General features: G+C 36.0%; 2 protein-coding genes and 1 pseudogene across 2 annotated transcripts; 1 reads left to right on the plus strand and 2 right to left on the minus strand.

Annotated features, from left to right (window-relative positions):
- The first annotated feature begins 16,428 nt into the window (after positions 1–16,428).
- LOC131157347 (transcription factor MYB82-like) lies at positions 16,429–17,812 on the plus strand. Its single transcript, XM_058111420.1, has 3 exons — positions 16,429–16,600; positions 16,766–16,895; positions 17,045–17,812. Exons 1-3 carry the CDS (start codon positions 16,468–16,470, stop codon positions 17,577–17,579), a joined length of 798 nt encoding a protein of 265 aa, XP_057967403.1. The 5' UTR covers positions 16,429–16,467; the 3' UTR covers positions 17,580–17,812.
- Positions 17,813–18,636: 824 nt separating this feature from the next.
- LOC131157348 (uncharacterized) lies at positions 18,637–117,594 on the minus strand. The gene is made up of 15 exons (XM_058111422.1): positions 117,314–117,594; positions 116,948–117,121; positions 116,778–116,829; positions 116,568–116,675; positions 99,483–99,567; positions 85,488–85,542; positions 81,355–81,762; positions 55,995–56,054; positions 46,004–46,102; positions 45,795–45,905; positions 45,208–45,279; positions 44,955–45,071; positions 44,452–44,601; positions 35,866–35,966; positions 18,637–19,179 (listed from the first exon to the last, which is right to left on the minus strand). The coding sequence occupies exons 1-15, from the start codon at positions 117,374–117,376 to the stop codon at positions 18,852–18,854; spliced, it is 1,983 nt and encodes a 660-aa protein (XP_057967405.1). The 5' UTR covers positions 117,377–117,594; the 3' UTR covers positions 18,637–18,851.
- An 11,073-nt stretch (positions 117,595–128,667) lies between these two features.
- On the minus strand, positions 128,668–129,192 carry LOC131157349 (peptidyl-prolyl cis-trans isomerase CYP19-3-like; annotated as a pseudogene).
- Positions 129,193–144,179: the final 14,987 nt, after the last annotated feature.

A 144,179-nucleotide genomic window follows, 5' to 3' on the forward strand; every position in this document is an offset into this window, starting at 1 on the left:
GCCAGTATAGATTGCCGTGTGAGGGAAGTGATTTTCAGACCTCCAGGGAAACCAAAATTTAGATTTACAGTGTAACACCCCGACCCCGAGGGGCCTGGGATATTAACTTTTTACTACTGATTTACAGCGGAAGCAAAATAAACTCAATTTTTATTAAACCAGAGCGCTAATTATTCATGTTACAATCACTTATTTCAAAAGAAGAAAATTACACAAACGTAAATATCTGAAATCATACTATATTTCTAATTAATCTTTATTTTTCTAATCCCCACCCGCATGCTTGCTAAGCCTGATTTCCGACATGTCCTTCAGAGTTATCTGAAATAAAATATGATTGGGGTGAGACGACGCTCAGTAAGTAAATAAGATTATTATTAGTGTGTGGCCAAAATGAGCTTTTAAAGAATTTCGTAAAATAATATTTAATACTATAACTTCAATACTGCTTTTAGAATAAACATAAATTTAAAAATTTCTGCATAAAACTTTTGTCATCAATTTCAACAGTAAATTTTTACAATCATATACTATAACTGCTAAATTAAACTTTTAACTTTAAAACTGTAAAAATATTTAATGATAAACATACATATACTTTTCCTTATACGTTTTCCTTAGATCGTCATTTAAGTACCAAAATGATCCTTTTCACGTAAACTTATACTTTTCCTTCAAATCATCAGTAACTTTGTACACGTAATTAAATATGTATAAACATATATTATAAAAACTACCCTTAGGCCTGTTTGCCGTAAGTCATGTTTACCCCCATGACTGGGTTGTGCGGTCCGAAGACTGGACTTAGTTGGCTGGCCGACCAAACTAAATCAACGTACGTAAACTTTAAGTGAGATTTTCCTTATTAAGTCCTGGACTTAAACCAGGTGTGCACTCAGGAGAAATCCACTAACATAAATAACCACTCTGTAAACAGTGTGGGTGCACTCTGATCCGTATAAACTTTAAGCTGCGGTACCGAGCATCTGTAACTTTGAACTTTCGTTGCCATAAGGGGTTTTAAAATCATCTTATTATAATTTATGCAATTTAAAATAATCGTGAAAATCTTATCTTTACTCATATTTACATAAAAAATGTAACGTAGAAATAAACTCATGCCACACAATTTTTGTGTTAAAAATATATATATAATTTTATTTTTGAATAGAAAGAAATGCTGAAAATTTACCCGAGGGGATTGGAACATTTCTTAACCCAAATATAGATGCAAGTATATTAAAGATAGAACTGGTATAATTAAATATGCGTAAAAATAAACTCATAGAAATTTTGTGGAACTAAGTAACATAATTAAAATTTACGTACAAAATAAGCTCGGGTATGAATTTAAAATAAAAAGAAACTAACATAATCAAAATTTACTTACCTTCTTCTTTTACCGTGTGCTACGAACACAATAATTATCTTTAAGAAATGAGATCGGAAAAAGTGGGTGATTGAGAATTTATTCAAAAATTCTCTCTCCACCACAAATTCTTTCACTCACTAATCCTTCTCTTCCTTGGAAAATTGTTGTGAAAAATGAAGGTTGAGAGCTCCCTATTTATAGGAAAATTTTGGGGAAGAAATGGAATTTGTAAAAGTGTGGGGAGATGGGTGAAATTATAATTTTAAAAATTAAAGAATGGGCAAAGGATGGGCAAGGTATGGGTTGAGTGGAGGCTATTTGGGAGTGCTTGCCACCATTCCCACTAAATAAATTTTTAATTAATTACTTTCCTAATTAATTAATCCATTACCTAACTAATTATTTTATTATTTTATTATTTTTATTAATCATTATTATTATCATTGTTATTAATTTTAAACTATATTTAGTATTTATTTTATTTTATTTTATTTTTGAACAAGAATTAAATTTAAATTTTAAAAACTCATGTGGGCCCCACATGGTCTTGTGGGCCCCATGTAGTCTTGTGGGCCCCACACAATTTCGAGACCCAAATGGATCGTACGTAATTCCAATAACTCTTATACGATTTTATGCATCCTGCATAGTTTTGAGACTTGTGAAAACTTTCATACGGTTTCGGGACTCATGTGGGCCCCACACAGTCTTGTGGGCCCCGCATAGGATACCTATATTATTATTATTTTATCATATATTTCTTCAAATTATATCAGTTAAAACATTATTTTATGTACTCATTTACGTATATAAACAGTGTCTTGTGGCTCCGGGACTCATGTGGACCCCACATAGTCTTGTGGGCCCCACATATGATACCTATATTTTATCATCTTATTATGTATTTCTACAAATTATGTCTGTCAAAACACTATTTTATGTATATATACTTATTTACGTATACAAACAGTATCTATCCTGTTTATCCTATGAAATTCCATTTTGACCAGGCCGACCTCCAGGGAGCGACTGAGCCGCAATGGTCTCTGAGCACTCGCTAAGACAAGGTCTTTCTTAGGCATCAAACATGGAATCAAGGATCCTACAGAAAAACACTTCTGTATTGATATTAACTTAATGACTATTTTTATTATTTTATTATTATTGTACTTTAATCATATATATATATTTTTGGGTCATCACATACAGGGTCACGAGTGCGATCCCTACCTCAGATGATTTCAGCTATTCAGGCAAGAAGACTACTCTTGAGCGGTTGTTAGGGATTTGTGGTCTTCGTAAAGGAAGCAACAGGGAATGAAGTGAAGCTTACCAGTATGCCAGTAGTAAAGGAGTTTACCGATGTGTTTCCAGATGAATTATTGGGTTTGCCACCTGATCGTGAGGTAGATTTCCCTATTGATCTACTTTCAGGTACGACGCCGATCTCTAAAGCACTGTATCGAATGACGCCGACAAAGTTGGCAGAATTGAAATATTAGTTGCAGGATTTACTTGATAAGGGCTTCATACGACCTAGTGTATCTCCGTGGGGAGCTCCAGTATTATTTGTGAAGAAAAAAGACGAGTCTATGAGGATGTGCATAGATTACAGGGAGATTAATAAAGTGACCATCAAGAATAAGTATCCTCTGCCCCGTATCGATGATTTGTTTGATTAGCTCCAGGGTACACAGATATATTCTAAGATTGACCTCAGGTCAGACTACCATCAAGTAAAGGTAAGAGCGGAAGATGTATCGAAGACGACTTTTAGGACCAGGTATGGACATTACGAGTTCCTTGTTATGCCATTTGGTCTGACGAATGCTCCTGCGATATTTATGGATTTGATGAATAAGATTTTTCATTCATATTTAGATCAGTTTGTGGTTGTTTTTATTGATGATGTACTAGTCTATTTGAGGAGTTATGAGGAGCATGAGATACATTTGAAGCAGGTTTTGCAGGTGCTCAAGGAGAAGAAGCTGTATGCCAAGTTCAGTAAATGTGATTTCTGGCTCAAGAAAGTTGTGCTTTTGGGGCATGTTATCTCAGAAGATGGAATTTCTGTGGATCCTAGTAAGATTGAGGCGGTAGTGAATTGAGCTAGACTGAGGAATGTCTAGGAGATCAAGAGTTTCTTAGGGTTAGCTGGTTATTACCATCGTTTCATTGAGGGATTTTCATCTTTATCAAGGCCTCTGACACGATTGACTAGGAAGAATGCCAGATTTGAGTGGGATGACAGCTATGAGCAGAGTTTTCAAGAATTGAAGCAGAGGCTAGTCACAACACCAATACTGATCATCCCGTTAGGGGGTGAAGGTTATGTCATTTACAGTGATGCGTCCTTGAAGGGACTTGGCTATGTATTAATGCAGCATGGCAGGGTGGTGGCATATGCGTCTAGACAGTTGAAAGAGTATGAGAAGAACTACCCTACCCATGATCTTCAATTAGATGTAGTGGTACACGCATTGAAGATTTGGAAGCATTACCTGTACGACGAGCGATGTTAGATTTTCTCTGACCATAAGAATTTAAAGTATTTCTTCACCCAGAAGGAATTAAATATGAAGCAGAGAAGGTTGTTAGAATTAATTAAGGATTTTGATTGTACTATTAGTTACCACCTAGGGAAAGGAAACGTGGTAGCTGATGCATTGAGTAGGAAGTCTACGAGATCAGTGGTAGCAGTTATGGAGATCCAGCATCCGATCATGATGGATCTAGAGAGACTCGGCATAGAGTTGGTAGAGAGTGATCCTCCTATATGTATCTCTAGTTTAGTGGTATAGCCTACTCTGCAGGAAAGAATTAAAATTGCTCAGAAAGAAGATTCAGAGTTAGCAGAGGTGATAGATAGAGTGCAGATTGGTCAGGGAGAGGAATTCTACATTTCAGATGACGGGGCTTTACGGTTCCATTCTAGATTATGTGTTCCTGCTGATGCTGACATCAGGAAGACCATCTTAGAGGAGGCTCACAGATATTTATACACATTTCACCCTGGCAGTACGAAAATGTTCAGGGATCTGCGAGAGTTTTATTGGTGGAGTGGTATGAAAAGAGAGATTACAGAGTATGTAGCCCAGTGTTTGACGTGCCAGTGGGTAAAAGCTGAGCACCAGAGGCTAGTGGGTCAGTTGCAACTGCTATTTATCCTAGAGTGGAAGTGGGATTATATATCCATGGATTTTATCTCAGGGCTGCCATCGACATCGCATGACTAGAATGCAATTTGGGTGATTGTAGATTGGTTGACTAAGACTGCCCATTTCCTTCCTATCAAGATCAGTTACTCCCTTAACCGTTTAGCTGAGATATACATTCAGGAGATAATCCATTCTCACGGAGTTCCTGTGTCCATAGTGTCAGATCGAGACCCACGTTTCACGTCACAGTTTTAGAGAAGCTTGCAGGAAGCTTTAGGGTCTTAGTTATTGTTTAGCACGACATTCCATCCCCAGTCAGATGGGCAGACTGAGAGGACGATACAGATACTAGAAGATATGCTCCGATCGTGTGTATTAGATTTTGGGGGTAAACTTAGCCCTAGGTTCATCGGTCCGTTTGAGATTTTTGAAAAAGTGGGGCCGGTGGCCTATAGACTAGCTTTGCCACCAACACTATCCAGGATGCACGACGTATTCCACGTATCTATGTTGAGGAAATACGTCCCAAACCCTTCTCATATTATCAGTTATGGTGAATTAGAACTTAGTGATTCACTAGCCTATGAGGAGGTACCGGTGCAAATTTTGGACAGGAGAGAACAAGAACTACGTAATAAGAAGATTCCTCTAGTAAAGGTTTTATGGAGGAATCATGCAGTAGAAGAGGCTTCTTGGGATCTCGAGGAACAGATTAGACAGAAGTACCTGCAATTATTCTAAGAAGTTCAGATGTAATTAAAAAATGTAAGTAAATATATAGTATTTCTTTTGTAGGTACATGTAATACTTTAATTAGTAAGTGGTATTTTATTTTTGGGAGAAATTTTATTTTGTATATGTAATTTCCTAGGACTTGGAATGTAACCATGGTATTCCTCCACCATAAGTGAGGGTAAGTAATAAAATAAGTAGATCGTTTTACTTTAAGGGATGATGAGTTATATGAAAAGTAAGAATTTGGTCTTCCCGTAGTTATAGGAAAGGTTATTCATGGAGAAATACTGAAGTTTAGTTCTGCAGATTGTTGATTTCAGGGTGTTGCTTAGGGAACCTTGCGGGTGCAGGATGAGTAGATTTTTAGGGGGGTTTCTTTTCAATATCAGGTAAGGGAATAAATTAAAGCAGTTATTTTCCACACAAATTACTATTATTTATCAGCAAATTAATTTTCAGAAAAACATGTATTATATCATAACATTATTGAGTGAATGCATATTTGGAAAAATACTACTGTTATACAGGAATTACGATTTTAGAATGAAATGTATGATTTTATTCAACATTGTGTGGCATGAATATTATTTTTACATGATATGTATTATATTATGGCAATTTTACGAATAAGCATGTTTCAGGAATTATGAAATAATGCAGTATATGATGATTTTGAAATACATGATAAATGACTTATTTACTTAGAATGATATGTATGATATTTTAGGCGCAAGGCCGTGATTGATAGCCGGCACAAGGTCATGTATGTTATATGCTTCTGGCGCAAGGTCGTGTTTATGAAATGTTCGGTGCAAGGCCGCATTTACGAAATGCTCGGTGCAAGGCCGCATTTATGAAAGTATAGAAATGCTATCAATCCATTTATGTTAAATACTATATTATCATGTACTATATGTTATCAGAACCCAAATGTTAGTTTAGTTCAGTTTCAGAAGCATGGTACCGTAACTATATAGATTAGATATCTATGTTCAGACTTATGCTAACCACCCCGCAAGGGGGTGGGAGATGGATAGTCGATGTGGCTTTTAGTGTAGAGTTGTAGACGTCCACCTGGTAGTCCGGACCAGGGTGTGGTAGGCCCATCGTACTTACAAACATTTTTGACTCTGCGGTGGTCGGCCAGCCATTGTCGGGTCCCACCTTTGGGCTGCACAACCCGTCATGGAGGGTAATGCATGACATCAACTAACTATTCATCCTGTGTATGTTTTCAGTATTATCAGATATACCAGACATTTTATGAACTATATGATGTATTAGAAAATACAAAAGTATTTGATTATTTAGTAAGTTATGATGAATGTTTCAGATATATGAAATGTACTGCATATGTATAATTGCATCAAATATTCATGTTGCCACACAACTGTATTTAGTTTATTTTCCCTTACTGAGAAGTGTCTCGCTCCCGAACATTAAATGATTTTTAGGAAACCCAAAAGGACCAGCAGGTCGTGGCCGCCATTGAGTCTATTGTGCTAGCCCATTAGGAGGGTAAGTCTTGTATTAGGATCAAGAGATTTTTGTTGTGGGATCCTAGATGTATTTTTAATATTTTGGGGCTATATATAAATGCAGTATCACTGTGGATTGAAGTTGGCTTTGGCATTACATATATATATATATTATGGTCATAAGAATGTGATTTACATTTATTGCTGTCTAGGTTCCGCTGTGTATGACAGGTGTCCCCGTTACCCATAGGTTCGAGTTAACTATTTTATTTAGTATGTTTATTAAATGATAAGATAAGCATGTCGTTACACTCCTTGCAAGAAATAGTTGAGTTCATTACTTCCTCAGCCTGATCTTCACCCAACAGATCCACTAATAAATCAACATTCCACCCATCTCTATCCCAACAATCTCGTGTTCGTAGCTTATGGTTACTGATTTCCTGAACTTTAGTACAAAGGGAACTGGAGGCTAACCATCAATCAAACCAAAAAGAAGCCGACCCTTCTTTAATTTGAACACGGACATGCTCTAATACTTCAGGAATCACACGAACAATCGATCTCCAAAATTTGGTTCCTTTATCTAGTTTCATTTCTCTCAAGTGGTGTTTCTTATACAAATACTTGACTTTAAAGAATTGAGTCCAATGATTATCCATAGTTAACAATCTCCACGCAAACTTCATATGCAATGATTTTTTTACCTCCTCCAAATCCCTAATACCCAAACCACCCTCACAAACAGACTTACATATATTAGACCAGGAACACCAATTCCTTTTCCTTTTGTCATTTACTCCACTCCAAAAAATATTCGATAACATATAATTTATCTTTGTGAAGACAATATTAGGAATGTCGAATACCGCCAATTGATGAACTGCCATTGATGATAATACATGCTTAATTAAAATTAGGCGGCCCCCTTAAGATAAAAGCTTAAATTTCCAACCCGCTATCTTTTTCCTTAATTTATCAACTAGGGGCTCTAAAATACGGGCCGTAAGATGACCCGATACCAAAGGAGCACCCAAGTATGTAGCAGGGAAACCTCCTTCCGCAAAGGCAGTCATCCTTAGCAAAGATCTCTTACGAGCATAAGCAATTCTCTTTGACAAAAAAAATACTTGACTTGTCTTTATTTATGAATTGACTAGACCAATCCTTATATTTCTTCAGAGTCTTAATAAGCATTCGAATTACCATTGGCAAAAATAAGAATGTCATCCACATAGAGAAGGTGAGATACCAAAGGCGCCCCATAAGGATGATAGTAAGCCCCTATCTTATTCTCCATAAAATTTTTCTTTAGAAGCCAAGAAAGAACTTCCTGTAAAATAATAAATAGATAAGGAGATAGAGGATCTCCTTAGAGAAGCTCTCGAGAAGGTTTAAAGAAACCTTTATAAGTGTCATTCATCATAATGGAGAACCAAGGAGAGGAAACACATTCCACCACTAAACCACAGAATCTTCGTGAGAATCCAAAACTTTTCAGAACCAAGACATGTTGTTGCCAGTACCAACCAAATCCATAAGACCACAGTTGTTCAAGCAAGTATTAAATTCCTCCATAGCCGATAATGGCCTCATATGACCACCAATACATTCCGAATCTGAACGGATGATATTAAAATCTCCCACCACTAACCAAGGAAAATCATCCCTCTTTACAAACTCCAAGTCATTCCAAAGTTCCCGACGATCTGTTTGACGACATTTAGCATAAAAAAATGAAGCCAAGAAAATATGGTCCACAGAACTAAAAATACATAAAATAACTTGATCAGACATATGTTGTAACTCAAAGTGCACTTCCTCTTCTCAAAACATCCAAATTTTACCCCCTACTAAAGCATTCGCACAAAAATTTGAAAAATTTAGAAAGTCAGCCCATTGTGACATCAGACTTTCATCAGAAAATGGCTCTAAAAGAACCAAAATAGAAAGCGAAAATTTCCTCATTAACTTTTGTAAATGATTTTTCAACGTGACTAAACCCCGCACGTTCCACACTAGAATTGTATTAATCATAAATCAAGTTTCTTTGGACGGGTAATAACCCGTTGAGACTTCTTCTCACTTTGCCCATTAATATCCTTCAACTTAACAAGTGGAACATGTAAATCATCATCCGAACAAAAACTTTTTTACAATGGGAGTTTCTCTAAAGTATTTGTCTCCACCTCCCTATCTGATTCACAATTATATGGGACACACCTGGCCATGAATGTACACTTTTGTTCCAAAATTTCTGTAACCATATTACTAGACGTCATCAACTGATCACTCACTACTATACCATCTTCCATAATCAGAATATCAGCGTCAAGAGCACCCAAGACTGGTTCAACAATCTCCTCCCTCTACACAATCTCATACTGATTTGTATTCATCTGTAAAGTCTCCACTTCAGGCCTCGGATCTAAAGGAGCAAACTCCCCCTCTTCCATCTCACTTTGCGGAACTGTCTCAACCACTGGAAAAATTTGTGATGTCGTTGCACCCTCTTGAGTCTGAGCCCCCTCTAAAGGTTCTTCAACAATGCATGGATCTATCAATTCTCAATGAAATTCCTTCCTTTTATCCAATTTCTTCACACACCAAACTTCTTGTCGAATCCTTACTTCTATCCCCAATTTTCTGTTTCCTTTCACCCCCTCGACATGTCACCTTTGAATGCCCCTGTCTATGACATTTCTCACAATAAAATCCTTACTTTTCGTACTGCACTTCCTGCCAAATTTTTTGATTTGCAGAAACAACAATAGGGAAAGCATCCACCTGATCTGCCAATAAATCCACCTCTACGCACATTCTTGCACTCGTAGCCCTAGTTCGGTTAAGCATAGCATTGTCAGTTCCTAGGTATCGACCAAACCTCGTGGCTAGAATTTGTAAACAATCAGACCCGTACATGTGCATCAGAAGACCAGGGAGAAATTATCATTGAGGCGCCAAGGATGGTTCCTACTTTAGATTGAAATCCTTTGTCCATCGAAAAAGAAGAAATGGAAATCCAACCAATATCCTTCCTTCACGATACCATCCATGAAGAAAATCACATTTATTCTTCATCTGAACCAGTACATGAAAATCATCCATGAAACTAAAAGAAGGGATCTCCGAAAGGCCCCACGACTTTATGATATTCAAACGGATAACGTCATTGGATGGTCTAGAGTACAAAAATTTCAAAACCAACACAAACCGAAAATCTTCCGCCACTTTGTTCATCTCAGCCTCAGAGAATATAAAACCAATATCTCCATCTACATCAACTGGATATCTCATGGCTAGTTTGAAAGAGGAAGACGACGGGTTAAATCAATGAGAACGTGATACTACATGGGCATACAACAAAGGTCCTGAACCACCTTTCGAAAGATGCCCCACTGGTGGAGGATCCCCCAGAGGGCCGGCAGGTGCCGCCATCGACTCCTAGACTATAGGCATCTTACTTCAACAAAAATTGAAGAGAGACATACTTGATTTAGAATGTTTCAGAGTACTGGTAGAAGAAAGCTTGCTGAAATTCAAAGTCCTGGAAACCCGGCAAGCAGCGAAGTGGGCGACCGTGGTTGCAGCTAATGACTCTTCTCTCTGGCGAAACATGCATAGCAAGAGGAGGCTAGGGATTTCTTCTCTGCGAATCCCGGAAATGGCACAGACCGCCGTCTAACTCTCCTTTACGAAACCCTGAACAGCACCGAGTCGTAGTTGTCGCAAGGGCTGGAGGTCTCATTGTCATCGTCGTGAGATCTAGAGTTCCCGAACTCGCCGTCGTCCCACCACCATCGTCGCGAGAAACTCTCCTCTACAAGCCCTAGAAACGTCACAGACCACCATCTAATTCTCCTCTGTAAATCCCCGAAGCGGCTCCCTCACTTCCCGAACTCGCCGTCGTATCGACACCGTTGTCACGAGAGCTTCTTTCGTAAATCCTGGAAGACGGCATAAACAACCGTCTGAGTCTCCTCTGCAAAACCCCAAACATCACTGAATCGCCGTTGTTGCGAAGGCTAGGGGTCCCACTGTCATCGTTGCGTTATTTACCTACTTCGGTGCTTCCACAGGCATTACAAATCTATAGATTTTACATTGTAACTGTAAGTGTAAAGGTGACCGCCGACTAGGTGAGGACCGAGGCTGGTGAGCGACTCGAGTGAGTGAGCGAATCCAGCGACTCGAGTAAGCGAGCGACTCGATCTGGGCTGTGGGTGGCAGTTAGCGACAAATCCCTGCCTGAATCATGAAGCTGAAGCAACGATGGGCCGTGGGTTGCAGTCGGCGACGACGATGGCGACCGGTTATGAAATTTAATACAAATATAACCAAAAAGAAAAAAAAGAAAGAGTCCAAAGTTCCACAAAAGAATACATTTCTTAAGCTACCAAACTTTCTAAACTCGAATAATGATGAGAATGATGTAAAGAGTGTAGAGATCTGGATAATTTAATTTATAAGAAAACAAGGAAAGGAAAAAGAAAGAAAAGAAAAGAAGAAGGGAAAAAAAGGAGTAATTTGAAAAGGGGATTAGTAGGGACTTGTCGACGAGTGCCTTGCGCTCATCGACGAGAAGATTCCAAGAGGGGAAATTTCAAACCATTAAGGGTTTGTCGACAAGAAGATCCCGAGAGGAGGAATTTCAGAACAATTTTACATGACTCGTCAAATGTAGTTAAACTATGTACATATTTTCTTTACTTATTAGATACAGTTTATCATGTACAGTATTTGCATATAACAGAATAATACTCATGTTGCCACATACCAAAATTAATCTGTCTCCCTTATTGAGAGGTGTTTCAAACATTTCAGGAAACTTAGACAGACGAGCGGAGGGAGCTCTGAGATAGAGGAGGCTATTAGTGCTACCCTGGCTGAAGGGTAAGTAGTTGAGTTGAGATCGAGATGGATTTTTGGGGTATGACCCTAGGATATTTATGGTCCTTTTTGGGATGTATATGTGTATTTTTGGTTACATGAAAACTCTGGTATTGTATATAAGGTTAAGTATTTTATGGTTTCTGCTATATATTTGACATGTATGTATAAACAGGTTGATCCCTGGTACCCCTTTGGGTCCGAGTTGACTTTGATTATGTTTTATGGTATCAAAACTTTACTATTATTATGTGAAAAATAAAAAAATATATTGCAGAATTTTTGGGGTCATTACAAAGAGGTTGGTGTGTAGAAATTTTGTTGTGTAGAGCTAAGACTATAAGGGTCTATTTATAGGCACACTAAACCTTTCATTATCCATGCACTTAAAAAATAGGATTTATTTAAAATAAATAGATACACTTATGGATTTATGAAATACATGAATGAAAGACTTAACTAAATATAGATACATTTCTCAATCTAAGGTACATGCTCTATCCTAAGATATATTCACTCCATATATAAATGAATAATATTACAATATTCAAATACATTAAGAACTCCCCTCTCATTTTAGTATTATGAATGCAACATGCATGTAGTTAGTTTAACATCCAAAGAGAGATAATTATGCATAATGAAGATGGTGCTCTGCATTGAACTTTCACTTAGTGAATAATAATCTTTATTGCAGAGTCAGTAATGGTCTCAGACTTGAATTATAATTGTTTAAGGAAAATAAGGTATTACTGCTCACACATAATGATCTAGATGTTGACATGAACTTTAACAGTTAGCATGCTCTAGCCTTGTGCTAATCCTAATTCCATGAGCATATTTGAGAATCAGACCAATTCTCATTGAGAGCAACCATACTTTTATACTCACATAGGTGAAATTTATCGAGGGTGCTCTTGTAATTCTAACATCCCACTCATAAGAGATACATATAATCATTAAGACTTAAAAACTCAACCTCCCCTGTTACAAGATAAATGCACTCACATCATAGGGATAAGTTTAAGATAATAGTGCATTTCTTACGACAATCATATAATTCGATCTTCTATTGAATCGAATTATAGGATCTTTGGTCCTCGGATTAGGTATCCTATACATGGTTCATGATTTTATGGGCTTTAATCCTATCCCCCTCGATGCATTCCAGATTCTTTCTCTTGCTAAAGCATTAGTTAATGGATCTGCAAAATTATTAATAGATCTTATATAATTCACATTAATGATGCCACTACTTAAATATGATCCCACAATACTGTGTTTCCTTCTTAAGGATTTAGATTTATATTTATGGTTATTATTATTCACTCTATTAATTGCAGCAGTGCTATCACAATTCATCAGGATAAGTGGTATTAACTTTTTCTAGAATGAAATTTCATATAATATATCTTTCAACCAACTTACTTCCTTACTAGCTGATGCTAAAGTAATTAGCTTAGCTTTCATAGTTGACTTAGCAATTATTGTTTGTTTTTTAAGATTTCCCATAAACAACATCACCACCTAAAGTAAAAAATATAACTAGTGACAAAGAGGGAATCACTTGACAAAGTATTCCAATCAGCGTCACGAAAATCTTTAAGTATCGCAGGATACTTAGTAAAGAGCAAGTCATAGCTTTTGGTACCAACTAAATATTTCATTATACACTCAAGAGTATTCTAATGTTCTCTACATGACTTGCTAGAAAATCTACTAAGTAATCTAACTGTATATGCAATGTCAGGTTTAGTTAAATCACTTGGATATTTAAGGCTACTGATAATGCTATTATATTCATTTTCATTAATTATTTCACTTTCACGCTAAATTGTAAATAAGCGATTACTTAAATCGAAAGGAGTAGAGACGTGCTTACATTTATTGTAGTCAAATTTATTCAAAATTTATCAATATATCATGACTAATCAAAGAAATATACTATCATATAATCTTATAATTCTCATGCCTAAAATAGTGTATCAGTCTCACTCAAATCTTTCATCTCAAAATTTTTTATAAACATTTTAGGTTTTATTTATGACATGCAAATTTGAATAAAAAAATTAGCAAGTCATTCACATAGAAACTAATAATAATAATATGTGAGTCTTCCATCATTTTCCATATTTTTCTTCTTAGACTTTAATTAAGGGGGTTTTAAAAAAAATGATCATCAGACAAAGTATTAGATTCAAAAGAAATTAAACTTACTCTCCAATTATGCACAAACGGAAGAGTTCAAAGTTCCATAAAAGAACATATTTCTTAAGTTATCAAACTCTTTAGACTCAAATGACGATGAGAATAATGGTGAAGAGGTTGGTATGTAGATATTATGTTGCGCCAAGCTAAGACTATAGGGGTCTATTTATAGGCACATTATACCTTTCATTGTCCATACACTTAATAAATAAAATCTATCTAAAATAAATATATATAAACCTAAAATCAAGGTACACTCATATAAATGACTTATAGATTTATGAAATACATGTACGAAAAGACTCAATTAAATGTAGATATATTTCTCAATTCAAGATACTTACCATATCCCAAGATGCATTAACTCCATATATAAATTAATAACATTAAAACACTAAAATGCCCTAACAATTTGTGTGCATAAAAATTAAGAAAAAGCTCTTTTACTCTATAAATAAGTTGAACCTCAAACTCTGAAAACACAAATACCATTTGTTAAATAAAAAATGAGAATTTTCATAATGCAGTTTCAATCTTTATAAGAAAGAAATCCAACAATTGGAGGAAAGTAACTCTCAAAGTAGTCCACAAAATTTAATGACTAAAGTGAGTTAACTTCTTTTCCTCACAAGGTTGCCAAATATTAAGCACCAAAGAGGCCCAAAAGAGTCCGACTCATACCCTATTAAAAACTCTATAGGATCCTATATATAGTTTGGAGCTGATTATCTAATTTTATTTTATTTTTATGTAATAAATATGTTATTAAAGTATTATTCTTTTAGTAATTATTAAGTTAGAAATATTCAAATTCACATACAACTTGACATTGGGCTCCCCCATATTGAGCTAGTATTTTGAGGAGGATATGCAGCAGTAATAGTTACATATATGGACAAACATTTTGTATTGCTTAATTTTGCCATGAAAGGAAAAAAAAAAACAAGAAACTTTATAAATATTTTCCCCTTGTTTTTTGGTAAAATAATACACACATGAACATGAACGAAGTAAATTAAGAGTAAAATATAACAAAAATAATAATAAAAAACAAAAAGAATACAATAAATTACATAGCTTAATACTGTGCTAAAATATAAGAAAATATAAATAAAAACAAAAAAAATGTAACAAATTGCATAGCTTAATAGTGTAACCACATCCACAAATTTTTTTGTAAAATCTCCAATTTGACATTAATAAAAAAATTTGCTTAAGTTTTAACACGACTACAAGATTATAACATGAAATTTGCAAAATAAAGATTTTTAAATTTTCTCTAAAGTTATTTATTTATTTGATAATTTGGGAACTCCAACCACCATCGCACCACTTTGGATACAATGATGCAACACCAAATCCGAGGGTGAAAGTTATCGCCCATTGATGTACTTTTGATAATTCACTGGTGTAATGCCTTAAAGGGGGAATCGGACCCGTGACTTTGGGGTCACCAAAGTCACAAATTTCCCTTACCACTTGAGCTGGTGCGGTGGCATTTCTCTCAAGTTATTAGACTGTATGTAGACAATAGTCAAATGAAATGATATTTTAGGCTAATAATGTAATGAAATGATAATTTGCTCAGCCACGGGGGTGATTGTCACCAAGGGTTTTCAATGATACGTAAGGATCTGAAGAATATACATATATATGATCTAGATTAAAAGCAAGGTAGGGTTAGTTGTCCTACATATATATATATATAATGGTTTGATCTGCAGTAGTGTTGTCATTTCGGCCTATGCATCGTTCCTTTTGTGCCGTAAAAGACACCAATAAATTTGAATGTGTCATCGTCGATACTTGTCATACAAAAGTGGAAGAAAACCAATTGTTGACGTCCATGCCAACAACAGCAACTGTGCGTATGCGTGATGGATTTTTTTTAAAAAAAATTTATTCAGTGGTTAATATTATGCAGTGTGTCTATTTGATTATTTGAATATGATTTTGTTCACTTACCTCCTTTGTCCTTTTTCCAACCACGATGATCCACCAAAATAGTTTAGGGTTTGAGATTTTACAAAGTCTAATATGAGATGGAGGACATATCAAAGCAAGTTAAGAAACTAGCACTTATATATTTGAAGTATTTGGTTTCAAATAGAAAGAAGTATGAATAGATAACATTAGTTGTATGGTCAAGACCGAAGAGCTCAAATTCTAAGTTTGGAAGTTGGAATTGTACATGATTAAAAGAGGAGATGGGAGATGGGAACTGCCCCCTTTTTGTAGCCCATGTTCACTGGAAAATATTGACTAGTAGTTAAAACACAAAAAAAATTATCAAGTAAAAATAATGATTAATATTAATTACCAAACAAGCTGTAGTCGACCTAAGTCATTCAAAGTTGGCAATTTAAATTCACATTCTCCTTGAAACTCTCTCTCTCTCTCTCTCTCTCTCTCCACTTGTGTGGACCTAGTATATATGTAGGTGGAGGAACTCGGAAGTAAAGTTGTATGGCAAAATCCATGCACTCGCAGCCAGTACAGCCAGTACCGTAGTGCTACGCACTAGCTGCAAGCGTCTAGATTCTCTGTTAGTGTGATATATAACACGCATAGACAAGCATTTGAGAGAGAGAGAGAGAGAGAGAGAGAGAAGAGAAGGTTGATAGTAATGGAGAGAAGAGATCAGGGGAAACCACAAGCACTGAAGAAAGGGCTGTGGAAGCCAGAGGAGGACATGCTCCTGAAGAAGCATATAGAGACGTACGGAGAAGGCAACTGGGCTACCGTTTCGGAGAGATCAGGTAATTTATTAATTCATTAATTAGTTAATTTATGCACAGCTCCATCTCCTTAATTAATTCATATATTAGTTTCTCATGCAGCAGATGATCTCTATTAGCTGGAAATATATATGGCTCATCTCTCTCTCTCTCTCTCTCTCTCTCTCTCTCTCAAACAAACTGCAGGTTTAATGAGAGGTGGGAAGAGTTGCAGGCTGAGATGGAAGAACTACCTGAGACCAAACTTGAAACGTGGTGAAATGTCTGAAGAGGAAGAAGACCTCATCATCCGAATGCACAAGCTCCTCGGAAACCGGTCAGTAATGTCGTAATTAGGGCTATTTATATATCAAAAATGTTTTGAGATTTCTATTTTCATCATCTTCATCATTAATGGACTGATTGATAATTATAATTAAATTGTCGTCATCATCATCATCATCATCATCTTCTCCTCGTGTACAGTTGGTCACTGATTGCAGGTAGGCTCCCTGGGAGAACAGACAACGAAGTAAAGAACTACTGGAATACTCATTTGAACAAGAGATCAAGCCCTCATCATCATCAGGCCAAACAGAAACACACCCGAGACGACGATGAAGACAACAACAAACACAAGAAGATGAAAAAACTCCATCTAGAGTCTGATCTTTCCAATCAACCTGTTCACATTGGAAGCCCCAGAACCATCACTGGAGAATATAACAATGAAGGGAGTAAAGAAGATCATGTGGGAATAGAGACAATCTCTGATCCAGCTTGGATGGAAATAGCTAGCAGTCCTACTACTACTACTACTACTACTACTACTTGTAGGATCTTCAGCGGCGACATCATACAATCTCCCCCGCTGGTACTCCCTGCAGCCAACAATGCAGCGTTCTTGTTGTATGATGGTGAGGATGAGGAGCCTGTCGGGCTGTTTTCGGATTATCCATGGCTTTGGCTTGAAACAGTGGGAGGCAGTGGAGAGATGATGATCGCCAACTCAGACCCTTAGTCCCTCATCAGGAGAAAATAGGCATACTCTTGCCCTAGCAGAATAAATAAGATTACATATATATATATATATATATATATATATATATCCAGAATGTCATGAATTCTCAATACATAGTAGAGGTGTTCTGGGTTTCCTTGTTGAATTATGCTTTTATGCGTGTCATGTGAACTCGCAATGGTGACAGGGTATTAACTCTTCGTGAGATATCACATGGTGAATAGTTACAGAAATTGAAGCCTGCGGTTGATGGGTCAAGGTCAACATCACAAATGAGTGGGCCAGTGGAGAATGTACACATGTACTAGCAGCCTTCCACTATGACAAAGCTGCAATGAACACGTAACATATGGTCATGGCCTGTCAATCTGCCGTCTCAACGTACCCTTTTACAAAAATTCATGCAAATGCCACATATGGATGTGAACGAATAGTCCAAAAATGAATAAATGAGAGAGAGAGAGAGAGAGGGGTGGGGGGGGGGGGGGAGAGAGAGTGAGATATATATATATATATATATATATATATATATATATAGAATGCTTAAAGAAAAGTTTAAACAAAGGGGAAAGTGAACAAATAGGAGAGAGAGAGAGAGAGATATATATAAAGAATGCTTAACGAAAAGTTTAAACAAAGGGGAAAGTGAACAAATAGGAGAGAGAGAGAGAGAGAGAGAGAGAGAGAGAGAATGTTTAACCAAAAGTTTAAACAAAGGGGAAAGGAGGGGGCGGCTTTTGAGGACAACCCATACGTAGACAACAAAGTGGACACATTGCTACAAGAGAGAGAACATAATGAACTAAAGGGTACCCCCTGAATGTTTGTGTACAAAATGATACCCAAGCAACAAAGTTTGTTTTTGAAGTATAAATTTGAATATGTAGATTTCAATGAAACTCTATGGTTTTTTGTATTACATACTATCTAGATTCAAAGTTCAAATTTCAAACTCCCTTATTTCCTTCAGGTCATTAAAAGCATGCTGAGAGCTACCAAGCTAATATCTAAGTTCCATAAAGTGAAACAGCCTAAATTTCTAATCACAACTAAGAGAGACCACCAACATGTTTTATCAATATGAACAAATAATTCTTCAGCTGGGCCACATAGGACCAGTAACATTTCATAATAAGATAGAATACGAATTTTATTATATATATGTGCAGTCAATGAGGAGGAGAAATTAAGTAATTACAAAAAGCAGTGAATAAGACTCCCTTGATGTTTGAGAATATAGAGCCAATGAACTTCCAAGAAAGGGGGTTGCGGTCATAAAACATCGTCGTCGTGTTGAGCATACAATAAACCATTGTCAACAGGCAAGGAAGGGGGAGTACCAGGAGGAATGCAAGCTGCACCATTCTCTCCTGCACATATGCACAGAGCCTCTGCATCTCTGAGGGTAGCATCGAGGTCAATGTGACCACTTAGCTCGTTAATGAATTTCAAGAGCGTGTCAAAGTCCATCTGTTCTCCCATTATCTTGTTGCGGTATCGTTTTAAGACTGCAACACATACATAGAGGTGCAGGTGCTCGGATAAATGACGTGTCCACAACACCTCCCACAACCGCATTGTCTTCTCATATTCAAATTCCCTGAAAATGCAGTGATAGGGTCATGTTATGATTCAATATTAAAAATAAGTGGTGCACTCGACATTGAATTGCCGTTTATTTTGTTTTCTTCTTCTCCTCCTTCTGTTGTGAGACAGGAGAGGGGTCTCACTTGGTTAGACAATAGGACAAGTTTGAAGGTCTAAGATATTAAAATATACTTACTTGATTACTTGAAATAACATTATTAGGCACTAGCTTTGATGCTCTATATGCTTGCCCCAAAGATGAGAGCAATGAAAAGAAAAAAACACTGAACACATCTAATCATAGTCATAATAATAGTATAACACTAACAATGAAAATATAAAAAAGAAAATGGAACCTCCCCCTCTCACCCACCCTCACCCAACATGCAATGCTTCAAATTGCTCTAATGATCTCTCTCTCTCTCTCTCATGCATTCAAACATCTAATAGTAGTAAAAGCATTATAACAACAACAATGAAATTATAAAAAGGAAAATGGTCCCATCCACTCTCACCCCAACACACAATTCTTCAAATCTCTCCCTCCCTCTCTCTGCGCATGCATGTGTGCTCACACGTGTGCTTGTATCAGCGCATGTGCATAAGAATAAATCAAGAAAGATACACATCGTTGTCCCACAACCTAAGAGCTTAATCTTTGAGCCGAAGTGGTTGCTTAACAAACTCATTTGCCTTAAGAGTGAACATTATTGGGCTGCATAAATGCTCCTTATTTCTCCCCTTTTTCAAAGCAATGTTATGCATGCTTCCTTAACACATTCGGAGTTTCCCTAGTTTGATTTCTATGACCTCTTCATATCATAACTCAAAAAATAAATTCCCACTCAAGAAGAAATTGAAATTTAAAATTACGTAAAAAGAAAAAAAAAAAACAGCACAGTGCTATAAATCACAAGGTTAAAAATGCTGATATTGAGGGGTTGGGGAAAGAGTGTGATGGAAAAGCTCAAGTTCCACAAGATAAATGCTGTATGCCCGTGTCAGCAGGAGGTAGGGCTGTGCAATCAGTCGGCTCAGTCGGTTTGAGTGGAAAAAAATTAAGAACTGAATTTTTTAGGTTTTGTATAAGAGCAAACTGAACTGAACCAATTCTCAGCCTGCCACTGATTCGAACCGAACTGGATTAATTTCATTCGGTTTTTCATGATGAAAACCAAATGAACCGAGCTGAAAAAGATCATTCCTTCTCTCGTCTCTCAATTCTCCTTCAGTCTATTAGACTAACTGTAAGATCTATCATTGCAATGAGTCTTCAACTTTATCCAATTCTTCACAACATGGTATCCCACCTAAACCCTAGGTGCATAGCCGCCCCCAAAACAAACACAACCTCATAATCAAATGCAAACTTCCCACTGTAGGAGGATCATCCACACCACCAGACACAGGAAACAACTTCAGAGGTCGCAGGAAAAATTTTATGTCACTGCCAATTCAGAATCTCAATAATCTCTCTATATTTTGCAAAACTGACCAAACTGTAGCCACAGAATCTGCTGATCTATAAGCCTGATTCATAGTCAGAGGAGCCCTCATACACCATCATGCATAACCCGAAAGCCAGCAGCTCAGTGTGTCATTGTTTTGGGCAGTCTTTTTGTTCCAAAATTTTATAGAATGTTTTACATACTTCCATACACCATAATATCAAGTTGGTCCTGCATTTTGTTCAAAGATTCAACCTTTTTCGATTTTTCACTCATGCCACTTTGTTAATGGTCGTTTTGTACCATTAGGATCATTTGTTAGTCTCTTGGGGCTGCAACAGTATTTGTGTGTTAGTTTTTTTGGGGCTATGGCAGTATTATGCTAGTTTATGACACATTTATAGCTGTTTCAGACTCAGTTGTTCACCTGGTTCGTGGTTGTTCTCATTGTTCCATCCATTGACCTTGTTCATTGTTAGTCTCACATGTGAGTGTTGGGATGGAGTCCACAAGTCCCAAAAATATTTGCCCTCATCAGTCACTTGTTCGGCGATTGGTGAACAACGTACTAAAACTGTCCTAGAGGAATATTTAAGGTTTCGGAATTATCAAACATCCTAACAAGCATCTCATCATATTGCATCTTTTGCTCAGAAAAATAATCCTATAGTTCTCTTGTCATTTGGCATCCCTTTTTTGAAAAAATAAAAATAAATGAAGATGCATTAGAAAGAGAACAGAAGGCACAAGTGTACAATGTAAAGGGACAGGAAGTCCACCAATTAAAACACAAAAAACACACCGAAGAAAAAGAAAGAAAACAAAAACAAAACAACAACAAAATAAAAAAAAAACACTATTAACCAACGAAACCCATTTCAAATCCCTCTCCATCATAATTAACGAAGCTCGTCAAATTCGCTAATTCCGTAAGACCCTTCATCTTTTAAAATTTACCACCATCCATACACACTTCATCTCCTCCAGAATCATGCATCTTTAATTTCATTTACCCAATAGAACTTGAACTTCTAACTCCTCAGGAACCTTTATGTATGTAGGCAGAATTCCATTCACTGTAAATTGTTAACCAACCCATCATTACCAAAAGTAGAAACTTCAACCCTTCCAAACAAGGGTGGATGAACTTAAGATAACTCTCCTAGTTCATCACAAGAATTCGAAATGAATCCATATTGTTCTCGAATATCATCCAACAAAAACCTCCCATCACAGTCAAACTCATTAATATCATCACTATCAATATCTGAAAGTTCCCCCCATTTTTTTACCTCCTTTCCTTTACTAGTCCCATCACGAAATACAACCTTCTTCTTAGCATGTAGGTCTTCCACAATACAACTCTCCTTTTGAATCTCTCCTCAAACTTTTAGCATTGACTCACCTTTCTCTTATTTTCATATATCTTCCACGTCTCTGCACCCATATGAGCCACCTTTCAACGAGCATAAACCTTATTTCCCTTCAATTTATTCAAATTAAAACCTGAAACATCAGATTTTCCCCCCAAAACAACACCTTCTCTTTTACTCTTCCACACCACCTTTTGGTCCCTCTTCAAAATTAGGAACATTTTTAATGCCACAATCCTGTTTCAAAACCAGGCTGCCAGCATCCTGAACTTGCTCCAAGCTTGGTCAGTTCAGGGGCAGTTTGGTATCATTGTCAAAATTTAAACGAAAAAGCAAAAAACTAGAAACCAGCAACCTGTTTCATTAACATTTATAAAACTAATGAAAATTAAGAACTTAATTAAAAAATGGTAATTTTCATCTAGAAATCAAATAATATTATAAAAATATGATTTTAACAAAATAAAATTACAAATAATACACATTAAAAAGACTACTATAATAAAAATAAAATTTATTATAATTATTTTACTTTAATTGTTCTACTTTCAAATTTTACTTTGCAATAAAAATTTTATTGGACATGACAATTGAAAAATAGAAAAAGTATTTTGTACTTGGCTTTATCACTATTTTTTGACATTTACGTATATTTTTATTTTATTTATATTTAAATTCATATGATCATTTAATTTTAATTTTAATTTAAAAGTGTATAAAATGAATAATTTAATTCAAAAAAACTATTTCTAGATATTAAAATTTCTGGCAACAGGTTACCAAAACAACTGAAAATCATAAAATCTGGTTTTCAGTTTTTTGGCAAATAGCTAAAAACAGGCAATAGAACTAGAAAACTGACAACATAAACAAACACATTTTTGTAATATGTTTTTTCACTGTGGAGAAATAGAAACAGAAAACAAACAACAGCAACAATACCAAACAAGCCCTCAACAAACATCTTGGAGAACTGGAGAAAGAATTTGGACTCCATTAACAGAGAGTTGAAAATCCAACTTCCATTTACTTCTAAAACTTAGGAGCAGAAATTTGGACCTATTCATTTACAAGGTTCAGCAAGGAAGTGCCCAAGTCACCATTTCCAAAAAATGGACCTGATTACAACCATGATCCTTCTGCAAAAAGCCCAAATCGTTCTTACTAATGCTTTGGGCATGTTCTATTAAGCAACTCAACTTAGTCAAAAAGAGATGACTCCTTTTTCCATTAATTGGGCTAGGTTTAAAAGGAGGAGCAAACATATTGGCCCAATTCTCTTTGCATCCTCCTTCCAAATGCAACCCAAGCCACCTCTGTTAGAATCGCAGCTCTTTCAGGAACCCAAGCTACCTTCACGCTATGATTGTTCAGCTCTGATCCATTTGCAATGGTTTCTGCCATTGAAGCCCTAGAGTCCTTTAGTTGCAACACACCCCCACACCTATAGCACAACTTTTCTTTCGCAACCACCACACCCTGATTACCAGATTGGATTTCGCTGCCACAACCTTTATCTTCACCTTTCTTCCCTCCTAGCAACCATCGTCTTCACCTTTCTTCATCTTCACCTACATCTCCAATGACCTAATGAGTTTCCTTAGCTAACTTCCAGAAGTCGTTCCCAAAGCATCGCCACCCTTCGCCTTTTGTGCCACCAAGGATAAACAATGAAAATTTTTCTTATCTTTCCACCCTAGACCTAACTCCAAATACTTTTCCACCTTCAACTACCTAATCGACATTTAATACTGCATAATACCCATTCAAACACTTTGATGACCCCTTTCCATCCAATCGAAAATAGAAGGTCCATCAGCAAACCATATTACAGCCCCTTTAGAAAACCTAACCCTCATGTTACAGGAGATATGATTCTTGACCAAGAACAAAAAAGAGATCTCCCCAACCTCATCCAATCCCAGATTAAAGGATTTTCTTTTGATCTGAATCAATTGCTTCAACATAGGCTACAGGAGAAGATGCCATAGTATTGTTTGTACAAGAGAGAGAGAGAGATCACAAAAATTTTTAAAACAATCACCTCACTAGGCATGTCTACCGCTAGTCCTTGTGTTATCGATTTTACTGCCACGGGCACAGACCATATGACATGTGTAACCAACTTCTTTTCTGCCCTCTGACATTATTAAAATCTACCTCAAATTACACTTGTTGAGGCCCACTACTACAATTAAGGGGATGGGAATAGTAAATCCTACTCCCTCAAGATCTCTTTTTTTTTTTTGGTTTTGTGCATCCCAAATCCCCCAACTTAATGTCTATTAGTAAAATTGTGAGGTTGCCAAATTGTTTCATAACTTTCTATCGTGTTTATATTGTTATTTGGGATAAAATGAGGAAGACAATTGATACTAGACGTGATGTTGGTGGACTTTACTACTTTGAGTCGCTCTCTCCATCTATTGCTTGCAATGTTGTTGCTACACTACTTCAAATCCATTGTCGCCGTGGTCGTCCTTCATTGGGCAAGTTAAAAACATCTAGTTCAAACTTCAAACTGTGAGTTCTGTGCCTAATCTCAAGCGTGAGGCTCGTGCTCTCAAGTGTATTTTTCTAGGCTACTCTTGTACTCAAAAGGGATATCGATCTTATAGCCCTACTTTACATCAGTTCTTTGTCCCATATCACCTTCATTGAGTAAACATGATACTATTTTGATTCCTTAAAAATTCTTGCTAATCTTGATGAGCCTGTTCCTTTGCCTAAACACCCAAATCCTAACCTATTATCTGTGCCTATCCCTCTTCCATCTTCATCAAATTCAAATCCTTCTCATTGCTTGGATCATCCTAAATTAAAGGTGTACATATGATGGCAACTGAAGGAAGGGGAGCCTTCTCTAGCTTCTACTTCCATGCCTCTAGTTTCCTTAATTTCTCAAGATGTTGATCTTCTTATTGCTATTCAAAAAGTTAAATGCACTTGTACCTAGAACTACAACGAGCCGAGTCGAGCTACAACATGTTCTAGGCTTGGCTTAGTAGACTAAAAGCTTAGCTTAGGTCCAAGATCAGATCATGCAAACTCAAAAGTACAGGCCTGAGCTCAACTTGAAAATTAAATTCCAAGCTCAGACTCAAGCTTGGGCTTGGTTCATTTCAAATTTAGAAGAGCAAGTCGGTTTACTTAAGTAGATAAAGCCCAAGGCTTCTACCCATTCACAAAGCCATTTAACAAGGAAAGGTAGCATTTTATAAAAAGGGATAGGTTCTCAAAGTCTGGATGAAGCCGATGTAGGACAAATGCAAGGGACCTTGAATTCATTTATTTTGTTTATTCTCCTCTTCTTCATTCAATTGTCCAAAAATTTCTCAACAACCAAATGGGGACAAAATCCACACGCACACACACATATAATACAAAAAATAGTGCTTCCAAGAGTTTTGTAGCATAGTTCGATATGTTATCGCCCAACAGAGACGAAGATCACCACATCCTTGGTCAATCCTAGTCAAGAAATGACTTTCCTAGAACTCTAATGCCCAGTCGAAATTCATTGCAGCAGATCCAAACAATAACAGCAAGATCAAAAGTAAAACTGAATTGAATAGACTGGACGATTTCATTGTAATTCGAGGTCGGATTGGGGATACATTTCTTGAGAAAATTCTTGGATTTTGGGTTCAAATGTTTTCTTGAAAAAAAGAATGACCAAGTGAGCTTCTTCAGTGACACAAATGCATTGCCGATGTGTAAGTGAGCTAAGGGGTTCTAGCCGGAAACCCTATGGTGTGGTATTTGCGAGATGGGTTTGATGAACATGTTCAGAAGATGGAACAAGATTGTCAAAGCGACGGGTTTTGTCAGTGAAGGATGTGATGTTGTTGAATACTTCGAGCTTGTTTGTGGACACAAGCTCAAGTCTCGCACAGTGCTCCATGGCTGCACTAGAGTGCTGCCTTATAAAGAAATCAGATCCCTCTTCTCCCTTGTCCCATATCGTCTAGGAAAGAAGGAAATACCCCTCTCATCCATGTTTATAAATGAATTTCATCCCCTTGTTTAAAAAATGGTTTAAATAAGTTAACAACTTATTTGAAAAAGTCCACCCTAAACTTTAGTTTAAGCTTACTAAATGTTCAAGTGACTAAGACCTAATGGTTTTAGTTTGAGCTTATTATCGAGCCTAACCGAGCCTTTAATGAGTTGCCTAAAAGCCAAAACAAGTCAGGCCCATTTGTGTTCAAGCTTGGTTAGTTTATTAAACAAGCTTGGAAATTGGGGTTGGGAATCACTCATTCATATAATAAACAAGCGCAAACGAGCTTTAATTGAGCCGAACTCCCGAGTTGCTCACAAACGACTTGGTTCGTCTGCAGCCCTACTTGTACAATTCGTACTCAACATCCAATCTCTAATTTTGCTTATTATGATTTCTCGTCACCGTAGTATTGTAGTCTCGTTAATACTTTGTTTTCTGTTGTTCTTCCAAAATCTATTCTTGAAGCCCCATCCCATTTTGGTAGAGGCCTGCAACAGTTGAAGAGATGCATGTATATACAGGATATTGATACTAGGGAATTGGTACCTTTACCTCCTACTAAGTTTGTGGTTGGTTGTCCATGGATGTATACCATGAAAGACAATTCAAATGGTTCCATGGATCACCTACCTTGTTTCCAAAGGATACACTTATTTGTATGGTTTGGACAATTGTGACAAATTCTCTTGGGTTGCCAAACTTAGTCAGTGTGTTTGTTCATTTCCTTAGCCATGATATGTCATTGACCTTTGCATCAATCATGTGAAAAATTCCTTCTGGCATGATTTTTTTTTTTTTTTTTTTATAAACAAAGAATTGTATTAAAAGAGGGAAGAATGTACATCAAAATATTTGAAAGAGAAACGAAAAAAAAAAAAAAATAGACAAAGGAGGATGAGAAATTCTCCCTTACATAAGAAACTAGTTACAAAGAACGCAACCTAAACTAAGAACCAAACTCAATGTAATAGGGGGCCCTACCAATCCTGCTGCAAGTCTTCCAGACGAAAAAAACCATAAGCCAATAGCCACAACAAGGCTACTCCAAAGCAAGATGTTAGCAGTAGCCACCCCTTTGAATATTCTAGCATTCCTTTCCAACCAAACACACCAAATACTTGACATAACGATGCAACACCATAGAGCTTTCCTTTGCCAAAACCCCTAAAAGCAATGGTATAAGGGGTTGCATGGACAAACCCAATTTTCACCAAATATACCAAATAACTTATTCCAAATAGCCACGTGAAAGGGCAATGAAGAAACAGATGTGCACAAGTCTCTTCACTCCTCATATGAAGGACACAAATGTTGGGGGACAGGGCCTTATTAGGTTTTCTATTCTGAAGCAAATCATTGGTATTAATTCTTTCAAGTATCACAGTCCAAATAAAAGCTTTATTTTTTATGGAGCTTTAGACTTGCAAATCAAAGTATACAATGCAAAAGGATTTGTAGTAGAATCACAAGTCAAGTAGGTGAGAAAAGATTCACAAGGAAATTCCCTAGAAGGATCTAAACTCAAAACCTTATTATCACTCCCAAATGAACATGAAAGGAATTGAGTGACTTGGTTAAAAGAACTATCTCATTAATCTCGCTCTCATTTAGATTTCTTGCAAAAATGGAAGTTCCAAGAATGCCCACCTTCTTGCAAAAGAAAAAAAAAAAGCAGAAATCAAGGTGCATGAAGAATCGATAAACGAAAAAAACGAGGGAAAGTACTAACTAGAGGCAAGGTCTTAAATTCCGATTTTGACTCAAATTTGAAGCTCCAAAAGTACGGAAATTTTGATTTCGATGTCAATTTCAATTTCGATTTGAAAAAATAATGGAAATTAGTAGTAAAACATGGAATTCATTTATGAATCTTTAGAAATGATTAATAGACATAATAACGTAAGTTTTAGGACTAATATATATTACAAGTAAATAAATCTATGCTGTGTATAAAGTGGAGAAGTTGTAATATAATATGTGCGTCAAACATATTTGTAAGATAATGTACATTAAACATATTTAGTGAATCAGTTAATACAAATGAAATTCATAAATCATTTAAATATTATTTATTATACAAATAATGATAATTTGGAAATGAATGGTTAAATAAAATGTTGTTGTAAGTTTACTTTTTCATATAATTTAAAAAACACTTGTAATAATCGTTTGTTTTGATAAAAATACATAAATAAATTAAAAGAGAAATTTCATTTCACTCCTAAATCCCTCATTTGAATTTTGAGGAAATTTCATTGCATAGTTCAAATTTCGATAAGTTTCGCTAAAATTTCGAGATTTCGATAAATTTCGGATGATTTTTGAGATTTCGACGGAAATTATGCAAGACAAAAATTGACTGCCATTTCGATTTCGAGGGTGACGGAAATCGGAAATTTCAAAGGAAATTTCGACAATTTCGTGGAAATTTAAGATCATGCGTGGAGGCATCTCCCTCACCCAATGATCCTCCCAAATGCAAATACATTCCCCATACACTGTATAATGGACTTGAGGAAGGGAATAATCATAAATCTAAGATACAAACTTCTAAGGACTTGAATAAGTAGTGTTAATTCCACCCATTTTATAGCATTCCAAATTTCCTACGAATTACCTAATGCCAAAGAAAATTATGTTCTAAAGGAAAGTGACATAAACATTTCCCCACCAAAGAGATGTTTTTGGACACCAAGTTATTAAGACCGAAGCCTCCCACCCTTTTAGGCCTACAAACGGTATTCCAACTTACAAGATGATCTCTACTATCCTCTCCCCCCTAGACTAGGAGAAAATCCCTCATTAATTTCTCAAGCCTCCGTGCCAATCTCACAAGGACATTACGATCTTCACAAGGAGGTCTATATGGAGCTATCACTAGGGTTTGTTGCTCAAGGGGAGTCATGATTATTGAGTCATCTCAAGAAATTCTTTGATGGTCTAAAGCAGTCTCCCAAAGCATGGATTGGTCAATTCAACACCCAATACTTGAGTTTGGTCTTTAGAGGTGAATGGCAGATCGCTCTATATTTTATTGTCATACTGATTTTGGTACAATTCTTCTCATTGTGTATGTGGATGATATTTTAATTACTTAATGATCAAGATATCCAACACTTAAGTATTTTCTACAAAGGGTAAAATACATTGACCTTCCTTAAGTTTTGACAAAAAGACAAAGACCTCCCTTGAGGTTTCAAAAATTCCATAGACCTTTTAGATTTAGCAAAAAGACATAGACCTCCCTTTACATTTAAAAAAACACAAATTTATTTAGAAGTATAAGTGCCCCAAAAATCAAATGTCAAGGCAGGTCTACGGAATTTTTAAAATCTCTGGGGAGGTCTATGGATTTTTGTTGAACCTGAGAGGAGACCAAGGATTTAGGGCCATTGAAATTCTTCTTGAGTATAGAAGTATACATATCTTGTATGGGATAATTTTCTCACAAAGAATACCTTTCCAATGAGGCTAGGCTGTTGGGATCCAAACGTGTCGATACACCCATAGATCCTAACAGCAAGTCAATGCTAGATGTGGGTGATTTGTTGGCTGACCCTGGATGATATAGGAGACTTAATGGAAAGTTGTACTATCTCATAGTCACTCAATCTGATACATCTTTCCCAACAGGTGTTGTAAGTTAGGTTCATGATTCTCCGAGAACTCACTAGGATGCAGTCACGATCTTAAATTTCTACAAAATTGTCAAAATTTCTGCTTTCCATCACCCTTAAAATCAATATGGCTATCGATTTCCGTCTTAATATTTTCTATAGAAATTTCAACGAATCATTCAAAATTTATCAAAATGTCGAGATTTTAGTGAAACGTGTAAAAATTTTAACTATAGAATGAAATTTTCTTGGAACTCAATTGTGAGACTTAGACACAGAGAAATTCCTTTCTTAATTTATCTTAATTTTTTTATTGTAGCAAATGATTACTACACAAGATTTTAAAATTATTTGAAAATGAAGCTAACGGCATTTTATTTAACCATTCATGTCTGAATTATCTCATTTGTATAATAAATAATATTAAATTGATTTATGAATATTATTTATATTAACCGAATATATAATACACATTAAATTACAACTATTTCACCTTATACAAAACATTTAATTTATAATATATTCGTCCTAAAACTTAAATTTATGTTTATTGACCATTTCTAGAGTTTTATAAAAGAATTACATGCTTTACTACTAATTTCCATCATTTTTTAAAATCTAAATAAAAAATGACATCGAAATCATTTCCATCAAAATTTTTGCAGTCTTGGAGCTTCAAAATTTTGGTCAAATTCAAAATTTAAGACATTGGATGCAATCATTTGTATCTTTGATAAATCTCAAAGTGCATTGGTAAAGGTCTTTTATATTAGGATCCAGGTCACAATTATGTACAAAAGATATACGTATGCAAATTGGGTTGGGTCACTGTTAAGATTTGATTAAAATGAATGACCTAACTTGAAGATAGGTCTCTTCTTCTATTTATAATACAAACTGAATACATTCTAATGACAATAATACCCTTACTAACTCTCACTAATTCACAGACTAACACGCTCAATAATAATCATACTTAAAGACACATATAACCTCTAACGCTCCCCCCTCAAGTTAGGGCACAAATGTCATATGCTCCTAGCTTGTTACAAATGAATTTGACATGAGTACCCCCAACGTTTTGGTAAACAAATTAGCAAGTTGCATGTCCGACTTCATATGAGCGGTTGCAATAAGATTCTGCACAAGTTTTTCTCAATAAAGTGGGCAATCAACTTCAATGTGATTCATACGCTCATGAAAGACCAGGTTCGAGGCAATATGAAGAACGGCTTGATTATCACACATCATAGGCTAAGAATGCGAAAAACCTAATTCTTCCAATATGAACCAACTAAACAAGTTCCCAAGCAATGTAAGTCATAGCTTTATATTCTGATTCAGCACTTGACCTTGCCATCACAGTTTGTTTCTTACTCTTCCAGGAAACCAAATTACCACCAACCAAAATACAATACTTGGTGGTGGATCTCTGATCAGAACGCGATTTAGCCCAATTTGCTTCTATATATCCACGGATATAAGTGTGACACTGATCACAATATAAAAGACCTTTCCCAAGTGCACCTTTGAGATATCTCAAGATGTGAATTACTGCGTCTCGATGACTTGTCCTCGAAGAATCTAGAAATTGACTCACGACACTTGTTGTAAAAGATATATCCGATTGAGCAACTGTGAGATAATTCAACTTTCCAACAAGTCTTCGATATTGTCCAGGATTAGGTAGCAAATCACCCATATCTGGCATTAACTTGCTGTTAGGATCCATGGGTGTATCAACTGGTTTAGATCCCAACAAGCCAATTTCATCCAACAAATCATGAACATAATTCCTTTGTGACACAATAGTTCCAATATGAAATCTAGATATACTTCTATACCCAAGAAGAGTTTCAACGGTCCCAAATTTAGGTTTGAAACATAGTCTGTAGAAAACATTTGACTCTGAATACCTTCATCAACATCACCTGTAATAACAATATCATCCAAATAAACAAGAAGGATCCTACTCGATAAAGTATGACGATAAAACATGCAATGATCCACAACACACCGTCTAAGACCAAACTCAAGTACTATAGCACTGAAACGACCAAGCCATGCTCTAGGAGACTATTCTAAACCATATAAAGACTTATTGAGCCAACACCTTAAGCTTAATTCCCCTTGAGCAACAAACCCAGGTGGTTGCTCCATAGAAACCTCCTCCTCAAGGTCACCATGCAAGAAGGCATTTTTCACATCTAACTGATGCATAGGCTAGTAACAAGTAGTAGCCAAGGAGATGAACAGACGTACTGATATATGTTTGGCAACTAGAGAAAAAGTATCAGAATAACCAAGACCATACACCTGAGTGTATCCCTTAGAAACAAGACAAGCCTTTAGACGAGCCACATAACCATCAAAGCTGACTTTCACAATGTAAACCTAGTTACAACCAACTATAGACCTGTCAGGAGGAAGAGGTATTAAGTCCCAAGTACCATTGTCATGTAAAGCGTTCATTTCTTCAACCATAGCATCCCTCCACCCAGAATGGGCTAAGGCTTTCGAAACAAATTTAGGAAGGGTAGTAGATGATAGAGCAGTAACAAAGCAATAATAGGAGGGTTATAAGAAATCATAACAAACATAGTTGGAAATGGGGTATTGAGTACATATGTGTTTACCTTTCTGAATGACAATAGAAAGGTCAACATCATGTGAAGTATGATCATCAGATAAGGAAACCAAAGGCGTGGCAGTAAAAGCTAGTGGGGACTCTCTTCCTTGGAGCCACCATTGTGAATACACCTGCAAATTAGGATGATCAAGATGATAAGAAGGACTCAAACTACATGGACACTCAGATGGTTGGGTTGGTTACGCAAGGACAACAACACAGAATCTGAAAGATTAGGCAAAGGAAGAGACTCATTGAGCCTGGAAGCGCTTAGTGACTGAGTGTAGTAAGGTGTAGACTCAAAAGAAGGTAACATCGGCAGAAACAAAGAAGCTATGCAACACATGACCATAACAACGATATCACTTTTGAGTATATGAGTAGCCCAGAAACACACATTTTATAACAGGAGGATCCAACTTATCCACCCAAGGAGTTAGTTGATGAACAAAGGACATGCACCCAAATCTATGAGGAGGAAGAGAAAATAAAGGAGAATTGGGAAAGAGAATGGAGTAGGGAATTTTACCACAATGAACAAAGGATGACATTCTATTGATCAGATAACAAGCAGTAAGTACAACATCACTCCAAAACATTTTATGTACACGCATTTGATAAATTAAGGTGCAAGTGATTTCGAGAAGATGTCTATTTTTTATGCTCTACAACCCCATTTTGTTGAGGAGTGTGGGCACAAGATGATGTGAAGCACCGACATAACCACGAATGAGGTGAACAACTCACCAACGGATATAGCATTGCCACAGCCTCACAACTGAACATATGAACGCTGCTATGACTCCAAAAAACTCACAAAGAAGCCTTCACAAGCGCTGAACAGAAATTAACGAAATACTGCGAGGGCATGGCAAAAAAAAGTTGAATTTTTTAGCAAAAAAACTGGCCTAACAGCTTGATAAAATAGCCTAAAGAAGGAACCAGAGCATGGCTACGGGAAAAAAATAATAATAAAAGTGGTCTGAACTTCACTCACGCGCCCACACGTGGGGTTGGCCCTGCCAGTATTTGGTCGGTGCATGTGGTGTCCTCCGGTGATGGGGTTTTGTGGGGTGGGTCATCAAGGGGAGGGGGTTTGTTTACAAGTGTATGGTTGGTTCTGGGAAATAATATGAGACGTAGGTGGATCTCGAAAGGACAACCGTGGGAATGGTGTTTTCCGGTGACAATTGAGGGGAATAGGGTCTAGGTTGGATAATGCTTTGATACCATGTTAAGATTTGATTAAAATGAATGACCTAACTTGAAGATAGGTCTCCTCCTTTATTTATAATACAAATTAAATACATTCTAATGACAATAATACCCTTACTAACTCTCACTAATTAACATACCAACACACTCAATAATAATAATACTAAAAGACATATATAACCTCTAACAGTTACCTTTCGACAAAAGATCCACAACCGGATAATGTGTTCTTGTTGGTCGTAACTTGGTATTTTGGAAAAGTAAGAAACAAACCATGGTGGCCCGGTCGAGTGCTAAGACAAAAGCATTGGGCCATGGCCCACACTAATATGAGCTTATCTTGCATAAAAGCATGTAAGAATAACTTGGTTTTAAACATTCTCGGCTTATGGAGTTGATCTATGATAATAAAGTTGTTATTCATATTGCATACAACCCAGTCTTCCATGAGCAAATGAAATACATTGAAGTTAAATGTAACTTTGTTTGAAAGAAACTTGTGTAGAATCTCATTACAAAGACTCGTGAAATTTGAATTCCAACTTTATGATTTATTCTCTATAGTCTTGGAGGTGCCCAGGTTAAATCCATTTGAAACAATCTAGGAGCATATGAGATCTATGCTCCAACTTAAGGGTGAATTTACTAGTTACTAAGATTATTTACTCCTGTGTATTGTTGTGTAATGTGTTAGTAAGTGTGAGTTAGTGCATTAGTAAGGGTTAATATGGTCATGTTATGTACTTGGCATGCATATATATATATATATATATATATATATAGAGAGAGAGAGAGAGAGAGAGATCTATCATTGTGATTAGGTCTTCCAATTTACCCAATTCTTCAACAACTATACAAAAATTGCCTACCTCACCAAATCCATTTGAATCAGTAGTGGGAAGGAAAACGAATTTTTTGATCAATGAGAAATGTGAGCACTTTCTATTAAGTCCTAAGCCCATTTAGAACGTCATGAAAATTAAGTACTTATTATGAAAAATACTTAATTAATAAATTAAATACTCGTGTCAATAAGTAGTGTTTATTAACTTTGGTTTACAATTTAAGTAGTTGTTGTAATAAATACATTTGAAAACTACCTTTTTGAGGCAAAATAAAATAAAAAAAAACTTATTGAGAAGTATCTTGGGAATACTTTTGGTGTAACAGTAACCACTTTTATGTGGTTAGTGTTACCATGTGGAGGGGCAAAGTGGGTAATTAGCCCCAAAAAAAAAAGTGCTGCTCTAAAAAGAGTCATCACTAGACTCCAGCGATCCTCTTTCTCTCTCTCCCTCTAGCATCCAGCCAAGAGCAGGGCAAGCACCAGATCAACCCTCGCCTTCTCCTCCCCTCCTCTCCTCTAGTACTACCTCCTCTTGTCTCTCTCTGTCCCTCCTCACACCACACATCTCCACTGCCAGTTCTTGCCAATCAAGTCACTCCGCAGCCCTACAACTGGTGGCCGGCAGTTGCATTTGAGAACTTTTCTGGCTATATCCCCCTCTCTGAATATAAACTTAAATAGTGATGATTAATTTGGTTATAAAAAAAATGAAGATTAATTTAATTAAAATAAATATTTATTAAATTGTTAGTTAGGACAAATGTTAGATAAAATATTAATTAGAAAATATTAAATAAAATTATTATGTCCTATAATAATATTAATATTAACATAACTGAAAATGTCAATTAACATAATTTAACACAATTAAAAATTTTAATCAAAATTGTTAAATAAATTGTTAATTAGACAATATTATTAAAATTTTAATTAGCATAAATATTATTTAAATTTTTAATTAAAAATATTAAATATGCTAGTTAGAAAATATTAATTAAATATATCAACATAATTTAATAATTTTATAGTGTTTTTTTTTTTCTATACTACAATATATTAATTACATATTGAAATATAATAATGTTATTCACATGATAATAATATAAATTCAAATAGTACTTACAAAAAAAGTGGTATCCAAACACTACTTATTTTATAAGTACTTATAATCAGTACTTATTTTTAGACATAACCAAACAGTGCTTATTATTTTCAGCATTTTCCAGTTACAAGTACTTTTTCATAAGTGGTTCCAAACAATCCCTAAAACCATTAGAGCCATACGAAGATTTAATGGCCATCAAATCACCAAGTGAATAGTATAGGCAAAAGAAACATTAGGCTTTGTGGCTGAACTTTACCTTGTTTTATATGGGACGTACAAAATTCTTGCAATTCAGAATAAAATTAGATCTTCAAAGGTGAAAACAGTGCAACAAAAACCCAATATGAATACGGGGGAGCATGGATACCAAATTAATGAAACTTTAAACGTGAAACTTTTAAACACAAAATAATTAACTGGCACATTTAGGATCCTGAATTTATAAATGGTATTTCTCACCTTTTGAATTGTATGAGAATCCAGCGAAAGCAAAAGAAGTAATTCAAGCAGTCGTTCTGTTTAAAATAATTGTGCAATGGGCTGTCTGACAATTCCACCAACTGCCACAATAAGATCAATTTTTTTCATTAGCACTGACAAATCAACAGGCTATTGCTGCGTACAAAAACAATTTAGTATAGAGACAGTTAGGGAAAAAATTTCTATTGGCAATTATAAAAAAAATCATGAACAACTAGAGAATTGGTATAAAAATTATGATACAAATGAAATGCACATCAACCCTTCATAGCTTGATATGTTGTTTCTATAAAAATGACTATGGGAACATCAAATGGATGGCAACAACAAACACACATCGGCCCAATCCCCACATAAACCACCCAATCACTCAACAAAAAAAAATTAAATCTAGTCTCTAATAAAGATATTACACCTGTTTAAACAAAACTTAAGCTTCATAAGTGTTGCTCAGATGTTTAAAACACCATTTACTGAAAAACATATTGTATGGTAAGTTTTTGAAAGGCCTACGCCACTTTTCTGATGCCTCCTAGTTAAAGTATGGTGATTTTTAATTTGTAACATTCAGAAAGGAATATAAAAAAAATCAAAATAAAGAAAATATAGAACTTTTTTCCGTTTGATAATAAAAGAAGATATATTAAGAAAGAGAATGTACAATCATTGTGAGGATACTAATGTCAAAGTATTGTGTGAATGGCCGAATGGTTTGGCCTTGAGTTCTATATATTATATATGGACTTTACAAGAATGCTATACATGGAAAGCAAAGAAGTTCCCGCATGATTCTAGCCCTATACATGTAAACTATAATCTGTCAAAAATATATGCTAACTGTACAAAATAATGAATAGAGAAATAAGGAAATAATTGTAAACTGAAATAAGGAAAGAAGTGTGGACAGCAAGGCTTTTGCTGTTTCCTGTTCCGTTGACAGCTGTTCCATTGACAACTAAATCCTCAAAAAGAAAATAAAAAAGAAAAGTAAAAACTTAAAAAAAAAAAAAAGCAAACAAACAAAAATAAAATCTGCTATGATCAGCCAAGAAATCCCCTGTTTAATCCCTTTCCATCATAGTTCACCAAACACTTCAAATTAGCTAATTCCCTCTGACCCTTCTTCACCTTAGATTTGCCACCATCAAGCCTAACTTCATTTCTTCCTTGATCAGAGAACGTGAGGCACAAGTCATCTAACAAATTCTGAGCTTCAATGTCCTTCCCACAAATTTCTTAAATTGGAGTAGGCAGAACTCCATCCTCAACCTTTTGTTCATCCTTCAGGACCCCATCTTCAAGCATATTAATTCCCTCTAAGCCTTCTAAAGGAGAAGGCAACACACAAGATAAACCCCTGAGGCGATAAGTAGAAGAATCCAAGGAAAATCCATACTAATCAAACGAATATGATCCAAAAGTAGACCTTTTTTGCATTCAAAATCACTACTCCCTATGCTATCCTAATCTGAAACATCTCCCCATCTCTTACCATCCTTACTCAATTTGGCCCTCTCATCAGTTGGCTCTTCCACTATACATAGAACACATTTGGAATCCCTCTGAATAATTTTATGCGTTTCCTCACCAGATATTTCTTGCTTTTCTTCATTAAGTTTCCTCCCTTGAAAATCCATTTGCACTTCCTTATGGCGAACATAAACCTTTCCATTCCTTGAATTATCTTGGATTAACTCCCCTACCAGCTAGATTTCCAACCAAACCAAAAATGAAATCTTGGTTTTCAACCTCACAAGAATTAATATTCTTAGAACGCCCCCCTCCGGTTTTCATCCTTGAAACTCCCACTATTATCATTCTTATCCTGCCGAGGAGAAGCATCATGCTATCCTACTTCTGTCACCTGCTCTTTACTTTTATCAGAGCATCCCTCCTCATGACCATCAAGGATGTTATTCACAGAGCACAACATAGAGTCGATCAGAATACCTTATACCTCATTCAAAGATTAATGCAGTTCATCTTGCTTTTGATCTGAAGGACGCTGAACTCCTGTAACCTCACAAGTTGTGGGCAGAAGGGCTTCCTTATGGTTAGGGACCTGTAGAGACTTTTAGGCTTGCCCATTTAATTAGCCTGTTTGCACGTAACCTGTAGAGACTTTCTCACTAAGCCCAGTTTCAAATCATAAGACTGCTCTTGGGCCTCCTTAACCAACAAGCCCAACAAAGAATTTAAAAGACTCTTGTTATTTTCAAACCACCAACCCAAGTCTATATTGATAGACAACCAAGCCCATCCCACTCTACTTTCGTCATCCCATCATCCATGCTGATCTCAAATGCTCAGCCGGAAACATTGCCCTTAACGCCATCAATTGTTTGTGCATAGTTGACTGAATGAACTCCTCTTGCATTCTTTCTTACCCCAAAACGAGCAGAGACCACCTCCTGCACACTCAATAGAAATCAATCAAGCTCCACTATATAAATACAAATATAAATTAAAATGCTAACAAGTGACAACAATGGTTGTGGGTGGGTGGTGGCGCAATGGTTGTGGCAACAGCAACACTAGTGGCAACAATAGTGACAAAAATGTCCTGGAGATGGTGCGTTTAATGACGGTGAGGAAAATGAGGGATGCTTTTGGCAAATATAAAATGGGGATCTCATAAGACACAAGGGCACAACCGTAGTGTTTCTCTCCTTCCCATAGGAATGGATGACCTTCAGTTGTCCCCATTCCCCATTTGACAGATTAAAATTAAACAATCACAAAATGACTCTCCATCACTTAAATGCCAAGAAAATTTCCAAATAGAAATAAGGATCCCATTCCCTTTCCCATTTGTGTATACAAAACTCAACCCTAGCTATCAAGTAATGGAGAACATTTTCGTGCATAGAAATTTCTTGTGATTCAAAATATGGTTTATAAATCCACCCCAAGGCCACAGCCTCAAACTACACACATCTACATTAAACCATTCCAAAAACCTCTATACGCACAAACAGTACCACAATCTCTAACCATACAAAACCAGAATCTCTACTTGCAAGTTTATATGAAACTTCATTCATGACACCACCTACATCGGCTGGTAAAATCTGCTAATATAACTTCATCCATGATACCACAAAATATGCGTATTTATACTTGTTTCTTCAAAGTATTAATACAGAAATCCATTTGCCAAAAATAGGTAGTTGGCATAGCTGCAAAAACATTATTAGCTCAGAAGTAAAATTAACTCAGAGAAGGTTACGGAATTCAATTCAACAAATAAGTCCATGGATTTCAACATCACCTTAAAGCTTTTACGCTCCTGCAAAGCAAACTGAAACCTACCCCCAAGTTTCAAATGCTGTGTACATCTGACAGTTCAATGACTCTATGCGGCATATTAAATGGAACAGGAACTATGCGCATGTATTAAATAACGGCCGTCACGTAGTGTTACGGCCATTACATAGTGTAACAGCCATTATGTAACGAAAAATGAGGCCTCTGATACCATTACAGGCTACTAATGTGGTGAGCAGGAAATTCACAGCCGTAACAGCCTACACCACGTTAGAGTTGCCAACACCTTATCTCCTCGAATCTGCTTCATTTTTTGTGTTTCTATTTGCGTGTTGCCGCTTCTTCCCCTTCTCATCTCCTTCACCCAGCTTATACTGATCTGAAGCTTTGGAACCCCCAAAATCAGCTTTGATTTGTTGTTTGAAGCTGTGCTCTGCAGGACGGCTGAGTCAGCTCTTTAATCTGTGGAGATTTTCACAATTTCTCGGCAAAATTGCTGTTATTTGGAAAGTTTAGGGTAGTTTCTACAAGGAAATCTTGAAATCAAGAAGAAATTTTAGGATTTGGAGGCTTGCAGCTCAAACTCACTCCATTTGGAAGGTTTGGCCTCTGTCAGGACTCGGGTATGCCTTCTTCCAGACTCCAGTCTTCCTTCTTCTTCTTTATTTATTTATTTTTATAAATTATTTCTTTTAATTTGAAGCCAGAGGCTACTCCAGCCTACTACAGAGCTACACAGCCTACACAGCAGCCTACTAAATTGCTAAAAAATTACTAATTTAGTTTATTTTATACTTTTAAGTTTATACTTATTATTTAACTACTTTTATTTTATTTTATTTTATTACTTTTATTTTATTTTATTTTGTGTGTAAATTTATAAATAATAAGTATAAACTTAAAAGTATAAAATAAACTAAATTAGTAACTTTTTAGCATTTATGTAAGAAAAATTTATTAATTAATATAAAAAAATTAGTACAAAGTATAGAACCTATAGAGTACAGATTTACAATTGATATCTAAGTAAAAAATTATTAATCAATATTACAAATTCTTCAAATCATAAATCTACACATTTATTTTTTTAAATACCTTGACAATTAATAATTTAATATTGGATCTACAATTTATAATATATTCTAATTTCTACACAATTAGTCAAGTGACTCAAGTACGCTACCTTTTAAATAATTAAATTGTAAGATCTACAATTATATATTTATTTTGTTAAATTGTAAATTGTAATATAAATAATTGTATTATATATGTACAAATCAACTAAAATTTGTAATAGTTACCAACCTAAAGTCTTAAATTTAATCCATCATTTACGTTACATTGTTATGTAATTAGCTAATTATGTACCATTTTATACTTAATTTCTTGTATAAGGACCATAACTTCTTATTTTTACTCGTGTAGAAGTCACTTAATCAAGCATCAAGATGTCACGTGATAAAAAAGGAAGTGAAGAGCTACCTGGTGAAGACATTGGATGACATTTTGCTACTCCAGAGGAAAGTAGTAGACATGTTGTCTTATCTAAATTATGTGGAAAGACAATTAAAGGAGGAATTACACGATTGAAACAACACTTGGCGCATAAAAAAGGTAAGGTGTCTTCGTATTCAAATGTAACCACACAGGTTAAAGAAGAAATGATGAAACATCTACAACAATATGCGGAGAAGAAGAAAGATAAACAATAAAGACAAGAGGATCTAGAAGCTCAAATTAGAGGAGATTTTGAAAATTTGGACGATGAAGAAGATTCAGATGAGGAAAGAATGAGATTTGCTCAACAAAAAAGCATACGAGCACAACAAGAATGGGAAGACAGACAAAGATTTAGGGTAAGAATTGGTGTAAGTGGTAATTATTATGAACAAGGTGGTGGCTCTAGTAGTGGCAGTGCCGATGGTTTTGATAGAGCTCGGTCACAAAGTGTTCGAGAAGCTAGAGGTAGTGGATGACAATGGACTAACTTTGATGCCTTTGAAGCTAGATTAAGGCCGATGGATCCTACTCTACAAAGAAGTAGGAGCGCCAAGCAACCAAAAAAAATACCAAAATTTTTCTAAAGGGTTTAAGGAGTAAATTAGGAAAAGCAGTGGGAAAAATCCCAATTGTATAATCGAATTCTAGTGAATGAAGCTGACTCTCCATTTATGCAGACAATGCTTGAGGTTGCTGCAGAGGTTAAAAAGGGGGTAAAGGACCCATCACCTTATGGGGTCTCTGAAATATATTTGGAGCAAGGGTATTAAGAAATGAAAAATTATATATCCTCTTTTGCTGGCATTTGGAAGAAGAGAGGTGTAAGTATTATGTGTGATGGTTGGTTAAGGCCCATAGGAAAACACATAATAAACTTTTTAGTTTATTGCAATAGAGGCATTGTTTTCCACAAGTTAGTTGATACCTCTGATGTGTTGAGTCGAACAACTGAATATTATTTCAGGTAATTTTATAATTTTGATTGACTTGAGTCACTTGATGACTTGTATATTTTTAATTAACTAGTAGTAATTATCAAATCTATAATTTTGTTTCAAATTAATGGACGAGGTGGTTGAAGAAATTGGGGAGGAAAATCTTGTCCAAGTAGTGACTGATAATAAAGCTGCAATGAAGGCTGAGGGAGATTATTAATGCAAAAGAGGCCCAATCTCTATTGGACAACATGTGCAGCTCATTGCATAGACCTTATTCTTGAAGACATTGGTAAGAAAAGTAATGTCAAAAAGATCTTAGAAAATCCAAAAATAATAACCTCTTTTATTTAAAACCACACATGGATAGTGAATTTCATGAAGAGATTTACAAATAATAGAGAATTGTTTCATCCTACCATCACTCGATTTGCCACCAACTTTATTGCCTTGGAGATCATTGTTAGGTATAAACATGAATTGAGGGAAATGTTCACATCTGATGCTTAGAAAAACTCAAGGTTAGGGAAAAAATTTTGGCAAAAGGCCTCAAATATAATTGAAGTACAAGATGTCAAGAACCCTTAGTGAAAGTTCTTAAATTGGTTGATGGTAATGAAAAACCAACCATAGGTTTCATATACGAGGCAATTGATAAGGCAAAGTTGGCCATTTAGAAAGATTGTCGGTTCTATAAAGATTATTGAAATATTATTGATAACAGGTGGAGTTTCCAATTGTACCAAGACTTGCATGCAGTTGGTAAGTGTAAATAAAATACAAATTCTTATTATTTCAACTTTTAAATTCTGCATAGTTGCATTAAAACACTATTATTGATTAATATGTTTGTATATTTATTTTTAGGATATTTTTTGAACTCCCAATTTCTTTATGGTGTCCCACCTCTCCTGAAGTTGCTCTAAGTCATGAATGGAGTTAAAAAGGTGAAATCAAGCTGACACCCAATATAGATACTCAAATTTAGGCTATTAATCAAATAAGTATTGGTTCTATTGAATAATGAATTATTTTAGTATTCTGTAATACTTTCTATAATATATATCTAATTAATTAATTATACTTCACAATCTTTCTTTTTTAGTTGTTGCTATATCGAGATAGGCAGGAGACATTTGGAACCTTGTTGGCTCAAAGGGCAGTGAAGCAAACAAATCTTGGTAAATGTAGTTAAATAATGGATGACGGATCTATTTTGTCATTGTTATGTTCAAATTTGACTTTTCAAAAATACACTATATTGACATATGTTTTTCTTCAATTGTTTATGTGCCGAATGGTGGATTCATTATGGTATGTGTGCTCCTGAGCTCTAAAATATGGCAATTAGAGTTCTTAGTCAGACTACATCGGCTGCGAACTGTGAGTGTAATTGGAGCACATTTAGCTTCATCCATACAAAAACAAGAAATAGACTAAAGTACATGAAACTACAAAAACTTGTTTTCGCGCATTACAACACAAGGTTAAAAATAAAAAAAATAAAAAAAGGCAGCCTGGTGCACAAAGCTCCCGCATATGCAGGGTTTGGGGAAAGGGCGGACCACAATGGGTCTATTATGAGAAGAAGCCAATAGGACATCGAAGATAGTTTCAACCCAATCAATTTGGACTATATTTTTGAAGAAGATGATCCTTTGAGTCCATGGTTGGAGGAGAGAGAGGCACCATTACTCAACGGTCAGGATAACTCAAATTGGTTAGATGACGAGGTTAGTGGTACTGCAGAAGAAGGTGATCAACCACCAATACACGTGCATGAGTCAAGTTCAAGTATTGAAAATACATGGTGATGGTAGTAGTGCTCAGACTGGGGCTGGGGGTGATCATGGTGGTGATGTTGGCAGTGCAGAAAATGATTATGGGTATGACACAGGTACATCATTTGTAAGGGATACACATCCTCCTAGTCGTTATGGACTACATGATATACCCAAAAATTATGACTTGGTTATTCCTCTAGAGTACCAACCTTCACAACCCAGGAGGAGTGTTACTAGTGGTGGCTCTAGTGGGAGTCATGTTGCACAAACTAGAAGAAGTCACTGACACCGAGATCGTGATTTTGTTGAAGATTCATATGGTGTGGTTTGTAGTTTTGGAGACTTTGGTTTAGATGATTCATCATCACAATCATATGGATCTCATCCAGCATATCCACCACCTCAACACTATGATCCATATTATGCGACTCATCCTTATCCTAGTGGGTCAGGATATAGTGAGTCTTCTTCTACACGCTACCCAAAGCCAGCCCCAGCCCCAACTTATGGATATTATTCAGGATGATAGAGGTGCAGATTATGAAGACCCTCCACATCATTCTTTTTGGTGGTGTCATGTGCTATATTGTAATATTGTATTCATGTATTTGACTATTGATACCAATCATTTTTCAAATTCATGTATGTGTATATTGAGTATTGACTCATTTTTAGTAATTTTATATTTATAAATAATTGATTCTTTATTTTAATTACATTTCTACATTTTTTACCCATTAAAGTAGTGCAATATGACTTGTTTTGTAAACAACGCACTAAAATTAAAATAAAAATCATAACACCTATTAAAAAGCATTTTTAGGTTGAATAAAAGTAGTCAAAATTCATTAAAAATAATGCATTAATGGATTTCATGCTTATCCTCAATCTTGGCATGGTTGTGCATGCGTAAATCAAATTAACAACCGTTACGCCCGCTTCCCGTTACATAACACTCGCGTCTCCCAAGTCCCGCAACACCCGCGACCATTACACGATGTTACTCACGACCGCGATTTAGAACCATGTGCAGCAAACATGACATACACATACAAGGAGGGCAAATGAGAGATACAAACCTTTGATAATGCAAAAAGTTGAGAGTGCATGCCATTCTGGTCACGATTGAAATTTGGTCCAAGGCGTTCCATTAGTGCAACAAAACACCAAAACGACTCTGACTCATCCTTCATCACAAACAATATCGGGGATAGAAGATCACTCATGCCCTATAATAAAGAGAGAATGAGAGAATAATGGTTTATAGCATACATGAAACAAGGAAAAACATTTCATACATGAACTGTACATACAAACAAGCAAATGCAAGAGAGAATACACAGTTTTGGAAAGGGTGGTTGAATGATAAACATAGAAGGCAACAGGAACATTCAAAATAAAATCAAGAAAGGGAGTAAAGATGGATACAGCTTCTTATAAAAAAATTGTGCTAATATGAGAAAGCAATCTCCCTTCAACGCAATTACTAGCAAGGACTACAATACTACAAGTAGAAGATGCTTTAAACACAACTTAAGACACAAATTTACAGAAGTATCTATCAACCAAAAGAAGTAAATACCTGACAGTAGCCGAGATCAAAGTTGTAAAAGGAATATGTCAACAGTATATCACGTAAAAGATTCACATTAGGATTGTCATCCCCATCGTAGAATGACAGCGATCTATCCGTCCTTACCTTAAAAAGAGATTGAAAAAACAAAATTGTAAGTTTCAAACTGAATATTTTTTAAAGTAAAATTGGCATTTTAAACAAAAAATTTCATTGATTAGACATTGAGATTACAGAAAAGATTTTGCAAGTTCATGCTTACCACATCTTTCTCAATAAGGCCTTTCCTCTCTCTGAATTTTGTAAATCTTTTTGCCTGTTCTGGGGAGATGCTCTGCAGTAGAAAACCACAAATACATGTATTAAGCTCACATAAAAGCTTCCTCAAAAGAAAACCAATAATTTTTTTTCGCTGTACGAGGCAAGAGCAGACTTCATTCCAATACAAAATGCCATGAAACCACAAGGCTGATCATTACTAGATAATGCAATTCAAGATTAACATAAGACTATTTGAAAACACGTTGTCATTTTTTCCTAATCAGTTTGCAGCATGAATTGTTACATGACCACACTAAATGATTGAATTGAATGTTAATGATCAGAACATACACATGCTGATACAAAGCTATCAGAACAGACATGTACTGATAAAAAGCTAAACAGATACCCAAAATTTTAAAGAGGGACCAGATTTTGACAGGTAGCAGACAGGCATTCTGCTGAAAGAAAGGGGGATAAAAAATAAATCATTAAAATACAGAATAGCAGACCTATCATTCATGAAAGCAAAGTGCATTTCATGAACACGTCGAGCATTGATAAAATAACACTGAATTAGTCACAAACCTGCCATTGGTGTTTTATTGTCCCATACTCTCTTTTTTTAAGTGATGCAAGATCTTCCCTCTCTGCATATGTTGAATCAAATGCATGGTATTCCAACAAGAATGTCCACGCCTGTTTTTGTAATTAGGAGTGCTAAGAATGCTAGATCCAGTCAACCAAGAAAAGGAACACTTGGAAACACAGCTCCTAACATACTATCACAGACAAACCTCTTTTCGCAGGCTGTGCTCAACTCCGCCATAAAATATTCTCTTTCTCAAAGCTTTTGAATCCACAACTCGTCCTTCAAAATCAAAGAAAGTGGCCCACTGCAAATAAAATAAATCTGAGTGACAGAACAATATTCACATGCATACAAAAACACACAGAGGCCATCTAAACCTGCACCCTGAACATCTTTCTACCTTTCAGATGGTTACTTCATATCCAACACCCTAAATTAACAGCAATTCTGAAATTCCAAAATTGTGACCTTTTAGGGTGATTTTGAACTAAATAGTTTCTTTCCACTTTTCTCATTTGGTTCACATAAAAAGGGAAGAAGAGAAAAGAAGCAGAGAGAAAAAGGCCCATTCTTTTCCCTTCCCAAGTCAGAGAGATTTGGAAAGAAAAGAAGACAAAACAACTCATAACTTTTTTAAAAAACAACTATGCCTATAAACGGGGAAAAAAAAATCCTAAAATCGCAAATCTTATGTTCATTTTATTTTTATATCATTTGATTATTTCTTAAAAATATGGCCAGCGAAAATATTGTGATCACGGAGCTCAATGAACAGGTTTCTTCCACACTTAATGGAGTCTTGTCCAACTGGATTAATCCAAAAAAATTGTATCTATTTTTTAATGTTTAAAAAATATTTTATATACCATCATTGCCTTATTATCCTGCATTTTTCTTACAGGGGCAGCATTCTAAAATGAGCATGCAGACTTTCTTTTCTTTTTTCTCCCATTAGTTGAACCATACAAGAAAAAAGTAGACATTTTCAAGTTTCTCTCCTGTTGAACCAAACATATAGGAGAAAAAATAGTCTCTTCTCCCCTATTTTTTTCTTTTTCAAACATACTAGTTTCTATGACTGCTACTTTTAATTTGTCCTAAATGAGTTTTTGAACGCTGCTCTCAATATGTAGGTGTCGCAACTTCCTTGCCCTTTGCTGATGAAGCCAGAGGTAGTGTTGCTTAATTATATACTAGAGAATCCCTATTTTTCTGTAAAATTTCACTAAGCATCACCTCCATTCATCTTTGAAAGGCTAAAAATTGTTCCACTGGGACCGTTCCCCCTTGGGAGGATGCACCAGTCTACGGTGACCTCACCAACAGGGGAGAATTGTTCCTCTCCACATGGCTAGCATTGAACCGCACGGCTAAAAATTAAATTGTTATGTGAGGTTGACATGATCATCGGACAACAAAACCTTCTCCTACCCCTACCTGCCAAACCGTTGCCACCAACAATCCACTGGACGAAATTAGCCACCAAAAAAAATCCACAAGACCAAAACACGGCCTCAATTCCAGTTTGGTAAACCTTGGCTCCCTGAAGCTGCAACCCCTACTTCTGCCAAAGTAACTACCTCTGTTACAAAGGCAAGTAGAAAAGGGGGTTCACAAGTAGCCATTATACTGTCGTCCGACACGCTCATTGTACTTTAAGCAACTCCTTCAAGCATATTCCTTGTGCAGCCTTCAATTATGTCTTAAGACCAGGAAGTTTTGTGTACTTTATATTCTCTACCTGTATATCATCAGCATATGCGGTATGCTAGAACATCTTTGACACTGATCACACTACTTTACCAAATTTTGAGCATGCTGTCTCATTGTAGGAAATCATCTCCCCCCCCCCCCCCCCGGGGCAACAAAGTGATTTCCACATTCTCCATGGAAATCCTTCAAAATGTAATTTGCCTCCTCTATGTCTACAAGCATTCGACATGGGAAAGTTGAAGATCTTCTGTACATTAATATGACTCCACAAAGTACTGTGAATTTCACAGAAATCATCATGATGCTGAAGATTGCGTATACTTGAAAGACACAATTGAAGCATTGATCCACTAAGGACATGTCTTGTTTGTGAAAGAAGGGCAAAGACCAAAAAAGAAGGATAAAATCCCAAAGTCAGCCTCTGCACAAGAGCCTGTTCCTAGAGAGATTGCAGTAACTTTTGGCGCACCAGCTAGTAGTGGAGATAGTGGTATTGCTCATAAAAGGTATGCACAATCAATATTCTAGGCCGATCCTTTAAATAGGCAGAAAAAGCCCGTACAGAGGAGGCAATCACTTTTACAGAAGAAGACATGAAGAGAGTACAAACACCTCACAATGATAAGTTGGTGGTGGTTTTAGAGTTTGCCAACTATCTAGTGAGAAGGATCTTGATTGACAATGGTAGCTCACACAATAATCAGGGATTTTCTGAGACATTACTTTTACTAGGAACGTGGGAGATTGGGAACTGCATGCATTCTCTGACTTCACAGATTTCTCTACATCCATCACCAAAAAATTCCCCTATGAACCAAAATGGGCTTTGACAAGAATGGTGTTTTCACTGTTAAATATCGTTGGGAACAAATTACAAAAACTCCCCTTGGATTCACATTTGGAGGAAGCAGCCCCTCAAAGGTTGCCTCTTTACTTGGGAGTCCATACATGGAAATATTTTAACCCTCAATAATCTGCACAAAAGAGGGCTTACAGTCACAAATAGGTCTTTTCTTTGTATAGCTGATATAAAATCAGTCAACCACATTCTTCTCCAGTGCCCCTAGACAAGGAACTTGTGGAATTTGGCTCTTTCCTAGGCTAGGCAGCAATGGTTTACAGAAAATTCAGTTGAAGGGGAGATTTGGACTTGGAAAGGTATCAGAGCCACCAAGGAGAAGTGAAAGCCTTTGAACCTCATCTCTCTCGTCATCTTTTGGGGTGCTTGGTAAGAAAGAATAAGAGAGCCTTCAAAGATTCAACTACTTTGCTTCAGACCAATGGATTGCTGCTGTTTCCAGATGGTTTAGCGGGAAAATTATTAATGATCATTATGTAATCCTTGATGTTTGCATCACTCTACAGAGTGGTTGATGTTTTGTACCATGGGTGGCATCCCCTTGATGGCTTGCTAATATTATTTTCTATATGCTGATTTAAAAATTTAAAAAAAAAAAACCTGTTCTAGACAACTCTTGAAGCCATGAAGGCCGGGCGCGATCATTTGAGGCTAGTAATGATTTCGCTAGTAAGATTTGGCAGACATAAAGTTTATCCATTGGGTACAACCGTACAATCACACTCCCCATATGACTGGGGACGTGGCCTTTCCAAACATTGACAATAGAAGATTAAGAGAAGTACGTAGCTTGCAGACTAGGACTCCAATGGAAGAATCAGCAGTGCACCTCTTAAGGAACAAGAGAAGGAAAAATTTGTCCGCATTGGTGCACTTCTTCTACAGCAACAAAGGCGTCACTTTTGAGGTTATTAAGGGAGTATGTGGAAGTATTCACATGGATTGTGGAAGACATGACAAGGATTAACCCTACAATGATTGAATACATGAACTAGTGGACCTACATTATGAATCAGTGAGCAAAGGAGGAGGAGCTTTGATCCAAAGTGAATCAAGGCCATTGATAAGGAGGTAACTTGCAAGATGCTAGGTTTATTAGAGAAGTTCATTATCCAAAGTGGTTGAGTAATGTGGTATTGGTGAAGAAGGCGCACGAAGAATGTGACCATGTATTGAATTCACTGGTCTTAACAAGGCATGCTCCAAGGAAAGTTTCCCTCTGTCTTGCATAGATCAACTAGTAGATACAACCTCCAAGCATGAGCTCTTAAGTTTCATGGACACTCATCCCGAATACAACCAAATTCGTAAGAACCTTGAGGATAAGGCAAAAAACTTCATTTATTACAAAAAGGGGACTGTACTCTTCTGTCTAATTCCAAAGGGGTAAAAATTATATGCCCCCCAGTAGGCCCAGTGGACATATTTGTTAAGAGTCTTATTATATCCTCGAGAGGCTCCAATTTCTTCTTCACCTCCAGTTTGTTCAGCTATTCGAAGTTCCACTCGATAAATACGGGCATTCTCATCTTTAAGGACCTCCATACAGGCATATTGCCTCTACATCTTGTACTTTTGAGGACGGCAGCATCTCAGCACACAACAAGATGGTAGGATCAAGAATTGCACACCTTGGCTACGAAGTTAAGAGTCTAGTATTGGAGCTTCAAAGGTACCTTCAATAGGAAGGGCGCCCTAACCCATCCTAATATGGAAGATTCAACATAAGCAATCACAAGATTAAAGTCATAAAGGTAGTCAATTTCAACCATGTGTTGGTGCAAAATATAACTTCTAATATCCTTCAAGAAGGACTAAGACCACAAAGGGAGAGATTGGATCCTTTTATTAACTCTTGATGTTGGTAATCTCCCTAGTGGGTGGTCACATGCTCCAATTTAGAGATTACCACAGTCTGAATAGAGAAAAAAGGCGAAAGAAGGTGCCTCTATTATAGAGGAAAGAAGTGTTAGGTAGGTTGAAGTTTAAACCAAAGAAAAAAGAATAGTAGGAGGTCACCTTGGGCAGGGGTGGATTAGGATATGGTCCTGGGAGGTGTGTCTCTTCGGAGTCGAAGAAGAATCAGCTCTTCCATCCGTGTATGGAGAAGGGCTTAGTTGAGAAGAATTTGCACACAAGTTGGCAAGTAAAGTACCATACTTCACCCTCATCCTTCCTCATTTGGAAACAGGCTCTAAAGTGCCTGTGGGATGGTTGGTGGCTGTGGGATAGGAGATGGAAAGCAAAGCACACAAGGGTAGGCCATGAGTTGGCTTGCTTTGAAGAAGTCCTCGTAAAGCAGGTTTCACTCTCTTGAGGGTGGGCATGCTCCTCGGCCATAGTGCAAAGGTATACCAAGTCCTCCTTATTGAGGTATTGCCTCAAAAACCACACTCACCAAGGAAGTTGTTTGTGGTCCCATAGGGTCCATGGAGTCGGGTGAAGAAGAAAAAGGGGCAAACAAGAAAATTTTTGTGAGTTTATACTTTATAGAATATAGTTTAGTGAACCTGAGGCCACAAAAAAAGAATGGTGATGTTTCAAAGAATTTTTTAAGTTTGAAGAACCTTCAATGGAATGGTTGGTCAAAGGAAATGAAGGTCACTTCAATATAAAAGTGTATACTAAAAACCTAATTAAGGAGGGAAGTAAAGGGGTGTAACTCCTAAACCATGGAGGGAAAGTAAAGGGGTATAAGCCTTTTGAAGTAAGACAATGAAACCCCCTCTGATTTAAAGGCTCACGACATTAAACACATAGGGTGGCTTAGCTATAAAAGCAGAGCTCCTACGGAAGGTAGAACATCCGAAAACTCTTTTCTACACTGTAGCCTTTTCGTTATCACCTCTATCATCCCTATCTTAAGCATTAGACAAATTCTTCATAGCACACCCCGGGTTTTCTAAAGCTTTCCCAATTTTTTTCTAGGAGATCGAGGCCGCAATTTTGTCCTCTAGGTTTTTTGCGGCAACAGGAATCAAGAGCCTTACTATTGTCAATAAGGTTCTGCTGGGTATGTGGCTTTACGGGTTCATGGAGAAGGATTAGGTATGAAGAAAATTAATGGAGAATATATTTGGACAACACTCTAGAGCGTAATGGTTGGATTACAGAAAATTCTAAAGGGTGCTTACAAGGTAGGGATGGGGAAAATATACATAACATAACAAAAGAAGAGATTTCATAAATAAGAAAAGAATTTACAAAGAGGAGAATAGGAAAAATTTTAGGTCACAATGGCAAGATCATTGTTGATTGTTCTAATAATACCTTTACTATTCTTCGGAGCTATTACACTTTCTTCAAAGGATGGCTGCTTCCAAGCCCACCTCCTGGTTGTAATTGCTCGATCACTTCCTTTTCCACTAAGTGATTGCTTGTAATCATCTGCGCCGCTGAAAGCCTGCCCTCATGGGCCTGAAAAAAAGATTCTCAAGACCGAGCTATTATTATCGCTTATCGCAATGATTGTTTTTTAACCAGTACCCCCTTTTGGGTATGCAGGTACTAAGAGTCCTCTCACTACCAACCAGCAGACATCATCTGGCTGGGTCTTTCCGGTATCAACAAGAAGAAAAAAACAACCAAATGGAAACAGCAACTAACTATGGCTCTTGGTCCAGACAACGTCGTGAAACGTAATAAGGAATTGAAGCACAACAGAAAGACTTCTGTGTAAAAATTCTGAAATAAACCAGAAGAAATAAACATAGAAACAAACAAAAACTATGAAAAGTCAGAGCAAAAGATTCCTCCAATCTTGCTGAACCTCCAAAAAGCTAACTTCCTTAAAGCATCTAAAGCCAATGCACCACAAAGAGGCCAAGCATTGATAATTCTCCCATACCAGCCGCCAATTCAATTTTTTTCCCTGAAAAAATCTGTGCATTACGCTCCAACCATAATCCCCACAACACTGCAAAAATGCCACATTTCCAAAGTGCAGCCCTCTCCTTCCTTCTTCCCAATCCCTTAAAATAAATTGACAACATTCCCTCCAACACTAGGGAAACCCAAGTTTCTCCCATCACAACAAATAATTTATTCCAGATTCTCCAAGCATAATCACAGTATTAAAACAGATGAGATGCCGTTTCAGAATTCAAATAATAAAGCACACAAACATCAGAGATAAGGCCTTCAACGGTCTCCTAATCTGCAACAGGCCATTAGTATTGATCTTATTAAGCACAATCAGCCCAATGAAAGCCTTAATTTTTGGGAGAGCTTTGACCTTCCAAATAGATAAATATAAAGGAAAACAAGAATTGGGGTGAGGCACACACTCAAAAAATGATTTACAAGAATACTCTCCCAAATGATCCAAAGCCCAAGACTAAGTACCCCAAGCTGAAGAAAGATGGCAATTGTTCAATAACGACAAGGTGGAAAGTTTTGTTAGCCCTCTGTCATTTAGAGATCTTCTGCAATGATAGTTACAAGTAAACAGAGGGCTACCCAATCAACCACAAAGAAAGAAATCATATTATTCTACCCTGAGTTCAATCGGAAGGGGTGAGGGAAAGATGTGGATAGAACATCATTCCCCAACTGCTGAGAAAAAGTGGAACTTTTCTTTGCACAGATCTATTTAGGTTAGGAAGGATGAATATGTGATGTGCTAGCAGGATTTCTAGGGCAGGGAAATCCCTCTCATGATGTAGTATTCAAAACTGTTCAACTAAGCCAGCAACAAAGAAGCCCTGACTGATTCATCTTACATAAATTTAGCCAAAGGGAAGAGTTGAGGAGAGTTTGGAATGTGATTTTCACAAAGAGAGCTCATGGCTAGGAGTTAGAGAACTTTCCAAGTTTCTTTGACTCATTACCACTTACTTAAAAGCTTGAGCGATTAGCTTGTCAGCCAACAATGTATATCAAGTCTTAAGGCCCTTAACAATTGCCCATGCGTGCAACTTGGTTGCATGTTGAAAAAATGATAAATAACACCCATTACAGAGAACAAGATAAATTTTAAGAACCAAACAATAAACACAGGCAAGAAGACTAGAACCCAAGGTCCCCTGGCAACCATGGCTCTGATATCCTGTTAGATTACAACTTTACGTAAATGCTCAAGCCACAATATATTTTAACAATATATATTATCTGAGGGAAATGAATGTCGTTATATTTAAGACCACTGGGAGTGGAAATTTTGAAGTGAAATCCTACTACCAGATCTATTGCAATTGGAACCTATGGAATGGAGGAGAGTGATTTCCCATAGAATGCTATTTAGAAGACTCTTAAATCCTTTGAAAATGGCCTTCTTCACATGGGAGGCTGTGTGGGAAAGAATTATGACTCTTTTAAATCTTTAGAAAAAAATGGAAATTTCTGTGGTTAGCAGATGTTCGTGTAAAGAAGAAGCTGAGTCTGTACATCATCTATTGATTAACTGCTGGATGACCAGATTAATGAGGGATTGTGCAGTGGCAATGCTGACAATCAGAAGGTAGCAGTTAGTTTTCTTGGGGGTGAAATGTCAGCTTGGAAAGGTACACAAACAGAGAAAAAAGATCACTATCCCTCAACATTTTTGCCTAGTGTGGATGGAGAGAAACAAAAGAGCTTTCCAGAGTACAGAATCGACAGCCAGCAAAGCTAAATATTGCTGGTTAAAAGCTTTGCATTGTTGGATCAATGGTCAGTGGCAATATTAAAGCGATTGTTGAATTTATAGACTCTGTCTGCTTGCAGTCTTCGTCATTGATTTAGGTTCCCAAAAAAAAGAAGGAATTGCCTTACTGAATTAGAATTTAATTGTCTGCTATTGTAGATTTAGTGAATTTTCTTTTCATCATTAGCCATAATTTCATAGTTTCTTCAAATATTTAGAAAATTTCATGCAAAGTAAGCAAAAGTCCATAATTTGTGCTAAGCCTAAGAATCCTGTTTATTTGACTAAATTTGGACTTTGCAAAGGCTTTTCTAAGAATAATTTTTCTGCTATTTTGATTTCTAATGAAAATTAAATTTTATAAATCCTTATGTTGACAAAAGGGGAGACCCAAAACAGTCTTGGAATTTTCCAATATTAATCTTAAAAGATAGCATTCCTTTGGTACTGGGGGTGTGGGGATGGGGGGGGCAAAGATGGAGTAGAGGATGGTGTTTCCATCTTTACATGCCAAATCTAAATTAAATGGAAAGGAAATAAATTCCACCTTAATTTTATTTATTTGGATGATTCGCATGTAAATTAGAAGATCATTGCACTGGAAACAAGATGTTAGCAACTGATTCTTAATATGCACCAGGTGCACCACTTTATGCTTGCTGCCTAGCCCACATACACAGACACCAAGCACCCAAGTGCTCATTGTGCTGGAAACAGGATTATGATTTGTTGTTATGTTGGAAAGCAGTCAATGTGCACTGCAGTTTTTTTGTTTGGGGGTCAGGGGGAGGGGAGGGGAGGGGGCCTTTTGCTGAAAAGAGGATATAAGTCATTGATTTTGTTAGAGGGAAGTCATGCCTTTTTAAGCATCGTCTAGAGATGCAAGCCAGGGTCCCTAACTGTGCATCTCATGCAGATCATTTCACCCGACGCTTCCTTAGCATAGGCCTCAGCAACTGAGTGTGCCTTGCACCTAGGCATGCCTAAGTCGGGCAGGTGCACTTTCAAAAAGTTAGTCAATGTACGTATGTGCAGAGAGCACAAATCTGAGTAGTCTATCCACAACTATACCATGCACAAGAACAGACAAATTAAAACAAAAAATCCCTAAAACCCAACTAATCAAGTAATGTTGACCATTCAAATCGGAAACTGATGCAGTACACAAACAATATTCTTTTTTTACTTTCCTAATTTTCTAGTATATGCATCAGAAACTCTAGAGCCAAAAAGAGAGGTGTAGGCAATCGAGAATAAGAATTTAAAATTTAGGGATGTTCAGTCAATCTAGAGAAATCAGAATGGCTATATGTAACAAATAATAGAGAGGCTTCTTGTTGAAACATTTATCAACACATAATTATTACCCACCACTAATTAAGTGGGCTAGCCCAAATATCTAATCCAGTTACTGTTTCAACTGAGACTTCCTGGCTTGGGTGAGTACTATAATGAAATGTGGCACTTCATTATTTATGATATAATTTGAAGGGGCATTTGGCATCATTTATGCTTTTTGTAGTCATCACAGTACAAGTCAGAAAAATAGTGGCAACAATATGCTTGTCTATGTCACTAATTTTTGTAGTCAGTTTTCAGTTATTATGACAATTGATAACAACTGAAAACCAGATTTTTTGAGTTACAGTTGTGGCAACTTGGCAGTGCTTTAGTATCCAAAATTTTCTTTTCTGGATGAGATCCTTGTGTACATAATTCTTTTCATTAAAAAATTTAAAATAAAATTTCCATCTCATTAAAATTAAAATATATCTTATATTTTCTAAAAAAAAATTGAAAAAAAATAATAATAACAGTAACAAACAGCAAGTAAATATGACACCAAGAAGTATGATCACTTCCTCTGACTTCCTGATATCATCATATTTAACCAACATATCATCTTTACCTAAACAAATGTGAAGGAAAAAAAAAGGAAAACAGCATATCCAGCATTGAAAAGTCAATAGAAACTCGTCATCCAGAAAGTACAATCCTTACTTCTTCAGATCCCATGGGAGGTTGCCGTGGTTTTCCCCAAACTAGTGTTAATTTATCAAACTGCCAACAGGGGAAGAAAACATTAATTTAAAATGCAACATGACAAAATAAGTTTGTGCATTCATCAATATTAAAATTTATATAAACAAAAACATATATAAAGCTTAATTAAAATTGCATCTTGATAACCTCAATAATATATAATATCAATTATTAAAAAAAAAATTGTAGAAAAAGGTCGACAAGATTAAGTACTTTTAAAGCTTGATAAACATTGTTGGCCCAATACCTAAAAGCTTAAGCTTTTAGGTAAAGTGATCATCTAACATGGTGTCGGAGCTGGTTAGCAGGAGGCCCTAGGTTCTAGTCTTATTGCCCACAATTTATTGTGTGGTGTTTAAAAAAAAATTATTGTGTTTCCTAAAATGGGTGTCATTTATTGTTTGTTTATCTGCCAACATGCTGTCAGGCTGCCCGTGTGGAGGAGTGTAAAAGTTTGATATACATTGTTGGCCCACAATCTACAAGCTTAAGCTTTTAGGTAAAGTGGTTCTAACAAATACAAAGCAAGCATGTCTGCTTTTCTAACCACCATGAGTTAAAATGATAGTAATGTAATTTGGAAAAAGGCAGCAAAATTTGCATGTAACAATAATAGTAATTTGATAAAAGAATAGATCTTTTCTATACAGTGACTTTATTTAATGTGTCAAATGACCCTGCACCTAAAAGATCAAGCTGTTAGCCAGTTCAGTTGCAGACCAACAATGTATATCAAGCCTTAACATTCCCCAGCACGTGCAGCCCGATCGTATGTGGAGAGGTAACAATGAATAACACCCATTATGGGGAAAAGGATAATTTTTAAACACCAAATAATCAACATGGGGAAAGATAAAGAACTCGGAACCTCCCAGTGACCATGCATACAATGTTAAGTCACAACTCCACCTAAAAGCTTAACCTGTTAGGTTGTGGGCCAACAATGCATATCAAGCCTCAACAACGTGCATGCTGGACTATTAAAGAGCATGATCACCAATGAATGCGCAAATCATGGTATAAAAATGTCATTGCAATTCATATCAGCTGGTAGATTAGCATGTACATGATCAGCACCATATCAAAAGGTGTGATGTGTCACACAAAGGTTTCTCAAAAGTCCCCAGATAAATACACAGAATGAGGACCACCAAAACTAGCATAACAAATCTAAATCAAACCATACTCATTTTTTATATAAGTAAAACAAATTCATAACATGTCAATGCAAATTTCAAAACACACACATACAAGAACATATACCTTCAGAATAGAGACAACAAAACATAAAAGCGCAGTGCAGACCTCATTCATGATTCACTGGAGGACAACCAGGCTCTATCATTCATCTTCTACATTTAATGAAAAAGAAAATAAAACAAAATGGGGAACTGCCCAATATGCGAGCAGCCAGGATAAAACACATGATCATGCATTTAATCATACTTTTAGGAATATCTTGATTACATTATGATTCAAGGAAAACTAAAAGAAAAACCAAAAGATTTAAGGGACAAGAGGCTAACCTCTCAAATTGAGAGGAAGACAATCCCTGATGCTTAAGTTGGGATCTTATCATTTTTAAAAAGAACAAAATATCAAAACAATAAAATTCATTTCTAAACTCCTAAAAGTGATGACATCAATCATAGTTTGCTCCAGAGATCTTTTATAGAGATTTAAAAAAAAAAAAAAAAAAAACAGAAAAGAATTCAAATAAGTTCAAGTCCACAATTAAAATATATTTGGTCTTTTCAATGATGTGGTGCTCATTTCTTTAAAATTAGTCTTCTTTTGTATCTACCTCATTTTTTAGAGCTTATGGTAGATGACCAGTATTGGATGTATAACAACCAGAGAGACTGCCACATGCTGACAGGCTAAAAGGAAAAAAAATGTAGAAACAAAAAGGGAGAAAATGAAAAATGTGGCAGTTTCTCAAGGGATCAAAGCAGGCTGCATGCACAGAGGCAGATGATTGGATCACAGAGAAATTCACTATTGGAAGTGGCCCATTCACAAAGCCAAACACATTTTCAAATATCAAAATTAAAAAGATAGATCAGTTACTAGTTACTACTGAGTGTCATAGGCTCAATGACCAAACTGAAAAACAATCAAATCTATTTGGCTGCTTCCAGGGTCTTTCAACAGCCTAATACAACAATACTGATTGCCAACTGGTTTTTTTTTTTTTTTTTAATGATAACAAAAGAAGATATATTAAATAAAGAGAGAAGGTACATCATGTGGGAAAAAGGAGTCCACTAAATAAAGGAAAAATTAAAAAGAGAGAAAAAAAAATTAAAAAAAAAAAGAACAAAGCTCACAAAGTAAAACTAAAACATATTAGCCAAGGAACCCCTTTTCAAACCCTTCATCATAGTTTACTGAGCATTTCAAATTCACTAATTCCCTTTGTCCCTTCATCTTTCAACTTCTACCACCATCCATACGCACTTCATTTCCGCCAATCAAGGTCTTAAATTCTGATTTCGAGTAAAATTTCAAAGCTCCAAAAGTACAGAAATTTCGATTTCAATTTGAAAAAAGATGGAAATTAGTAGGAAACCATGGATTAGATTTACAGGACTAAGTTAAAGGCCCATTTCTATAAACTGGAACTGACATAAAACTGCCCAAAAGCTAACCCTGGTTTTGTGAAATATTAATAATACCTGGGCTGGGCTTCAAAGCCCATGCCATTCCCCTGGGGTTAGCATGCTACATCCCATTCCTTTGCACAGCCAAGGCCATTCCACTCCTTCTCACATGATTATCCTTCATAGAAATCTTAGCAGCATCTAATGCGCAGCACAACTGACATTCAGCAATGCATTACCAGGCATCACGACCTGCATCGCACCCCCACACCAATCACAGAGCGTATTGCTTCCAGTCATCACCTTCTTGCTCCACAAGCAATTAGTGTTCTGCAGTCCCGCATCAATAATAGGAACCATCACACCAAGTTTCTTGGCCATCAATAATAGGAACCCAACTCAAATCCTCTCCATCCATTTCCTGTCATTCCTCCGGAGACAACCGAATAGCACTTACCATTCCAGCCAGACCCTGACTCCAAGAACTTCCCCACTTTCATTTATCGATTCGCCAAACAATACGTGACACTACCAACGTGAGTGCTCCTAGTAAGCCCAACCCTACCTTCCAAACATGGACGACTGCCCCTCCAGGAACCACTTAACTAATGATGAAGATAACCTTAGCCATCAATTACGTTTAGGGTTCCATTCCAACCATGGTTTTAAATTTCCACAAAATTGTAGAAATTTCCGTCGAAATTTCCAATTTCCGTCACCCTCAAAATTGAAATGGTAATCAATTTATGTCTTGCATAATTTCCATCGAAATCTCATCGAATCATCCAAAATTTATCAAATTCTCAAAATTTTTGCGAAACTTGTTGAAATTTTGACTATGGAATGAAATTTCCTCAAATTTCAAATGAAAGATTTATGAGTGAAGTGAAATTTCTCTCTTAATTTATTTTATTTATTTTTATCAAAACAAAAGATTATCACAATTGATTTTGAAATTATATTAAAAAATAAACTTACAACAACATTTTTTATTTAACCATTCATGTCTAAATTATCATCATTTCTATAATATATAATATTTATATGATTTATGAATTTCATTTGTTTAACTGAATATGTTTAATGCATATTATCGTACAAATACATTTGATACACATACTATATTACAACTTTTCCACCCCATACACAACATAGATGTATTTAACTGGTAATATATTAGTCCTAAAACTTACATTATTACATCTGCTAACCATTCCTAAAGTTTCGCAAAGAATTTCATGCTTTACTACTGAATTCTTTTTATTTTTCAAATTGAAATTGAAATTGACATCGAAATCAAAATTTCTGTCAAAATTTCAATACTTTTGGAGCTTTGAAATTTGAGTCGAAATCGAAATTTAAGACCTTGATTCCAACACAATGAAGAACCCGCCTTTTCCACTCTATCTAGTTTGAGATTGAAGGATTTCCATTCTCTCTGAACATCAAGAATCCTCTTCTTTCATGACCTACAACCGCCATTGTCACACACTAAACTAGGGAGAAGATGGGTAGAGAGGTTGCTTAGGGAGAGATGACATTCTTCCATCCATTACATCTGCCAGCCACAACTTGAATAATTCCTTTTCAATTCCTATCTTTGAATTGAACTGAACAGTTCTAATAAAAGAAAATGACCTTTTTTAAAAGAATGCAAGAAAAGACCTGCCCATTTTTTTTCACTTAATGTTAATTTTCTAAGATTTAAATTTTTTTCAATTTTAACACAGATTTTGAACTATAGAACAAATTAATATAATTTTTCTAACAATCTGATTGTCCACGTTGGATAATCAGCATGATCTATTAGCCATATTAATTAGAAATTTATGCACAAAGAGGCCAAAAATATTGACTTGAGGACAAATTTCATAGTCATCCAAATGTTGGTAATCTTGATATAAAAACTTTAACTGTAACATTATCAATGTATTCACATAGAAAATTTTTAAACATTTATCTCTAGACTTAAGAAAAATAAGTATTTTTAACATCAAAAAAATTTTGTTCTTGAATAGCAACTTAAAATAAATGCATTTAATTATGTGATTATAATATTATAAATTTTGTAATTTAATTTTAAGTACATATATTTTCACTCTGGATAGAATCCTAAAATAGCATTTACTTAAAAAATAACTCCAACTCTGAGGCACTCAATGCCTTAAACTCTTTCAGTCTTTCCACACATAGCCGGTCTAGGGTAAAGGAGAAGGGTTAGCGTTAGGCAGCTGAGAGCCAGTGTAAAGTTCTCACATCTTTATGAAATGAATCCTCACCAATTATTCATTAGGGTGTTTCCTAGAAGAGACGCATTGCACTTCCACCACCTGGGTGTAGTTAAAAGAAAGGACAAGTGTAGGCTAGGTCATTGTCCTAAAACGACACGCTATATCATCACCTAAGTATGGTGTCAAATATGCAAAGGTTCTCGCATAATTCATGTGGGTGGTAAAAGAAGCTAGTTCAGGGTACTAGGGTTAAACTAGCAACTTGGAACATCAAGACACTCACTGGCATAGTTGTTATATCTTATGATTTGTGATTTAATTCATATGATCCATTTCAATTATTGACTAAATCGACTTGAATTGCACTATTGAAATTGTCTTAAATTTCCATGAAATTGTCGAAATTTCCGGTTTCCATCACCCTCAAAATCGAAATGGTAGTTGATTTTCATCTTGCATAATTTCCATCGAAATCTCAACGAATGATCCCGAAATTTATTGAAATCTCGAAATTTCAGCGAAACTTATCGAAATTTTAACCATACAATGAAATTTCCTTGAAATTCAAATAAGAGATTTAGGAGTGAAGCGAAATTTCTCTCAATTTATTTTATTTATTTTTATAGAAACAAAATATTATGACAAATGCTTTGAAATTATATGAAAAAATAAACTTACAGCAGCATTTTATTTAACCATTTATGTCTAAATTATCATTATTTGTATAATAAATAATATTTAAATGATTTATGAATTTCATTTGTATGAGCTGAATATGTTTACTATACATTATCTTACAAATATGTTTGATACACATACTATATTACAACTTTTCAACCTCATACACAACATAGATGTGTTTAACTTGTAATATATTTGTCTTAAAACTTACATTATTTTGTTTGTTAACCATTTCTAAAGTTTCACAAAGAATTACACGCTTTACTACTGATTTCCATTATTTTTTCAAATCGAAATCGAAATTTCCGTTGAAATTTCCATACTTTTGGAGCTTCGAAATTTTAGTCGAAATCGAAATTTAAGACCTTGGCCTTTACAAAACCAGCCTTCATTCTTGGAGGAATATAGTGTTCTACCATTGAGAAGAAGAGATGAAGAACACTCATTGGCTAAGGTAGTACTCATCCTTCATTATGTTTCTAAGATTCAAAGTTTGGTTATTTTTGCAGTTTGTTCAAGTATTATCATTTTTTTAAGGTTGATTAATTTTTTTCTTTTTAATTTTAGAAAGAATATGCATGAAATATTTTTTTAATTGTTGATAAACACCAGAATTTCAGTTTTTTAATTATTTTTTCTTGATTCTTTACTTAAACAGCATAAATTTCATTTTTTTAATTAATATTTCTTGACTCATTCCTTTTAGGGAAAGCATAACATGAAATATGATTTTTGGTATTGCCAAAATTTAAATGTATTTACAATTATGCTTGTTGTTTGTATATCAATATATGCATGTCATTTAGAATTAATTTTCGAATTCGTACCAAATCTTACAATTCAAATCAATTCTCAATTCCCAAAATTGGAATTTCGATTCTCAAATCTCAATGACAACTATGCTTAGTGGCATAGAGGTAGTTGACACAATGATAAGAAGAAAAATTAACATAACTTGTCTTCAAGATATTAAGGGGCAGGAGAAATAGCTTGAGAAATTGAAAAATCACGGTTTAAAAGCTTTGTACACTAGGAGGGAAAAACATAGAATTGGAGTAGGAATCATTGTAAACAAAGATCTAAAAGATAGTGTTGAAAACATTAAAAGAGTAGGAGATAGAATTATAAAAATCATGATGGTCTTAGGACAAGAGATAATAAATGTCATCAATGCATATGCTCCTCAAATAGGCTTTGCAGACCCTTTTTAAAGGCAACTTTTAGAATATGCAGATAGTGTAATACAAGGGATCTCATGGAGCAAGAATATTAGCGGATTTGGATGGTCACGTTAGAAAGGACAACAAAAGTTATGAGACGATACATGGAGAACATGTAAATAAACATAATAATGAGGCTAGTGATATGATCTTTTAGACTTCGCAATGTCATAAGATCATATAATAGTAAATACTTGTTTTGCAAAAAGAGGAGACGCTAAATAACCTTCAAGAGTGGTCAAATAGATCTTTTATTTAACCTAGGGACTAGATCAATTGACCTCCAGAAAACGGTAGCCCTTAAAACGGCCTGCACTATAAGCCCAAAGAGAAGCTCAACACTGCACCGTCTCAAAAAGGCACCATTGATGATCCCTCATGGAAAAACTTAAGCATTCTTTTCCAGCCAAATTCCCATAACACAGCACAAAGCGCAAACCTCCATAGCCTCTTAACATCTTCACCTTTCTAAGAACCAGGAAAGGAAATAGTCAAGAGCTCCCCTACTGATTTCAGACAAACCCACATTTCACCAAGTTGTTCAAAAAGTGTATTCCCCAAGCCCCATGCAAATGAATAATGTAAAAACAAATAAGATGCATCCTTGGAGCTGTTTCCACACATAAGACACATATCAGGGGACAAAGCTTTAGAAAGCCTCCTACTCCAGCAGATTCTTGGTGTTGACTCCATTTAGTGCCACCAGCCAAACAAACACGTTTACCTTAGAAGGAACTTTAGCGTCTCAAATACCACAATAGAGAAGAAAAACCACATCAGGTTTAGTAAGGTGGGAATAGAAAGATTTACATGAATAATCCCCCAGTGAGTCCAAGGACTGAACTCTACCATCACTGCTACAGGATATATGGCAACCGTCCAGCATAAAAAAGGCACACTATGACACTCTCAAGAGTTTCTTAAGCCCAAATAAGAATCCACCCTTTATCTTCAATGCCATATTTACTTCGTAGTAATTTTTTTTATGCCAAAGGAAAAACACCTCTATCGATGTCCATTTTTTACCTTTTTTTTTTTTAATAATAAAAGAAGGAATATTAGATAGAGAAAGAGAAATTACAACAAAAAAGGACAGGAAGTCAACCCCGTAAAAATAAAAAATAAAATAAAATAAAAATAAATAAAATAAAAATAAAATGAAAAAAATAAAATTTAAATAATAAAAATTACTAATTAAACAAGGAACCCCCTCTTCAATCATTTTCCTTCATAATTCACCTAACACTTAAGTTAGCTAACTCCCAGTCTCCCATAAACCCTTTTTTGCTCTACTTTTACACCCAGCAAAAGGCTCTTCATTTCCCCCCAGGATCACAAAACTTTAACTGAATTTCTCCATGAGATCTTGAACTTCTAAATCCTTCCTTGAAATCTCCTCCATTGGTGTCGGTAAAAACTGTCCTTGCACTGCAGTTCATTAACCAAATCATCATTGTAAAATATAGAGACTCCCTCCAATCCTTCCAAAGGGATGGATGCACATATGGTCCCCCAAAACATCACTAGGATCGAAAACATATCCAGATTGTTCCCTAATTTCATCCAATAGTAAACCCCCGCCACAATCAAACTCACTAAGACCATCGCTTTCATTATTAGGTAAATCCCCTCCCCCATTTCATTGCCTCCTTTCCTTAGCTAACCCTATCACAAGAATTGTCCGTTTTTTCTTAGCATTTATGTCTTCCACAATAAGTCAATAACTAACTCTCCTTCTAAATTCCTCTTTAAAATCTTTGGCACAACCTCACCAGAATGCTTTCTCTTATTTTCAAACAAACTTTTCGTTTCCACACCCATATGTACAATCTTCCGACGAGTATAAGCCTCGGACCCCTTAAACTCCTTTGCCTTAATGTCTGAGGCATCAGATAAGCAAACCAAAACACCATCACCTTTGTACACCTTTCTTGCAGCAACCTCTTGCCCCTCCACAAAACCAGAATCTTTAACCATTTTTTAACACTTTTAGTTATTTCCTTATTGTCGTCAAGAATTTTTTCCGAATTTGAGCTACCGGTTTCCTGTGATTGCTTCACTATATGATCTGTTCCACTTGAATATTGGGGAACTGGAGATAGATTTTGGCCTTCATTTACAGATGGATGACAATCCTTCTTCCCTATATTCTCCACCTGCATAGTGGGGCTTGAAAATTGGGTATCTTGGGCCTGCCCATGATTGGTCCAATCCTCCTTTCCCTTAGGCCGGCTATTCAAAATAGGGCCCTGAAAATCTTGGGCCTGTCATTTATGAATGACCCAATCATCCTTTCCCTTAGACTGCACATCTGAAATAGGGCCCTGCAAATTATGGGCCTGTTCGATTAATAATCACATTTCATATAAAAATGAGACATCTCCTTTTTCCATTAATTACCCAGGTCCAATTAAATAACCAATCAGCCCAGTCCAGATTTTTGTCTTCCTCTTCCCCTACCATGCCTCAATTGGAGCTGCACCATCATCCAAAACCCTAACCGCCATTGTAGTATCAGCATGCTTGACTGCCTAAGCAATACAAACATGCACCCAAGGTCTTAGATTTCGATTTTGACTCAAATTTCGAAGCTCCCAAAGTACGGAAATTTCTATGGAAATTTTGATTTCGATGTAAATTTCGATTTCTATTTTGAAAAATGATGGAAATCAGTAGTAAAGCATGGAATTCTTTTATGAAGCTTTAGAAATGATTAATAGACATAATAATGTAAGTTTTAGGACTAATGTATTACAAGTAAATACATCTATGCTGTGTATGAGGTGGAGAATTTGTAATATAATATGTGCATCAAACATATTTACAAGATAATGTATATTAAACATATTTAGTGAATCATTTAATACAAATGGAATTCATAAATCATTTAAATATTATTTATTATACAAATAATGATAATTTAGACATGAATGGTTAAATAAAATGTTGTTGAAGGTTTATTTTTTCATATAATTTCAAAAGAACTTGTAATAATCTTTTGTTTCAATAAAAATAAATAAAAAAATTTAAGAGAGAAATTTCACTTCACTCCTAAATCACTCATTTGAATTCCAAGGAAATTTCATTGCATAGTTCAAATTTCGACAAGTTTCGCTAAAATTTCGAGATTTCGATAAATTTCGGATGATTCATTGAGATTTTGATGGAAATTATGCAAGAAGGAAATCGACTAGCATTTCAATTTCAAGGGTCACGGAAATCGGAAATTTCAATGGAAATTTCAACAATTTCGTGGAAATTTAAGATCATGCATGCACCTTTGGCTCGAAATCTTCTAGTGCCGGTCGCCTGCAATATTCGACTTGACCTCAGCCCCACATCGAATGCACATATCATCTATCGCATTTGCATCATGATTTCCTTGTTGGAACTTTGCTTTCACAGCCTTCCCCTTCACTTGCCTTCCCTTTCATCACCACTTGACTCCACAATCTGGGCACTGAAGGCCTACCCACCCCCGTGCCTTGTGATTGAAACCCAAACTCTTTGGCTAGTTCACAGAACTTGCACACAAAGTTGCACCTGCCAACCACTTTTGCTCCACCAGGGATAAACATAGAGAACATCTTACCATTCCAACCCAACCCTAACTCTTAAAACTTCCCCACCCTAGTCCACTTGATCAACATCCAAAATAGCATATTAACCATTCGGAACTTTCAAGAACCCCTAACCAACCGAACAAAATCAGTAAGACCATTGGCAAACCAGAGGACTGCATCTTTCGGAAGATTAATCCATCTATTCCAAGCAGGATTTTTCTCAAGCACAAACGAAAATTGAAACTCTCTCCCCTTGTCCAATCTCAAATCAAAGGTCTTCCCTTCATGAACTTTGACATCACCTACTACATTCAAACCCATAGGAGATTCATTAGTGTGAGAGAGGGAGAGAGAGGAAGTTGTTTTGCACAAGATAAGAAAGACATAGCTCCACAATAAGGATCTTATCCCATTGACCGGGTATTTTTTAACCTGCTAAAATGCAATGCTTGCTTTTAATTGCACAATTGAGCGAGTTAGAGGTATTGATTAGCATTTATCCTTGTTTTTGTTTGTTTTTCTTGATAAGGATAAGGTTATTTGGAATTCCAAGCACCCTTAGAGGACAACAAAGTTATTTTCCTTGCCCTCAAGGGCGCTCTTGGAAAAAGGAAGTTTTTAGCCTCCTAGCTCTCTTATTATAAATAAGAGGCTAAGGGAGAGGCTTAGGGGCGCCACCATTGAGAAAGGAGGAAGCTTACGTTAAATCCTTGGGGGAACAAGCATTCACAAAGGAGGGAATATTGGAAACACACGCTCATTACACAAAAAAGAGGGAGAGAAGACACACACAAGAGGAAAGAGGAACACACATACATTCCCAAGCAAAAAAACCTCAAGTATAATATGAAGATAACACTATTTCTCTTGCCCTAAAGGATTCGTTGGTATTGAGGTCTAGGAATTCTTGTGTTTTCTTTTATCATATGATTTCATCATCCTACAAGGTATGCCCTACATCCATGGATAAGTTTCTATGTGATTAGTTTGCAAACAAGTTTTGTTAAGTGTGTTTCATAAGATTGTGGAAGGATTTTTTAAATGACCAACTATTATTCTTCTCTTCAAGCTAGTCTTGTGCTTGCACGAATGATGCATGCTTTATGATGCGTTGATTGAATGGATCAAGTAGTTTTTTTATGAAAATCATCATATAGCATTATGTGATTTCTTTCTTGTTGTACGTAGTGTCTGAGAGCCATGTGGCAGTTGAATAGAGAGAGAGATAGGAAAGAAAAGTGAGAGCTAGAAAGTAGAAGTAGAAGGGCAATAACCAGTGGCTGGAGCAGTAGCCATAATGGCAGCAGCACTGCTGCTATAGAACCAGAACAATTGAAGGGGGGAGAGAGAGAGAGGAAGGAAAAGTTCTTTGGCGAGATTTCAATATCCTGAATGGCCCGGCAAAGACAGGTGATTTGGGACAGTAAGACAAGGGTGGTGAGTGGTAGGTGCAGCAGACGGCAGACATAGTCGCAGCATGCACAGTGGTATATACACAACAAAGGGGGTGTTGTTATGGCATTTTTCCAGCAGCCTTGGAGTGGTCGACAGGCATCAGAAGTCAAGGCCTGGAGGCGGTGAGGACTGAAACCGGCGAAAGGCGGTGGCACTGCTCCACACCACCTGCTGCAATTCTAGGGTTTGCAAAACCCAAGTTACATATTGGGAAGATGGTGGATAAGGGGGTCACGTGATCCCCCCCCCCCCCCCAACATGCTCTTTTAGTTGGCTACACCGAGTTGACTCAGTATTAATTTTATTTTATTTTATTTTAATTTCCTTCCTAATTTTAAATTGATAAACAATATAAAAAATATTTAAAAAGTATATAAAATATTCATTGAAAAATGTAAATTTTTTTTTAGTTCTTTTCCTTTTTATTCTATTAATTTATTATCATTATTAGTATTATAAGTTATTAATTATTAGAATTATTAGTTACTTATTATTTTAGTTAGTATTAATACTAATGTTATTCTTGTATTATTATTATTATTATTGTAATTACCAATAATCCTCATTATTGTTATTATTAGTCATTATTGCTATCATTATTGTAGTATTATTATATTTATTATTGTGATCAACATTTTAAAATGTGAAGACGTAAGGCAAGGCGTATTAGCCCTTAAGAGGTGAGACATAAGCCTTGAGGCGTTGGGGCATAAGCTTTTTAAGAATTTGGTTTTATGATGAAAATATGTCAATAAATTTTGTATATTTTAAAAAAAAGGAAAAATTAATAAAATCAAAAATATAATGTAAGAAAGAAAAATTATATATACTTTGCAAACTACTTGTTGGCATTCAAAAATTGCAAACTTAAATACATGACATAAATCTTGACAAGAGATAGCTAAACTATTACAAAGTTAAAAATATTTTCATGATCTAAACAACTCTCAATTATTTTGGAAAGATTGAGGTCCAAGAGTTCTAGAAATCAACTCATATTATGACATTCCTTTTATACAAACATATTAAAATTTTTTAACCAATTCTTACTTGAGAATCACACACCCATATGCCTCACCTAAAAAGGCGCAAAAGGCATGCCTTCTGTAAAAATGTGTAACCCTCAACATGAAATGCGCTAGCCTTTTTGGAATTTGGTATTTTAGATTGAGCCTCAAGGTTAGGCATGTTGAGTATTGAGGCGAGCCTCAATTGAGCCTTTTAAAACACTGATTGTGATGATTATTATACTTATTATTACTACTACTATTATTATTATTATTATAACCTAGGCCCTTATTTATTTATTTTATTCATTTATCCATTATTGGAAAAGGATGAAAAATTCAAAATAAAAATAAAAATAAACCATTAACAATCCAAAAAAATGGAAAAAAAAAAATCTAGAAAATTCCCTAAAAATGAAAAATAAAAGGCCAAAAAAAAAAAATTTGGATGCTAGAAACTTTTGAATAATTTCCATTTAAAGCATTCGGGCTAATAAGGCCAGCCCTCGCGCCACCTATTCCTTTATATCCATTTTGGGCATACAAAGGGGATATTCCATCTCCTCATCCTATATTCCTTTCTCATATAGAAACATAGGATTCACAATGCCTTCCTTCTTTCTAACTTAAAACACTTCCCTTCTAATCACCCTATCCAAGAACTACCAAATAACTCTGTGATAAGCCTTCTCAAAATCTAATTTAAAAACAATGCCCTTCTTCTTTCTATGACAAACATCCTCCACCACCTCACTAGCAAGCAAAATAGCATCCACAATCTGCCTCTCACAAAAGCACTTTGAGCAGGGAAATATCATTACTAAGGACAGAACTCAACCTATTAGCAGGCACCTTAGCAACTATCTTATGCATGATTGTTACTAAACTAATAGGCTGAAAATTCGATACCTCCACCAATCTACTCTTAGTGGGCACTAAGGTAATAATTTCCATGAAACTCATTAAAACCTTCATTAAATCCTCCCTCACCACATCCCAACACTCGTAGGGAAAACAAAAAGGGAAAAAAGGAACCACTCATCCTTCCCTAGATCCTTTTCCCTCTCTAGACCAAACACTATCGCCCAAACCTCCTCCTCAAAAGGCCTCACCAACCAAAAGATCTATATATGAAATAGGAGCCTCATCCTCTTTAGACTCCAACCCCTTAATCATTGAGCTTTCTAAACCTCCCTGAATAAATGAATTCTTAAAGAATTTAGTGACCTCTTACTATCATCCTAATATCAGTCGCTAATTCTACAGTCTTCAGCTCTATTTCTCTTATCTAAAGTACGCCTCATTTGCCAATTTGCCACCTTACAGAAAAAAATTTGAGTTACAATTTTGCTCCCTTGCCCATTTAAACTTAGGTTTTTTGCTCCAACTCATAATTCCTTTAAAAGTATGCCCTCTCTAACTCATTCTTCAAGCTCACTCACCTCCTTCCATATAAGACCCTCCTCAATCTACTTCCTATCAAGCACACACAGTTCACTCAATGTACTCACTTTTTTCCACTCTAAACATCTCCAAACATCTCTAAGTTCCATTTTTTTTAACACATCTTTAATCCCCTTTAGCTTCTTCATAAATATAAAACTTGCCAACCAACAACCTCACACCTACTCCATGTCTCCTCAATTGAATTTCAAAAACCATGACGATGATCTATTCGCATATTCTCAAACATTAAAAGGTGTAGGACCCTACCTAACATTCTACCCTTTCTATACTCCAGCCCAAAAGGAAAATGATCAAAATCAAGTCTAGCAAGAATCACACAAGTGACATGAGGAAACTCATCTTAGCTCCATCCTAGCCAACTAGTGGCCACCGCCATCCCCTCCCCTCCCCATTGGGGGGGGGTGTCAAGAAAATAAATCATTCTACAACGAAATATCTCTTAGACCACACTCCATAATGAAACTATTGCGAAATTAAAAGTTAAGAGTCATACAATGAAACTTCAAGAAATGGTAACTTAAAAAAAAAAAAAAACCCTAACTAACTAGAGACAAGGGTTTCAAAAAATCAGTTTGGTTTTACGTCCGAGAGATCAAGTACAGAAGATACATATTTATTAAAAAGATCAATGGCAAAGTTTAGGGAAAAGAACAGTGACTTGCACATGGTTTCTATTGGCCTAAAGAAAGCCCATGATACAGTACCTAAGGAAGTTGGTGAGTTCTAGAAAAAAGAGTACGTAGTAGATATATATATATATATATATATATATGTGTGTGTGTATGTGTGTGTGTGTGTCATTAAGAATATATAAAACAAAGTACTAAGTCTAATAACTAGTGTTAGAATTACAAATGAAGATTCAAGAGAATTTCATATCACAATAAGTGTATATCAAGGGTCTGCCTTGAGTCCCTGTTTTTTTGCATTAGTGATGAACTTACTAGGAATATGGAGGTCCCATGGTGTATGTTGTTTGCAAATGATATTTTTTAAATACAAAAACAACAACAAAACCAAATCTTAGTCCCACTAAGTGGGGTCGGTTATATGAATCCTTTTCCGTCAATTTATGCGATCATGGACCATTTCTTTTGATAGAATCAAGGATATTAAATCCTTACTTACTATCTCCTCCCAAGTTATTTTTGGTGTACCCCTACCCCTTCTACTGCCCCCCCCCCCCCACCCACAGTAACTAAGTTACTCTTCCTCACAGGTGCACTATAAGACCTACGTTGCAAGTGTCTATACCATCTAAGTCATCTCTCTTTTATCTTATCTTCTATAGGAGCTACACCTAACTTACCACTAATATGTTCATTCCTTAATTTATCTTTCAATGTTATACCACTCATCCATCTAAGCATTCTCATCTCGGCAACTTCTACATTTTGGATATTATGTTTCTTCATCGCCCAACATTCCAATCCATATAGCATAGCTGGTCTTATAGCTATCCTATAAAACTTTCTTTTCAATTTTAAGGGTATTCTACAATCATATAGCACACTTGAAGCACTTCTCCATTTTAACCAACCTGCTTTAACTCTATGCATTACATCATCTTCAATTTCTCCTTCAGCTTGCATAATAGATCCAAGGTATCGAAATCTACAAGTGCTATTTATTTCTTCATCATCAAGTTTAACTTTGTCTCCAATATTCCTCCTATCATTACTAAAATTACATTTCATATATTCTGTTTTATTTCTACTTATCCTAAAGCCTCTAGATTCCAAAGCTTCTCTTCATAATTCTAACTCAACCTCTACTCTGTCCCTAGTTTCGTCAATTAATACAATATCATTTGCAAACAACATACACCATGGAACCTCCTTTTGAATACTCTTAGTCAATTGGTCCATCACTAAAGCAAAAAGATAAGGACTCAAAGCAGATCCTTGATGTACACCTATGGTAATTGGAAATTCTCTAATTTCTCCATCTATAGTCCTTACACAAGTCATTACTCCATCGTACATACCCTTAATGACATCAGTATACCTACAACATACTCCCTTTTTTCTAAAACCCACCATAGAACTTTCCTAGGTATCCTATCATATGATTTCTCAAGGTCAATAAATATCATATGCAAGACCCTCATCTTTTCCCTAAACTTTTCCATTAATCTTCTTAAAAGATAAATAGCTTCTGTGGTAGATCTCCCGGGCATAAGACCAAATTGATTTTCTGAGATCTTCGTTTCTAACCTTAATCTTTGTTCAACTACCCTTTCCCATAATTTCATCGTATGACTCATAAGTTTAATTCCACGATAGTTATTACAATTTTGAATATCTCCTTTATTTTTTAATATAGGTATTAAAGTGCTTTTCCTCCATTCATCTGACATTTTCTTAGTTTTTACAATTGTATTAAATAAATTTGTTAACCACATAATTCCGTTATCACCCAAGCATTTCCAAACTTCAATTGGGATGTTATCTAGTCCCATAGTTTTTCCATTTTTCATCTTTTTTAATGCAAACTTAACTTCGTTAACTCTAATTTTGCGAATAAATCTTATATTTTTAATCTTTTCCTCATTTGACAATTCTAAGTTCAAGCCTTCTATTTGGTTTTCGTTAAACGAACTTACTAAAGTAACTTCGCCATCTTTCTTTAATATCTTCGTCCTTAAACAAGACAATATCATCCTCACTTTTTATACATTTTACATTTCCTAAGTCCTTGCTCTTCCTTTCTCTTCTTTAGCAAGTTTAAATATATCTCTTTCCCCTTCTTTTGTACCTAATCTATCATACAAACTATTAAATGATCTATATTTAGCTTCACTAACAACCCTTTTTGCATCTTTTCTTGCCTCCTTATATTTTTCAAAGTTATCTCTGTTTCTACATTTTTGCCACGTTTTATACCAAATTCTTTTTGTCTTTATAATTTTTTGTACATCTTTATCTTACCACCAACTTTCTTTGCTATTCGAGAATCTTCCCCTTGATTCACCTAAAATCTCTTTTGCTATCTTTTTAATAGAGCTAGCTAATCTATTCCAAAGAGTATTTGTATCTATCCCATTCTCTAAGGTCCAATCCCCATCTTTGATCATTTTATCTTTAAATTTTATTATATTTTCTCCTTTTAGGTTCCACCATCTAGTTCTCCTACACTGATTTATTTTATCCTTCTTCTTCCATTTTTTAATACATATATCTAACACTAAGACTATATTTTTTGACTGATGAAGCTAAAGGTGGAGTAGAATATAAGCTAGAATTAAGGAGTGAAGCTTTAGTAACTAGAGGTTTTAAGATATATAATTAAGTAGAAATAAGAAAAGATATAATTAATGTAATTTCGGCCACATTAGGTGGAATATTGGGGAAAAAATTAAATTGATTTTGATACCTTGAATCTATTATGCATGTTGAAGGAGAAATTGAAGATGTAACACAAAGAGTTAAAACAGGTTGTGTAAAACGGGGAAGTGCTTGAGGTGTGTGATCAAAATACCCTCAAAATTAAAAAGAAAGTTCTATAGGGCAGATATCAGACCAGCTATGCTATACAAATCAGAACTCTAGAGAAATAAGAAACAACTTGTTCAAAAAGTAAAAGTTACTGGAATTATAATGCTAAGGTGGATGAGTGTGTGTAACTCTAAAAGATAATTAAAAAATAGACACATTTGTTGTAAGTTGAGTATAGTGCAGGATGAGATAGGGAAAGTATGGTTAAGATAGTTTGGGTAGGTGCAACGTAGGCCAAATAGACAACCAATCAGGACTGAGGAGTGAGGTAACTACAGTTGGCGGTAGTAGAAGTTGGAGTAGATCCAGAATGACTTGGAGTGAGATACTAGGAAAGAATTTGGCAGCCCTCCATTTGTCAGAAGACATTGGGGGAAAGAGGATTCATGTAGCAGACCCCACCTAGTGGGACTCATAGCATGTTTTTGTTGTTGTTGTTATTTTAAAATGTTATGTAATTTATATTTATTTCTAGAAGAAGCATTTTAAACCTGCGTAAAGGAGTCTCTGCCACTACAACAAACTAACAGTAGCACTAATCTTTTTTAAAAGACACTTTTTTTGCTCAAGGGGCAACCCTTGGAAAAATACCCACAATAAACAATCTGCAGAAAAGACTGTCTTTATGTGTCTAGGCAGCAGCAAGTCACTGCTATGACAGTAGAGAAAGAAATCTGGGCTTGGAAAGGCTTTTGCTCAAGCAAAGATAGAAAGACAGCTTTGACTCTTATTCCCCTTGCTTTTTTTTGGACTGTGTGGAGGGAAGGAAATAGAAGAGCTTCAAAGGATCAGCAGCAACGCCAAATATGATAAAAAACAGATGGACTAGCAAAATTATGAATTGGCATAGTGGACTGTACATGATAGACTCCCACACTATTCCAGACTTTTTGGACATGGTGTTTTTTAGAAGTGCTTCTATTTTGGCACTGCGTTTGTACTTGGGTGGCACTCACTTGCCTTTTAATGAATTTTTTAATCTTTAATGATCAACAAAAAATGGCATGCTCAGGGCCTCAGGCAGTCCCACAAATGGCAGTTTGCTCCAACGGAAAAACAAAGCAATTGGCAAGAAAAGAATTGGACACCTGCAACATTCATACTTGAAATGTTGTAGAAAAATCTAAAAAGATAAACACCCAAATAAACAAAATAAGACATAAGGTGTCTTTTTATACCTCCTTAAAATTGATTAGCTGAAAAGTTCCAACATCAGTGGCAGCTTCATCAACATGATTTTGTTTTATACATGGAGTTTTCTGTTTAACAAGGACAGAGGTCTGCATGAGACAGTCCTGGAATATTAAGCTTATACTTTTTTAAAATTAAGATAGTCCTTAGTGTGAGTTGAACTAACAGGATAAAGCACTAACTAATTTTACTTTAAACATACTATATTTGACATATAATATCAGCAAGATTTTCAGGAAATTAGACTGTTCCTGACTGAAGACTCTCAGTTATTTGACACATCAATGAGAACGTCTTGACCATTCAACTGCATTTTTCACTTGCGCGGCTGTGCCTAACAGCATATTCCATGTAGCTTACATACCACTGCAAACACAAATACACTGCAAAGCATTTCTCTCTTTCAAAAATGCCTGCTAAATAAATTTTGGGTTGATTTTTTTTTTTTTTTTGAGATAGAAAAAGAAGATGTACAAGGAGAACCAAAAATCCTCCACGACAAAAGGGAAAAAAATAAAACAGAAAATAAAATAAAAAATACAAAACTCAACAATCAGAGAAACAAAGCCAACCATTCCCATTGGATATCAAAGAACCTTATTCCTTTAAAGCAACCAGCAGATGCACACCTAAGTGAGGCCAAATAATGGATCTTCTCCCGCAACAGAGATAAGTTCAGCTTTTCCCAAAAAAGAATGAGAATTACGTTCAATCCATAAACCACACAGAATGGCAAAAACTGCACACGACCACAAAGCGTGTCCATCTTTCTTTTACCAAAATCAGAGACAAACCCACATTTCTCCCAAAAGACCAAAAAGCTCATTCCAAATATTCCAAGTATACGAGCAGTGCAAAACAAATGAGACACAAATTCAGAATTATCAAGACAAAGAGAACAAATATTGGGAGAAAGAGCCTGAGAAGGTTTCCCACTCTGCAACAAATTGTTGCTGTTAACTCTGTTTAGAACAACCAACCAAATAAAAGCCTTGATCTTTGAGGGAACATTGGCCTTCTAAATAATTCTACAGACTAGAAAGGAAATATTAGCATTAATCAAGTAATCTGAAAAAAATTTGCAACAATAAATCCCCAAAGAGTCTAAAAATCAAGAATGATTGTCCACCCCCAGGGAAGGACAACAAGTCCCCAATAACATCAGCAAAGAAGACAACTCCTTCACCTCCCTGTCATTAAGAGTTCTAAGGAAGTGGAAGTCCCAGGAAAATGAATACTTTCAGAAATCAAAACAAAGGAAATGACCTCATTATGACCTGAACTTAAACAATACAGACGAGGAAAAGGAGACAATAAAGCAACATTACCCATGCAGATGTCCTCCCAAAAACGAATATGAGAACAATTTCCCAAAACAAAAAACAAAAAACAAACTTAGTATGATGAACAAAGAGGGGGTATACCAAAGAAATACAACTCCACTGGCTTTCCGAAAAGCATCTAATTCCTAAATTAGCATCCCAACCGTTCACATGCAAACCAAATTTACATTTAATGACTCTATGGTAGAGAGAGGACTCCTCTAGAGGAAACTGTCATAGCCATTTAGCCAAAAAAAAAAAGCAGTACTTTTAGAAACCAAATTATCAAGATCCAAATCCCCCCCCCCCCCTTCTTTCAACCTAGACCTATAGACAACCTCCCAGCTAACAAGATGGTCTCACTTCTCCCAACTCCAAACCAAAGGAAATCTTGCATGATCATCTCAATCTTACCAGCTATCCCCACCGAAACCCCACAAGACTGCGAAGAGACCATATTTCCCCAATGCTGCCATATCCTTCCTCCTACAAAAACCTACAAAAGAAGAAGCTAACAAGTCCCCCACCGAAATAGGACAAAATGAACTCTCTCCCAAAACACCAAATAACTTATTCCAAATCCTACAAGCAAATTCTCAGCGCAAAAGAAGATGAGAAGCTGTCTCGAAGTTCTTATAACAGAGCACACAGATGTCTAGAGAAACAGCCTTCAAAGGTCTCCTGGCCTTTAACAAGTTATTGATATTTATTTTATTAAGTACAACCAGCCCAATAAAGGCCTTAATTTTTGGAGTAACTTTGGCCGTCCAAAAAATAGAATAGAGAGTAAACAAACAATTGGAAAGGATCAAGAATTCAAAGAATAATTTGCAAGAATGCACCCTCGAATGATCCAAAGACCAAGAAAGAACATAATTCCCCAAAGAAAGATTACAATTATTCAATAAGGACAAGAAGAATGACAACTACAACTCCCTGTCACTAGAAGGTCCCCTGAAATAGAGATTCTAAGAAAACAAAGGACTACTCAAATCGCCAACAAAGAAAAAGTGACACTATTCTATTCTAAGATCAATTAGAAGATAGGAGGGAAAGATATGGAAAGCAAATCATCCCCCAGGCATGGGTCTTTCCAAAAATGAAGCCAAGAACCCCTCCCCACCTCAAATTTTGTGAGAGAAGTGAATAAGGGATAAATTTGAGAAATAGACCTCCACGAATGCTCCAAAGAACACCTTAAACTAGCATTGGTATCCCAACCATTCTCACACGACCCAAACTTACTTCTTATGACTTTATGCCAAAAGGAAGAATCTTCTAGGCGGAAACACCATAACCATTTTAGCTAAAAGAGTAGTGTTTGAGAAATCTCTCATAATTCCTCAAGCTTGATAGAAACCCGACCAGAGTAATAATACAAAGTACTAGACAAAGAAGCCTAAATTAGAGTGATTCTACTCCCAAGGAAGAAAAGAGCCCCTTTCCATCCATCTAATTGCTCCATCACCCCTTCCACTACCGGATTCTAAAAATCCACAAACTCCCCAAAGGAACCCCTAAGTCAATCAAAGGTCAAGCCAAAAAACCACACCCCACGTCAGAATCTCAACAGAACACTCAACAAGCACATCTATAACTGCTAAACAGTCTTATCCATATTAATTTTAAGCCCACAAACCCTCTCAAAAACTTGGAGAATACCCTAGATTCTCCTAAAATAAGAGCTATGATTAATGGAAATAAAATGGTGTCATCAACAAACTGAAGATGAGAACCACCACTCCCTCTCTCTCCATTTCTATCCCTCTCACTAACCCCCTCTCCATAGCCTTATCCACCAGCCTACTTAAGACATTAGCTACTATGACAAACAAGAAGGGGAACAAAGGGTATCCTTCATCTAATATCCATCGAGGCACTAAACTAGGACAAGGGCTCGCCATTCACAATCATTGAAAACCACACATTAGACAAACAACCCCTAATCCAACAATGCATCACTCACCAAAACCTTTTCTTGCAAAGATTTTATCCAAGAAACTCCAACTTACTCAATTTAAGCTTTCTCAAAATCCAATTTGAAAACAAACCCCCTCTTCTTATTCCTACCAACATCCTCCACCACCTCGTTAACCACCAGAATAGCATCCACCATTTTCCTCCTACCCCCCCCCCCCCCCAAAAAAACAAATGCAGTTTGAGCACTAGAGATAGTCTCATCGAGCAACACACTCATCCTAATAGCTACTACTTTAGCGATAATCTTATAGACAAGACTAATAGGTCCGAAATCCTCTACCTTGATGGATTTGGATTTCTTAGGTACCAAAACTATAGAGGAGGAATTATTGCTCTTGCTCAAGACCCCATTCCCATAAAAATCGATAAAAACATTAAAGAAGTCACGCTTACAAACCTTCCAGCAGTCTTGGAAGAAAGCAATATTAAAAACATCCTGACCCAGTGCCTTATCCCTTTCCATCCCAAAAGCCATCCCCCTCACTTCTTCCTCATCAAAAGGTCTCTTTAACCAATGCAAATGTTCTTCAGTTATGGGATTCCACTCCAACCCTTCTATAATCAATCTACAATAGTCCTCCTTTGAATACAAATTATGAAAGAAATTAGCAATCACAAATGCAATCCGACAAAGGTAATTGATAACTCTCCCACCCCCAAATTTAGCTCCCAAATAAATTTTTTTTTCTTTTTCCACTTAGCTGGCCTGTGAAAGAAAGAAAATTTATAATCACCATCTTTGACCCATTTGAATTTGGTCTTTCGCCAACTCCTCATCTCCTTAAAGACCACCTCTCTTCCACAACTCAATTCTTTAAAGAAATTATTCATGCCTCCTCACTTTTCAAGCTCAAGATCAAGAACAATGGCCAAAGAACCCTTCTCGATCAAATCTCTCGCCCAATTTTCAATGATCCTCAAATGGTGACACCAACCTATGCTTCTTCAAAGAGCTTCACAAGACTAGCTACCTAGTCTTCCAACTAATCAAACCAAGGAACATCTTCCAAACCACTTAGAGCATTAGGCTCATTCACAAGCTCATCCACAAAATTAGAACATGGAGTTACAAACAAATTACCAACCTTATGAAGTCCGGTCTCTATCAAAATTTGATCAAAAAGCAAGCCTTTCTCAAATTCACACGTACTTCCTATTTCTTCATCAAAATCAAACTAAAAATTCCCATTCGAACTAGAAACATTCAAAGAATTCAGCCAAACTCTAATATCAAACAACAAAGAAGAAAGAACTCGTTTAAAAGGAACACTCGATTCTGGCATTTTATCTTCAATCTACTTCACTTGAACATTGAGAAGAGAAGCTTGATTTCCATCTTCTGAGTCTTCAAACTACAAAAAGGTTCAAGACCTATTCTCTATACACCAACATTATGTACTTCTCCTTCCTTATTCACGTGGTTTTAGCACTTAAGTCATTTGAGATTAAAACCCAAAGTCGACTTAGCTTGATCCAACTCAAAATCCATACCTGTAACCAAACCTTCCTAATTTCTTAGGGGCCATGGCAACCATACTAGACTTACCCAAGCCAACCCCCTTAACTTACCTATACCCGCATCATCATTGGGCTTAGAAAGCCTTTTCTTCTCAACCCATCAGCACACAACCGTTCTCTTTTGACAATCCAATACCCTAAGGCCCATTTAAATCATTATATTAAATTTAGATTCGAAAGAAACCCACATACCAAATTGCCAAGAAGAAGATGCTAGAACTCAAAAATCTCTACTAATTGGGATGGAACTTTGGCAAGAGTGCTCAAAGCCTTTGCCAAAACAAATCTAAGAACATCCGCCAACAAGAGCTTCTTAAAATCACTAATTTTCCCTCCCACGTCATTGCTTTTTCAAACATTTGCTGAACCACTATCAGCACATCACCAACAAAACTTACCACCCATTGGTTTCAAACCCTCAAAATTGGTAGAAGCTATGTACTTCAAAGAAAAAAAGAAAGCTTTCCAACCTAACATTTCCACACCCTCCGAAATACAAACATATTAAGGACAGCCCTGATTTTAAATTTCTCCAAACAAAAACTGAGCCATTCCCCTCAATGAGAAATTTGTCCTCCAAGATCCTTAACGAGCACCGAACCAAAATCAAATAAGCCCAAATTTCCCTAAAATTTATCAACTTTCAACATTAAAATTAAGTGAACCTTCCTACAAATTTAGAAAGTCGAAAGAGACAAATTATCTACATGATCAATGCTAATCACCTTTTGATCAACCTTAAAATTTTAATGAACCCCAATAAAGAGATTTTAATTCACCACTTCCCTGAAAAACGAATAATAATTGAGCACAAAACAAGAACCCTAGACCTATTAAACCAATTACAAAGAGAGTCTCACCAAGAGGAAGAAACATGACAAGAAAACAACTTCGACAATGATCACATCCTTCCCAGTCGATGCACCTGAGATTGAAGTTGATACTTCATCAGAGAGAGAGAGAGAGAGAGATAGGGAGAAGAGAGGTCATTCGATGAGCTGATTTATTAAATAGGGGGTAAACTCACCCACTTCATACAAAATATGTACAAAAGTTGGCACTTGGCAATCACCCAACACCACCCACCCCCCCCCCCCCCCAAGGGCAGCCCAATGCAAAAAGCCCACATATGCGAGGTCCAAGGAAGGGGCAGACCACAATGGTCTATAGTACATAGTCTTAACTTGCCTTTCTTGCAAGAGGTTGTTTGCACGCCCCCAAAACTAAAACTCAAATAATTAAAAGGAAAAAAAAAAAATACTTCACTTAAAAAGTAGCTCAACTACTAAAATTTTAATGTCATAATTCACAACCCACTAAGTATAACACAGCACCAGGATATAGAAAGATTAGATTACTAAACTGTGAGTCCAATAGAAGTTCATATGTTAGCCTATCTAGACAATGAATTCATATATTATATATCAAAATTTTACAATAAAATATATTAAAATAATTGCAAAAGAACCAAAACAGGAAATTTTACTTTAGACATTCCTAATTTTTTTCTCAAAATAAAAAGTAACATTGACCCTCGAAATGCTAATATTATTTTAAAGTAGCTGAAGCAAACAGAAGATTACCTCCAGAGGATCTGGGGCTACAGCAATTTCATCAGGAACAGGAGGTTTTTCAGCATCATTGTGTCCCTTGTGAGGATAATCAAGGACAGACTGATTGTAGTTTCTCCTCTCATTGATACCAAATGCATCACCATGGTTATCACCAAAGAGTTGTGAAGTCGTTTCCCTGGCAAATTTGGTTACAAGGGAGAATTTTTCCAACACTTGGATAGAGATATCTCGAGCAGGATCATGAACCTTTTGCCTTGGCCTCCCAATGTACTGAGAAGTGCCAGAACTTCCATCATGAGCATCCCCATCTGTCCTTCCTTTGTTTTCACTTGAAGCAGAGGCACCAACTGAAATGGTTGTAGAGTGCCCATTTGCAACAGAAATAGCCCTAGGCAGCTCCAAAGAGGATAATGTTCTCTGCAGAAACCAATTGGAACATAAAGGGAAAATAGCGGTCATTCACCATATAAACAAAATATGACAAGAAACAATCAAACAAAGGCTCGTTTTTCAATCAGCAAATCATCAATCACACAAAATTTTCAAACACAACCAACATCAAGAACATCAGACTTCAAATAATTTAGTCAATCTTTCATATTATAAATTTCAGGAAAAGTGCCAAGGGCGTTACATCAGAAGGCATAAGCCCGGAAACAAGAAATTTAAACTTTCAAGTTTCAGTTTTAAACTATTTTATTCAACATTTTACACCAAAGGCAAAACAGGCCTCATGGTTCAGAATAAATTTCCACCATGCATCAAATAAAAGATAAAAACCAACAACTAGTGACATCTTCAAACTCCTTATCTTCGCTTTTTGGATCCTCCAATGTCCAGCCACACTCACATCTCAACATCCTCCAGTCCTCATAATGAACTTATTTCAAAAAATACCCACTGTTGTCACCATCCAGCATTTTATTCCATGAAGTAAGGCACATGTCAACAAACAACACAGAATGGGCAATTATTCCTTTCATGTAACTGCTCCTTTAAAAAAAAATAAAAATTCCAAGATTCATAAGAGGGAGAGCCTTGACTCAATGGTAAGGGTGTTACATCCAAAATGAAAGCCACAAGTTCAAATCACAGAAACCATCTTTCCAAGAATAAATCTTCCTAGCCCCCAATGGCATGCAGCCTTATGCATTGGGTGTTACATACTTTTCCAAGCTTCATCCGTGCTACATAAGTTCAACGAAATTCAATACCCTCCCTCTGCCCTTGTACTAAATTAAGAATCTAAGATAAATACATCTCTGGTTTAAATCTTATAGCCATGTTTCCAATTTACCAAAATTCGATTCCATCTGTTCTATCTTTTTCACTCATCATACAGCTTTTTCGTTCTAAATCATCAATCAATAATTTCAATGTCACATGTTCAATATTTGGGGAAAAATTACTCAGATTCAGGCATGTCTTTCTAGCATTCCACTTTATTTTCTGTTTGTGTTCAGGATTCCAATGGGGATAGCTAGTAAGCTTGGGAGGATTATGAGAGATTTTCTGTGGACTGGTATCGGGGCTCAAGGACCACTTAGTTAGATGGGAAGAGGTTTGTAGATCTAAGGAAGGAGGGCTAGGTCTTGGTAAGTTGGTGTCTAAAAACACCGCTCTTTTAGCTAAATGGTTATGGTGCTTCCCTCTAAAAGAATCTTTCCTTTGGAATAGAGTAATAAGAAGTAAGTTTGGGTTGGATGAGAATGGGTGGGAAACCAATATTAATTTAAGATGCTCTTCAGGGAGTACACGGAGGTCCAATTCTCAGATTTATTCTTCCTTCACCCCTCACACTAAACTTGAGGTGAGGAGGGGTTCACATATCCATTTCTAAAAATACCCTTGGCTAGGGAATGTAGCTTTCTCCACTTCTTTCCCTCATCTCTTTCGTTTGACTGTTGAGCAAAATAGAGCCATATCTTTCTTTATTGAGGATCTGAGAAGTCCATTGGTTTCTTGGAATCTCATTTTAGGAGACCTCTAAATGATAAGGAGGTGGTGGAGTTGTTTTCTTTGGTATCTTTATTGAATGGATGTAACCTTACGTAGGGAAGGGATGTCCGTTCTTGGTCCTTGGATCAGTCAAGCATGTATTCTTGCAAACCGTTTGTTTTATTTCTTGATCCGTTCTAACTCTTTTTCATTTCCGCTTTATCCTGTCATATGGAAGGCCAAGGCTCCCCCAAAAATTAAGACTTTTGCTTGGTTGGTTGTGCTTAGTAAAATAAATTCTAATAACATGCTGCAAATCAGAATACCTTTGGGGGCTCTGTCTCTCGATGTACAGTGCGCTCTGTTTCAAAAACTCCGAGACAGCTTCTCATTTCCTTTTGCAATGTAATTTTTCTTGGAGGATTTAGAATAAGCTTTTTGGTACTCTGGGAGAGAGTTGGGTATGCACTGCATCGTTTGAAGATTTATCAGCCATTTCTTTTGCAGGTTTTGGTATAAGGATAGGGCAACCTTATGGAGGTGTGGCATATTTGCATTTTTATGGGGCATAAGGATGGGACATAATGCATGGATTTTCTCTAGGAAAAGATTAAATTGGAAGCTCGTCTAGGATAAAATTCAGCATTTGGCATCACTGCAGAGCATTGGTTTTGGCTTTTTCAGAGGGAATAGTTTCCAGGAGATTCAAAGAGATTGGAGGAATGTCGTCGATTTTTTCTCTTTGTAGTCTTTTTTTGTTTTTTCTGGTTTGTTCAGATTTTCTTGTGGAGATGTCTCATTATCCCTCTTGTAAATTCTTCTCTTATTAATAAAATTTCTTGTACTATAAAAAAATAATAATAATAATAATAATTCCAATGTCATGTTATCTCTTGTCTAGTTTTCTCACTGTTTAAAAAATAAAAAGACCCCAAAACTAGCGCTATTTGAAAAAGATGCACATCTAATATAAAACTTCAACTCAATTTGACCTTAAATCCCTTCATTGAAAGCTACCAAACCCAGCCAAGCCATGAGCTCAGTGAAGTGAGAAGATTGAGTCAATCCAGTCAAATCAGCAGGTCAACCCTACCCAGAAAGCCAGTGATACATGGTATCATTATGATGTCATAAAAATTTTCAAAAAACTAATTTTGTGGTTGAAAATATTACCCAAACAAATAAACAATTAATAACAAATACATACGCACAATATCCACTTTCTTGCATGTAACTAAAGATTTCATAGTTCATACATAAAATTTTATATTTTGTGAATATTAACTTAAGCAGTTTTTTTTAAAAAATTTAAATTTATATTTCTACTGTTTACTATTAATTTAACCAATACTTTATGTAGTTTTATAAATGTAAAATATTTTTTCATAGCTACAATAAATAAAAGTGTAACTAAATATTGTTTGTTTTTTTGGAGAAAATATCACAGGAAAATAAAATTTTTTTTTTTTTTACAAAACACACAGAGTAGGATATTTTTTTTTATTTTTAGAATTACTGTATTATACTCGGTTGTTCAATAAGTGAAGAGGGCAATAGCACTAGCTAAATAATAGCCAACCCATTAAATCCCAAGCAAGGTTCAAACCTTGTTAACAATGTTTCTCCATTTTCCTCTTCTATTTTAAGTAAGTTGATGGTCAACTCAGCAAGACTACAAGTCATACTGAGAGGTACTGAGTCATCCTGGACTGGTCTGGTTGACCATGGACCAACAAATTTTCAAGTTTTGTGAAAGACTTGGCCCCGCAATGCACAGCCTGACCTGCTGGGGCTCTCTAAGTCTTGAAACCCTACCACCTAGAAATGGAGGTTGAAGGAAGTAAAACACAGGAGAAAAGAATATATATATTTATGAGATAAATAATCACAAACTTAATCTCAATTTCTATTATTAGGGAATACTTCAATCATTCTTGAAGAAAAATAAATTCATGAAATTTTATAGAAATGTAAAGGATGCTTAGAACACGTCTATTCTACTTGATTCAAAACTAAAGGGAAAGGAAAGATGAAATATTTTGCTTTAAAATAGATGTTAAAGTTTGTGGGGGGGGGGGGGGAGTGGAAGGATTTGCTGTGCATTTCAAGAACTAAATATGATTATGGAAAGAATAGCTTATACAGAACCTAACAAAAGTTAATTGCAAGCATAGAGCAAACAAGTATATCAACAAGATACGTACCTGGAGACGATCTTGAAAATCATTCACAACAAATACATTTGCATCTTCCACTGACCTGCAATATTCTCTCTAATAAGAAACTACCAAAAATTGACGACATACCCTAAATTTGCTATGCAACACAAGCTCATGAAAGAAGTCAGACTCACAACAAACCGAAATAAGGAGTGATGTTGCATTTCACCTAAATACCAGGATGGAAAAATAAACTAGGCAACAAATAACTACAAAGAACTACTATAGCAACAAATTAGAGCTAGGGTGGGCATGGTTCAATTAACCAAACCATACCCCCTGAACCGTTAACCAAACAGAAGTTTCGTTTCTTTAGAAAATGTGTACTGAAATCATACCGTTTAAAACTATAAACCAAAATTTGGTTAACTGATTTTTAGACTACTATCCAATGGTTACCCAAACCAAAATGTTAAGTATAATTTAAATTTTAAAGTCATTAAAAATAATAATTGTTTCTTTCACAACAATAAACATGTAAATTTAAAATATTCATCATTAAAATTTAAGCATCAACCTTAATGTAATAAGAATTTTTTAATTAAATTATTAAAATATTATATAATATTATATCCATATATATATATATATATAAAATATATTTTTATATATATTTATAGTATATCAGTTTGGTTTGGTTTGGTTAATTATGGTTACTTAGGGGGCTGGGGGCCGGACCAATAACCAAAAAAATTAAAAATTTGGAACCAAAATTGAACTGAAAAAATTGTCAACTGATTTTTCAATTCGGTTTGGTTCAGTTTTGTGGTTTGGTTCTGTTTTTAGGTTTTTCTTGCCCACCCCTAACTAGCACCTATATATAAGAATATTGAAATGCTGCTATGCTTATGAGTTATGACAAGCATCTTGTGCCGGACCATGACCCGACTACCATGAACTAAATCTAATAAACCTGTATGAAAACAAAAACCAAAGCTCCTTCCCACTTCTCTCATTTTTTTTTAATATTTTTTTTTTGTAAATCCAGTTAACCAAATGGAACTTCTTAAAAGATAAACTTCCATTATCCATCATTTCTAGAAGGAATTTCAAGTTTTCAACAAAAATACAATCTTAAACCTTAATCTACCAGCATGTACGTTCTTGGTCAAATGCCAGCTATCTTCACTTATAAAATAAACAAATTATTGAGTACCAAATATAACACCCAAAACTCTAGTTAATTGAAGCACAAAACATAGAGAAAAAAAGGAAGGGGCAAATTCTCAAAAAGAAAACCACAGAAAGTGCTTATCTATTCATCAGCTCATCATCATGAACAGGTACAAAAAACCATGACTCAAGTGTCACACAAATAGAATAATGACACCATTGATTGCTTGTTTTCATGTTGCTTCTTTTTCTCTTTATGGCTGTCTTTCTTTAGTGGAGGATGCTTTATCCTTTTTGTCTATACTTCCTTCTCCTAACTTAATTTATTTCTTTGTTTGTCTTTAAAAAAAAATAGAGAAATGGCACAAAATCATCCAAAAAAAGCAACAAATGATTAAATTTATTCAATTATGATAGCTATGTCATCCAAAATATTAAAGTTCTGTGTGCCAATTATAAAAACTGAAGGAATACCCCTCTTAGAAAGCAATATCATTCTATCTTATTTTCACAACAAATATTATGAAGTACGCAACATCCTATCTTTCATGCTTTACATTTCAGACCAATTCTAGTCTTATTTAGTTTCAAGATTTCATGATGGGGATTATTATTTTCCACATGCAGCATTAAACTAAAAACTGGTAAAGGTAATCAAAACAGAGAAAGGCCTTTTGAGGCAGAAGAAATTCGAAAAACAATCCTTTACATGTGAAGGAACAAGGACCCCAGGCTAGATGGCTTCACAATGGCATTCTTTCAAGACAATTGGGGAGCCTTGAAAGTCGATATCTTAATCCTAAAGTTCTTTGAAGAATTCCATAAGGATGTAGTGAATACTAGTGTGAATTCTACCTTTGTCACCCTTATCCCCAGGAAGAAGAGAGCTAGGAAAATCGGGGACTTCAAACCAATCAGTCTAGTTACAAGCCTGTATGGTCAAAAGCCAGTACTAGTAGACTTGGATTAGTTTTGGAGGATATATCACCATGGCACAGTCTGCATTTATCCATTATAGACAAATCTTAGATGTTGTGCTGGTGGCTAATGAGGAAGTAGAGGATGTTAGGACTTAGGAGGAAGGATAGGAATGGGATTCTTTTTAAAGTGAATTTTGAGAAAGCCTATGATAGGGTCAATTGGGGCTTCTTAGATAAGGCGTTGCTTAAGAAAGGCTTTGGGGAACTACGGAGAAAGTGGATCAAGGGTTGCCTAAGTTCAACCCATTTGTCGATCATTGTCAATGGCCAACCTAGAGAGTGGAATAGAGCCTCTAGGGGTCTTGGACAAGTGGATCCACTCTCTCGTATCCTCTTCACTTTGTTGTAGATACCCTTAGTAGGATGCTTCTCCACACTCAGGGGAAGGGGAGGTCTCCATGTGAGGAGAAAGTGGAGATCTCTCACCTTCAGTTTTCTAATGACACCCTGCTCCTTCTTGAGGACAATTTCGAAAAAACCAGAAAGTCATTTTGTTGCTCAAAATATTTGAGCAGATTTCAGGATAAGAAGGTAACTTGTTCTTGCAGGATTGTCGGCATCAACATGGGGAAGAGTTACTATCAGAGTTCAAATTGGTAGCAGGTAGTCCCCTTGAATGGCCCCTACCCTACCTTGGCCTCCCTCTAGGAGCTAGCCCAAACTCTGAAACACTTGGAGACCTTGTGCTAGAAAACGTGGCTAGGATATTGGAGGCTTGGAACTTGGAAGAGAGCATACTTTTCACTAACAGGCCATGCCACTCTCATTAGCACTTCACTCTCTAACATCCCAATATTACCTCTTCTTGTTTAGAATTCCCTCGAAGGTAGGCAGATCTTTAGAGAGGCTGATACGTGATTTCCTTTGATTGAGTCTATGAGTGCGATTTGGTTTTGACCAATACTGAACACTGAACCGCAATAATCAGTTTTCTAAAATGCTGAACCGACACCAAACCAAAGCCAACAATTCTTTAACCCAAAGAGTTGGCAATTCTATAGTTTGGTTCGGATAATGAACCGACATTTGCTGACCGCCTTTAAAGTTAAAATTAAATCTTTACAGCACTCATCCGATGTGAAACTAGGAAATAGAATGGATGGGGAGCAATGACTTGAGCAATTGCGTCTCCTACTCATTTTGTCCCACATCAACAATCTGTTAGGGCAGGGAGTCTCCCCACCTCTATAAAACATCACCATTTCCCTCTTTCATTCGTCCTCCTGTCTTCAACTTGAATGAAAATTTGAAAGAAAAGCTGAGATATAAAAATGTTATAATTTTGTGTTAATGATTATTTAGTCATTTAGCATTATTATTAATTGTTAGAGTTAGTAAGGGTATTATAGTCATTCCAATTGTACTTGACATATATTATAAATAGAGGGAAAGACCAATCATTGAGTTTAGGTCATTCATTTACCCAATAATTCAACATGGTATCAGAGCATGATTCTGAAACCTAAAGCCTAATTGTTACCACCACCATCAAACCGAAGTCTAAACCCAAAATCTGCTGCATGTCTATCATCATAGAAGAATTTTCAGCAATACTATAACCCTAGAAAACAGCCAACAGCAGCAGAAAGTCAGACTAGTTGCTGGAATTTTCTGGGCAACACTGCCAGTTCGAGAACATCAAATCTACTATAGATTTTGCAAAACCAACACCATAGTCACCCACAGACACTTCATCCAGTTTGAGTCCTCATTGCTTGGATCATCCCAATTTGTAGGTATAAATACGGTGACTCAAGAAGGAAGCATCTCCTCCAACTTCTACTATTGTGCCTCTAGTTACCTCATTTGATGATCTTATTTCCCATGATGTTGATCCTCCTATAGCTGTTTGAAAACGCAAATGCACGTTACGCACTTGTACCCAACATTGGATCTCCAATTTTGTTTGTTATGATTTCTTGTCACCCTCTTATTACTGTTTTTTTAGTACTCTGTCTTCTGTTGCTCATCCAAAATCTATTTCTAAAGCCCTATCCCATTCTGGGTGGAGGACACCGTGGTTGGAAAGATTTGTGCACTATATGATAATGATATTGTCAACGAAACAGCAAAGTAAAAGATTTCTTTCCTGTTGGCCTTACAAGGCTTAAAATCTTGTTTTGATGATAACAAATAAGATGAACTTAACATATTTGATTAAGTGATGATATTTCAGGACTCAAGTATGTGAATACAAAGTCAAATGCTCATAAGGATCATTCAAAACTTATATTTCAAAGAAAGATGATCAAATGAAGCTTAAAGAATCAAAGCATGGATTTAAAGATGGTCTAATAAAGCTTGAAGATTATGAGAACATGGATGTTAAAGAGGACTTGCTAAAAGCATAAAGTATATTAAAGCTTGAAGACAAGAAGGAGCCAAAGCAAGACAAAGCAAGAGAGCCTAAAGAAAAGCATGAAGACTTATGAGTTTAGAATGTCAAAAGTCATAAGGAGTCTTTATGTAAGTACTTCGTATTTAAATATCTTATGGAAATATGATAAAAGCTCTTCTAGGCTTAATTATGGACTTAAGAGACCTTACTTCAAAACCCAGAAAATGTTTTATAAGAAATCAAAACAAGAGAGCAAAAATGATTTTTCAAACCAAAAATAAAAATTCTAAAGTTGGTCTGCCCAGACGACTGAGATGTATCCTCAAAAGTCTAAAATGCACCCTCAGACGACCAAAGTTTTACTTCAGACGTCTGAAGAATTTCTTCAGAAGACTGAAGAATTAGTTCAGTCAACTGAAGATTTATTTGTTGAAACACAAAACAGGCAAAACACCCTCAGAAGACTAACATTCAATTCAGTCGTCTGAGCTGGGACTTCAGAAGTCTAAACCTACATTTAAGTCGTCTGACCCTGTGTCCAGACTATAATTTTCAGTGCTTTAAGGAACATCAGAAGACTGAACCCGATAGTTCAGTCGTCTGAACACTGTTAACGGTTAGAAATTTTAAAAGTTTTAATTTTCAAATAAAGGTTGTTTGTGCTTCAAATTTTCTAAAAACTTGGAAGGTACTCCAAGTAAATTTGGGCAACACGAAATTACTTTTCTAAGCCTATAAATACATGGTTTTGCAAATCAAATTAATAACCAAGAACAAAAGAATTGAAAAATCTGTTTGTAAGCTGAAAGCTATCTTGTTGCTCTCTCTTGCTCAAATCTTTGCTCAACTAAAGTGCTGAATTTCTGAAGTGCTGATCCATCCTACTTCTAAGTGCTAACTTGCTAATTCTCATCTAGAAGGAACTCAATGATAAATTCTCTTGAGCTTCATTGTATTTATTAATATTTAATTATTGAAGTACATAGTGATTGAATTTGTACTACTCTGCTCTTTGTGAGAGTGTCAGTACGCTACAAAACTATTGTTTCTAGTTTCTTTGACGATTCCAGGTTGTTGGATCGTTGACCAAGTGTGGGGTATCACGTGGAGAGGTGCAGCTCCAGCCTATTGAAGGAGTGACTAAGCATGGGGTATCGCTTGGAGAGGCGTTGCTCTGGCCTATTGAAGGAGTGACCAAGTGTGGGGTATCACTTGGAGAGGCGTTGCTTTAGCCTACTTAAGGAGTGTTTAAGCGTGGGGTATCGCTTGTAAAAGGTTTGTTTAGCCCAGAAAGGAACGGCATAGTGGACTCCTTTGGTGGTATTGGCCAAAGGCAAGGACGTAGGCTGGAGATAAGCCGAACCTCGTAAAAAACATGGTGTCACTCTCTTTCCCTACTCTCTTCAATATCCTAATCATAAAAACTACGTAGATTGGATTTTAAATAAACTAAAGATTAATTTGTTTTTGGGACTTGCGGAAACCGAAAGGAAGTACGTTGGTTGATCAATATTAATTTTGGAAACCATAAGGGAGTACATTGATTGGTCAACACCTAAAACCTATTAACTAAAGGTTTATTTGAAATCTGAATTTTGGGAAGAGTGTGGATGTTATATTGCTTATCATCTTGAAAGACCAATTTCATTCTCTACAGGGCTTGAATCAAATTCATATATACAAGGCTACAAAAGCTGAAACTTGTATAAGAGCTAGATTTCATATCTTGATTGAATATTTTGTGATTGATTACTTTGAGTTATTAAAGTGCTGAATCTTGAAAGCATTGCTAGAATCAATCTAACTTGTGTATTTTGTTTTGATCATTTTGGTTGAATTGAATTGTTGGAAGAATATGTGAAAACCTACTAAGTATTCAAGTTACCTTACTTACGCTTATTTATAAAGGTTTATAACTTAATTAATTTTCCACTAAACTTGTGATTATAAACCAATTTTTTTTATGTTGTGTTGAAGTATTAGTTTGTGGATTGACTGTCCAAATAAGGTTTGGTTGTGTGAGTACTAGATTAACAAGAGGTTAAGAATTCACGAAAGGAATTAAAAGAAATTTTAATAATCCAATTCACCCCCCCTCTTGGGACGACTCCTTAACTTTAATTTCCTTACTTCAGCCCACATTTATTTCCTTATAGTTCAATTCATTTTTCTGTACAGTTAGCATATATTTAGTTTACATGTATAGGGCAAGACAGATTATAGTTTACTTGTATAGGGCTAGAATCATGCTAGACCTTATTTACTTTCCATGTATAGCATTCTTGTAAAGTCTATATATAATATACAGAACTCAAGGCCAATTCATTTGGCCATTCACAAAATATTTGACATGGTATCAGAGCCAGCCGCCTGCTAGGTTTTTTTTCCCTTCGATTTTTTATCTTCTCGATTTCGTGGCTGTTGTGGTATTGTTTTCTCTTCTGGAATTTTTCTCTGTTCTTTCAGTACTTCTGTGGCTGTTTGCTGTCGGCACGGCAGGTTTCTGGGTTGCCATTTATTCCTCCAGTTTATGTCCTTGTGATTCTCGGCAAGCAGGCAACAGTTTTCTGTTGCTGCTTGTGACTTTCGGCAAGCAGGCACAGCAGGTTTTTGGTTTGCCACTTAATTCTCCAGTTTCTGCTGCTGTTTGTGACTCTCGGCAAGCAGGCTTGTGACTTTCGGTAGGCAGGCACAGCAGGTTTCTGGTTTGCCACTTATTTCTCCAGTTTTTGTCGCTGTTTGTGACTCTCGGCAAGCAGTCAACAGCTTTCTGTTGCTGTTTCTGGCACTTATCTTCTCGGCACAGCAGGTTTTTGGTTCAAGATTTAATTTTTAGTGCAGTTTTTTGGTTCAAGATTTAATTTTTTAGCACAGGGAGGTTGTTCTTGGTTTTTCTTTGTACCTGCGTTGTTTATTTTGGGCTTCTAGATTTTCTGGTGGTCTGTTTCTTTCGGCAGTCAGTTTTTTTTTGGGGGGGGCTTCTCGATTTTCTCCATTATTTAGCATGGACTCTGTACCCGTGTGTGCCAAGTTTACGCCCAACAGAATGGAGTACCCAAACAGAAAAATCGTCATCTCTTAGATGTGGTTCTTACTCTCTTGCTGGAATCCTCTGCTCCATCCTTGTTCTGGGTTGAGGCTTTGAAAACTGCTACTTACTTGACTAATCGTTTACCTTCTCAAATCCTACTCATGGAGTCTCCCTATTTCCGTTTATTTGCTAAGCAACCTAGTTACGATAACCTCTATCCCTTTGGTTGTGTGTGTTTTGTTCATTTACCTCCTCATGGGTGACATAAATTATCTACTCAATTTGTTCGATGTGCATTCTTGGGATACAACATGTGTCAAAAGGGATTTGTTTGCTATAATCCTACATTACATCGTACACGCAATTCTAGGCATTTTATTTTCTTTGAAAATCAATATTTCTTTTTTGTGTCCTCTGTACCCTCCTCTCCTACTGTGATTCTCCCCTCCTTCAAGGAGCAGTTCTTGGATCCTCATCCAGTCAGTTCTCGTTTGAAACCCAGGTATTGTGTATGCACGGCACCCCCGCCCACAGTCTCTTCCAATAACTCATCTGATATTTGATCCTACCACGCTCCAGATTCAGTCAGTTGCAGCACCTCCAGATCCTTTGGTACATTGCTATTCTCGAGTGTCAGTAGCCTCAGACAGGTATGGGCTTCCCTCTTCAAGTTCTAGTAACTTTGTTTCAGCTCTTACTGCTGCATTGTCCAATTTAGATATTCCCACTTCCTACTCACACGCTGCCAAGCATGATTGTTGGCTACAAGCTATGCAGGAAGAAATCGCCGATCTAGAGGCCAATCACACCTAGGACATTGAGCCTTGTCCTCCCACCATTGTTCCTCTGGGTAGTAAATGGGTTTACTCATTCAAGGTCCGATCTAATGGAAGTCTGGATCGTTACAAAGCTTGCCTTGTTGCACTTGGGAATAATCAGGAATATGGTGTCAATTATGAAGAGAACTTTGCTTTTGTGGCTAAGATGACTACCGTTCGTACGATTCTGGCTATTGCTGCTTCCATTGAGTGGCCACTACATTAGATGGATGTCAAGAATGCTTTTCTTCACAGGGATCTTAAAGAGTGTATTTATATGAAGCCACCCCGGGGCTTGTTTCCCTCTCCAACTTCACGTGTGTAAGCTTCGTCGCTCTCTTTATGGTCTCAAACAAGCTCCGAGGGCCTGGTTTGATAAATTCCACACCACTTTATTACAATTTTCATTCAAACAAAGCAAGTATGACACTTCATTGCTTCTTCGGAAATCAGACATGGGTATGGTTGTTCTTTTGGTTTATGTTGATGATATTATGATTACTGGTTCCGATTCTGCTTTACTTGCTCAGCTCAAAACTCATCTCTCAAAGTCTTTTCATATGAAAGATCTTGGGTCTCTCACATATTTTTTTGGTCTTGAGGTGAATCGTAGTCCCTCAGGTATTTCACTCAATCAACATAAGTATGCTAGTGACTTGGTGGCCACAGCTGGCCTTCAGAAGGGTACTTCTATTGATACTCCCATGGAATTAAATGTCAAGCTTCGCAAAGAGGAGCATGACTTATTTGCTGATCCTAGTTTATACCGAAAATTGGGGGGTAGTCTTGTCTATCTCACCATTACTAGACCAAACATTTCTTTTGCTATACAGCAAGTCAACCAGTTTCTTCAGACTCCTCATCATCTTCATTTGGCTACTGTTTGTAGGATCATATGCTATATTCAAGGCACTTCTTCCCATGGTTTATTCTTCCCTGAAGGAAAATCTACTCGCCTTGCTGGTTATAGCGATGCTGATTGGGCTGGTTGTGCGGATACACGTCGCTCCATCACTGGTTGGTGTGTGTTCTTAGGTGATGCATTGATCTCTTGGAAGAGTAAGAAGCAAGACAGAGTTTCTAAGTCATCGATGGAATCTAAATACCGGGCAATGTCTCTTGCTTGTTCCTAAATTATTTGGCTTCGAGGCTTACTTGCTAAGCTAGATTTTTTTTAGACCGATCCTACACCCCTACATGCCGATAATACGAGTGCTATCCAGATCACTGCCAATCCTATCTATCATGAGCACACAAAGCATATTGAAGTCGATTATCACTCTATCCGTGAAGCATTTGAAGCTCGTATTATCACTCTTCCACACATTTCCACTAAGTTACAAATTGCAGATATCTTCACCAAGGCTCTCACTCGTCATCGACATTGCTTCCTAAGTAGCAAATTGATGTTTGTTGATCAACCAGCATCAATTAGAGGGGGGTTGTCAACGGAACAGCAAACAGCAAAGCAAAAGATTTCTTTCCTTATTTCAGCCCACATTTATTTCCTTATATTTCAATTCATTATTTTGTAAAGTTAGCATATATTTAGTTTACATGTATAGGGCTTGACAGATTATAGTTTACTTGTATAGGGCTAGAATCATGCTAGACCTTATTTACTTTCCAGAATCATGCTAGACCTTATTTACTTTCCATGTATAGCATTCTTGTAAAGTCTATATATAATATACAAAACTCAAGGCCAATTCATTCGGCCATTCACAAAATATTTGACAGATACTTGGGATTTGGTACCTCTTCCTCCTGATAAGTCCGTGGTTGGTTGTCGCTGGGTGTACAGTGTGAAAGTCAATCTTGATGGTTCTGTGGCTCGTTTGAAGGTCCGCCTTGTTGCTAAGGGGTATACTCAGGTGTATGGTTTTGATTATTCAGCCACATTCTCTTAAGTCGCTAAACTTGCCTCAGTACGTCTATTCATTTCTTTAGCCACCACTTGTCATCGACCTCTACATCAGTTAGATGTGAAGAATGCTTTCCTACATGGTGATCTTCATGAGGAGGAATATATGGAGCAACCACCTGGGTTTGTTGCTCAAGGAGAGTCACGCTCAGTATATCGACTTATGGAATCATTGTATGGGTTAAAACAATCTCCAAGAACATGGTTTGGAAGTTTTAGTATCGTAGTACTTGAGTTTCGCTTTCACCGGTGTGCACTAGATCACTATACATTTTATCGTCATACTCCATCTAGCACGATTTTGCTTATTGTGTATGTGGACGACATTGTGATCATTGGTGATGATGATTGAGGCAACCAAGACCTAAAGCTTTTCCTACATAGTAAGTTTAAGACCAAGGACTTGGGACCATTGAAGTACTTCTTGGGTATAGAAGTATCGAGATCTCATAAGGGGATTATCTTGTCACAGAGGAAGTATGTTCTTGATCTTTTAGATGAGACAAGGCTGTTGGGATCCAAACCTATTGATACACCCATAGATCCCAATAGTAAGTTAGTGCTAGATATGGGTGATTTGTTGCCTAACCAAAGTAGATACCAAAGACTTGTCAGAAAGTTGATTTATAAATTATCTCACAATCATCCAACCAGATATATCCTTCACAACAAGTGTTGTGAGTTAGTTTCTCGATTCCTCAAGAACAAGTCAATGGGATGCAATAATTCGCATTTTGAGATATCTCAAAGGTGCACCAAGGAGAGATCTCTTATATCAGGATTAGGATCACACTCATATTAAGGGATATACAGTTACAAATTGGGTCGAGTCACCTTCCAACCGAAGATCCACAACCAAGTATTGTATCTTTGTCGGTGGTGATTAGGTGTCTTGGAAAAACAGAGCTATGGCGCACACTACATGCGAACTTGTTTGACTGAAGAACACATTGAAAGAACTAGTTTTTCCACATTCTCGGCCTATGGAGTTGATGTGTGATAATCAATATGCTATTCCTATTGCCTCCAACACTGTGTTCTATGAGCGGACAAAGCACATTAAAGTTGATTGCAATTTTATTCGAGAGAAACTTGCACAGAAGCTCATTACAACCACTCATGTGAAGTCCAAGTTTCAGCTTGCTGATTTGTTCACTAAAGCCTTGGGAGGTGCTCATGTGAAATTCATTTGTAACAAGCTAGGAGAATATGATAAATATGCTCCAGCTTGAGGGGGGAGTGTTAATGGTTATTTAGTCATTTAGCATTATTATTAATTGTTAGAGTTTGGTTAGTAATAAGTGTAAGTCAGTAAGGGTATTATGGTCATTCCAATTGTACTTGAAATATATTATAAATAGAGGAAGAGACCTATCATTGAGTTTAGGACTTCCATTTTACCCAATTATGCAACATTTAGTACCAAAAAAATATATTATAAAGAACTTGCCAATAAATATAGTTGTACATGACAGCACTTCAATATTTTTTTTAAGATATTTTGGCTTTCTAGTTTGGTTTTGAAACTAAAATCGAAACCAAAAAACCAAAAACTAAGGGGTTGTTTTGTATCACTATCAAAAATTAGAGAAACGAAAACCAAAAACCAAAAACCAAAAACAAAAACTAAAAACTAGAAACCAGTAACCTATTTGATTAACATTTATAAAACTAATATAAATTAAAAACTTAATTAAAAAATGCTCATTTTCATCTTTAATCAAATAATGTTATAAAAGTATGATTAAAATAATAAAATTACAAATGATACACATTAAAAAAATTTACTATACTAAAAATAAATTTTATTATAATTATTTCACTTAATTGTTCTACTTCCAAAATTTACTCTACAATAAAAATTTTATTGGACAATTGAAAAATAGTAAAATTATTTTTGTAATTGGCTTTATTATTTTTCAAAATTTATGGATTCTCTTTTAATTATATTTAAATTCATGAGATCATTTATTTTTAATTTTAATTTAAAAATGTATAAAATGAATAATTTAATCTAAAAGTGTATAAAATGAATAATTTAATCTAAAAAACCTATTTCTAAATATTAAATTTTCAGGCAATAGGTTGCTAAAACAACTAAAAATCATAAAATCTGGTTTTAGTTTTTTGGCAAACAGCTAAAAATGGGCAGTAGAAATAGAAAACTGACAACATAAACAAGCACATTTTTATTATATATTTCTTCACTGTGGAGAAACAAAAACATAAAACATAACACAGCAATGATATCAAACTGTCTTTGAAATTTTTTATTTTCAAGAATTAGAATCAAAATCGATAACCATAAAAATGAACCCAAACTTATTTCGGTCTGGTTTCAGGCCAATTTTCAGTTTATCAGTAAATTTTGTACACCCTTGGTCGGGTCCAAGGGAGGGTAGGAGTGACCTTCAAGTTAACTGGGAGGCAAATAACGGACCTAAGCCCGAGAGAGGTCTAGGCAATGGGAATGTGGTATCCAAAAACATATCCCTATGGGCAAGTGATTTTGGAGGTCCCTTTGAAATTCGATTCCCAATGACATAAGGTGCTAAAGAGCAAGTATAGGATCCAACGGAATGAGTGGGAGACAAGAGAAAGTGGTATATTCTCTCATGCATGTTCCTGGAATTAATGATCCAGGTAGCTAGTCAATTCTTTCCTCTCATCCGGTTCAATGTGGGAAATGGTCAAGAAGTCCGGTTCTAGGAGGATGAATAGGTGTGGGAGTCCTCATTGGAGCTGAAAGTTCCTTGTGTATTTAAGCTATCATTGCTATATAATGCTCCCGTCAGCTCCTCCATCTCTTCTAAGGGGGATTCTTCTTGGGAATTCCATTTTCTTTCAAATCTCAATGAAAGAGAGATCAATGAGCTCACTATCCTAATTTCTCTATTGGACCACCATATTACTCCCAATTGAGACGATGAGAGTGTGGGAGGGTTATTCATCTAGTTTGTTCACTTCTAAATCCTTCCTCTCACACCATTTGGAATCCCCATACCTTAGCCTTTTTCCTTGGAATCACATCTTTGGAGGGCTAAGGTGCTCAGTAAGATTTGGGCCATTGTCTGGACCATGATACTAGAAAGGATTAACACACATGATCTGTTTCAAATAAAAAGGCCCTATAAGGCTCTCAATCCTGACATGTGCATCATGTGTTGTGAATGCAGTGAAACGAACACTTTCAACACCCTCTTTTCTTACACAGGGGAAGAGAAGGTGGCTCCAGGAAAGGTGGGAGTGCTGTTATTGCCCACTGGTTAAATTCAGGGGTTTGGAAAAAGTAGAAATGGTGGAGCTCTTTGGTGCGCAGTAGTTTTTCCCTTTCTTTGGATATTGTGGATTGAGAGGAATGCTAGGACCTTCTACGGTCCCTTAACCTGCTCACTGAAATTACTGGGTAGAGTGATCTTCCTCACTTCATTTTGGGTGCACTCTCTTGGTCCTTTTTGGGTATTATCACTGTCCAATCTCATAAGAAATTAGAAAGCAGCACTTTTGTCATTAATACTTGTAATTGTTATTATTCATTTGCTGCATATTTTGTCTTTTATTTTTTTCCTTTTTCTTTTTCCTGTTCTCTGGTTCTTTAGGGAGGACTCCTAGTCCTTCAAGTGTTGTACTATCCTTTTTGGTTATTAATAAATTTGTCTTATTTTATCAAAAAAAAATAAAAGAACAAAAAAGGAGAAAAGGAGAAACAGAACACACACAGCAGCAGCAGCAGAGAGAGGGCTGCAGTACAGGTAAAAGATTAAAAAATAACCAACCTCACAAGAAAAACATGCTGCTTTGTTATTGCAAGGAACTCTCGAACTCCCCCATTATAGAAGTAAAGAGGAGGAAATGCAAGTCCTGCACAATACTTCCAATATTACATAATGAATAGAAATGTATGTACAACCAATGTACAGTATAAAGAAAAAGGTGAATCTGAAGAACAGCCAGGTGACAAAAGCTAAATTTAGGTTCTGAATAATTGGAATCATCTGTACACACAAGAACATAATAAATTTTGTGGTGGAAAGACTTGCCCTAAAATAGATCGAGTAGAAATTTATGACATTAACTAAATACCATAAATATTTAAAGAAGGCTAAAAACAAAACAAAAAATAAAATAAGCAGCTAAATTCTTCTGTGGCTATTTGAAAAAATATTTGGGGAAAAAAAATTGTCAAGTAACTGCAGTACATTGTTAAATTGAAGGGTACCAAAACAGGAGACATACAGCACACACAAAGTATAACATGTATAAACAAATTCTAAACAGCCAGAGGGTGTATTAAACAGTGCTAGAAGAGAATACATTATTTTAATAATTAGATTGTAATGGGAGTATTTTTGTCCTTAAGACATTATTATTATTAATAATATATAAGAGGGCAGACAAGGAGCTGTATGTAGACTCCAGGAGACTGCTGCTTATTTTTTTCCTCTTTTTTTAACTACTCCTCCCCTTCTTTTTCTCTTCTTCTCTCCTCCATCTTTAACTTTACAACATGGCATCAGAGCATTAATCTCCTCCAAATTCATCTGAATTGGTTTTGATACTCTATTTTTCGTTTTTTCCCTTATCCTCCCCAAATCAGTCCTCAAATCTGATTTTCTGGTTGGCTTGAGAGTTGTTTGAGGACGCTCTCCCTCTGGGTTAGGTCGTGCAGCATCCTTGGCAGGAAGCTGTGCATTTTCATGGTTATTTGCTGATGTGAAGTCAGTTATACTCTGTTTCTAGTATGCTGCTGCTGCTGTTCCTCTGTCACTCTTTTTGTGGCTTGCTGATGATGCTGTTTTGATGTGTACTTGTGATTGATTGCTTGCAATCTTGTACAGATTGCCAGTTGGTTTTGATTGGTGTTCAAATATTTATTTCCTGTTCTTCTCGGCATTCAGTTTCCAGTTGCTGCCAGCTGTAATGCCTGGAGCTGCTGCCAGGTTGTTTATTAAATGCCTGCAGCACTTTGCTGTGGTCTACTCTGTTCTTGGTGTAACTCCTCCTAGGATATTGTAAGGTCAGTTCTGTAGTCATAGACGCCAATTGAATTCCTGAATTTTGGAGAGTGAATTGTTGTAAGTTCTGGTTTTTTGAAATCCTGAAAGTGCTGATTGTGTTAAAGTGTGCTAACTGACTCTCAAGCTCCTTTCCTCGATAATCCAACAATGCATACTACCTAACTGTCGTAGGGGAAGTTTTGAAGGACAAGGATGAGGTTTGGATTGTGGTCGTGGCAGCAGTTGTGTAGTACAACAAGGAGTTCATTGTGGCAACTCTGGCATTTGCACACATTGTGCCAAGGAAAATCATACCATTAATCACTGTTGGGATATCGTCAAAAAACCATCTCAGGCCGGTAAGTTTCCTGCAAGAGGCAATTCTACTATTGACACTTCAAACGCACCTAGTCACTCTACTGGGGAGTCGCGGACATCATCCACTGTGTCCAAAAAGGAGTTTAACTAACTTTTTTTTGCATGGTTCAACAACTCCAAACTGAGTCTTTTACATCTACTGCTATTGCGGTCCGCACAAGTACAACCAGGCTTTTTTGCCTCTTCATCCTCCTCACTGTAGGTTATAGATTCTGGTGCCTCCTCTCATATGACAGGTAGTCCTACTTTGTTCGAGTCCTTGAACGCCACAACTTTACACTCTAAGGTTACTCTTGCAAATAGTTCGGTTACACTGTTTTTTTTTCCTGGTTCTGACAATATTCTCTCAACTCCTCCTATTCCTCTTTTGTCTATATTATATACTTATATGTGCCTAAATTTTCCTTGAACCTGCTATCAGTTAGTCAATTAACTAAGTCTCGTTACTGTTCTGTGATCTTCTTTCGTTCTCATTGTGTTCCAAACAAAGAAGAGGATCTGTGGAGGGTTTGAGAAGGATAGCCTATATAATTTCATTGGTGGTCATGGTGGGTCCATTTCTTGTCATACAGCTTCCTCGATTTTTACTCATGGTGTTTGTCTTGATCAGTAGCAAGCTCATTTGGGTCATCCATCCCTTTAAAAACTACAATAAGTTTTCCTATGTATAAGTTCGTTTCTTGTTTTGAGTGTTTTGTGTGTCAGTTGAGAAAGCAAGTTAGGACATCTTTTCCGCCTGGAGTCGAGTTGGATCTCATAGCAAATCCTTGTTTTTCTCTTATTCATTAAGACACCTAGGGTCCATGCAAAGTCAAGAATTTGACTAGTCATCAATATTTTGTGTCCTTTGTCAATGATTTTTTGTGCACGACCTAGATCTATTTGTTAAAAGATAGGTCTGAATTTTTTAATGTATTTACTCAATTCTACCAAGAAATAAAACTCAACTTGGCATTAGTATTCAAATTTTTCAATTTGATACTTTACTTGAATTTGTTCACAATGAGCTTTAACCTTTTTGTTTAGTCAAAGAGATTATTCATCAAACATCATGTATACATACCCCTTAACAAAATGGAGTAGCTAGACAAAAAATAGACATTTACTTGACATACCACAATTTATACTCCCCCATATGCATGTTTCTAAAACCTTTTGGACCGATGCTATTCTTCAAGCCTATTTTCTACTCAATAGGATGCCCTCAAGTGTTCTAAAGTGGCAAATCCCTCCTCCATCGTATGCCTAGAAACATCCATGTTCTTTGTTGTGCCTCGTGGCTTTGGTTGCACATATTTTGTTCATGTTCCAAATACTAGTCAGGACAAATTCCTTCCTCGTGCTGTTAAATATGTCTTTGTTGGGTACTCAAGAATTCAGAAAAGATATAAATATTATGATCCCCACACATAAGAAATATGTTAGTGTTGATACCACCATTTTGAGACAACTCCCTACTTTTCCAATGTTGAGTCCTCCTTGGATAAATCTATTTTGATTCCATCAACAATTTTTGGTCCCCCCCTCTTGTGTGATCCTCAAGTTTCCTATCCTTATTCCTCCTGAGAAATCTTCTGCCCCTCTTCCAAATCCATTAGTTATTAATCAAAACAAACAATTGAAGGTTTATGAATGATGGAAAGCAAGCACAAACATCACTACCACCATATAGGTGCCTCCTTTACCCATCACTATTTCGACTTCTAGTTCTAGAGATCCATCCCAACGTGACTTGGATTTGCCCATTGCTCATTGAAAAGGTGCTCGAACATGTGTTTAGCAATCCTTGGCTGCTTATCTTATTGCTACTTATGTATCAGTTCTTCATCTTCCTAGTCATATGCGTTCTTTTGCCTTGCCTATTTAACATGTGCTTAGCAATCCTTAGTTGCTTATCCTATTGCTAATTATGCTTCAGTGCTTCGCCTTCCTAGTCCAATGCATTCTTTTGCCTTGCCTATTGCCTCGGCTATCCCTTCCTCAAATGTTGAAGCACTTGCTAACCCTTGGTGGAAGCAAGCAATGGATGCAGAAATAGACACTTGACCACTTGAGGGGCATGGGACTTGGTGGATCTTCCTCTTGGTAAGGAGTTGGTTAGGTGTCGTTGAGTCTACACCGACAAATATCTTCCTAACAGCTCTATTGAACGGCTAAATGCTCAGTTGGCTGCCAAGGGGTACACCAAATGTATGGTATTGATTATTTTGAGACTATTAGAGGTTATTTATGTCTTTTAGTATTATCATTATTAAATGAGTTAGTATGTTAGTGAGTGAGAGTTAGTAAAAGGTATTATTGTCATTAGAATGTATTCATTTGTATTATAAATAGAAGGAGAGACCTACCTTCAAGTTAGGTAATAAATTTAATCAAAATCTCAACATGGTATCAGAGCATGATCCAACCTAAACCCTATCATACTCAGTTGTCGCCAGAAAACACATTTTCGTCGCTGCCTTTCTTAGATCCACCTCCACCCTTCATTATTTCACAAAACCAACCATATAGCCAAAAGCAAAATTCTCCAAAGCCTACACCCCACAAAACCCCATCGCGCACTACCGCGCGCTGACCAACTACTGACAGTGCTAACCCCCGCACATCGGCACATGAGAGTTTTCGGCCACCTTTTTCATTTTTTTTTTTTTTTCTTTTCCATGTTCTAATTCTTTCTCTAGACAATATTATCAAGCTGTTGGGCATGTTTTTAGCCCAAAGATCCTAACTTTTTCGACCACGCCCTCATGTAATCCATTAGTTTTTGTTCAGTGTTTGTAAAGGCATCTTTGTGAGTTTCTTGGAGTAGTGGCAATGTTCGTAAGTTAAGACTGTGAGGTCATGGCAGTGCTATCTTAGTTGGTAAGTCATTCACCTCATCCATGGTTGTGTCAGTGCTTCACATAGTTTGTGATTGTCCCGATTAGTTTTGATTGTTCTTCTTGTCTGACATTGGTGTGGCTGCAAGTTTGTGAGTGTTGAGATGGAGTTTATGAATCCCAAAAATATGTTTCCTTCATCACTACCACAGATAACGACTCAAAGTTGGATGGAAAGAAATATGTTCAATGGTCTAAAGTTATTTTGTTTTATTTAGCAGGATTAGGAAAATCTAACCACTTGCTCCAATCTAATCCTTCTGATGAGAAGAGAAAAGAAGTGTGGATTCAAGAAGATGCCTTGATTGTTTCCCTCTTATAGAATTCGATGGAACCACAAATTGCATAGATGTGTATGCATCTAGATACGTGCAAGGAGATTTGGAATTATGCCAAGCTTCCATACTCTAGTAACATTACACGTGTGTATGATTTATCCCAAAGTACTTTCAGTTACAACATGGAGATAGGAGCATTGCAGATTATTTTGGAGAGATGAAGCATATTCATGATGACATTGTGCAATCTATAGTTGCCGATTTTCTTGAGATGCAAAAGCAGAGCGAGTATATGAGAGTTCTTCGGGTTCTAGCGGGCTTGAGACCCGAGTTTGAGGCAGTCCAATCCCAGATACTTAGTAATGCAGAGCTGCCAGCATTTGCCGATATTTATTCTCGTGTCCTTCACGCTTCCTTTAGCACATATTCTCCTGCCCCTGCATCTTCTCTGAGAGGACAGCCTTTGCTAAATAGGGTGATTCTAGTTCTCTACCAAACAACCACAAAAGTTATCAAGGTGGTTCAAGTGGTCATGGTGGTAGAGAAGGGCAAGGTAGAGGCACTCCTCGCAAGTGCACTCATTGTGGACAAAGTAATCATACTATTGAGCAATGTTGGGAACTCCATGGGTGACCTTCACGTGTTGCCAACGCAGCCACCACTGACTTCACACCTTTGGGGGCAGCCAATACAGTCGCCACCGACTCCACACCTGTGGGGCCGAGTGGGGGGCAATGTACTATATCCATGTCAAAGGAAGAGTACTCCAAGTTCCAGCACTATCAAGCATCACAACAAGCTTCTCTTACCATTGCATCTCTTGCCCAAACAGCTAATCCCACAGTATGTCGGTCATCCAATATTTCTCGTCCTAGTCCTTGGGTCATAGACACCGCTACAACTGATCATATCACAAGTATACCTAATTTCTTCTCTACTCTTTAATATCCTGCAAATTTACCTTGTGTTACTCTTGCTAATGGATACACCACTATAGTCAATGGAATTGGGACTGTAAATCCCACTTCTTCTATTTCTCTTTCTTCAATTTTGTATATCCTCAAATTTTCTTTCAATCTTATGTCCATTAGCAAGATTACTAAATCCATGAATTGTTCAGTAACATTCTTCCCTAATTCTGTGGTTATTAAGGATTTGAAGACGAGGAAGACGATTGACAGAGGGTGTGAAGCTAGTGGACTTTATCACTTTGAGTCGTTATCTCTTTCTACCACCTGCATTGTTTCGGTCACACCTCTCCAAATTCATTATCGTCTTAGCCATCCTTCACTGGAAAAGTTAAAACGTCTTGTTACTGATTTGAGTTTTGTGTCTAATCTTGATTATGAGTCTTGCCATTGGGAAAGCACCATCGTATCCCTTTCGCTTCCCGAGTCAGTAAACGGGATGCAAGCCCTTTCATGTTAGTCCATTATGATGTTTGGGGTCCTAGTAAAGTTGTGTCCAAGTTGGATTTCAAGTACTTTGTAACCTATGTGGATGATTATTTAAGAATGGCTTGGCTATATTAAATAAAAGATCGTTCCAAGTTATTTCATATATTTTGGGCCTTTTGTTCTCAAATAAAGACATAATTTGACTTTCTAGTTCAAAACTTCAAATACTTTGAAGTGATAATTCTAAAGAGTATTTGTGTCCAAGTTGGATTTCAAGTACTTTGTAACCTATGTGGATGATTATTTAAGAATGGCTTGGCTATATTAAATAAAAGATCGTTCCAAGTTATTTCATATATTTTGGGCCTTTTGTTCTCAAATAAAGGCATAATTTGACTTTCTAGTTCAAAACTTCAAATACTTTGAAGTGATAATTCTAAAGAGTATTTTAGTTCATAATTCACTACTTATATGACTCAGTTTGGTATTGTCCATTAATCATCTTATGTCCACACTCCTCAACACCATGGGGTTGCAAAAAGGAAAAATAGACATATCCTTGAAATCACTCGCACCTTACTTTACCAAATGCATGTACCTAAAGTGTTTTGGGGTGATATTGTACTTACTTGCTATTTGATCAACTGGATGCCATCCTCTATTCCTAGTGATAAAACTCCCTACTCCATTCTCTTTCCTAATTCAACTTAATTCTCTCACCCTCCTCGTATATTCAAGTGTGTGTCCTTTGTTCATCAACTAACTCTTGGGGTGGATAAGATGGATCCTTATGTTATAAAATTTGTCTTTCTGCCCAACTCATATACTCAAAAAGGATATTATTGTTACAGTCCTATGATGCATCGCTCCTTTATTTCTGCAGATGTTACCTTCTTTGAGTCAACACCTTACTACACCCAATCTCTGAGTGCTTCTGAACTCAATGAGTCTCTTCCTCTCCCTAATCTTCCAGATTCTATTTTGTCGTCCTTGCCCAACCAACCATCTGCATCTCCACATAGTTCCAAGTCCTTCGCATCATCTTGATCATCCTAATTTGCAAGTCAATTCATGACGACAGCTCCAAGGAAGAGAGTCCCCCTCTAACTTCTTTTACCATGCCTTTGGTTTCCTCGTCTGATGATGATATTTCCCATGATGTTGATCCTCCCATTTCTTTTTGAAAAGGTAAACACATATGTACCCAACATCCCATTTCCAACTATGTTTGTTATGGCTTCTTATCACCCTCATATTATTGTTTTGTTGCTGCTTTATCATCTACTACCCTTCCTAAATCTATTTCGAAAGTCTTAGCCCACTCTGGGTGGAGGAATGATATGGTTGAAGAGATGAATGCTTTACAAGACAATGACACTTAAGACTTGGTATCTCTTCCTCCTGACAAGTTTGTGGTTAGTTGTCGCTGGGTATACACTGTGAAAGTCAACCCTAATGGTTCTATGGCCCGTCTTAAGGCCCGTCTTGTTGCAAAGGGGTATACTCAAGTGTATGGTTTGGATTATTCTGACACCACCTCTCCAATTGCCAAACTTACATCAGTATGTATGTTCATCTCCTTGGCAACTACTTGTCACTAGCCTCTACATCAGCTAGATGTGACGAATGTCTTCTTGCATGGTGATCTTGAGAAGGAGGTCTATATGGAGCAACCACCTGGGTTTGTTGCTCAGGGGGAGTCAGACACAGTGTGTCGGCATTAAGAAGGCATTATATGGTTTAAAACAGTCTCCCAAACATGGTCGTTTCAATGTTGTAGTACTTGAATTTGGTCTTCAACCGTGTGAAGTGAATCATTTTGTGTTTTATCGTCATAAATCAAGTAGGATCCTTCTTGTCATTTATGTGGATGATATTGTTATTACAAGTAATGATGATAAAGGTATTCAAAGCCTAAAACTTTTTCTACAGACTAAGTTTCAAACCAAAGTTTGGGGCCATTGAAATACTTCTTTATAGAAGTATCTAGATCTTGTATGGGAATTGTTTTGTCACAGAGGAAGAATGTTCTTGATCTATTGGATGAAACTGAATTGTTGGAATCCAAACCAATTGATATACCCATAGATCTTAACAGCAAGTTAGTATCAGATATGGGTGATTTGCCACCTAATCCTAGACAATACCAAAGGCTTGTTGAAAAGTTGAATTATCTCATAGTCACTCCGCCAAACATATCTTTTGCGACGAGCGTTGAGAGTTAATTTCTAGATTCACGAAGGACAAGTCATCGGGGCGCAGTAATTCGTATATTGAGATATCTCAAAGGTGCACCTAAGAGAGGTCTTTTATATCATGATCAAGGTCACACTTATATCCATGGATATACAAATGCATATTAGGTTGGGTCGCCTTCTGATCGAACATCTCGAGTATTGTATCTTGGTTGATGGAAATTTGATTTCTTGAAGAGTAAGAAACAAACTGTGGTGGTCAGGTCAAGTGTTGAATCAAAAATATAGAGTTATGGCTCATACTACTTGTGAACTTGTTTGGTTGAAGAACATGTCGGAAGAATTGGGTTTTTCACATTCTCAGCTTATGGAGTAGATGTGGGATAATCAAGTTGCTTTTCATATTGCCTAGACCAGATCTTCCATGAGCGGACAAAACATATTGAAGTTGATTGCCACTTTGTTCAAGAGAAACTCATGTAGAAGCTCATTACTACCGTTTACGTGAAGTCTCATATGCAACTTGCTGACTTATTTACCAAAGCTTTGCGGGGTGCTCGTGTTAAATTTATTCGTAAAAATCTAGGAGCATACTACATTTATGCTCCAACTTGAGGGGGAGTGTTAGAGGTTATCTATATCTTTTAGTATTATTATTAAGTGTGTGAGTACGTTAATTAATGAGAATTAGTAAGGGAATTATTGTCATTAGAATGTATTTGATTTGTATTGTAAATAGAGGGAGAGACCTATCTTCAAGTTAGGTCATTCATTTAATCAAATCTCAACAAAGACCTTCTCTCATGTAGCTCAATTAAATTCTCTTTGTGCATTGATCTCATTGGCAATTGATTTTGATTGGCCCTTACATCAATTGGATGTGAAGAATGCCTTCTTATACGGAGATTTGTAGGAGGAGGTATATATGGAGCAACCTCCTTGGGCATGCTGCTCAAGGAGAATATGGTAAAGTATGCAGGTTGCGTAAGGCCATTTATGGTCTTAAATAGTCTCCTCGAGCTTGGTTTGGCAAATTTAGTGTTGTATTCCCTGCATTTGGCTTTATCTGCTGCTACTCTAATCATTCAATTTGTCCATAAAATGAAGATAACTGTGATACTTCTAATAGTTTATGTTGACGATATCACCATCACTAGCAATGACCAAATGGGATTGCAGATGTTAAGCAGTGGCTTCAAGAAAATATTCAAATCAAGGACTTGGGCATTCAATGTTACTTTATTGGTATTAAGACTATATAGAGTAGGAAAAGGTTGAATCTATCTCAAACAAAATATACGTTGGACTTGCTAAATGAGACTAGTTTGTTGGCAGCTAAACTAGTTGATACTCCTATGGATCCCAGTGTGAAGTTGTCTAGGGATATTGGACCGAACTTTGACGACAAATGTCGATATTGGCAATTGGTTGGCAAGTTGATCCACTTGACTGTGACTAGATCTAACATATCTTTAGCAATGAAGGTGGTGAGTTAGTTTATGGAAAATCCCAAACAACCACATTGGGATGCTGTTTGTAGGGTTTGCAGTACCTCAAAGGCTATCCCAACGAAGGTTCAATATATACATGTAATATAAATTGTCAGAATGCGGGATACTCTAATGCAGATTAGATTGAACTTGTTGATGATCAATGGTCTACTACTGGAAATTGTACATTTGTGGGAGGTAATCTTGTTACTTGGAATAGCAAGAAACAAACTATTGTAGCCAGAGCTAGTGTTGAAGTGTAATATCGAGCTATGGCTCATATAGTAAATGAACTTATGTGGCTAAAGTCTCCTATGTCAAAGATAGGATTCCTAGTAAGCAAGCCAATACATGTGTTTTGTGATAATCAAGCTGCCATTTATATTGTTAGCAATCCAGTGTTTCATAAGAGGACAAAGTATAAAAGTTGCCTGTCATTTTGTGAGGGATGTTGTGTCAAAGAAGGTCGTGAGTAGGGTTGTAAATGAGCTGAGCCGCTCGTGAGCTACTTGGTGTTGGACTCAATCTCGCTCAAACTCGTTTATCAAGTTAAATAAGCCGAGCTCAAACTCAAATGTCAAGCGCATCAACTAAACGAGCCGAACTCAAACTAGTTCATATTCGCCTTGTTAGGCTCACGAGCTGACCCATTAACAGCTCGCAAGCCAACTCATTTATCAACTCATTTACTAGTCCATTAGTAACTTGAGAACTAACTTGATATTAGACTCGTGAATTAGCTCGATATTAGGCTCGTGAACAAATTCAATATTAAACTCATTAAATATCTAATTTAAAATTTTTAATTTCAAATATATTTTTCTCAAATTATATTTACTAATTATCAGTTAATTTAATTAGCTTAGCATCTCCATTTGTTTATTAGTTTGAAACGAGCTTCAGTCGAGTCGAGTTTAAGCTCAAGCTCGAGCTTGGCTCGTTTATTAATGTGAAATGAGCTTTAGTCAAGTCGAGCTCAAGTTGTATATATGCTAAACGAGTCAAGCTCAAACGAAAAACTTTAAGCTCTAGTCAAGCTCGGTCTAAGCATGAGCTGGCCACAGATCGTCTCAGCCCAGCTTGTTTGCAGCCCTAGTCGTGAAGATTCCCTTTGTGTAATCTGTCAATCAGCTAAACAAAGTTTTTACAAAGCCTTTATTTAAGCCCCATGTTTTCTAATGTTTGTTACAAGCTAGGGTTAGGTGATGTTTATACACCTCCAGCTTAAGAGAGGGTGTCAAAAGAGAATATGTTATTAATAATTAGGTTGTGTTATTGTGGTATTTTTCTCCTTAAGATTTTGTTATCAATAATAATATATAAGAGGGCAGATCTAGAGCTGTACGTAGACTCCAAGAAACAGCTGCTCAATTTTTCTCTTCTCCTCCTTTTCTCGGCTTGGCTATTAAATTCCCACCACTACCCCTACAAAATCTAAGATAGTTTGACAATACCAAAACTGAACCTTTAGGTTTTCTGATATATTCAACTGAAACCTATAGATTTTGTAAGTGGTTATTTAGTCATTTAGCATTATTATTATTATGTGTTAGAGTTATGTTAATAAGTGTGAGTTAGTAAGGATATTATGGTCATTAGAATTGTAATTGACATATATTAATATTATAAATTGACGAAAGAGAGACCTATCAATGATGTTAGGTCTTCCATTTTACCCAATTATTCAACATGATATCAAAGCAAGATCTGACCTAAACCCTAATTGCATAACCACCACTAAATCAAACCCTAAACATCATAATACCACGCAACCTGCTGCAGTAGAAGGGTCATCAGCTTCACCAAAGTCAAGAAGCAACTTCAGCAATTGTCGAAAAAAAACTGCAGGCGCCGAAAAATCCTGGATGCTGCTATCATCTTCAACACCTCAAGAAATAGCTCATACTTTGCAGAACTAACCATTTGGCAAGCCCCAGAAACCGGCCGATCTGCCAGCCCCCAAAATTTCATTGCCAGAGGATCCTCCACACACCCCCATGCGCCGGAGGAAAGCTGGGAGTGCCAACCCCACATGCTGGCACAAGAGACTTTTTTGAGCAGCCATTTTACACTGATTTCCTTCCAAATGTCTTGAATCCTTCCTAACACCATAATACGAAGTGGTTTCTCATCTTTTTTGTCCAAAGGTATTACCTTTTTTACTTGTTCATGTGCAGCATTCTGGGAATGATTGCTTGCTAATGCCTGAAGCTGTTGGCCAATAATTATAGGGTTCACTGAGGCCTGAAACAGTGATATTTCTGTGTTCATGATTCATTTTTCATCTTCCTTTTTCATTGTATGCTTGTGGTTTGCTCTAGTTGTTGAACGGTGTGTGTTGGGATGGTGTCCATGAATTCCAGGAGGATGTTGTTCGCTGTGTACTTCAGATGTTCCACTGTATAGAGGCTGTTTGGGACTGTGAGAGCTGAATGTTGGTTTCTTGGGGATGTGTTCAAGTCTCTTGGAGCAAGGGCAGCATTTATACATTGATTTTGTAGGGTTGTGTCAATGCTATCTCCAGTTGTTTAAGTCTCTTGGAGCAGTGGCAGCATTTATACATTGATTTTGTAGGGATGTGGCAGTGCTATGTCCAGTTGTTGGGGGCTCGTTTGTGGTTGAATCAACGGTTGACTCGTTTGTGTTTGGTTCAGTTGGTCTGAAAATTTACATATGGTTGTTTTGGTGCATTTATACATTGATTTTGTAGGGTTGTTTCAATGCTATCACCAGTTGTTTAAGTCTCTTGGAGCAGTGGCAGCATTTATACATTGATTTTGTGGGGTTATGGCAGTGCTATGTCCAGTTGTTGGGGGCTCGTTCGTGGTTGAATCAACAGCTGACTCATTTGTGTTTGGTTCAGTTGGTCTGAAAATTTACTTATGGTTGGTCCAGAAGTTCACTTTTGGAATCTCAAGAGCATTCTGTTTGCTGTGTATTTCTGATTTGCTGCTGTATCAAGGTTGTGTGTGTGTGTTGGATGGCGTCCTCAAATCCCAAAAGTGTGTTTGCATTTGTTTAGGTGAACCACATACTATAACTATCTCGGAGGATGAGTATTCAAGGTTCCTACAGTATCAAACATCCCAACAAGCATCTCATCACATCGCATCTTTTGCTCCGAAGGGCAATCCTACAGTATGTCATCTAGAATCTCTCCCACTAGTCCTTGTATTATCAACTCTACTACTACTGACCATGTGACAGGTGTAACCAACTTCTTTTCTGCTCTCCAATATCCTAAAAGTCTACCTCAAGTTACCCTTGTTGATGGGTCCACAACTATAGTTAAAGGGATATGAACAGTAAATCCTACTCCCTCCATCTCTCGTTCTTCTATTTTATACATTCCTAAGCCCCTTTCAATCTTATGTCAGTTAGTAACCTTACAAAGGCACTAAATTGCTTTGTAACCTTCTTTCCTAACTCTGTGATTATTCAAGATCTGAAGACGAGGAAGACAATTGGTACAAGAGGTGAGGCTCATGGACTCTACTACTTTGAGTCACTCTCTTCTCCCATTGCTTGCACAGCCGCTGCTACACTGCTTCAAATCCACTGTCGCCTTCCTGTCTATGGACAAATTAAAACAGCTAGTTCCTACCTTGAGTTCTATGTCTAGTCTTGAGTACGGGTCTTGTCAATTAGCAAAACATCATCGCGTTCCCTTTGCTTAGGAGTCAACAAACAGGTAGATAGTCCTTTCATGCTCTTCCATTCTAATGTTTGGGGTCCAAGTCATGTCATGTCGAAAATGGGGTTTCAGTACTCTGTTACATTTGTCGATGACTACTCTAGAATGAATTGGTTGTATTTAATAAAAGACAGTTCAAAGTTGTTTAATATCTTTTGTGCTTTCTGTTCTCAAATAAAGACTCAATTTGATATGCCTGTCAAGGTACTTCGTAGTGATAATGCTAAGGAGTACTTCAATACCCAATTCAGTACCTATAAGACTAATTCTATAGTTATAATGCCAAGGAGTACTTCAATATTCAATTCAGCACCTATATGACTAATTATGGTATGATCTTGTGCCCACATTCCACAACAAAATAGAGTTGCAAAACGAAAAAACAGACATATTCTCAAAGTCACTCATACCTTATTGTATCAAAGGAATGTCCCCAAAGTTCTTTTTGGAGTGATGTCCTGCTCACTGCTTGTTCTCTCATTAATAAAATGCCATCCACTGTCCTTAATGGTAAAATTCTAGTTATCTTCCCTAAGGCTCCTTTGTTCTCCCTTCCTCCTGGTATATTTGGTTGTGTGTCTTTTGTCTATCAGTTAACTCCAAGAAAGAAAAAGTTGGATCCTCACACTATCAAGTGCATTTTTCTAAGGTATTTCTATGCTCAAAAGGGATATCGATGTTATTACCCTACTTTACATCAATTCTTTAACTATACTGATGTCACCTTTTTTGAGTCTACACCATACTACTCTGATTCCTTGAGTTCTATTGACCTTAATGAGTCCCTTCCTCTATCTTGTCTTCCAGATCCTAACCTAATGTCTATGTCCAATCCTCAAACATCTTCATCAAATTTGAGTCCTTCTCGTCACTTGGATCATCCCAATTTGCAAGTATACACACGCCGACTCAAGGGAGGAGAGCCTACTCTAGCTTCCACTTCTATGCCTTTAGTTCCCTCGTCAAATGATCCAATCTCCCAAGATGTTAATCCACCCATAGCTTTTCATAAGGTAAACGCAGTTGCACCTGACATTCAATCTCTAATTGTGTTTGTTATGATTTCTTGTCACCCTCATATTATTGTTTTGTTAGTATTTTGTCTTCTGTCGCTCTACTCAATTCTATTTTTGAAGTCCTGTCCCATTCTAGGTGGCGGAATGCAATGATAGAAGAGATGCATCTACAGGAGGAGGTCCATATGGAGCAATCAGGGTTTGTTACTTAGGGGGATTCATGCTTAGTGTATCGACCCAAGAAGTCACTATATGGTTTAAAACAGTCTCTAAGCGCATGGTTTGGTTGCTACAATATTGTAGTACTTGAGTTTAGCCTTCGACGATGTGCAGCAAATCATTCTATATTTGATCACCATATTCCATCCGGAAGAATTTTTCTTATAGTATATGTGGATGATATTGTGATTACTGGTGATGATGATCAAAGTATTCAAAGCCTAAAGCATTTCCTACAAACTAAGTTTCAAACAGAGGATTTGGGACCATTGAAGTACTTCTTGGGTATAGAATTATCGAGATCTTCATATAGTAACTCGACCAAATATATCCCTCGCAAGAAGTGTTGTGAGCCAATTTCTCGATTCTTCAAGAACAAGTTACTAGCATGCAGTAATTCGCATTTTGAGACATCTCACAGGTGCACTAGGGAGAGGTCTCTTATGTTAGGATCAAGGCCACACACATATTCAGGGATATACAGATGTAGATTAGGCCAAGTCGCCTTCCAACCAAAGATCCACAACTAGCTATTGTATCTTTGTTTATGGTAATCTGATGTCTTGGACAAGTAAGAAACAAACTGTGTTGGTCAGATTAACTGCTAAGTCAGAGTATAGGTCTATGACGCACACTACATGTGAACTTATTTGGTTGAAGAACATGCCGAAAGAGCTAGGTTTTCCACATTCTCAACCTATGGAGTTACTATGTGATAATTGAATTTCTATTCATATTGCCTTTAATCTGATCTTCCAAGAGCCTTTATTTGGGAGAAATTTGTACAGAATCTTATTACAACCACTTATGTGAAATCTAAGTTTCAACTTGCTGATTTATTCACTAAAGCCTTAGGAGGTGCTTGTGTGATATTCATTTGCAACAAGCTAAAAGCATTTGATATGTATGCTCCATCTTGAGGGGGAGTATCAGTGGTTATTTAGTCATTTAGCATTATTATTATGTGTTCAGAGTTATGTCAATAAGTGTGAGTTAGTAAAGGTATTATTGCCATTGGTATTGTACTTAAGATATATTATAAATAGAGGGAGAGACCAATCATTGATGTTAGGTCCTCCGTTTTACCCAATTATTCAACAGCTTTATAAACATATTAGAACACAACTTCTTGTCCATATAGCAATCATTGTTGAGTAATACCAAAATTCCCTGGCTTCAAGTGCAAATTTGGAGGTTCGAACGCCACTTCACGCAAGATGCCAAAGGATAGTACTGCATAATACATCCCTCTCAAGATCCACACAGCAAGACCAGCAATAATAATCATTTTATTTTAATTGAAGATTATCACAACTTTTGAAGACTAGCCACACCATACTTTATAGGTTACAATTGCCTCATACGCCAATTTACTAGCAATTCTGCGGGTGCCTCTTTACAGCAACCATCTTCCTAAATGTGATTCTTGAGGTTGAAGGAAGTGTTATGCAGTCCTATCAGCTGCAACTAATTAGCCTTCAATAGGCGGTGAATATATGGAGTCTGACGTCATGAGGTTCAACTGCTTAAAAAATTGACCAAATAGGAGTGGGCCCCCACATGAACTTGTCAATTTTTCCACCCCAACCCCCCTCGAGAAGAAAAGGATAAGTCACATTACAAATAGCAGATGATTTAGAAATTCATCATGGGAGCATAATCAAACAAATAAATAAATATAAGAAAAGCACATCAGTGGCAATGCTAGCAACACCAAATGAGCAAGAATGAAACCTATTTGATTATGTTGCAATCTCAACTTCTCAATTTTTTCTTCCAACTTTCTCAAAGAAGGAAATAAGAAAAATTAGTTGTAATATTAAGATCATTATAAGAAGTTCCCCATGACAACAATTATGATAAAAGATTTCGATGATTTTATTTATATTATACTGTATGATAGCATTAATGTAACTGCTAGGTTGTTAAAGCCCATTTTTCTTCCTTTTTTCACTTAATTAGGACAGTAATACCCAAATTTGCTTGTAACATTGAAATATGAAATGCAAAATTTTTTTCAAAATCTTAAAAATCAGGTTGAGATTTCGGAAGCTAAAGAGACTACAATAATATATTTTAACTTATTTCATGAACTCAGCTCATTTACCTGCAAAGTTCAACCAATTTAAACAATCCATAATGTTAAACAAAGCAAAAGCTTATCACTCAGTGTCCCAGTTTCACACCACCAACCAACATTGCAAACTTGCTATCAAGTATAACAATTCAACAATTATAACACTCCACAGCTTAAAGTTTTACTTTATTGACTGGTTGACATAACCACCACATAAACAGAATTATGTATTTTGTACTACCTGATGATAAGACCACAATTATGTACTGCCACCCCAGTGTAGGAGTGTGCCGACGAATGGACCGCACGTCAGTAAATGGCACTGCCCTTATTGTGTAAAGATTCCTATCTGCATACCAATACAATGCACCAATAAATTCAGCAGAGGGACATAGATAAATGCATGCACATTACATATACATCCCAAAATCAGAATTAGAACAACTTAAACCTTTCTCAGACAGCCTTGCATTTGAGTTTTGACCTTTGTAGGGAATCCATGTCTACCAAAACAAACAAAATTTTAAGTGGAAAAAAAAAGTCCCATAATAACTTGTACAAACAGATAAACCCCCCCCCCCCCCCCCCTCGCAACCAAAAGTGCAAACAAAAAATAATTACCATAAACAGAGAAGAGCCTTGCTTAATTAACTTTAGCCGCCCGCTAATCCTCTCAGATGCAAATTGAGTGGGGTGAATTGTCACATTATCTTTCAAATATACTACTTCGGCACCATCCGACTCGCTCGACGAGCTTCTCCTGCTACTGTCACACCGCGCTATGCTCGCTGAGCCCTAATACAAATTGCAGACAAAACTTAGATTGAATCTGTGAATTATTATCCATTAATAGTAGGCAATTAAGCACCGGTGAGTCCATGTCTGCCACAATCTAACCATGCATTCTTGCGAATCGAACCGTTAAACTGCAAATAGATCATAATTAAAAAATGTGATCCTTCAGAGTGATTGACGATCGTTGCTTACTTGCTGTTGCGAGGCCGCGTAATCGGCATCGTCGGACAAATCGTGCAACTCCGTTTCCTGCATCGCCTGGGCTATTCGCCGAAGAGACTGGAGAGAAATGAAGGCAGGAGAGAGACGGAAGCGCTGATTTTCTTGCAGGCGAAGAGAGAGGGAGAGAGAGAGAGAGAGGTGGGACCACCTAGCCCTCGAGGATACTGGCCCTGGGGTCACCGGGCACACAAAAGTGGGCCAACGCTCCTCTCGTGTGCAGTCACGGACGGCTGAGAATTTGGAATTCGGATTTGGTATCTTCGCCTTGGGCGGTTTGGTTAATGTTTCGGATATAATTTTCGGTATTGAAAACAAGAGATTTTAAAAAATACAGAGAAATTGTGTTTATTTACAAATTTACTTTTGGGGATTGGGTCACATCCACCCTATTCTTGAGGTTTGTATAAAAATATATTTTGCATAAATAATTTGAATACTTAATCAATTCTAACACATTTTTATCAATATTAACCACCGATCCATCATCATACGGCACCACCCATTGATGTCATCCGTCACCATGTGGCACTGCTCATGATCGACCAAGTTGTCACATGCTCACCACCACACCCCGCCACCAACCATTATCTACCTACGTTTGTCATGGCTGTCTCACACTATCATCGATCATTGTTACTTACTACCGTGTATTGTTCTTATTAACATTTTTACTAATTACTCCAACCATTGAACCACTTGTTGCGCCACCAACTACCACCACTCATTATCGCCAACCACCATTAGCCATCACTACCCTGTCATTACTGGCCACCACCATACAAGTGTCACTATTGCCAAACACATTTTGTGTTTGTTTTTTATAAAATTAAACTAAAATTTGGCTATCCAAATGCATTTAGAATACAAAATATGTATAATACAATTTATTTATTTATTTTCAAATACAAAGATTTAGATACAAATTTTTGAATCTTAAAAAGCCTTTTAGTTTTTACTTGTCAATATGCCACAAGGCACTTGATTGAACATGAATAATCTTGTGTAAAATAATTTTTACATTTTTTAAGACAACTTCAATAGTTTTAAAATAAATTAATAATATATTGTATTAATTAAATTTAAAAACATTTTATGAATATTTAAAGTTACATATAAAAATTATATTTTTTTAAAAAAATTATAAAAAAAATAGATATATAAGCATGATATAATGTTATAAGACCATGTAAACACACACACATAACAAATTTTTAAAAACAAAAATATTGTACGACAAGAGTATTGCAACTAAAATTATGCAAAATATTATATTTTATTATTTATATAATATTATAAGTTAAAAATAGTAGATACATACACATTTTTCATTCATTTTATTTTGTAAAAAAATCTTAAAATAGGGCTTCTTGCAATGAAAACATCAATAAGTATATTATTATTAATTTTTAAATTTTGATTTGCTACCTAAAATTTGTATAGTTTTCATTTGAACTTAGTGATAAATTAATGAGTTTTCAAAATTCCAAATACATTTTAGTTATATTATTTGATTCTAGATCTACAATTTTGTTTTTGACATTTATATTTTATAACTTTGGTCATTATTTATCTAAATAATGTTAGGTTATCCACAATATTTTTGAGAGACATCAATCGAATTTACTTAATTTCTTTTGGATATTGTCCACACCAGACTTGCATGGCCCTTTTCTTTTTTTAATTGTCAACATATTTGGTGATTAAATGAAAATTAAAACAATGGACCCTACTACAAAAAATAAGCACTTTAATGACGATTTACGGTCACTAATAATACAAAACTGTCACTAATATTTATTAGTGAAGGCTTAATGACAGTTTCGAATTGATAATTAAAATAGCAATAACAACTAACTATTAATGACGGTTTTTAAAACTATCACTCATAATGAAATATTAGTGATGGAACGAAACCATCACTAAAAGTCAAAGACCGTTACTATAACGAACACATTTTCTCAGCTGAAAATTGTCCCTAAAAGTCATACTATTAGTGACGGTTTTGAAACCGTCACTAAAAAGCCACTATTAGTAACGGCTAAAAAATCACCAATTAATCCATGTCCAAACATGTAATTAAATTCATGAACACATAATATTGATCCAGAATTAATTAATGAAAAATTCATAAATTGTTTATAAAACTTCATATATATACATAACAAATCGTTCAGAAACATCATATATACATGATCTCTTTAGATAACAAAAAACACAAAGAAAAAAAAAAGTTGTATCCAATTGTAGTGCTCGACATCGTCCTCATCTTCTTATGATAGCCGCAGACCCTACAAAGTAATAATTATACAAAAAATTAGCATACAATTTTTAATATGTATGTATTATAAGTAAAAATGATTTGATAGCAAGAATGAATGCTTAAATCCACTAAATTTGTTAAGGTTGTTTGTATTCTAACTTTATTTTTAAGTGCGTAAAAAGTTCCCGCAGGGGGGGGGGTGGGAGTTTTTTGGCACCATTAGCTCCGGCACGTCTAGCTTAATGTCACGGACATGCCAGGACTAACCCCACTCAGTTTAGACCTCGTATGCCCGACTTGAACTCCTGAGTGCTTAAAATCGACTACGTTTACTAACTCAAACAGTACTAAGCGAACATCGTCAGTCAACTATCTACGAAGGAAAACTGGTAGAACCTGTTGAAGAATGACATAACAGCATGACTTTTCATTATTAACATCTTACCTTCTTTCGTACTTATGCATCGAGATATATTGGACGCATATCCATCAAAGAACTTCATTGATTTCAACCATTCAAATAAATTATTTCTTTCATCATTCGATAATGTGTAATATGTCGATGGCATGAGAAGCTTGTCGCAATCACAAATCAGGTGTAACTCAAGTCGTATTCTCATATCTTCCATATCCCCACGAGCATTTGCATTGTCTTTTTTCTTCCCATTTATATCTAACAATGTATCAATCACACTCTCACAAATGATCTTCTCAATGTGCATAACATCCTAGTTGTGGCATAATGGAAGATATTTCCAGTATTACAACTCAAAAAAGATGCTTCTTTTGTCTAACTAACTCATTCTTAGCACGTTTCCTTTTTCTACAACTCAATGTTTTCCCAAATTTCACATTTTTTATCAACTTGAATTGGTTTAATATCTCTTCCCCACTTAGTCGATTTGGCTGCAACATTCGTTCAAGTTTTCTATTAAAGCTTCTGACATCATGAGTCCTCTAAGGATGTCCAAGTGGTAGAAAACAATGATGACATATAAAGCATAACTTTCATCCATGCTTCAAGGATAAGGACTCAGCATCCTTATTACACATTGGGCATGCTAAGTATCCTTTTAAGCTTCACCCCGATAGATTGTCGTAAGCAGGGAAATCATTAATTGTCCACAACAATGCAGCATGCAGCTGAAATGTTTTCATAGTTTCCACATCGAATGTCGCCACTCCTTTTTCCCATAATTCTTTCAACTCATCAATTAACGGCCTCAGGTAAACATCAATATCATTACCAGGCGCCCTCAGTCCAAGAATAAGTAAAGACACGTAAATGAACGGTTCTTTCATACATCGCTATGGTATCAAATTATATGGCATCATCAAAACTAGTCACATACTATACGAGTTGTTCATGTTAGTAAAATGATTGAAACTATTGTGGAATCGAGTATAGGATGCACAACGGAATAATTAAATTTGCAACAAATGATGAAGCACAAAGAACACAAATTCATACACAACCAGTAAATATGAAAACAAGTAAAAAGAACAACACGAGAATATATGTGGCTCGGCAATGCCTACATCCACAAGAGCAATCCGGCCAATATGTCACTATGAATTGAAAGTTTCATAATACAAAGATACAATGATCTCACTCTTGTCAAAATATGCCCACAAGGACCTATTTAACAACCCCTCGAAGGTTTCCCTCCAAATACCCAATCGTCCCAACATCACAATTCAAAATTTGAATTCTTCCTCACAGCACAAAACACTTGTCGACGAGAGAGAGAGAGAAGGTCACTCGTCGACTAGTGAGTCCACTCGTCAACGAGTCTTCGAGTTTTTGATTTCCTGCTCTCTATATCTCAAAACTTCTGCAATTTTCAGCCTCTCAGTATCTACTCGTCGACGAGAACAGGACACTCATCGATGAGTGACTACTGCACTCTTCAAGAATTCAACCCATATGCTTTTCATCTTCTATTCATGAGCCCTAAGTATAAAAGTCACACATACAAATATAACAATCTCCGCTTTGGCAATTATACGCCCCTTAGGAGAACCTAAAAAACATATCTGAATGCTTCACCTTGAACTTGGAACGTTTGGTTAGGTCTGTCTTCCTTCTATCACTTGAATACATGGAGTAAGTTCAAACAATGCTTGAACTTTTCACTAGCGAGCGACCTTGTCAAAATATCCGCTGCGTTTTCAGGTGTGTGAACCTTCTCCAATACAAGTTCACCAGAAGTAATCAACTCTCGAACCCTGTGGAACCTTATATCAATATGCTTGGTTCTAGCATGGTACACTTGATTATTTGCTAAGCAAATAGCATTCTGACTGTCACAAAGCAGAACAACCCCGTCTTGTTGTAAGCCCAACTCTTTGACCAAACTGATAAGCCATAAGGCTTCCTTTGCAACTTCGGCAACTGTCATATATTCAACTTTAGTTGTGGACAACACCACTAGAGATTGAACTATGGATCTCCAACATATAGGTCCTCCTACAATGGTAGAAACATAACCCGTTATAGACCTTCTGTCATCCATATCCCCTACATAATCAACATCTACAAACCCTATAACTGAAGGACTACCCTATTACTTGCCGAACATGATGTCATAACTCGATGTACCCCGTAAGTATCTGAATATCCATTTGACAGCTTCCCAATGTTGTCTTCCTGGATTAGAGAGAAACTTACCACACTCAAAGCATATGCCAAGTCTGGCCTCGTACACACCATGACATACATTAAACTCCCCACGGCGCTTGCATAGGAGACCTTTGACATGTCCCAAATATCCTCATCTGTACTTGGGCAATATGCAGTAGATAACTTAAAATGACTCACTAGAGGTGTACATACCGATTTTGCATCAGTCATGCTAAACCTATCCAACACCTTCTACACATAACCACCCTAAGATAACCATAATCTCCCTGCAATTCTATCTCAACGAATTTCCATCCCAAGTATCTTCTTGGCAGAACCAAGATCTTTCATGTCAAACTCTTTATGCAACAGTTCCTTTAACTAATTACCATAGTTAAATCTTTTTCGGCTATCAACATGTCATCGACATACAACAACAAGAAAATAAGAGAACCATCATCAAGTTTGTTCACATACACGTAGCAGTCAGACTCACATCTTTTGTAGTCAATCTTCATCATATAGGAATCAAATCTTTTATACCATTGTCTTGGAAACTGTTTCAACCCGTAAAGAGATTTCTTCAATTTCTAAACTAAGTTTTCTTTCCCTAATTCATTGAATCCCTCTGACTGCACCATATAAATATGTTCCTCCAAGTTACAGTGAAAAAATGTCGTCTTCACATCCATTTGTTCCAAATGAAGATCATTATGGACTACCAACCCCAACACTATCCTGATAGAAGTGTGTTAGACCACAGGTGAAAACATTTCATCATAGTTTATTCCCTTCTTCAGTGAGTACCCTTTTGCCACTAATCGTGCCTTGAATTTTTCTCCTTCCTTTATGAAATTGCTTCTTTCTTCCTATATACCCACTTGCAACCTATTGGCCTCTTCCCATCTAAAAGCTCCACCAAATCTCAAGTTTGATTCTTATGTAGTGATTTCATCTCCTTAATCATTGCTCTCATCCACCTACCTTTCTCCTAGTCATGCACTGTCTCTTGAAATGTAGTTGGATCGTTGCAATTGGTAAGAAAAGCATAAGATACTAACTCTTCAAATCCATACCTTAACGGAGGTCTGATAATGCATCTGGATCTCCCTATAGGAAGATTGTCAACTTGCTAGTTTCCCGAACTAGAGCTCCCTATAACCAAAGGATCATGATCATTGTCGTTGCCCTAAGCTTCCAACTCCACCTGCACAACATGTTCATCTTTGCCCCAATTTTCTAGCTCCTATTTCTGATCATCACAATCTTGAGTACGCTTCACCATAACCTTCTCATCAAAGACTACATCTCTATTGATCACCACCTTGTTTGCCACTAGATCTCATAGCTTGTACCCCTTCACCCCCTTTTGATATTCCAAAAAGATGCAACATCTAAATTTTGGATCAAGCTTAGACCTCTCCTCACTATACACGTGAACATAGGCTGGAGACCCGAATACCTTCAATTCGGAGTAGTCTACTGCATTTCCCGTCCATACCTCTTCTGCCACTTTACCCTTTAATGATACCCTTGGTAATCGATTTATCAAAAAACAAGTCACACTAACTGCCTTGAAGTTCTTCGATAGCCCTGCATTAAGCTTGAGACACCGAACTTTTTTAGCTAGAGTTCAGTTCATCCTTTCTGCCACACCATTTTGCTGAGGTGTTCAACAAACAGTAAAGTGTCTCTTAATGTCCTACTTCTCACAAAACTCCATGAACCTCAAATCAACATACTCGGTCCCATTATCTGACCTTAGATATTTGATTCTCTTCCCCATCTGGTTTTCAACTTCAGCTTTCCACAACTTGAACCTAACAAACATATCAGACTTGTGTTGCACGAAGTATACCCAGACTTTCCGTGAGTAATCGTCAAAAAAACTCACATAATACACATATTCACCCCTTCATGCTACTCTAACGGGGCCCCAAACATCGGAATGCATATAATCAAAAATACCTTTCATCTTGTGAACAGTTGATTTGAATTTTACCCTGTTTTATTTCCCAAGAACACAAATATTGCAAAAATCCAATTGACATGATGTCATACCTTTCAAGAGTTTCCTTTTGTATACTTCCTTCATACCATGTTCCCCCATATGCCTGAGGCATATGCCACAAGACAATTACATTAGATTCAGTATCTACAGCTGCAACTCCACCTACAACAGTAGTTCCCTACAGTGTGTAAATATTCTCATCTAACTTTTGCCATTTCATCATCGTCAGGTTACCTTTCCATACTTTCATAAGCTCACCTTCGAACCTGTAATTGAAACCATTACAATCCAATGTGTCAAGTGAAATAAGACTCTTCCTTAACTCTAGTATGTGTCTTACATTACTCAAGGTTCTCACAACACCATCAAACATTTTTATCTTAATATTTCCTATGTCAATGATCTTACAAGAAACATCACTATCCATAAGAATTGAACCTGAATTTATCAACCTGTAGGTGTTGAACCACTCCTTGTTTGGAGTCATATGGTAAAAACACGTCGAGTCAAGTATCCATGAGTCCGTAAGGTGATCCGACCCCAACGAAACCGAAAGAACATCACCATCACTGCAAACTGAATCTTCTTCTCAAACTATATTCACTGATTTTGAAGTCTCCTCATACTTTTTAGCATTTCCATTCTTCCAATCCAGACACTCCGGTTTCACATGCCCCTTTTTACCGCACTTATAACATAGGATATCCTTTTTCTTCTTAGATTGAGTACGAGATTTCTGACTCGATCCATGTTTGGATTTTCCTTTCCCACGCTCATAGTTACCTTTAATCTCAAGTCATTCTCCTTCATCACATATTTTCAACCTTTGATGAAAATTCAATAAGACACTTGTCACCTCTTCTAAATTAAGAGACTTTTTTCCCCATGTAAGGGTTGTAACTAAATTTTCATAAGTATAAGTAGCTGGCAAGGAGTTTAGTAACATTAAAGCATTATCATTTTCATCATACTTAACATCAACACACATCAAATCACTTATGATTTGATTAAAAGCATTGATATGTTGATTTAAGTTTGAACCATCAACCATATTAAGCCAATAAAGACGCTGCTTAAGAAATAGTTTATTTGAAAGTGATTTGGACATGTACCAGCTTTCTAACTTTCACCATACAGTCGCTGGAGAATCCTCTTCCATCGCATGATAAAGAACTTCATTGGCCAAACACAAGCGTATTGAAGAAACGGCCTTTGCCTGCAATTCTCCCCAAGTTGCCTCATCCATATTATCCGGTTGAACACCATGTAGAGCCTTCACCATCCCTTGTTGCACAAGTATATCCTTAACTCTCCTCTACTACAAACCGAAATTCTCTGTTCCATCGAATTTGACGACATCAAATCTTGCAGAAGAAGTACTCAGCGCCATTATAACAACGCTCTGATACCAAGTTGTTGTAAAAATCAAGTATAGGATGCACAGCGGAATAATTAAATTTGCAACAAATGATGAAGCACGAAGAACACAAGATCATACACAACTCGTAAATCTAAAAACAAGTAAAGAGAACAACATGAGAATATACGTGGTTCGGTAATGCCTACATCCACGGGGGCAATCCGATCAATATTTCACTATAAAATTGAAAGTTTCATAATATAAAGACACAATTATCTCACTCTTGTCAAAATATGCCCACAAGGACCTATTTAACAACCCCTTGGAGGTTTCCCTTCAAATACCCAATCGTCCCAACATTCCAATTCAAAATTTGATTTCTTCCTCGCAGCCCAAAACACTCGTTGACGAGAACATGGCACTCGTTGACAAGAGAGAGAAGACCAATCGTCAACTAGTGAGTCCACTCGTTGATGAGCCTTTGAGTTTCTGATTTCTTGCTCTCAGTATCTTAGAACTTCTACAATTTTCAGCCTCTCGATATCTATTTGTCGACGAGAAGAGGACATTCATCGACGAGTCACTATTGCACTCTTCAAGAATTCAACCCATATGTTTTTCATCTTCTGTTTATAAGCTTTAAGTATAAGAGTCACACATACAAATACAACAGAAATCATCTGAAGTAAAGTCAAGTCTAATGTTGCAAGGATCACTAGCAAACCACGGATGCATTTTATTAAACTCAACCCAAGCTTTCGAGTCTGCTGCATGGCTAAGGATGTTTTCCCCTTGAAGATGTTTCTCTTTATATCATCTCATATTTACAGCAGTCTTTCTAAACATGTATAATCTTTGAAGTTTTAGTATTAATGGATAATATCGCAAAAATTTTTAAAGGATCTTTTTACCCTTCTTCTGATTAGTTTTATACCTCGATTCATCACATTTTGAACACTGGTTTGCATTTTCAAATTCACCATAAAAAAGTGCACAATCATACCTATACGCATGTATTGGAGTATAACCGCGATCCAAATCACACATGTATGTCTTCATCTCATAAAATGACTTTGGAAGTGTTTCATCATCAGACAATGCCGCCTTAATTAGCCTTAAATGCATCTTGAACATACTATGAGATAACTCATGCATTGTAAGCAACTTTATTAGGAACTCCAATTTTGAGTTCTTACAGTTTGAATATAGAGGCACGCATGCATCCCTCGCAAGATTAGCAAATAGTTTACCAAATTGATTTAATAAATGAAAATTTACTTTTTCACACTGAACATTATAAACTACTAAAATAGGAAATAGAGCAAAGGAGGATACCTATTATTTAACACCTTAAATATGATTGATTGACGTAAAAAATAATTGAATTAAGTTATAAAAGCAAAGCAAGAAAAAGTAAAGAACTAATTCATTAATCTTATAATCAAATTAAATAAGTATATGTAACACAATAAACAAACATCGCATGTGTCCGCTTTTCATTTTTCTAAAATACTTGTGTTGAACAGTGACAATACCGAAATACAAAAAGTTATTATAAGTCATAATTGCTAATTAGAACAAGCACATAAATATGCATGATATACTAGCTAATAAGTCATCAATGATTATAATATTTGAAAATATTTCAATAATTTTAGTTTAACCAAAAAAATATATTAGATCATATTATGTCCAAAAAAAGATGCAATAATTCATATTATGACAAGAAGTAAATGCTGAAGAGATAGAAAACGAATTTAACTAACTTAAAAAAGATAGAAAAATATAAAATATGAAACTAGATGTAAATTATATATATACATATAAAAGATAAAAGTATATTACAAGTGCATTACACATGTGCAGTCGTTAGAATATAGATATATACAACTATACATACACAACATAAAAGAAGTTCCTCTACCTTGGTGTATACTTTTTATTTTATTTAAAATGGAAGAAAAATAAAGATGGCGTAGTACAAAAAAAAAATATTAAGAACCCAAAACTAAATGGAGCTGGCACATTATATGTCATAATTAATAACTAATATAAAAACCATAATTCTTTCATATATATATATATATATATATATATTGATATTTTAAATTTTAAATAAAAAATCTGTTTGACCATATTTCGCCTTCACAACTCAAAAGAATTCATATCATGATAGAAAATTAATACTTTACATAGAAAAATGAATTCAGTGAAGTAATAAAAATCAAAAGCTTGAGCTAATAGTAGAGCAAGCAAAACTCAACCTTGATAAAATTTAATGATGCACCCACCTGTACCAACTACTGAAAAAATAGGCTCCCAAACCATGCTGATGCAGAAATTCTTACAGAATGTCTAACCACCAATACTAACCATATACTCTTGCTTAAATCATATTTTCTAGTTTTCTCAACTCATACCCCCCACCCCATAAGGCAACTTTGCCCTCATCTCTAAGAAGACTAACTTCCTAAACTCAAAATTGTGCTCCTATTTTATGGTTTTTTCAACTCATAGCCGCCACCCCCCCAAGTCACAAATTACTGCTAAGTAAACCTTTAATAGAATTAAGTTGCAAATAGTCAAGGACACTTTACCTACACAGAAGGCCCAGAAAGGAGCAAATGAAACACTAGCAGCAGATTCACCAGCTACACTGGGCATGGGCAGCACCTGCTGCTGCTGTGATTGTTATGCTGCTGCTAGTACCAATATCTATTTTGAAGAAGTAAAGTAGAATTAATTTTTTTAAAGGTAGTAAACTAGAATTAATTAAAAGACTGGGGAACCAATTTTCCTTTTTTTTTGGATGGGCATGCCAGCGACAGGTCCTGTGGTATTAAATATAAAGGTAATTTTGTTTGCTGCATCATTTTTTTTTACGAGAAATGAATTTTATTTTTCATCAAACACAACATGTGTATCAAAAATACATTTTCATGAGCATAGGGGAAATTACACAAGCACTGAGGTGAAGAAGAATTTCCACTCTATAAGTTGAACTCAGCATCCATTGCTGAATGATAGTGAACCACAAACTTGTGGTAACCCTAGATTCCTATATAATCAATCAATTTTCTGCAATCTGATCAGAGTCTTCAATAAGAACTGTTTCTGAAGTCTTCCCACTATTCGAACCCACGTTCTCCATCTCCTTAACCACACTATAACCATCCACAACTTTCCCAAACACAAGATGCTTCCCATCAAGTCATGGTCTCCTCTCAGTGCATGTAAAGAACTAAGAACCATCAATGTTTGGTCCAGCATTTGCCGTTGACAGCATACCAGGACCTGTATGTTTCATCTTGAAATTCTCATCTGCAAATTTCTCACCATAGATTGAAACTCCACCAGTCCCATTACCCCTGGTGAAATCTCCACCCTGACACATGAAGTTTGGAATAATGTGGTGGAAAGTCGAGCCTTCCTAGTGTAGTGGCTTCCCCATTCTTCCAATCCCCTTCTCCCCAGTGCAAAGTGCATCGAAATTTTCAGCAGTTTTAGGGGTGGCATCAGCAAACAGTTCCTTGACAACTCGACCAGCTTTCATATTTCCAATCAGTATGTCAAAGAAAACCTTTGGGTTCGACATTTCCTTACCCAATTCAAAACCTCCATCCATTTTGTTTGTTTGTCGGCTTGTAAAATGGCAAGCATGCAACATGTGAACGGTAGAACATCAAACCAAATTTCACAACGAGAAATTACAGGAATCAAAGAACAAGAATGCCATTTGTATAAAGGGATTTATAGCAGGAAAAACACTAGCAAGTAGAAATATGAAGACGCATTCACAACCACCATTTATGAGAGAGAGAGAGAGAGAGAGAGAGAGAGAGAGAGAGAGAGAGAGAGAGAGAGAGAGAGAGAGACGGCGGAAAGGGCTTCACGGCGGCAGATTCTCGAAGAGCTTCAAAGCAACAAGGGAGCAAGGTCTCGTGCAGCAGGATTTTTGGGCTTCTTGGATTCACGGTGGTAGATTCAGTTCACAAACAGCAGGGCGCAAGGCTTCACCCGGCAGATTAGGGCTTCTGCGCAATTGAAGAGGGAATGGGATTTGGCTGGGCGCAAGGCGTCTCGTGCAGCAGTTTCAGGCTTCTTCGCTTTACGGCGGCAGATTCAGTTCACAAACAGCAGGGCGTGCAAGGCTCTTGTGCCGCCAGACTTCACGGCGGCAGATTGGGGCTTCTGCGCATTGGATGGCAGATATACACGACAACGGAGGGAAAGGGGAGGAAAGGTATTTTGGTTGGCTGGGCGCGGGAACCATGCAAAATATAAATGAATTAATAATGACTTGTTGCCGCGATTGTATATAATCGTGGTTAGAAAGTTTTTATTCGTGCCACTTATTGGTCTGTGTTGGCATATGCATAGTGCGGAATAACATTTAGCCGCAATTGATCAATTGCTGTTAAATAATTGCCACAAGAACCTATACTTAATGTAATGGTTGGATCCACAACTTAATAAGCTTAAATTTTTTAATTAAGTCGGTGTTCATCTATTCATAATTCTAAGGAAGGACAATATAAAATTGATGTGTAAAGTTAATTCTCTTAATGTATTAATAATTAGGAGACTAAGTGTGAGACTTAATATGCTAAAGGTTGGGAGACTAAATATGTGACAAAGACCAATAAGACTCATCTAATCCTCAGAGGGTCAAAACATGGGACGTAAAATTAGTTTGGAGGCACATGAAATGGAATCCAAGGCACACGCACGAGGATAAGACTTACTCAAACAATTATTAGAGAATTAGACTTGCTCTTACAAAAGAGATGAGTTACCTCGCTCAAGGTAGAGAGTTATAACATGAAAATTCAAACTCTAACTATTATAATTCCTTTTCTTCCGTCAAGTGTGGAAATATTGTGGCACTTTGAATTGAAGAGCCTGTCACGCATTTACAAAATTTAATAATTAAAACTTTCTACCTAGAACAGCAATTATGCTCCTACCTCATTTTTTGTTGCATAAATTTTGAGGTATGTCTACGTGACTAGGGTTTCTCTAATCTAGATTAGAATATGAGAAGAGACTTGTGAGGATGGAATCCTATTAATCAATTTGTATGCAAAATATTAATACAAGAATTACAAATTAGGCTACTTCCCAAAAAATTTTTGCACTGTTCATACTAAACAAGAAGACCAATGTAAGTAATTAACATTATTTTGCTTAAACTATGATTGCAAATAAATAAATAAATAACATAATAAAATTAGTTTTGTATTTCACAATAATTTGGTTTTACCCAAGTTACGCTACAAAAATAATTTTATTATGTTATTTATTCATTTATTTGCAATCATAGTTTAAGCAAAATAATGTTAATTACTTAAATTGGTCTTCTTGTTTAGTATGAACAGTGCAAAAAACTTTTGGGAAGTAGCCTAATTTGTACCTCAACTCATTGCCTATTCTATTTTCTCTCGCTTTTTTTTTTTCTTTTTTGCTAGGTATGATCTATTACATTTTTCATAAATTTGTTCAGTGAAATTTCTTTGCCTTATTACAAACTATGTATGCTTTTTTTTTTAATTCCTAAATTATTTGCATAATTTCTCTCATTTCTAAAAAAAATAAAAAAAATTAAGGGGTTACAAATCACGCACACAACGTATAAATAATTATGAAATATCTAATTAATTCATACATTAAATTTAGAGGAATGTTTTTTTTTTTTTAAACATCCACGAAGGCATATTCAGCGTATTAGGAACCATCACAAAGAATTAAAAAACAATTCTTTATTTGCTAAATCACTATCATCACTTTTAAAATGAAAGTAAGGTATTTAATATGAATATATGTTTTTAAAACAATATCTTAATTAATATGTGTGAAATAATTATTAATATAATTATTATCATTTATGAATATATGACCCATTATCACATGTTTAGCATCTAAAATACAAGCACATGGATAGGAGAAGGGATAGGCCTGTATAATTTTCCATTATTATGATGATTAGAGTCAATGAGAAACCCAAGTCTTCAAATGTTAATCAATTACTGTAATTAAAATGAAAATAATGCATTTAATAGGAATATATACTTCTAATAAACAATATCTTGACTTGTATATGATATCAACAAAATTCTTAGCATTATTATTCTTTTTGTTATTATTATTATTATTATTTAGGCCTATTAGAGAGTCATATGACACTTGAGGTACAAAATAAGATTAGTCTATTTCTTATTTCTTATCCCTTTTTACATCTCTGATGATTTAAATATGATACTCTAATATAAAGAAATTTTAAACTTAGTCGAATATCTTCCAAGGAACACTATTATTATTATTATTATTATTATTATTATTATTATTATTATAGTGGTAGTAGTAGTAGTAGTAATAGTAGTGGGCAAACTAGAACTCCGCCTGTAATACACTTAATGTCCTAATGTTCTAAGTAATTGACAACCAATGTAAAACTTTTTAAATCACTATAATGTGAATCTTTACCGAATATTTACTGCTAGGGATTGCAAAATGGGTCAAAATCTGACGGGTGACTGATCCATTTACTAAACGGATTAGGCGAGTTCAAGTCAGGTCACCCGGTTTAACTCACTATATATACAAGATATGAAATGTTGAAATGAAAGTGAAATGGTGAAACCCTAGGTCCCTGTCGCGGCGTCACCCCGACTCCCCATCTGAACTCCTGACTAGGCGACTCTAGACTCTGGAGCAGCCATCTCCTATTCTCCTGAATACCCTATTCTCCCTCAGCCTCGCGACCCTCACTGTCCCTATTGCGGCGTCACCCAAACTCCCCATCTGGACTCCCGACTCACCGAGATGGCAACTCTGGAGTGTCTAAGACCCTCACCGCCTCACACACGGCCTCACAGGCAACTAGGCGAGAAGTGGCGGTGCAACAGATCTGAGGCTTCCAAAATCTATTACTCAACTGGTGAATTTACAGACACTGAAGCTTTCTCATTGTGATAGATTTAAATAATTGCTGATGGATATTAGAAATTAATTAGTCAACTTGAGGCATCTTGTTTTGGATGACAATCCAAACTTTTGCTTGAGTTAGATGCTGCATGTGTTGGGTGGCCTAAGGTTTTCTCAACCCCAAAAGTTAGCTCATAGGGTGAGGCTTTGTCTCACACTTAATAACTAACCACCCGCTCTTCCCACAACCAATGTGGGATAAACCCCAACAATCTCCTCCTCACACATCGAGTTCCAAATCGGCAGCCCCACATACCTGGCATCCCGGGGATAATGTTGAACCATAACTCTAATATCAGTGTTAGATGTTCTAAGATGTTCTCAACTCCAAAAGCTAGCTCATGGGATGAGACTTTCCCTCACACTTAATAATTGATCACTAACCCCTTTCATAACTGATGTGGGATAACCCAATAATTTCCCTCTCACACATCTAGGTCTCTCCCGGCAAGGGAACTATAAAGACCCGAAAAATGAAAAATGATTAAAATAATTAGAAAAAAAATAATAAATAAAATAATGAATAAACAAATAAAAGGAATAGTATGAAAAAAATAATAAAATAAAATTAATTATTAATTAATTATTATTATTTAATTGAATTAATTAAGTAAATTATATGATGGGTATATATATATGGTTAAAGTAATAAGTATATATATATATATATATATATATATATATATATAAAATATAAAATAATGTAATGATTGAATTAAATGAATTGAATTTCAATTTGAAATCCAATTCAATTGAAATTCTTACCTCTCTGTTCAGCCTCTCAAATCTCTCTGTCTTTCTCACTTCCCAGCATCTCCGTTTCTGTCTCCTTCTCTCTTTTCCCTTATTTCTTAATGGATATTTGGTCGATCGGAAAATGGAAGGTACCGTTGGATTCCTAACTCTACCATCAATATTTCTACTAGAGCGAATTTGTCATGAGAGTGATTTAGGCACCATTCCTAGGGAAAAGTAATTTTTCTCTATTTTCTCAATTTCTCCTTAAACCTGCTGCTTAATCGACGATCGGACATCACCACAGGGTCCTAGTCGCGATCGTCATCATTTTGTCAGGAGTAAATTTCCAATTTGAGTTTCCTAAACCTCACTTCAAACCAAAAGTGAGATTTGGAGTAATAAGTAAATTGGTTATATTTGAAGGTATAATTATATATTTGAAATTTAAGGGTTTAGGAAATATTAAAATAGTATTTTATTTAGGGTTGATTTAATGGAATTAGAATTTTTAATTTCAGGGTCCAGGTGAGCGCCGCAAGCATCGTTTCAGGGTCCCTATTTGTAACACCCCGACCCCGAGGGGCCTGGGATATTAACTTTTTACTACTAATTTACAGCGGAAGCAAATAAACTCTATTTTTATTAAACCAGAGCGCTAATTATCCATATTACAATCATTTATTTTAAAAAAGAAAAATTACACAAACATAAATATCTAAAACCATACTAATATTTCTAATAAATCTTTATGTTTTTCTAATCCCCACCCGCATGCTTGCTAAGCCTGATTTCCGACATGTCCTTCAGAGTTATCTGAAATAAAATATGATTGGAGTGAGACAACGCTCAGTAAGTAAATAAGATTATTATTAGTGTGTGGCCAAAATGAGCTTTTAAAGAATTTCGTAAAACAATATTTAATACTATAACTTCAAGACTGCTCTTAGAATAAACATAAATTTAAAAATTTCTACATAAAACTTTTGTCATCTATTTCAACAGTAAATTTTTACAATCATATACTATAACTGCTAAATTAAACTTTTAACTTTAAAACTGTAAAAATATTTAATGATAAACATACATATACTTTTCCTTATACATTTTCCTTAGATCGTCATTTAAGCACTAAAATGATCCTTTTCACGTAAACTTACACTTTTCCTTCAAATCATCAGTAACTTTGTACACGTAATTAAATATGTATAAACATATATTATAAAAATCACCCTTAGGTCCATTTGCCGTAAGTCATGTTTACCCCCATGACTGGATTGTGCGGTCCGAAGACTGGACTTAGCTGGCTGGCCGACCAAACTAAATCAACGTACGTAAACTTTAAGTGAGATTTTCCTTATTAAGTCCTGATCCGGAACCAGGTATGCACTCAGAAAAAATCCACTAACATAAATAACCACTCTGTAAACGGTGTGGGTGCACTCTGATCCGTATAAACTTTAAGTTGCGGTACCGAGCATCTGTAACTTTGAACTTTCGTTACCATAAGGGGTTTTAAAATTATCTTATTATAATTTATGCAATTTAAAATAATATCGTGAAAATCTCATCTTTACTCATATTTTCATAAAAAATGTAAAGTAAAAATAAACTCATGCTACACAATTTTTATGTTAAAAATATGTATAATTTTATTTTTGAATAGAAATAAATGTTGAAGATTTACCGAGGGGATTAGAACATTTCTTAACCCAAAAATAGATGCAAGTATATTAAAGAAAATTGGTATAATTAAATACGCGTAAATATAAACTCATGGAAATTTTGTGGAACTAATTAACATAATTGAAATTTACTCATAAAATAAACTCATGTATGAATTTTAAATAAAAGAAAACTAACATAATCAAAATTTACTTACCTTCTTCTTTTACCGCGTGCTACGAACACAATAACTATCTTTAAGAAATGAGATCGGAAAGAGTGGGTGAGTGAGAACTTACTCAAAATTCTCTCTCCACCACAAATTCTTTCACTCACTAATCCTTCTCTTCCTTAGATAATTGTTGTGAAAAATGAAGGTTGAGAGCTCCCTATTTATAGGAAAATTTTGAGGAAGAAATGGAATTTATAAAAGTGTGAGGAGATTGGTGAAATTATAATTTTTTTTAAATTAAAGAATGGGCAAGGGATGAGCAAGGTATGGGTTGAGTATGGGATGGGGATGGAGGCCATGTGGGAGTGCTTGCCACCATTCCCATTAAATAAATTTTTAATTAACCACTTACCTAATTAATTAATCAATTAGTTAATTAATTATTTTATTATTTTATTATTTTTCTTAATCATTATTATCATTATTATTATCATTGTTATTACTCTTAAACTATTTTTAGTATTTATTTATTTTATTATTTATTTTTGAACAAGAATTAAATTTGAATTTTGAAAACTCATGTGGGCCCCACATGGTCTTGTGGGCCCCACACCACTTCGAGACCCAAACGGATCCTACGTAACTCAAATAATCCTCATACGATTTTATGAGCGCTACACAGTTTCGAGACTCGTGTAAACCTCCACACGGCTTTGGGACTCATGTGAGTCCCACACAGTCTTGTAGGCCCCGCATAGGATACCTATATTATTATTATTTTACCAAATATTTCTACAAATTATATCGGTCAAAATATTATTTTATGTACTTATTTACGTATATAAACAGTGTCTTGTGACTCCGGAACTCATGTGAACCCCACATAGTCTTGTGGGCCCCACATACGATACTTATATTATTATCATCTTATAATGTATTTTTACAAATTATGTCTGTCAAAACACTATTTTATGTATATATACTTATTTATGTGTACAAACAGTGTCTATCATGTTTATCCTATGAAATTCCATTTTGACCAGGCCGACCTCTAGGGAGCGACTGAGCCGCAATGGTCTCTGAACACTCGCTTAGATAAGGTCTTTCTTAGGCATCAAACATGGAATCAAGGATCCTACAAAAAAACACTTCTGTATTGATATTAACTCAATGACCATTTTTATTATTTTATTATTATTGTACTTTAATTATATATATATATATATATATATATATATATATATTTTTGGGTCATCATACTATTAGCATAGTTCAAGAAACTAAGTAAGAGAAAATATATATATATATATATATATATATATATATATATATATTAAACTAGAGTTTTTATGAATTTAATGGAAAATGAATTGTGTTATATATACGTGTATATGTTTTGGTATGAGTTTAAAATGCCAACCATTTAAATTATGTTTTTCAAGCCTAGGGTTGTTTTATTATATATGTATATGTGAAATTGAACTGATGAAAGCGAAAGATATTTTCAGGATAATTATGTATGATAAGAAAGGTGTATTTTGAGTATATAAATATTAAATGTAGGTTGACTTATTTTATAAGAAATATATATATATATATATATATATATATATATGAATTTTACTGCTAAATAGTGTAGCATGAGTAAATAGAAATATTGTGTGGAAATAAGTTGTATGTATGAGATACAGGATATACATGAAATAAACTGAGTATGAAAATGTTATATGAAATATTCTGCGTGTTAGTGTTAATGCAACCATGTAAAGTAGCTGAAAGATGTTGGGTAAAACAATTGAAAGATATTGGGTAAAATAGCTAAAAAATGCTGGGTAAAACAACTGAAATGTAACGCTCCGAACCCTTAATCCCAGATCTGGTGCATTATACCTGTTAAAATTCTGATAATCCATAAATCAAAACATACGTAGAGGAAAATATAAACATAATCTCCATAGATATAATACCATAATACAAGAGTTTATTATTCATATCTATAATCCATATTATCCATCCATCACTTGCATTTCCTTATATACATTCCTTCAAAAACTCAATCCACAAAACTAGTATTCACAATCATTCCTTTCTCAACGGACTTAAAACATAAAACATAAAACATAAACTTAAACTTAAACTTTATATGTAATGACCCAAGAAATTCAACCAAGCCTCGTCGACGAACACAGGGGTTTCGTTGACAAAGGTTTTTCAGGATCTCGTCAACAAAGACACATCTCGTCGGTGAGAAGATACCGAGGAAGGGTTTAAGGCAGACTGAAACTCATCGATGAGGGTGCAGGTTCGTTGGCGAACTTTCTACAAGACTCGTCGACGAGGTGACGTGTCTTGTCGACGAATCCGGCTATATAAGTAGCTGAAACTCGTATTTTTTTATAGAATTTTTAGTGCAAATCACTCTCTCTCTCTCTCTCTCTATCAAACGCACTCGTCCCCTTCTCTCTTCGATCCCGACTCCATTTTTTGTCGGATCGAAGATCTGAGGTCACCACGATGCTCCTGGTGAAGTTCTCTACAAGTCTACTTGGGCCGATCGTTGGATAAGTTGGTTTGGAATTCATCCTAATTTCTGGGCAAGGCAATTTATTCAGGATTTGCTTTCCCTAAAGCTATAAGAAGTGTTGTATGCAAGAAAATACTGATATTTTGTTCTGGGGGATGCTATTTTTAAGATATTGAGTTGGGAACCCTACGGGCATAAGGCCAGAATTCAGTAGGGATTTTTCTAGAATCTAGGTAAACGAAATATGCTATGTTAGAGATTTTGTTATATATATTAGAAGATTATGAATGTGTATTTACAAGCATGCAAATCAAGTTATTTTTTCAAAATATTATGAATATTATTTTACAGCAGAAATTACAGAAATTGAGTATGAGATTTTTAATATTTAAATGTGTGGCCTGAGTTTATAACAATATGGTATGTTGATCATGTAACATTACAGATATTCAATTACACAGATAAATAGCATAAATGAGACTGATAATATTTCCCAGAAAAACATGATTTTTAAATCATAACACTCAAACAGATTATGTAGTTATAGCATCAAGATGTTATTATTAGATTATTCAGAGATTACAGATATTATATACAGAGTATATAAAATTATATATAGATATTTTATACAGATATTACAGATAGTACAGACAGAAATCACAGATGATACAGACATATTATATATATATATATATATTTTTCAGTCAGATATCTCAGATATTACAGCTCGGAATGATAGTGTTATGGTTGTTTTATATATATATATCTTGCTGCTTTTAACATGATTTCAAAAACAACCATAACACTATCATTCCGAGCTATATATATATATATATAGAACCCTATGTAAATTTCAGACAGATAAATTTACAGTAGAGCACGGTACCGTTACTAGTACAGAATAGAGATCAACCACATAACTCAGATATTATGTGGATTCCGTCTGGCCGTGCTAGGAGAGATTGCAGTCTACCTAGCAAGCTGGGTTGAGGTGGCCTGTTAGATGATGTTAGAGTTTGGAGATTGCCCGGAGAGATTGCAGAGGGCTAGATTGGCGGATGTATAGATATAGATTGACTTACCTGGTAGGCCAACCAGAGTAAGTCCAACCTACGGGCCGCACAACCCTATCATGAGGGGTTATATGATTATACACAAATCCCAGGGTATAATAGAAATTCCTATGTACATATATATCATACATCAGCAATTTATATTATTATATTAGCATTATGTTCAGATAGCAAACTCAGAGACACAAATATGCTTTAAATTACATTACATTTACTCTGTACAGTTTATCATTCTAATCATATTACAGTATCAGTATTTTAAAGGTGTAACTCAGCCGCCACACACTACTAATAGCATATTTCTACTTACTGAGCATTGTCTCCTCCTAATGACTCACTGTTTTTCAAGAGATCCGGCTAGGCGAGCAGGTCACGCTTACGCATAGAGGTTTACTAGATCTACCCTTACTAGGAGGGTAGGTGTGTTTTGGTATCAGTGATTTGGAGATAGTTTCCAGATTTTGATGTTGTCACTGGATATTTAGTATTGTAAAAATATATTTCAGATTATTTAGTTTTTTGGTATTGTGTATAAGACAGTGTATAGTGCTGCTTAGATGCATATGATATATAGAATTATTCTCAGCACTCCTTGGAGCCTGAGTTTACCAGTAGTACTTCAAATATATGACATTTATTATTTTCAGATAGAAAAAAAAAATGTTGAATAAATAACAGGTCATTACATTATACATCTCAACATCAATATCAAAATATACCCTTTCTTTTTATAACCCTAAAAAATACTATAAACCCTCGAACTCTCTAGGCCCGACCTCAAGGATGTCCTGAAAAAGAAATAGTCATTTTCGGGTGAGACACATCTCAGTAAGGGAAGAAACAATATATTAAAAATAGCATGTGGCTAACATAAGGTTTATAAACATCATTTTAATAACATTTGCAAAACATTATCATAACACTGAAATCATTCTCTGAATCTAATCAATTACATGCAAAAGATTTAACCCACGAGATTACCTAAAGATAAGGGTGATTACCCGTCCATACAAGTAGCACCCCTATGCTCTGATACTTAGACAACCCGAAGGTCATTACTGAAGCATATCAGGGCACTCACCTTACTCAGTAAGCCCTCTAGTGTTGATTGATGTCGTACTCACACAGTTCAAACAAAGGTTTACCAGCGAAGGCCCCAAGCATAGGGAAATCTACCCGCCCATACAAGTAGGTTTGCTCTGCCCTAGTACGTTATGCAGCTACTGCTACATCTGATACAACCAAGGCACTCACCTTACTCAGCAAGCCCTCGAGCAAAGAGTTTGTCTCGCCCAAACGTAACATGTTCTACTAACATAAATACTTCTAATATCATAATATATTATTCTTTTTATCATTATTCAAACATTCACATCTGTTCCTATTCATGGCTTAAACATTGCATTGCATTTCACTTTAAGTGACTCTTTCCCATTTACATCGTTCACATTTCACATTTTATACCATTGTCATTTCATTCCATTTTCATTTCATTCATTCGTACTACAACTGGTCTTTAGCCATCATCAATTAGTCCATATAGAAATGTGCTAAAATCTGCTAACACAACTCTTTTTAGATGTCATCAATTAGTCCACATAGAAATGCACTAGAATCTGCTAACACGACTCTTTTCAGTTGTCTTACATTTACATGGTTGCATTAACATACACAAGTAGCATGGTTCATATCATATTTCATTATTATGCATTACTTACTTAGCCTGCATCTCATACATTTAACATATATTTGTACAGAACTTACATGTACTCATGCCACACAAATTAGTAGTAAAATTCATACATATTCCTTGTAAAATAAGTCGACCCACACTTAGCATTTAAATACTGAAAATATAATTTTCATTTCTTACATAATTTCCCAGAAAATACCTTTCACTTTCATAAGTTCATTTTCACATATACATAATTATATAAATAGTACTAGGCTCAAAAAACATAGTTTACATTATTGGAATTTTAATAATTCACACCAAAACATAAACATAAATATAACATAATTTATTTCCTTTAATTTCATAAAATATGATTTAATATACAATTTCCCCTTACCTGACTTCTGAACTACGTTGGCAGGATCCCCGAACTGATACCCACAGCGTTCACTTGGACCCTAAATTAAAAATCCTAATTTAATTAAAATAAACCCCAATTGACTCAAATCTTAAGAAAAATACTTATTTAATACTTCCTAAACTCCAAATAACAATATTCGTTAAGAAATTCCCAAAATAACTCACTTACCCTGATTTTGGAATGTTTCCCAAACCTTTCAAACCAGCGATCAACTCCTACAACCTTGCATAGAACGATCCTACGAACCTCGTGGTGGTTTCGAATCATCAAATTGGTTCAAATCCAACCCGAAATTGAAGAGAGAAGGGTGAAGATCCATTTTTTAGAGAGAGAGAGAGAGAGAGAGAGAAAGAGTGAAATCTTGAAATTTCTTGCTAACAATGAAAGAAATCCTAGTTATTGGCATGGCTTCGTCGACGAGACACGTGGGTTCTTCGACGAACCACTAAAGGGACTTCATCAACAAGAAGATACATTCGTCGACGAAATTCAGAGTTTCAAATGTACTCTCTCGGGATTTCTTCATCGATGAGAAACATAATTCGTCGACGATCTCTAGAAGGACACTCGTTGACGAAGACAGAACATTCGTTGACGAGGCCTGCTATTCCTCCTCTAATTTCTTTCCTTTTCCCCCTATTATCCATTAATCCATTTCATTTATTATATTTCCCAATTATTTTATATTTTTAATTTTTGAGTCATTACATGAAAGATGTTAGGTAAAACAACTGAAAGATGTTAGGTAAAATAACTGAAAGATGTTGGGTAAAACAACTAAAAAATGTTGGGTAAAACAGCTGAAAGATGTTGGGTAAAACAGTTGAAAGATGTTGGGTATGAAATGAAATGAAATGAAAATGGAAATGAATGAAATGGAAATGAAATGTGAAATGTAAACAATGTAAAATGGGAAAGAGTTACATAGAGTGAAATGAAATGAAAAGTAAAAGATGAAAACATGAACAGTTAAGAAATGCTGAATAATGGCAAACAAAATAGTGTATTATGGTATTATCAGTATTTATACTAGTAGAACATATTACATTTAGGCGAGGCAAATTTTTCACCCAAGGGCTTGCTAAGAAAGGTGAGTGCCCTGGTTGTATCAAGTGTAGCAAGAGGCTGCATAACGTGTTAGGGTAGAGGAAAACTACTTGTGTGGGCAGATAGATTTCCCTATTCTTAGGAGCCTTCGCTGGTAAACTTTTGTATGAATTGTGTGAGTACAAGATTAATCTATCACTTGAGGGCTTACTGAGTAAGGTGAGTGCCCTGGTATGCTTCAGTTGTGACCATTGGGTTGCCTAATGTATCAGAGCAGAAGGATGCTACTTGTATGGGCGGGTAATCACCCATATCCTTAGGTAATCTTGTGGGTAAAATGTCTTGCATATGTTTGATTAGGATCTGAAAATGATTTCAGAAATTATGTTAATGATTTGCAAATGATGAATAATATGTTATATACAAACCCCATGTTGGTCATACACTATTTTAATATATTATTTCTTCCCTTACTGAGATGTGTCCCACCTGAATATAACTTATCTTTTTTAGGACCTCCACGAGATCAAGTTTAGAGGGCTCGAGGTTGTTATATCATTTTGAAATATAGTAATAGAAAAGGTATAATTTATTATGATACTTTTGGGAATGTATAAATTTTATGTTTTATGTTTTAAGGCTTTTAAGATATGGATGGTTATGAAACATACTGGTGTTTGTGAATACTGAATGTTTTTGGAGATATGTGTATATATGAGAATACAGATGATGAATAGTTATTTTGGATTATAGGTAGAAATAGTAAACTCTGGTATTATATTTGTGAAGATTATATTTATGTTTTTCGCTGCATACATGATATTAGAATGTGGATTATCAGGTAAATGAATAGATTAGTAGCACTATGGGCCCACTTAAAGGGTCGGGCGTTACAGATGGTATTAGAGCAGATTTTCAGCCGAAAGTGTGATTAATTTCACATCGCCTGGATATGAAAACTTTAGAGTATTAGGTTAAAAATGATTTATACCAGAGTATAGGAAATAGTTAGGATAAGGATGCTAGATGGATAGGTTAGGTTAGGTGTTGAGAAGTTTGTTTGGTGTAGGGAAGTATAGGATTTTGTTTTGTAGTTTAGAGGCGGAAATACGTCGATGATTTCCTTTGATTTTTCTGAAGCAACCGACGGCCTCAGAAAAGCCACGGTAAACCTTAGATGATTTCGTTTCTGAGAATTGTATTGTTGGGAATATGACGGTTGTGGAGTATGCGACTAAATTCGTGGAATTGTCACGTTTTACTCCATTCTTGATCTCAAATGAGGCAAGGAAGGTCATGAAGTTTGAAAAGGGCCTAAGGCGAAGAATCTATGAATTGGTGATCGAGTTTCAAGTCCAGAGTTTCTCAGATTTAGTTGATAAGACTTCGGTGCTAGAAAAGAGCATCTAGAGCAGCACAGAGCGTATAGAGCAGAAGAAGAGACTTGCACCATCCAGTTTTTAGGCTGAGGTTAGTCAAGGGTTAGGGAAGAAAGGAAAATATGCAGTAGGTTCTGATTATCAGGATAGTCAGTCTTACCTCGTATGCCAGACATGTAATAAGAGGCATAGGTGTGAGTGCTAGTTTCGGACTCCTACCTGTTTCAGGTGCGGTAAACTAAGGCATGTTAAGAAAAATTGTCGGGAACCGTTGCCAATAGTACCTGCACAAACCCAAGACCAAGTGAAACAGCATATACCACTAGGCAGGGGTGGACCAACACGTGTTTATATGATGGTCCTAGATGAGGCAGATAAAGTCAAGGGGGTAGGTATGAATTCATGTTTAAGATAACAATGGTTTTATTTGATTATAAATGATGCAAAAGTGTATTTGGTGATGTGTTTACTAAATGATATGAGGTATAGTAAATCGTAGAATTATGGAAATGAAAGATTAGGTAACAAATTTCGAGAACGAAATTCCTTAAGGAGATGAGAATGTAAAGACACAAAAAATAAAAAATGATTAAAATAATTAAAAAATATAATAAATAAACAAATAAAAGGAATAGTATGAAAAAAATAATTAAAAAATAATAAAATAAAATAAAATAAAATTAGATTAACTATTAATTGATTAATTAATTTAATATTATTTAATTGAATTAATAAATTAATTAAACGTTATTTAATTGAATTAATTAAGTAAATCATATGATGGGTATATATATATAAGGATAAGGTATATATATATATGATTAAAGTAATAAATATATATATATATATATATATATATATAAAATATAAAATAATGCAATGATTGAATTAAATGAATTGAATTTCA

The sequence above is a fragment of the Malania oleifera genome, chromosome 6 (genome assembly GCF_029873635.1).
Source record: "Malania oleifera isolate guangnan ecotype guangnan chromosome 6, ASM2987363v1, whole genome shotgun sequence".
Taxonomy (NCBI): Eukaryota; Viridiplantae; Streptophyta; class Magnoliopsida; order Santalales; family Ximeniaceae; genus Malania; species Malania oleifera.

Excerpts from the sequence above, each read along its gene's own strand:
- LOC131157347 (XM_058111420.1), top strand. The coding sequence starts at position 16,468 with ATGGAGAGAAGAGATCAGGGGAAACCACAAGCACTGAAGAAAGGGCTG. Across the intron at positions 16,601-16,765 it reads TACCGTTTCGGAGAGATCAG|GTTTAATGAGAGGTGGGAAG; the intron begins GTAATTTATTAA and ends AACAAACTGCAG. Across the intron at positions 16,896-17,044 it reads CACAAGCTCCTCGGAAACCG|TTGGTCACTGATTGCAGGTA; the intron begins GTCAGTAATGTC and ends CCTCGTGTACAG.
- LOC131157348 (XM_058111422.1), bottom strand. The coding sequence starts at position 117,376 with ATGCAGGAAACGGAGTTGCACGATTTGTCCGACGATGCCGATTACGCG. Across the intron at positions 116,830-116,947 it reads AAGGCTCTTCTCTGTTTATG|ACATGGATTCCCTACAAAGG; the intron begins GTAATTATTTTT and ends TTGTTTTGGTAG. Across the intron at positions 44,602-44,954 it reads TTGATCTCGGCTACTGTCAG|GGCATGAGTGATCTTCTATC; the intron begins GTATTTACTTCT and ends TCTTTATTATAG.